This window comes from Notechis scutatus, chromosome 1, assembly GCF_049901735.1.
Source record: "Notechis scutatus isolate UNSWTSFEM ecotype Mainland chromosome 1, rNotScu1.2, whole genome shotgun sequence".
NCBI lineage: Eukaryota > Metazoa > Chordata > Lepidosauria > Squamata > Elapidae > Notechis > Notechis scutatus.
In genome coordinates, this window is record NC_142009.1 from 79,132,306 (window position 1) to 79,276,484 (window position 144,179).

The window sequence follows — 144,179 nt, forward strand, 5'->3', positions numbered from 1 at the left end:
GTATCACACTTGGGGAGAATTTATGGCTTATTGAAGACTTTTTAAAATATTCTGGAAATATTCCCTTCCCAAATAATGATGGACACCTGAAAATGCTTTTAATTACTAGGCCGCAGCATTTGTGTGTGTATAATTATGTGTGTATGTGTATTTGTGCATGCATATATGTATATGTATTTAGATACATATAGATACATATAATAGATATAGATACACACACACTTACAGATTTATATCAGATTGACAACTTCATAGTGGATCCACTTATTTTATGAATAAAGGGATAATTTTTTTCTAAATGAAGTCTCCACCTGGGAGACAAAAGTCAAGCTGTGTTTCCTTCTGCTTCTTGCATTATCACTACTAATAACAAAACTGCAGGCAGGACTTGAGCTGGCAATTTTGCTAATGATGCATGAAGCAGACAAGGAACCTGACTTGCTTTTCCTCTGTGGAATCAGGCTAGCAGCTGAAAATGGATTTGCATTCAAATAAAACAACCAGAGTCAAAATTGCCAAGAGGGCTGGCAGATGAGCAAAATATTGTGCTTATAGTCCCTTTCCTGAGAACTCTTGATATTCTCTATAATTTATGGCATAGATGACATTTATTATCCCAACTTTCTAAGCTTGATATCTTAAAACTCCAAACCCATTGAACTAATTTTTGTTACATTAATAGACTGAAAACTCCATTCTTTTACAGTCCAGCTTGAAAGAAATCTGTTTTACATGATACAGCTGACTATTTTAACATTTGGCAAGAGAAGGAAAAACATCAGATTAATCCTGCATAGTATCACATTTGCCAAGTACACGTATCTGATTTGAATGACTGCACATAAAACATAACATATACATTGTAATATATTAGATTGCCACCAAGAAAATCAGGTTCTGTTCTTGAACTCCATGGTAACAAGTGGCATTAAAAATGAGGCATGTGTGTTCAGTACTACGGAAAATAGGGGAAGGGGAGGAGAAGAGAAGCTGGTTATTGATGGTGCAACTTTCAGTTGAAGGCTTCTTTTTCCTTTAATACACAGACTTTTCCAACTAGAGTTACATTTTTTCTTTTTTTGGCTCTCTTTGTCCCTTTCCTATTCATAAGGCATGTGTTTCATCTGCTTTGTTCTTTTTCATCAACTTTTCATCACCAGCCCATCTGAAGTTCTACCATACCTATCCAAATCTACTCATGGTTTGCTTTCTAAAACATCTTATGTGTATCATCACAGTCCTCATATCTGGACAAAATCAAGGAAGTAAAGAACTACACAAACTTCACCAAGGTATCTTGTGTACCAATCCTTGGCATAAAGACAGAATTTTGGATATCGCAAAAGGAATTTTGCACCTTCATTCATAGTGAGTTCATAATTGCTTCTTAGATATCTTTCTGGCTCAGTTGACATTTAAAAGATAAGCTGCCAAGGGACATGCTTTCTGTCTCTTGATGGTTTATATCCAGTCTCCATTCTATTGCTTCCCCCCAGCACTTTTGCAGTGATTTGATCTACACAAACTCTCCCTTCTGCACAAACTCTCAAACAGAAGGGTGTCCTAATATTCATAATACTTGTTTGGTGGATATTTGCTTTTCTTGGTGTAATGGGATCTGAAATCATTGATGAATAATCTTAAAACATGCTAAGGGATATTACTTACCTTATTAATAAAATGATAGCCAGTGTGGTGTTCAACTAGAATAGGAGCATCAAACTTGCATCGTCATGACGGTGTCACAGGATGTATCGTGACTTTTTCCCCTTTGCTAAACTGGATGTGGGTGTGGCCAGTGCGTGACGTATCCGGCCCACTGGCTGCTAGTTTGACAACACTGAACTAGAATAGCAGAGTTGGAAGGGACCTTGAAGGTCTTCCAATCCAACCCCCTGCTTAAGCAGGAAACAATTCTGACATATGGTTGTCCAATCAATGGGGTGATTGGATCCTAGACCACTCTCAGGTGATTTTGGATCTCTCACCTCTCTCAGTTGAACATACTGAGCTGCAGTGGCACAGTGGTTAGAACGCAGAACTGCAGGCTACTTCTGCTGACTGCTGGCTTCCATCAGTTTGGCAGTTCAATTCTCACCGGCTCAAGGTTGATTCAGCCTTCCATCATTTTGAGGTCAGTAAAATGAGGACCCAGATTATTGGGGACAATATGCTGACTCTGTAAACTGCTTATATAGGGCTGTAAAGCAATGTGAAGCATTATATGTATATAAGTCTATCGCTGTTGCTACTTCATAAGATTATTCTTAAAGGGGAAAATAGAAGCAAGCACACATACCATCTTCAGCATATATAAAACTTTACATCCTTCTCTAAGTGGCTTTACAGAGTCAGCCTATTGCCCCCAATAGTCTGGGTCCTCATTTTACCCATTTCTGAAGGATGGAAGGCTGAGTCAACCTTGAGCTTGATAGGATTTGAACTGCCAAATTGCAGGCAGACAATAGTCAGCAAAAGTGGCCTGCAGTACAGCACTCTAACCACTGTGACACCAAGGCTCTTGGTGTCTATATGGACAACAATGTAAATAAATGGTATTTCTGCCACTTATGTGCTCCTCTTTCTTTCATTTGAACTTGTTGGATCCTGAGGATGTGTGCCTGCAGGTGTGCTTCAGGCAGATATAGCATCTCTTTTCATTCTTGAAGGAGGATGAAATCTGGACAGGAAGCCAACATATTCATTCTGCCTCAAGTGGCTGTAATCATGGAAGGAGTGCTTGGAAGGAGAGGAAAGTGAAACTAGGCAATTTGCCTTAATCCTGGCCAGATGGCACTGAATGCAGATTTTCCTTAAAGAAATAGTTCCTTTAAAAAAAAAGCATTGATATACAGTGCACCATAAACATTAAAGCAGATTATTAACCACTTTAATATTAGAACCAATTATCTAACTTAGATAATATCTCTGGGAACAATGAATATTTGTAGGTATCATAGGAAATTAATGCATCAACACAATTCCATTAATAAGCTCAACCAAAAATATGTAGTGAATGCTGCTTGTACTTCAATGTATTTGCTCCTCTGACTTTATTTATACATTTATTGGTATAATAGCATAAACTGTAATACATTTAGTGACAGCTGCTTCATTTAAATACCTGCATGGGTATTTATCTCCACCCTGAAACCCATGCATGAGCCTTGGCACCCTTTGAGTAAGATTTTATATATTAAATATATTAATATGATGTGATTCAACATCATGTTCTTCATTAGGGTCATGATTTACTAGAAATGTTATCTAGGTAGTTTCCATGATGTTTAAATAGCCTGCTTCCAATTGACTCCAATTGAGTCAATTCTATGTATTTAAATTACCTGTCAGTGATTTTTTTTAAAAAACAAACTCTGAATAACAGTCTCAAGAATCTGATTTTTGCTTGATAAATGTCTTTATGAAAATATCTTCACAAGATAGGCCTTTTCAAATTAGGCACATAAATTTACTCCTGTGGTCAGACGCTTTCTATCATTGCAATTGCCCACTTTTGAGCTTCTGGTAGTATTTGGCAGGGCTTTGCATACTTCAAAATGATTCAGATGTAATTACTTGGATTTGAATGAGTCAAGCCCTTCTTTGCTTTCATTAAATCAGAGCCTCTTTCTTCCATACATTTATGAAAAGCAAATATTATGGCTGTTTAAAAGAAGCGTTGACTTTAAAGAGTAAAGTTCTTAAAGCAACATCATGTTTTGTTTTTTTTCCAAGTGTGGGAGGAAGCTTGAGGGGAAAAAACTGGGTGTTTTAATGAACAGTGGAATGGCACAGAATTTGGTGGAGATTCAAGGCCCTCCTTTTGAAACATTTTTAAAGCATGCATAGCACTAATATTTAGGGATTGAAATTAGAAACCAAAGTAACATTGAATTCAATTTTCAGTGCTACCAATGCTGCCAAAAGGATTGTTTTGCTACAGAGAGATCCAGAATAAAGGAATGAAAATGGCAGAGTCCTAGCCTCAAATATAGAAGACCCTAGTTGTTTTCCTTAACTTAAATCTGTAAAGAGGGGAAAAAAACTTCACCAGACTGGGTGAAACTATCTATTTTCACTCTGTGTTCAGTAAACAGAAAATGAGACAGGACTTCATGTGACAATAAGTTATTTCAATCCACTAGTTTTTTTAAAAAGATAAAACCTGAGGGATTTAGTACTCAAGTGCTTGAATCACAGAGAAGTCTGTGATGGATAAAAAAATCTTAAAGAAAAGAGTTTGTTTACGGATTATCCAAATGACCAGAGTCTTTGATTATTGTGTGCAAAGCGGTGCATTATCTCACCTTGATGCCATCTTATTGATATGATCAATCAACTTACAATGATGAATGGATCTTCTACCCATTCACTGTTTATGTTTTGAAAAGCAAGAACATCAATATTTAGAAGCAGGACACTGCTTCACATAATCAAAGGAATAGGAAAATTCCAGTCAAAACGTAATGCAGCCTAAGCACCCCTTTGAAGATCTATTTCAGAGAATGGAAATGTTTGGATACTGCATCCATTCATTTTTCAGGAACATCAATCAGAGCAGGCAAAGTTGATGCTTTCTCAACTGATTTGTTAGTATATACAGAAAGTTACAGCTTTTTTTCCTCCTACATTTTCCATAATCCCTTGGGGAGACCAATAAATTTGTATTGGTACACGAAGAATTGTGCTGATAGAAAGGTAACATGTTAGTTTAAACCCAAGAGTGTAATCTCTATTTTCTATATCAGTATCTATTTATTCTGGAAAATGAATATTTTTCTATTGTCCTCCAATGATTATAAATCTATAACTCTCAATAAATTTCAATATGGTACCTAGGCTGGAAATTGATGTCCTATAACTGCTGAAGGATCAAAAGTTGTGCAACTGATTGTCTTGAATCATTCTTACACTACTTACCATGAAGCATGGAACACTAGTGCTTTCTCTTGCCAAAAATAACCACAATCAGCCCTCACATATCTACAACTTACCAAACATAGTGTTTTTCTTCTAATTGCTTTCACAATCTCTATAGCCATCATGCCATATTATCTCTCAGATTTGATAGAGTGTCTTTTATGTTCAGGTGGAACTGAGTTAAAATACTTTGATTTTAGGAGTTAAGCTTTAGTTAAGCCATTTTTAGGAGCTACTTGTGGAACATTTTTCTGGACAACTTTGTGTAACCTTGCCTTTGGTATTAGCACAGTCCTGTTCTTTTTTTTTCTTTCTCCCCCATCCCTGTAAGAAGCTTGTGTTTTTTTTTTACCACATACTTTAGATACTTTTAGCTTAAGTTGTTGTTTCCAAGAAGGCAGGAAACTGCTTACTTATGTTTCCTTTCTCTTACACGGTAGCCTATCTAGGAAGATTATGCAACAAAGTAGATTCAAGGGGGGAAAGTGATTTGGAGCATATGGGATGCCCACCAATCAGCTGAGAGCAGCTGCTTAAAGAAATGATACTTTTCACTGGCTTTCCATAGTTGTTATTCCCAAATCCTAATAAAATATGTGTTTTTAATTACAAAGATTCTGACATTCTTTATGCATGCCCAAATAACCATTTCACTTGCTACACATGAGAGGCTTCTACTTCTTGAGTGGAAAAATGTTCAGTGAAGTCTTCATTTCTTTTTCTGCAAAGCAAGGCAGGCTGCAACAGCTAATTTTATAAGAAAGATGGCAGTCAAAAACACAGCCTACTCATATTTAAAATCTGTGCAGGAGTTCTACATTCCACTCAAGAGAATTTTAGTAAATTTCATTACTGTGATTCCATAGCATCCTAAGAAATATTTCTTTTCCCATCTTTTTATCCTTCATTTGGATTTTTTCTTTCTTTCTTTCTTTCTTTCTTTCTTTCTTTCTTTCTTTCTTTCTTTCTTTCTTTCTTTCTTTCTTTCTTTCTTTCTTTCTTTTTTGGCTTTTCCATTTTCTCTACTTGATAGATCATGTGCTGGCAGCTCTAAAGTCTGCTATAAAATCTCTGGAATCCATGTCATCAATAATTTCATAAACATTTGTATCAGTTTCACTACATGGCCACATCTCCTCTTTCTACAGAAAATATATTAGTAAAAGTCTTTCTGTTGCGCTTGGATACTCCTGCTAGCCATTAGCCATTCCCATATGCAACTTAAGAGTCTCACTAGAACAATGTTCCTCAGGAAATAAGACCTATTGTGATCAGTGGGCTTTGCTTCCAAGTAGATGTGACTAGAATTGGGATAGAGAATTTGGAATCTAAAGGAATCCCATTTCAGGGATTTCAGTACTAAGATTGTAGGAAAAAGTGAGATTTTGGCAGCTAACTGTCAGAAATTTAATATCATTGATTGTCATTGTTTTTTGCTTTTTCCTTTTCATTTATTATTAAATATATTTGATCTTGTTCCCTTAGCTAGCTGCTCAGAATATCAAGTTTTTCAGCTTCCTTTCATACAGTTTTTTTTAACAGTAATTTCTCCTCCCTGACCTGTTTTCAAATTCATAATCGATTCTTGAACTTAAAATAATGGACACTGCAAACAACTTTCCAAATGAGAGTCAGGGTTGAATTGTAGTGTTGTTGCATTTTCCTTTGAATTTTCCCCCCCATTCCATACTTAATGTTTAATTTTTGGCACAAGGTTACTTATTGAACAGTGACCTGCATTTCTGTTCTATGTTCTACTCATGAGTCCGTCCATGAAGTGAAATACTGCTTAGTCCCAGTATATATATATATATATATATATATATATATATATATATATATATATATATATATATATATATATATATATATATATATGATTGCAACTTTAGTGCCTCATTAAGAAAGTTAATTGAACGTGTGTATGTGTATACATAGATGCACACACGCACACACATATACTCAATTATTCAAAATATAATCCTTTTCCCCAGCCACAAAATGTGATTTGCATGTACAAATCTTTACTGTAATACTTTACAGTATTAATCTATGATGCAACTTTTTCATAGTGTGCCAAATCCCTTTTCTTTCCTTTTTTTTAATTATATCCAGCTACAATTTTCCCTTCCTTACCCCAATGCCTGTTTTCCTTTTTCTACAGGAAGCCCACAAATCCCCATCTTTGCACAGTCTCTGCCACCTGACAGAAACACCAGGTGGCTCGCTTCTTTCTCTATTTGCTACCCAGTGTGCGGTGATGCTATTTCATTTACAGCCAAGATCAATATCAAGCATTCATTCTGAAGAGTGGGATTTGAGGGATTCCACAGGAAAGCAGAGGGATCTGTATGACACAAGCAATTGTTTCCATCTGAGTTTGATCTTACATAAGACCTGTTCTTTTGAAGCATGGGCTATCAGCATACATACCCATTTCAAGAGACTCTTGAAGTTTACTTGTATAGTGGAACAACTCTATTGTATCAGCTTTCAAGTGTTATTCTCTCTGAATAGCTTCGGGAATGGCGATGGCATCGGAAGCCCTTACACAGGAACTTTTCTGTTATCAGAATATGATAGTCACTTACCCATGGCTTATTTGTAGTGTGGATCTAGGGAAGGGATTCAAGTAGCATTTCCAAAGCCAATTCTGTACTATTGGCTGTCTTAAGCTCTAATATAGATGGGACTTTTAGGATCCTCCTGCGATCTTGCCCTTGATATTACTGAAGCATTATGGAATTTAGACTGGGAAGTAGCAACCCAACTACTCCAATATAACATGAATCTATACCAAGGCTATTATCTATCACAACTTTTTTTTTCAGACACCCACCAAGTTGTTTTTTTAATTCTGAATAGGGTCTTTCCAGATTTATAGTGTAAAGATATGAATTTATTGTGTAAGGAATGGAACACTGAAGTGAATAGAATCTATTTGAACTAATTTATCTTGTTATGAATAGATGCCATGGAACATTCTCAGGTATCACCTCAGAGTAGTAGCATCTAATTGACCCTTGCTGATCCATGATTGGATTGGCTGTGATTAGGATTTGGAGGGGAAAATTTCCCCTTCAAAACCCTGGAATGTGGAAATTACCTGTCTAGCTATAGGAATGTGTCCATATACCACAGGTAGGCTAGAGTTTTGTTCAGTGAAGGTGAATTTATTTTTTAGGTATAAATTCATTTATTTTTTCTATTATGTACCATGAAAGCCTGAAAGAGAAATCTAACTATACAGGTGCTAAGAATTGGTCCTGACTTGATGGCACGTAATCAAACAATCAGTGTACCATTTATTCATTTAGAGGGGAGAAATGTCCATAAAATGTCCATTTTCATCCATTGCTTACAGTGGCTGTCATTTTATTTTCCCATAATGCCTATATGTGTTGTTCTGGCACATTAAAAAAAAGTTGCTAATAGCCAAGTTCCCTCAGAATATTCTGGAAATAGGAAATGACTAAGGCATTCTCAAAAAATAAAATGGCTGATAGGAGGCAATTGCTTGAGTGCAGTTGCTGTCACTGAGTAAAATTAAGTTCCACAAGTCCAAATGAATGATGATGAAGAAAGGCTATTAAAAAGCTTTATCATACTTTCAGCTCCTCAGAAAGGATTTTGTGGCCATGGTTCCTTAGGCAATGAAATAAGGAGTATTGAGGCCAAATTCCCAGATTATGGATGATCACACTGAACAGTTTTATACATGTCTTTAAAAGATACAGCTAACATAACTGATTCATCCATAAACAGACTTTGATTTGGGAGGGGGAGAAAAATCCATAAATCCATTTACTTGAAAGAAGGGTTTGCCAGTTATAGTATCCAAAGCAGAGAAAACACTTTAACTGAATATTCAGTTACAACAGTTTGGTATTTGCAATGGGGAAAACAATGTTTACTAAAATATTCAGCAGTCAATAGGTAGCCATTATGTACCTTTTAATTCCAAAGAAAATTAATCCTATCTCTTGTTTCCACCATAGCTTGCATTTTAAATTCTTGGCAATAAGACAATGGATTTTCATATAATTTTGGCTGTTTGATGTTCCTTAATAAAAACTGTTACTACCTGCAGCTATTTCAGAATGTGACAGAGCATCCTGAAAATATCTCTGACTGCTTGTGAAAAAGACCCACTGAAACTTGACAAATAATTATCAGCCCAAAATAACGTTTCAAACAGAAATTGGTTCAAGGGCTGAGTAACATGCAAGAATCTATGCCAGCTGGTAATCAGCACAGAAAAAATGAATATATCATTTAGTTAAGATTTCAAGTGGGTGCTGAAAAGAATAGTCTGATTAATTCATTGTGTTTGTATATTATTATTCAGATATTATGTGAACAACTTGATCAATCTGTTTAAAATGCTGTTGATTTCAGTATCTGACACAGGAACAGATTCAAATTATACTCAGAATGGATGAGAAGAAATTTAATTTGGTTAAAAATACAGATAATTTTAAAAATGATGATCTATAGCCTTTGGAGAATGAATCATTTTTGTTTATTCTGAGTTATCCTTTCCAAAAGTACCATAGGGATTTTTGGAAGAAGATTTGACTATTTTTGGAAAGGCTGCACTTATGTACCACCTACACAATCTTGCCTGTATAATTTTGATAATAAGAGAAATGCCCTTCCTTGATAATGAAACTATGGTTCATTTGAAATGGTTCATTTGCCACCCTTGTAGCAGTTTAAAAATCAAGCAATGGAAATAACCCTTTTGGATCTTCCCATTCTGAATTGTGAATTTATTTGTTTGTTCTGAGAAGTAGACCCAGCAAATCTTAGGTCTGGATATGACCAAAGCTAATAAATCCATGGAACTCTTCTATGTTCTCTTCAACTGATGCTTTGAAGAAGCTGAGAATATTCAAATTAAATATTCAAAGCTATAGGATATATAGCAACTACCATTCCAGATTTTACTTGGTCTCTTCCTCTTTTACTCCCTTCTGCTAGATATAAGCCATGGAATATTTGATAATTCTTGCTTAATATATTTACCTTTATTAAATTGTGTTAATATAAACTATGTTTTCCTGTGGGTACTTTCTCTGGATTTTCCTGAATTTCTGAGAAATTTTATAGGAGAGTCTTAATCACTAAGGAAGAGATTAAAATGGCAGTTCCAACCTCCCAACCCTGATTGCATTACTACTTTTGCTACCTAAGCCTGCTGGGACCTACCTCCATAGGGAGGGACTTTCCAAAAAGCACTTTGCAAAGCATCTCTCAGATAGGATACAGAATAATAATAGAAGTGGAAGGGACATTGGAGGTCTTCTGTCCAACACCCTGCACAATTTCAGACAAGTGACTGTCCAGTCTCTTCTTAAAATCCTCTAGTGGTGAAATACCCACAACTTCTGAAGGCAAGCTGTTCCACTGGTTAATTGTTCTCACTGTTTCTCTTTAGCTTTAGGTTGCTTCTCACCTTGATTATTTTCCATCCATTGTTGCTTGCCTTGCCTTCTAGTGCTTTAGAGAATAGGTTGAACTCCTCTTCTTTGTGGCAGTTCCTCAAATATTGGAACATTGCTATCATGCCACTCCTAGTCCTTCTTTTCTCTCGACAAGCCATACACAATTCCTCCAATTGTTCATATGTTTTAGTCTCTAGACCCTTCGTTGCTGTTCTCTGCACTATTTCCAAAGTCTCCACATCTTTTTAATAATATGCTGACCAAAACTGGATGCAGTAGTCCAGATGTTGTTTTACTAAGTTTTTATATAGCAAGATTAATACGTGATCTTGACGCCATCCTCTGTTAAAGCAACCAAGGATTGTATAAGCTTTTTTGGCGGCTGCTGCACACTGTGGCTCATATTTAAATGATCATCTACTAGGACTCCAAGATCCCTCTCAAAGTTACTGCTTTTGTATCTGGAGCTCCTGTATGAGTTATGACCACTCCTCAATTTTCTGCAGCTCATACCAATCATCACTGCTATGTCCCTACAAGCAAGTTCTTTTTTAGGCTGCCCTCTGCTATTGTGTAAAGAAAATAAGAGAATCCAGAGCTTTCCTTGTCTTTTCATTTAATAGCTATTTCCTCTGTTTCATTCTCCAATTGCTTCAATGCAGTACATTTCAAATAATAAAAAGAAAGCACATTTCCAATCTTCCAACTGTTAGGCCACCTGGGAGACAGGCCTATCCTAGGGAGGCAAAAGAAGCATGAAGTCACAGTAATATTATAAGAAATATGGTACCAGTTCTCTGCAGAACTTTTGCACAACTTTTTTGCCTATCGAATATAGTCATTTTTTCCTGGATTGGTCACATGGATGGCATTATCAATCCATCTGACCTTGTACATATTTTTTATATAAATCAAGTTTTTGATGTTATATTTTGTCAGTGCGCATCAATGACTTGGTAAATAAAAGAAGTTAAGAGGGTTTTATCTAACTTAATCTATGAGGCATAAGATTGGATAAGTGCCACCTTATTGGAAAAACATTACTATTGAGAAAGTCTAGGGAAGTTTTCCCAAATGTTTGGCATTGATGAACACTCCATTCCTATTCTTGGAAAATCCTTTGTGTTTGTTACAAGGAGAAATGCAAGCAGGCCAAGGCTACTTTTCTCCCATGGACTGGCTGTTTTACTCCGGGTCTGGTAAGATGTGATCAAAAACATGAGGTGTGTAGGTCAAATAAATACAGATAATGGGCCTGAGACTGTAATGGGCAGTAGGAACAGGAGGAAAACTGCAACCAATACAGTAGTTAGTTTAAAGAAATGTGAGTGTGGGGCAGAAATATAATTTGAGAAAATGTCTCAGACTTGACCCTTCCTAGTTCTCACAAGTATAAAGGGAGAGAGAAGGAAAACCATAATTGCTTGAAACTATTGTTCCTTATAAGGTGATTGCAAGACAGTGGTTTCGGGTGGGTTTAGTGCTGTGGCAGATAACAAAATGGCCATTTTGTTCAAACTGTGGTCAGTAGGTAACCATTCCAAAAATGAAAATTTTTGCAGTGGCACAATTGGTTAATGTGGCCCAGGGCTTTGTGCTGGTACTGATTCCAGATCATTCAAGAACATTTCATTCTCCTACAGAACCATGTTGAATCTGTGTGTGCAGCTTTTATCATCTCAGCCTCTCAAAGGCTGGCTTTTTATGACCATGAGATATCTCTTTGTGTACACATACAGTTAGTTTTGCCATTGCTATGTATTCTCCTAGTTTTAGTTCTCAGTCAGACATTGTCAGAAATGGGTCGTGCTACCAATGTTGAGCAAAATTTATTCATGCTACTGTAATCATATATTTCATTAAATTATTATAATTTTGAAGATTTTTTTTCCAGAGAGTCTATGTAGTTAAAAGTATTTAATTTCAAGTTTAAATTTTCATATTTTTTTTGGCATTGTACTATGTGTGTCTGTCAAGTACTTTTGAGATTCTTTACATGTCCAGTACAGGTGACAAAATATTCCTTCTGCTTCATGGCATTTCCTATATCCATTTCTGTATGATTTAGTTATCTTAGCTATTATTGATAGGGTTGTATACCATCTGTACAGCATTTTATACCAATTCTCCTTTAGATTATAACTTGGTGTAAATCTTACAGATTTAATTCATAATTCTTCCCACTGTTCTGTTGCAACTTTTTTAAAAAGTTCTTTTCATAGTTTTTTGCTTGTTGTCTCTTATGTCGTATCTAAGTAAAAATTTGTATCTATGTTATAATAGAAGGTGTTGGTTTTGTATTATCATTTCACATTCTGTTTTTTCCCCCTTAATCTATCACCTTTCCTTCTTGAGATCTGATTTTATCCTTCCAAAAATTTGTAAACACATTGGCCATGATATATTCCAGACTACACTAAGTAGTTCTAGCTATATTTTTAATCTGCTGGTAAAGTCGGAGTGAACCATATCTGTATAGGAAATTAAAATTTTAACTGTAATTATATGCAACATGAAAAGCATTTGAAGGAGAAGCACATTGTTGGGCTAATTATTCTCTTTGTGGAATTCCATACATTTATCAAACTTGATTACATTTTCTAAAATAAGCTGTTTTATTTCAAATGGTACAAATTAGAATTTTAGAGAGACCTTTACAAGAATGGCAAGATACAATCAGCAAACTTATAAGGAGTAGGGAAAAATCTGGAATGAAACAAAACTTTTTTACAAGATTCCAAAGAGAGAAGTGGCCTTTCTCTTCCAAATTTTAAATTGTTACATTAAGCAAATTGCCTGCCATGGATGACAGAGTGAATTAAAATCTCAGGATAGCAGAATGGCTAGGCAGAAAGATTTGCCTGATTTCACAGCCCCATACGGAAAATGTGGGAGGGGTTTTCTCTCACCAGTCTTTGAGAGTGGTCTTGCAAACAGGTCAGGTACACATTGTCTCCAGCATTGCATATGCCATAAGACACTCTGTATTCGGCTGTTGTGCAGAAAATGGAACAGGAAAAGAAAGAGTTGCTTGCTGAAGTTGCAATTAAAGTATACTGCATATACTGTTGGCCTCAGTGGTTTCATTGACACTGTAGTGTGGAAAGAAATAGCAATAGTACTTAGACTTATATATTGCTACTGCTCCATAGTACTTTACAGCACTCTTTGAGCAGTTTACAGTGTCATCATATTGCCCCCAACAATCTGAGTCCTTATTTTATCAACCTTGGAAGGATGGAAGCCTGAGTCAACTTTGAGCCAGTCAGGATTGAACTCCAGATTGTGGGCAGAGATCAGGGGTGGTATTCAAATTTTTTTACTACCAGTTCTGTGGGTGTGGCTTGTTGGGTGTGGTGTGGCTTGTTGGGTGTGGCATGGCTTGGGGGCGTGGTTTGGTGGGCATGGCAGGGTAAGGATACTGTAAAATCCCCATTCCCTCCCCACCCCACTAACCTGCTTTCCAGCTCCGTTCTCCTGTGCAGGGAAACAAAAGAAGACCCAGCTGATCAGCTGGGACTCAGGAGGCAGAGAATAGATGGGCCAGTTAGAGGTGGTATTTGCCAGTTCTCTGAACTACTCAAAATTTCCGCTACCGGTTCTCCAGAACCTGTCAGAACTGGCTGAACAGCACCTCTGGCAGAGTTAGCCTGCAATACTGCATTATAATCACTAAGCCACCATGGCTCAGGAAGGCAAATTATGCCATCTACTTTCTTTGTTCTTTTGCTTGGAGGCAGACAATATCCTGGCTACTGCTTTAGAAATAATTTAGGAGGACTAGAATTTTAAGTTGCAATGAACTCCAAAATGAGATTACTAAACTGGAGGTTTACATGAAAAAAAAGATATCATTTACTGCAACAAAAGGTTTTGTTGGGGCAAACAAACATACAACACTCTACATTCTCATAAAGGCTGATAGATTTGAACAGGCAATCTTTTGAAAAAGGGGATCTTAGAATTATTAGGAATGTGGAGTCCTTAGTGCTCTCGGAACTTGGTTGTTTGCTTGCTAGAAAGGGGAAGGGCTCATTCTTTATGTATATACTTGCCCAGTTAGGGTTAGTAAGAGTTGTTTTTCCTTGAGCTCCTCAGACAGAAGCAAGGATTTAGAGTTCAACCCTGAGCTACATATATTATTTTCTATTGGTTATTGATTGATAATATATCAACCCAAAATTTGACTATGAGAAAGGAAAATGTCATACTAGGGACTACTAGAACAATGACTGAAAATAAAACACCTTATATTGTAATCTCAAAGGATTTAGTTCAGTCGTCAGCAAGAGATCTCTGAGAATCTCTGAGTAAATGAGTTTAATAATATTCCTTTGGTCATCTCCAGTACCAAGTGACATTTAAGGCATATTGCCTGACACTAAAAGTAACATAGCATGACCAATACACCAATTTCCATAGTCCTATTGTTTAAGGAGTGAATAAATACTTTACTTGCTCTCTTTCCTTAATCTCACAGCTTTATTAAATAACATTGATGGGGGGAAAATGGAAGTTTGAAGGACAGAAAGATTGCTTCATTGTATTCTATTTTTAGTTTCTCAAAACAAAGTCCCAGTTGTGGTGGCCATTGTGGTAAAACTGGATCCTCTTCCTTGTAGCTCTTCTTTTTATAGTTATTGTTTAGTTTTTGTAGTACAGCTTGGAAAATTTAATGAGAAAAAAATACTAATTTACTAAATAAGAAGGGAGAGAGGGACCAGAATCTCAGGACATGATTGTAAGCTATAATTTTGAAATCATGAATGTAAAAACATTTTGTAAAGGGTTAGAATGACATAACAAAGTCACCACATACATTTTAATGCAAAGCTATTTTCATAACCAATGCTATACACTCAGTTTTTTAAATTAATGACCCTGTCATCTCAAGATGCTAAACACTAAGTGATATTGCTTAAATGCCCTGATCTTGCAGCCTACCAGTTGATTCTATTAAACTGGCATTGCTGTTCTGCCTTCTAGATCATTTAGAACCAGTAACAAAATTAGCAATATTGTTTTAGTTAATTGCCCTCATCCAGGAAACATTGGCAGCTCCCCTGGGTCACTACAAGCTATTTCTTTTTATGTTGGTAAATGCTCTTTTCCTCCTAAGTGAAAATACACACAGCTTCATTATACAGCATAACAGTCTTCCTCCAATAAAGGCTACCTGTGGATTTAATTCCATAAACAACTGCTAGATTTAAAGGAGCATTATCCATGATCTTTATATTTGAAATTCTTTTCTTTCATGGGCGATCATAAGAGAGTTTAATTTTCTTTTCCTGCTGTTCTGTCCTTAGCTAGACAGCTTACTTTTTCCTTTCAGCACACTATATCTGTATTCTTCATTTTTTGTTACACTGTTTGCCTCAAGTATTGAAAATATAGTTGCTATTATTTTTCTCTTTGTGTTCTGGAAATGCTAGCTTCCTTTGATCTCTCTCTCTCTCTCTCTCTCTCTCTCTCTCTCTCTCTCTCTGTGTGTGTGTGTGTGTGTGTGTGTGTGTGTGTGTGTCACTTTCTTCTCTAGCTCTATCATCGTTCTGTATCTGTATAATCTCTATCTGTAACTCCACCTGCCTATCATAAATCCACAGCATATGATATTTCTCACAACAAATGAGATTGATCGACAGATAAGAAAGGGCCATCTTCATTTACATCTTTTTTAAAAAAGAACTCAACTGAATTGCCTGTTATGGCGCAGATGTTTATGGAGGCATGAATGACCCGAATTCTACTTCTACCCTGAAGTTCTACTTCTACCCAGTTTTGTAAAAACTGCCTTGTGTATGTTCCCATTTACTGTACTTGAGAAAATTCTGTGTTGCCTTTTCCAATAAGGCAGTCTGAAAGCCTTTAAATACCAAATATTTGACACTCCCACATTTTCCCTATGTTATTTTCATGAACCACAGATCAGAAATTCATTTGGGTTTGTGTTGAATAAATATGTGTGATCTGGAATTGACAGATAACACCTTCAACCAATCTGAAAGTTTGCTTAGCCCAAACTAGGCAAGAGTTGAATGACAATGCCAGCTCATCATCCATCATTCACCAGACTTCAGACTTTTTTTTAACCAACTTTACTGTCTTTCACATAACTTCTGATATTGTGTCCGTTAACAAATTGTTTCCTATGGAAGAGAAGAAGTCTCTAGAATCACCCACCCAACCCTCAACCCCATGTATTGTATATATTTGAAGAAAAAATGTTTTGGATCGCACAAAATGTTTTGGAATGCCCAGAAACAAATAGATGTTACTTTCAGGTCCCTACATGTTCTGAAACAATGCTTCTGAGTTTAAACTCAATTGTATAATCCTATTACAGTAGTGACTAACCTTTTTGGACTGCTGTGCCAAAAATTGTATGCGCGCTTGTGCACACGTACTCGCATGCCAGCACCCAGAAGGCAATGCGTGTGCAATCCCCCCTGCCACCCCCTTACCCCACTGTACCTCCCAGCTGATTTTCGGCCCGTCTGAGGCCTTTTTTGACCTCCCAGAGGCTTGAGGAAAGCTTCTGCATCCTTTGCAGGCCAAAAAAATAGGCCCCTTTTGTCACTTCCGATATTTCTGGAAATACAGGAAGTGATGAAACAGGCCTATTTTTTGGCCTGCAAAGGCTGCAGAAGCTTTCCTCAAGCCTCTGGGAGGTTAAAAAAGGCCTCAAACAGGCCGAACATCAGCTGGGAGGCACGTGCATGTGCAGTGAGATAAGTTTGCCTGCGGCTCGCGTGCCGGTACATATGGTTCTGCATGCCACTTGTGGCACACTTGCCATAGGTTCGTCATCATTGTCCTAATATGTATAGCCCTTAAATGCATTTGTGTGTATTTCACTTAATTTGCATAACATTTCTTCAGAGGGGATGCTTAGAGAGCAAGCAGATTCCAAGGGAGGATTGAACTCTGGCAAATACCTTGAGAAGTCTAAAAAGCCTTCTTTCCATAGGGACAGATCTGTATTACAAGTTACCGTGTCATCCCAATACGGGTAGTCCTCAAGTTACGACCACAACTGAGTTCAGAATTTATGTTGCTAAGTGAGAAATTTGTTGAGGGAGTTTTGCCCCATTTTACGACTTTTCTTGCCATGCTTGTGAAGTGAATCACTGCCATTGTTAAATTAGTAACATGGTTGTTAAGTGAATCTGGTTTCCCCATTGACTTTTCTTGTCAGAAGGTTGCAAAAGGGGATCACATGACCCTGCAACCGTCTTAAATATGAACCAGTTGCCAAGCATCTGAATGTAAATCATGTGATTGTGGGGATGCCGCAACGGTTGTAAGTGTGAAAAATTGTCATAAGTCACTATTTTCAGTGTTGTTGTAACTCTGAACACTCACTAAATGGACTGTTGTAAGTTGAGGACTACGGGTACATTTTAGTGCATTGCATGGCAGTGAATTAGTGAGAATTGCATATCCACAAAACTTCATTGAACTTGTTGTGTATTAAGAACCTGCCTGAAGTTCCCCTTCTGGTCCGCCATCCGAGCGGGAGCGCCGATCGCTCCCATTGGCTGATGCCGCTTGACAGCCGCTATAAAAGGGAGCTGTCAAACGGCATCAGCTATCGCCGCCAGCTGGCTGTCAGATTGCCTCTGAAGCCGCGGCGACCCTTTATTCACTGAATAAAGAATTTTTAGCCTAGCCCTGGCTTTGTCTCCTTCTGTAACCGCCGCTCTACAACACTGGCGACGAGGGCGGGACGCAGTAAAGACATCCAGGCGAAACAATTGAGCCGAAGTCACACAGAGAAAGAGCTGAAGCCGCTAGTGCCGAGTGAAGTCACCGCCGCCGGCGCTCCAAAAGAGCGCAAACTTCAAAGCTCCGCAGCTGAGGAGCCGAACGCCGCTGACAGGCGCTACTGAAACGCTTTTCTAAAAGCGACTGCTAACTTTTTTCCTCACCTAGCAGACCCACTGTTGTCGCTCAAATGGCATCTACGCCGACCTTCCCACATTTCCAGCCCGGAACAGAGACTTGGGAGTCCTACATTAATAGATTTGAATGTTTTTTAAATGCTATAGACTTGTCTAGGGCTACAGACCTGAGGAAAAGGTCATATTTTTAAGCTTCTGTGGGGCTACAGTTTTCGACACTGCCTCAGCATTAGTGTCACCACGACCCATTAAGTCTATCCCCTGGGAAGAGCTTAAAGAGATTTTAGCCAACCACTATTCCCCCAAACCCTCTCAGATAGCTAGAAGGCTAGCTTTTAGGAGAAGGGTTCAAGCTGAGGGAGAAACCGTGAGCCAATATGTGGCAGCCCTAAGATCTGCTGCCATACACTGCGGTTTCAGGGATTACCTGGAGGACATGCTATTGGACCAGATAGTGGGTGGTATTAGGATTTAAAACTCCAGAGAAGACTGTTAGCAAAGAAAGATCTAACTTTATCCATAGCCATTGAAGAAGCTCAAGCTGCTGAATTATCTGAAATATCTGCAGCTGAGATTCAGGGAGCTACCCCAAACAAGGACAGACCACAGTCCATTATGATGAGGTATCCCAGGAGGAAATAGAAGAACCATTAGAAGTAAATCGCTCACACACCCCAGAACTCCTTTAGCTCCACCAAGAAGAAACAACAACCAGTTCACCAAACAACAGACCCTTGTGCAGGCTGTGGAGGTAACCACCTTAGATCCAATTGCAGATTCAGGACTGCTATTTGCCTAAACTGCCAGAAAAAAAGGGCATATAGCCAGAGTTTGTCAAGCTGAGCAGGCCCCCTTTCAAAGATCTCGAGTCTCTGCCTCATCCCAAAGGCAAGTAAAAGCTGCTATACCTGCCATCATGCGGGCAGTTTCTCCACGAACCCTAACAAAATAAGCGTTTCTCTTCTCTTAGAAGATAAGCCCTGCCACATGGAGGTGGACACCGGGTCAACCCTCTCCATCATCGCTTGGTCCACGCTGAGGAAGATTCTACCTTCGTTCCCAAGGAGGAAGCTGACTGCCTGCCACCTGAACCTTCGGGACTACCAGGGAAAGACCATTCCGGTCCTGGGTAAGGGAAAATTCCTTATTCAATTCCAAAACTTTAGAGGTTACTTGCCACTGGTAGTTGTTGATGGTGCCCTACCTAGCTTGCTAGGACTGGATTGGTTCCCTGCCCTAGGTCTAAACATCACAGGGATTCACTCTGTCAAAAACTCTGATGTTGATGCCCTTTTAATGACTACGCTGATGTCTTCAGCAATGACCTGGCTGTTATACGGGCACCCCATATCCTTCAATGTGGGTCCACAAGCCACCCCTATCCATTTGAAACCTCGAAGGGTTCCCTTCGCCATTAGGCCCAAATTAGACGCTGAGCTAGACAAACTCATTAGTCAAGGAGTTTTGGAACAGGTAGATTTTGCCAAGTGGGAAACGCCCATTGTCACCCCTTTAAAAAAGGATGGTAGCGTGAGAATTTGCGCGGACTATAAGACGTCCATCAACCGTTTCCTTCAAGTTAGCACTTACCCAGTACCTGTTATTCAGCACCTGCTTCACACATTCGAGCCAGGCGTAGTTTTTGCAAAATTGGATATGTCCCAGGCATACCAACAATTCCCTGTAGACCAGCACACTGCTGATCTCCAAACCATAGTAACACACAGGGCGCCTTCAGATGTAAACGTTTACAGTTTGGGGTCAGCGTAGCCCCAGGCATTTTTCAATCACTCATGGAAAGAATCCTCCAGGGCCTACCCGGGTGGTTCCATACTTTGATGACATTTTAGTTTCAGCCCCTACCAAGGCACAACTGCTACTCAGAGTAAGGTCTGTTCTTGACAGATTTAGACTAAATGGGCTCAAATTAAAAAAAAGATAAATGCACCATAGCTACCAACCAAGTAGACTTCCTGGGTTATTGAATTGATGCCTCAGGGATTCACCCCATAGAAAGTAAAGTCAGGGCCATTCACGAGGCACCCACTCCTCTAACAAGACTGAATTACAGTCTTTTTAGGGCTCCTGAATTTCTATGCATCCTTCCTACCCCACAAAGCCTCTGTAGCTGAGCCCCTGCATAGGCTCCTGGACAAGGAGGTCTCCTGGCACTGGGGGCATAAAGAAGCCAACGCCTTCCAGGCAGTGAAGTCGCTGTTAACCTCAAACACAGTGTTAGTTCAATTTAACAAGGACTTGCCCCTAGTACTCGCCGCTGATGCCTCACCTTTTGGGATAGGAGCAGTTTTAAGCCACGGGCTTTCAAATGGATCTGAGGCACCCATTGCCTATTTTTCAAGAACATTCTCAGCTGCTGAGAGAAATTACAGCCAGATTGATAAGGAGGCTTTGGCAGCTGTAGCTGCTGTAAAAAGTTCCATGAGTTTCTCTATGGCCATTTTTTTGAACTGGTAACTGACCACAAACCTTTGTTAGGGCTTTTAGCTGGAGACAAACAAACCCCACAGGTGCTGTCCCCGAGAATGACCAGGTGGACACTTTTTTTGGCCGCTTATTCATACACCTTGATTCATCGTCCTGGAATCAACCTGAGCCACGCAGATGCCCTCAGCAGGTGCCCCTGCCTACTCCAGTCGAGGACCCAGCTCCCATCCACTCAATCTTCGAGTGCACGGGACTGGACCTCCCACTTTCAGCCGGGATGTTGCTGCGCACTCAAAAAAGACCCATTGATTTCCCAGGTCCTGGACTGGGTGGGGAGGTGGCCAGATATACATTTTGCCCCTGATTTAATTCCCTTTAAGATTCGCAAGCAGGAGTTGTCTGCAATACAGGGCTGTCTGTTATGGGGGACAAGGGTGGTCATTCCTGCCTCCTTGCAAGAGCCCGTTCTAAAAACACTGCACGAGGGTCATCCGGGCATGGTACGGATGAAGGCCTTGGCCCGCAGCTACGCTTTGGTGGCCTGGACTAGATGCCCAAATTGCCAGTTGGGTCAACGCATGCCAGGCCTGCCAGGCGACAAGAGCAGCTCCACCCATAGCTACACCCACCAGGTGGGAAGATGAGGGCACCGTGGGCCAGGCTACATATTGACCTAGCTGGCCCTATGATGGGGAAAACATTCTTGGTGGTAGTGGACTCGTTTTCAAAATGGACTGAAGTAGCCGTGCTGTCTTCCACCACAACTCAAGCCATCACTAGGGTTTTAACCAGACTGTTTGCTACTCATGGACTGCCAGACACCTTGGTGTCAGATAACGGCCTCAATTCAGCTCAAACGAATTTGCCATCTTTGCTGCCAACCTGGGCATCAGGCATGCCCTTACAGCCCCTTTTCACCCCGCCAGTAATGGGATGGCAGAGAGGGCTGTTAAGTCAGCCAAGGAAGTTTTGGCCAAACTGAGGCAGGCAGACTGGCACTCCAAGCTGTCCACTTACCTACTCACGCAACACGCCACACCATGCCCTACAACCAACAAGTCACCTGCTGAACTTTTAATGGGCAGGCGACTCCAACCACCCTGGACAGGTTGCACCCCACTACTCACCCAGCACACCCCTGGCATCTGACAGCCATGCCAGGGGCTTTGCCCCCTGCAAGACCTGGTCTATGCCAGGAACTATGCAGGGCACCCGTTATGGCTGCCAGGGCGGATAGTTTCTATTACAGGGCCTAGATCTTACAGAGTCCTCCTGGAAGATGGAAGAACCTGGAGAAGGCATATCGACCAGCTCAGGAGGCGCTGGACTTCGCCTGCCGCCGGAAGCCTGGACAACTCGCCGCCGAGCCACCCGGTCTACTCGCCGCCTGCCGCAGCCATCCCGCAGAACTACCCGGTCTACCAGAGGCCCGACTTCCCAGCCAGCCGACCGACGCAGGAAGACTCACCAGAGCCGCCTCCAGAGAGCAGGTCCGGATCGGCCGTCGACCCTCCGCAGACGCCTGGCACTGCCGGAGAAGACAGAGACTGTGTTGCAGCCCCAAGCCTCCAGAACCGCGGAGGACAAGCCGCGAACGAAGACCGCCATTGTGGCTACAGGACTACGCATGCGCGCGGCCAGGGAAAGGAGTGTTGTGTATTAAGAACCTGCCTGAAGTTCCCTTCTGGTCCGCCATCCGAGCGGGAGCGCCGATCGCTCCCATTGGCTGATGCCGTTTGACAGCCGCTATAAAAGGGAGCTGTCAAACGGCATCAGCTGTCGCCGCCAGCTGGCTGTCAGATTGCCTCTGAAGCCACGGCGACCCTTTATTCACTGAATAAAGAATTGTTAGCCTAGCCCTGGCTTTGTCTCCTTCTGTAACCGCCGCTCTACAACAGAACTCTTTTCTTGGAAGTTATTTGAATGATATGCAAGCTAGCAAATGAGTAGGATATAGTTTTTTTTTTCTCAAATAAGAAAATAAGCATCCATAAACCTCAGATGAATTTCATTTGCAACAGAAGCCATGACAAAAAGGAGAAGGAAGTGGAAGAGATGGAAGAGGTGTTCCCCCCCGCCACCAGAGATGGCAAATCTCAGACTTTAATGAATCTGCATTTCATCAGCACTGTTTTGCAGTCAATACTTTGTGATTGGCTATGGAATCTGCAGGAGACATGAAGAAAAATAATTGTGTGGTAAGGTTCTATAGTCGTGATGATGCAATCCATCTTTGTGTAGCTATAGTTGATTTTTTTTAATAAGAGATTATAAAAGCAGAATTTATCACTTAAAATTGCAGAAAACATACACTTTGGGATGAATGGCATATTGTAAAGGCACATGCTTGCAACTTATAAAACATTTGCCAATGCAGTAATGGTACTTGGAGGAGGAGTTTTCCCAAAATATTCTACATAAAAAAATAATTCTAGGCAATAATAACTTTGACTATTCTAAAACTATGACTTATGTTTGATCTTTGAGAAACAGCAGAGATAATTCTTTATATTAAAAAAATAGATTATTTTGATATCAGTTTTGTTGTCAATATCTTATATCTTTTTTTCGCAATTCCTGCTTGTGACTTATTCTATTTTGGGTCTCAACATTTATTAAAGAAAGCAACAGGCTTCCCTTAGACAAGAGGGAGGATGGCAGGCCTTTTTGTGATTTCTGCTGGTGAAACTGAAAAGAAGCTGCTATGCAAATGTTAATTAATTGCCAAAGAGGTTCATTCTTATTGTTAATTGCATTAACCTACAAAAGATTTGGGGATTAATGAGAAAAAGGGGCCATGAACGAATTGGTGGCTCTCGAGGGAAGCACAAATGTGCATTATCCTTGAGTTCTATAATCTGTTCAGAACTCTTAGCTTGTCATTAGCATGTGCATTTACCTGAATGTAATCATAATAGCTTCTTTTATTGTTAGTTTTATGATTTAGTCTTAATAGCTAATCACATTCTAGGTTCCTTTTTAAGAGGCCCAATGATACAAAAGTGAAAGAGAAAGACAGAGAAAGAAAGAGAAAGGAGATAATTCTGAAGGTTGATTTATTTCATTGTAGATGAGGTTATGCTAAAATATTATGAAGATCAAGCTCTCCTTTGTTTAAAATCCAACTTTCATCTTTGGCTTGAAGTCATGTTGGATCGTTCAGTTCTGAAAGGTTTCATTCTTTCCCCAAGATTAAGCTTTAGTGCAAAGTGAAGTGGCACTCAATTAAAAGGTCACTAAATCAACTGGAAAATCTTCTATGACAGTCATCACTGAATGAAACTCTAAGCTTTGAAGTCTGGTGGGGTAGTAAGGAATAGCTTGAAGTCAGAGGATGGAGTTTGGGGATTGTTCAAACAATGCTCTCTCAGGCTTTGGGAAATCATATAATAAATAGGCAACCCACCGTTCAGCAGCATTGTACAGATACCATTGAGGATCAAAAGCACTTCAACCTTTCGACACTGATTCATGTATGCCTTTTTGAAGCTGCCTTCCCCATATGTTTTTTTGTGCACCATGATGGCTATAAGCAGTACCGTTAAGGACCTAATGCACTCCCCTTGGGAAACTCTCCTGTTCAGCATAACAATGAAAGAGAATCCTGGAATGTAGAGAGATGGGTTTTAAAAGGTACATACAGTACCTGGGAGGCCATCTTAAAAGGGAAAACCTTTAGAGTTATTTCTTTCATCTAGACTCCCACTGGCTAAATGGGAGAGAATGACACACACACACACACAAAATACTGTTATTCATATCATGCAGACATACAAATCTTATTGCAGGGCCAGGACACACTGCAACTCGACTACACTAAAGAAAAGCAGAAGAGAGATGGCTGCTCGACATCCTTCTGCACAACAGCTTTCCAAAAAAGTCATATTCTGACACACATCACCCAAACCACACCACACCACACAGCCAACCGCCACATGAAAACTATCTCTACCATACACAAAAGAAGTGTCAAAAATGACAACCAGAATCTTCCAACCTCTAGGAGGATAGCTCACAAAGTCACAGCTACACTCTGCCAGGAACTATCCAGAACCAAAGATAAAATACAAAGGGATGAAAGAAACAATGTAATCTACAGAATCAATGGTAACCTTTGGAACCAACATAACATCAATTAAAAACCAGGATCCATGAACACTGGCTGGCAGTCAAACGCCATGATCACAAATCCTAAATTTCTACCCACACCAACACCAAACAGCACCAGTTCGATTAGAGCAACACAAAAATCATTGGCCACACTATCACCCACCACACTCTTGAGTTTATTGAAGCCTGGCACTTTACAAGCAGTTCCATCAACAGACACATTGACCTACAACCAGCCTACGAACCCCTCAGAATCCTCATCAACCGCACAGACAACCAGACAACACTGACTCTCAGCATTCACCTCCCAACAATCCTGCCTTGATCTAATCTTCTTATCACAAGACCCATCACAAGACTCACTGATGACTCACACCTGATCCATCACAAGACTGATCACAAGACCCTCACTTGACACATCCACACCTGAAGCCCCTATAAACAGAGGAACAATGACAATGACATCCGCTAAACTCTACTGAAGATGTTACCTAGCCTGGTAATGAAACATTTGGAAACCAATCCACAAGCTCGGAGAATGAACGTTCACCCCCCTAATGCTATTTTATGCCATGGCACTGTGGCAAGGGTTGGAGGGGGGAGGGAGAAGGATGCTGTGAAAAAGAAATGGATTTTGATTAATTGGCCTTAATATTGCAAAAATTCCTGCTAGGAAAAGGTACTTCTCTTCTTGACAATTCAAGGCAAGTTAATTAAGTCTGGTGAAAGGCTTAAAAGTGTAATGCCATCCTTTTGTTTGGTAAAGAAGTTATAGCACCTCCCCGAATTCCTATCCTGAAGCCATGAAACAGCCAATACTACTTGAAGATTAAATGTGGCTTCTTCAATTCCTTTGGCTGCTACTTGGCATTGATGAATGGGTGCAGAGGAGTTCTGTGAGAGGAGAAGCATCTGATCAAACAATTTGCACAAGCCTTTGAGACAAACATTAATTTCTCACAGATTTAAAAGATGCATGAAACAGGCATACCATATATGAAGGCTGGTCTTTGAGCGTAATGAAGAATTGATTGGATATTCTATGTGTCCTTATTATCTTTGGTGCATGCCAGCATTGCTGGAGCGAAAGGACAAAAGAAAAAAAAGTATAGCTTATGATTAACATAGATTATTATTTCTAAATAAGCAGTGCAAAGAAATTGAGGACAACAGCTAAACGCAAAGGTTAGGAATAGTATTTTAGAAAGTTACAGAAATCAAAGGGAAATACTATGCAAAAATGAGCACAATAGAATACAAAGAAGGCAAACGTTTCCTGAAGAAACAATATATAAAGAAGAGATGGCACAAATATATGGATTCCAACATTGGAAGTATATTATGAAAGTTTCATTGTGACCTAGAGTCAGTCATTCTGAAAGGTGAAGCTAAATAGAACTAGAAAATATTGTCAACAACAATGTGGCAAGAATTGATGAAATACTAACAGAGCCATTTAAAATCTTACAAAATGATACAGTTAAAGTGTTACTTGGATTTGTAGATACACGTGAAAATTACAGCAATGGCCAAGAGACTAGAAAAGATATATTTATATTCCAGTATCAAAAAAGAGGCAATGCTAAAAAAATGATCACACTAAAACATCCCACTGATGCCATATATTAGTAAAATAATGCTCAAAATATTAAAGCCAATCTACAATATTGTATATGGACAAAACTGCTTGATATACAAGCTAGGTTCAGAAGAACCACAGGGAGCTAAATTCAGATTTCTAACATCGAATGGTCATTCTAAAATTAAGGAAGTTCCAAAAAGACATTTATTGGTGCTTTTTGGTTATACCAGAGGCTCCCAAACTTCCTTGGTCATTGAACTTTTTCACAGTGCTTCTAGACCAAAAGAAATACCTAACTGTTCTGTTTATTAAGTAGTTAGGTCCAAATGTAAAGTATCCTCTGACTCAGTGAAGAGCTCAGAATCATAAGGCTTTACAAAGCTTTTTGACACATAATTTGAAGTTAAGATTAATTGGAGAAGATTCTGATGCTTGGAAAAATTAAAGCAGAGGGTTTTCTTTAAAGATAAACAAAAGACAACATGGTTAGATATTATCACTGATGACATAGGTTTTAGCTTTCAAGAACTTAAAAATACAATTAATGATTGACAGTTGTGGCAAAACAGTGTCTATCAGTTCATGAAGCATTGGAAGGAACTGACTGACCGAGCGACAGTAGCCTATTTATATCAATGATTGTATGCAAATTGCAAATGAAGAGAGCAATTGGGGAGGAAGGGGAGGAAGGGAGTGGGGAGGAAGGGACAAAAGAAAAGCCTTCACTGCTGATGAAGAGGGTCTCCAGGAGAGAGAGGGCCAATTTTAAGGCCCGTGTTAAGTTCCCACTTGCAATAGTTCTCAAAATTCCGTGGTAAGGGATGAAGAAGACAGAGGTAGATAAAAATAGGTTAACTCTTTGGTTTTGATATGAGAATTAAAAACAGAAACAGTTAAAATGCAACTGAAGCTGTATAACCATTCACTACGATTGCTAACTGCTGTATATTATTATATTATGGTTTGTCACACTCATCCAGATGTTCAGACTGAATTTGGCATTTTCCCCCAATGTATTGTGTCCTTCCCAAGGACCTGGGATAAGCAGATGTTGACATTTTGTGGTGTTAGAGGTATCATCGCAGAATATATGCTGTTCCAAGTAAAGTTGCCTTTTGCAATTGACTGATGGTGAAATTGTCAATGCCGACAGTGTTCAAATGGGACTCCAGTTGTTTTGGAATTGTACTCAAAGTGCCTATTACTATTAGAGTTATCTTTGCTTTCTTTTGCCACAATCTTTCTTCTTCTATTTGCTCATTTTGTCTTTTGTTATCTCCTTCTTTTCTATTTTCCAGTCTCAAGGAACTGCTGTATATTGTTGCCATCAATTTCCTACCTACCTACTTAGGATTACTCTCATGAATAGGATGTCTGAAAGCCAGTGATGGTATTCTACCGGTTCAGCCCAGTTCTGCTGAGCTGGTAGCGCTGATGAGCAGCTGTGACCGAACCAGTTTCTTCAATGCTCTGCTATTGGGCCTGCCCGCCTGGGCTCCCATACTAACCTTTATTCCCTGATTTTGACGTGCAGCTGCTTTGCATGGCACAGCAGATTGCCGCGCGGCAGCTGCTGAAGCGACAGGGAGAGAGCAGGATTTTAGGTGGTGAGTCAGAAAGCCTCTGCACCTGTGCAAATTTTGTGTGTTTGGCACACGGTGTATGCAAAGTGTGTGTGTGTGCACGCAAAGCGCAGCCACCAAGCCACGCCCACCGAACCGGTGGTAAAAATATTTGAAACGCACCACTGCTGAAAGCTGTTTCAAACCTAAGTGGCTTGCATACAGGATAAAGAATAATTATAAGATACTTTTGAAAAGGAAATGTTCTTCAGATGATCTATGGCTTATGTTAAACATTCCATGTATTGTTTAATTTGATTTGGACATATTATTCCTACTTTATCCTATATATACACACTATCTTTATATGGGAAATTTAAGTTAAAGAACCGTTTAGTATGTTCTTCTCATAGCTTGTAAATAAATGATATAATTACTCCATGCTTATAAATATATTTTATTACATTAGCAGTAACTCATCTCAAAATCCATCTTCCTGGTTCCTTAAATTATTTTAATGTTTGTGTTGGATTGGCTATGATTAAATCTCAGGTACTAATTTAAAAGTAAATGAGCTTTGATATTAGCTTCAGTATATTTTTCCAAGTGTACTGTGCATTGAAGAGACATAATAATCTTTCTTTATTATCTCTAGTTCCTTTGCTTTACTTTTGGGCAATATTTAATGCATTGCAAAGGAAGGAAAACTTGCTATGTGGTTTGAAATACTCCCTACTGTATTGACTTATGTGATACAATTTTTTCCATCTGGATACTTTGATACTTATGACACCTCTGGAATAAAAATAATAATTGCGTGTCACCCATATCATTTCTTTTTAATCTCTTGAAGATGAAATATATTTCCCTAAAATCCCTTTTGATAATGTATTCACAGGTTTAGCTATTCTGCAAAAGAGAAACAAACAGAAAATAATAAATTGGAGAGATGCAATCTTCAATAAGGCCTCTTGGGAAGTTAGCCAATAAAATTTAACTGAAGATGTGTGAGAACTTTGACATACCTACCATGAGAAATGGGAAAAGGAGGAATATGTGCTGTTTTTGAAAAACTAAGATATGCATTCAGCAAAATGTGTTTCAATTAATGAAACACATTGTATAAGGAATGATGCTTCCTGTGACTGTTAATGTGAAATGGAAGACACTTTGAAGTTGTTTGTGTACAGCTAAGAAATTAGTTATACAAGGATCTTTCCCCCCCAAACTGACACATATTTAATGTAATGGAATTTGCAGGGCTAAAACTCTTTTTTCCCTTGAACCTAACCATGGGAACCTTTTGTGTGTGTATGTCTATGTACCGTCTACTCATGATCTGGTCCTCAGGCCATATTGTTGTTTTGTTCAGTTACTTCTACTCTTTCTTCTCTGATAGAGACCATTTTTAAAAGTTGTCTGTCAGCAACTGCTAATCTGAGTCCATGTAAGCTCATGGATGTATGGTCAGTAATAATGCTTAACTACCTTGCCTTCCATTGGTATCTTTTCCAATTGTTTTTGTTGAGGTCGTGGGAAAAGAGACTCGGGATGCAGTTGACTTTTTCTACTCTTTATTTTCCTCTAGGATCTGAGTGCGGAGAAACCGCGGCATCCTTTTTTGTAGCCGGCTGCTTGCGGCTCATGGCCAATGACAGCTGTTCAAATCTCCCACCGCCACGGACCAACCCATCATAAGTAAGTATGCAAATATATAACACCCCTCCCCATGTGGTCCAGTCTAACCAATCCGTGCCCCGCCTATATAATGTAGTCACGTAGGTAAGCAGGGCTCTTATGGTTCCGACTGGACCTGTGCAACTCAGTCGTGAGTTCACCTCTGACCTGTTCAGACAGGGTTGCTGTTTCTCCCATCCTTTTCCGTGGAACCCCCTAGAAGGTAGAGTTGGCCATGCCGCTCCTGCCAGGCCTTTCCTGGCTGGTTGAGTCAGCTCGGCCGCTCCCGCCAGGAGTGGCTTCCTGATGGTTCTTTGAAGCCTCCTCCAGTCTCACCAAGTTGTTTTCTTCTATGTTCTCAAGTACGTGTTTGCGAATTCTGATCAGGGCTAATGTTAGTATTGGTTGTTGTGTAGTTATTAGGGTTTGTTTTGTCAATTCTTTTTATTTGTGAAGGGTCTCCCCCTCCTCTTCTGTTTGTGTTTGAGGGGTCTCCCCCTCTCTGGTTGGGTTGTTTTTGCTAGAGGTTTGTGGAGGGTCTCCCCCACCCATTCCACTTGTGTTTGAAGGGTCTCCCCCTTCTTCTTTGTGATTGATTGTGGTTCTCAGTGTTGTTCTTGATCTGATTTGGTCTATGTGTCTCCTCCAGTTCCTCTCATCCTCGGTGTCTACCCTGTATGACTGGGGCCCCATTATTTGGGTTATTTTTGCCGGTATCCACAATGGTTCCCCCATGAGGTTCTTTGCATATACTAGGTCCCCTGTTTTGAATGTGCGGCACTTACTGAGGGAGTCTGCTGGCTTTTCTAGGCTATATGTGGGATGTAGTCTGTCTAGGTTTGATCTTAGTTTCCTTCCCATTAATAATTCTGCTGGGCTTTTATTTGTGGTGGTGTTGGGTGTCATGTGTTGTATACTTAGTAGTTTGTCTATTTTTTCTTGTATATCTCCAGGTCCCAATTTGTGTAGTGTTTCCTTTGTGTAACGGACCATGTGTTCTGCCCGTCCATTCATAGCCAGATGTACTGGTGCTGTTAGTGCATGCCTTATCCCTTATTCTGCCAGGAACCCCTCGAATGTTATTGCCATGAATTGTGGTCCGTTGTTGGATACAACTAAATCTGGCAATCCATGTGTTGCAAAAAGTTTCCTTAGTTGTCTAATAACAGCTTCTGTTGTGGTTGAGTGCATGATGCTTACCTCTAGCCAATTTGAGTAAGCATCTACGACTATTAAGAATATGTGTCCTTTAGTTGGTCCTGCAAAATCAATATGTATTCTAGACCATGGTCCCCTAGGTGTTTCCCATTCGTGTATAGGTGCAGAGGAGGGTGTAGGTCTATATTCCTGGCATTGCAGCTCGTGGCCAATGACGGCTCTTCAAATCTCCTGCCACCATGGACCAGCCCATCATAAGTAAGTATGCAAATATATAACAGTTTTTGTTTTTTTCCAAGCATCAATTTGCTTTCAATATCTGCTTTTCCTTTTTGTATGTTGTTAGAATATTAATTGATTGATTGATTGCATTTGTCAAGTGCCCATTTCCCCTCAAAGTGGGACTCTGGTAGTGTACAATAAATGCCAGAATATAAAAACAGTATTTAAAATTAAAATAGTATTAAAATTTCAAAATTAATTTTTTAGAGGGAGACTAATTTTTAGATTCATTATTAGTGCTTCTATAAATCACATTGTATTTACTGGTACTGAATGACGAATATTCTCAATAATTTTCTCTATCACATCAATTTTTCTTTGTTCAGCCTTCTGAAGATCCAGCTTTCACAGCCAAATATTATAAATACGATCTTGACAATATGTACTTTTGCTATCAGGGCAGTATAACTGGACTTCAATATTTTGTCTTGATTTGTCCTAGTTGTTCTTCCAGGTAGCAGATGTGCCTTAATTTTAATCATTATCACTTTAAATATTTGAATAGCTGACTTTTTAAAAGTCCCCTGGTCTCTGATCTCACACATCAACGATCATTGGAATTGGAGACTTGGTGAGTAACAATCCGGCTCCCCTTTCTTCATCTGCTACATCTTCCAGCTGGTGTCAGTGCTTGTGGTGTTTTTAGTTGTGACTACCAAATCGGAGACCCATGAGCTTTGAAGGAGCAGGTTCTTTTCTTTGACTGCTCATACAAAAACTAGTAGCTAAACCTGCATTGTCCTGCCCAAGACAGAGGGTAAATAGAAAATTAGTTCTTTAAATTTACTCTTCTTCCATTTGTCCATGCAGTTCTGAAAGCACATGGTATAATGACTAAATAGCTTTCTATTGACAAGATTTACCTAGATGTCTACATAGGAAATGAAGACCTTCAATCAGAAGAGATATAAGGAACCTTGGAGGTCTTCTAATCCAATCAACACTCAAGCAGGAGACACTATATCATTTTAGACAAGGGGCTGTCCAGTCTCTTCTTTAAACTCTAGTGATGAAGCACCCACAACTTCTGAAGGCAAGCTGTTCTCACTATTGGGAAGTTTCTCCTCAATTCCAGGTTGCTTCTCTCCTTGATTAGTTCTCATGCATTGTTTCTTATCCTACCTTCTGGTGCTTTGGAAAATAAGTTGACTTTCTTTCTCTTCTTTGTGGCAGCTACTTAAATACTGGAATACTGCTATCATGTCACTGCTATTCTTTTCTCAAGACTAGCCATACCCAGTTCCTGAAACCATTCTTCATATGATTTAGTCTCCAGGCTTTTAATTATCTTAGTTGCTCTTTTCTGCACTTTTTCCAAAATCTCAACATGGGGTGACCAAAACTGGATGCATTATTCCAAGTGTAGCCTTTATAAAACTAAGGTTTTCATGTGATTTTTATTCTGTGCCTCTGTTTATACAACCACGGATTAAGCAACTGCATTCTCTTCGCTGATAATATAAAGCCATTCAACACCATAGACAATACTGCTACCCTTCAAAAAGACCTCGACTATGTATCAGAATGGTCAAACAAATGGCAACTTCAAATCTCAACAAATAAATGCTCTGTCTTACATATTTGCAGAAAAAATCAGAAAATAAAATACAGGCTGAATAGTCAAGACCTTGTTGATGATCCAAACTCTGTCAAGGATCTTGGAGTACTTATCTCTAATGATCTAAGTGCTAGAGCCCACTGTAACTACATAGCCAAGAAGGCATTAAGAGTTGTTAACCTAATACTACGTAGCTTTTTCTCTGGTAATATCACACTACTAACTAGAGCATACAAAACATTTGCTAGACCAATATTTGAATATAGCTCATCAGTCTGGAACCCTTATTACGTATCTGATATTAATACAGTTGAGAAAGTCCAGAAATATTTCACAAGAAGAGTTCTCCTCTACTCGTTGCAGAATACCTTATGCCACCAGACTTGAAATTCTAGACCTAGAAAACCTAGAACTACGCCGCCTTCGGTCCAATCTAAGTATAGTATATAAAATCATACATTGCAATGTCCTACCTGTCAGTGAATACTTCAGTTTCAACCATAACAATACAAGAGCACACAATAGATACAAACTCAAGGTTAACCACACCAAACTTGATTGCAGGAAATACGACTTCAGCAACAGAGTAGTCAATGTCTGGAATACTCTACCTGACTCTGTGATTTCTTCCCCAAACCCCAAAGACTTTAACCTTAGACTTTCTATTATTGACCTCACCCCTTTCCTAAGAGGTCTGTAGGGGGCATGCATAAGCACACTAACATGCCTACCGTCCCTGTCCTATTGTTTCTTTTATTTTTCTTATATGTATCCATGTATTCATAACTATGTTTTTACTTATACCTATTACCTTGTAAGCAATTGACAAACCAAATAAAATAAATAAATTAAAAAAATAAATTATATTAGTTTTTCTGGCTGCGGCAGCCCCTTGTCGTAATGGCATCCATAAGAGGAACAAAATTGCAAGATGATGGGTGCAATACTATCCTTTAAGCTTTTCCTATTTTGTACATGCATCAGTTACACATGCATGCACAAAAGGGATGGAGCTTGCATCATAAAGTTGCACCAGGCAAAAACTAGTATTAAAAAAAACCTCCTGGTGCCATACACAACTTGGCTCAAGCCTAACCCTAGTCCAATGCTTATGGGAAAAATAAACTTTTTAATGTCTTTCAGATGTCTAGAAAGATGAGGGCTCTACATATATAAAAGAATGTCCAGTGACAATAGAATGCAGCATGTATCAAGGCAACAAAGGAAAGAAGATGAAGCTTTGGGAGGAGGGTATGTGCCGATCTTCCATTCATCCTAATATTGTAATGTTTTACTTACAGTATACACACAACCATGCACAGTGCAGGATCAGAAAAAAATGATTCTGTGGTGTCTAATTAGAATGAATTTCACTGTGCTGGTGTTATGCCTGTAGCAGACACGAAAGATACCCAATATACTGGATACTGAATCATATGCTCTCCAGATGTACCAAATTCCAAAATAAGTATGAAAATAATAGCACCATACATCTGAAAGTCACCAAGTTGGAGAACGCTAAATTATTGTCATTATTAATCAACATTGTCAGAAACACTTTTAAAGAATCTTTTAGATTACTAAATCTGTTACCTGGTGGTTGGAACTGAAGTTGCCCAGTGATTAAACCCTTCTCCGGACATATCCTTTATTTTTGAGCTGTGGCTCTTCCCACATTCAAGCAATGAAACATTTCCTCTGTATATATTACAAAGCATAGTATACTGGCATGACATCACATAAATTCCACCCAAGTAAAACAAAAAAAAAACCTCCATGCGACCCCACTGAACAATCAGAATATTTATGACTCTTGTTCAAGCTTCCATTATACTGTGTATGTTAAATGAGAAGTGACTTTCTTGTAAAATGAGACTTTGCTAAATTGAGTGGCTTCCCTCTTCCAGCCAATAAGACCCTTCAATCTGTTACTAATTATATCACTACTTTAGTAGTCACAGTTTCTCTTGGCATGTTCTTACTAGAAGTTAGCAGTGTTGAGGATATGATTTTCTCACATTATGATTGAGTCTTACATTTTATTTTGTTAAATCATTTAAAATAATTGGAAATTATTGTAAATTGATGTTCTAATCTTGTATCCCTGCTTTCTTAGGTGTGGTGTTCAGGTCCAGCTTAATGATGCATACTCAATGTTTGATTTCTTTAACCTCTTGTTCTTCATAAATTTTGTGATTGCCACAGTTGAGTAGAACTTTCTAAAATGAGAGCATAATTTACAGAATAATGCTGGGGCACCTGAACAATCAACTGGGCTAAGAATTTATAAGTTCAAAAAAGTCAGGTACATCCCAAAGGCATGGAGCATGTAAATGTAACCTTTAAAGCAATCTGCTAAAGCAATGCTGTGGAGAAGGTGGGGGAATTTGCTTTTTTTAAACAAAGCTAGCTAGTGTTACTTATTGTATCTCATATTCCTTTCACTCAGAGAGAAATTGTAGAAACCTAGAAGCATTGTAACAATAAATACCTTCTCCTACATATTATCTGCTTATATACAGACATGAATTCCCAAGTAACTTTATGAGGATAAACAGTTGTCTTGAAGAACAATTGAAAATAAGTCAACTATATTCACCAAATGATGCAATCATAACTTTGGAAGGGACCTCAAAGGACATCTAGTCCAAGCTTTCTACTAAAGCATTTCATATAGATATTCAGCCTTTATTTAAGATTTATTGAAGAGGAACACATCACTTTATTAGCAACATTTTCCACTGCTTCATAGCTCTTATCACCTTTGAATGTCTGTTCTGGATCTAATTTCCCCTATAGATTCAACCCATGGTTCTGACCCTTTGCTCCAGAGCAATAGAGAACACTTTGTCCTCTGTATGACAATCCCATTAAATATCTGAAATCTGATATTATATCTTCTTCAGTCTTGTGAAATAAAGAAATTCAGTTCCTTTAGCCATTGCTGATAGAACTTAGTTTTCAATCTGTTTGTCATCTTGGTAAACTTCTATCTATCTATCTATCTATCTATCTATCTATCTATCTATCTATCTATCTATCTATCTATCTATCTATCTATCTATCTATCTGACTAGGCTCCAATTATCCCAAGCTCTAAGAAGTATACACATCTTATTTTGCAAATAAAGTTAAAGACATACACACACACAAAAAAAACATATTACATTTCTCTGACAAGGAATAATACAAACATCTCATTAAACTTTATCTTCAAGCTGGAACAAAATCCACCCCAAATCCTGTTGGAAAAGCCATGCCTCAGTAGTCTTTCTAAAACACAACAAATTGGTGGTCATATGGATCTTGGGGAGATGCTATTCTATTGAAGGGAGAGGCAATATCTAAAAAAAGCTATCCCCAGAGTCCCTACAGATGTTATTCCATAAAAGAAGAGCTCAGAGAGATCATGTTCTATCTAATCTTATTTGACAAGCAGAAGCAATGGGAGAAGGCAGATCTGAAGATAGCCACGTTCCAAGCGATGTAGTTGGCTCCGTTTGTTGATGTCCTTTTTAAACTGTGGTGCCTAAAACTGGACACTGTATTTCAATTAAGGACTGACCAAGCATTTTAGCAGTTGCAGCACATCCTTGGCTCATGTTCAATTTGGGATCTACTAGAAGAGTCAAATTCCTTCCACATGTACCACTGCCAAAGAAGATCTCCCATATAATTGTGTCTCTCATTTTTATTCTTCTGGGTGCAAGCCCTTTGTGCTTCTCTCTATTAAATTTCATCAATGTATAAAAAATATGCAACGTTTTATTTTATTTTATTCTATTTATTACATTTATATGCCAACCATCTCACTGTCTAAGCAGCTCTGGGCAACATGTGAATGTAATAAATATTACTGTCAGCTTTGGAAGCCATATTGAGATCAGATGCACCCACGCTGCCACATTTGAACCTGGGAAAGTGGGAGGGGGAAATTTCTTGGAGTATATCTAGTTAGACATAATAACATTCTTTTTCTGATTTAAGGTCAGGTTGTTTTTCACATAACTGAGAGGAAGTCTTAACTTGGGATGGATGGTGATTGGGCCATGTGATGTGATGATGGGTACAGGGGATGGATTTGTAGTTTTTACTTATTGTAAGGAAGCCCGGAACTTTCAGATTCAGGCTTCCCCAGTTATGCCAGTTACTATCCAAAATAAAAGGAACCTTTGAGAAGATGTGTGTCTTGGAATTATTGGGTGGAATGGAGGGTTGCTGGAATGCTGACGTTACATTAATTTAATAATAAGATGTGAGACTTCTTGTTGTTGTTAGTTGCAAAGTCGTGTCCGACCCATCATGACCCCATGGACAACGTTCCTCCAGGCCTACCTATCCTCTACCATCTTCTGGAGTCCATTTAAGCTCAAGTCTACTGCTTCAGTGACTCCATCCAGCCACCTCATTCTCTGTCATCCCCAGCTTCTATTGCCCTCAACCTTTCCCAGCATTAAGGTCTTCTCTAGTGAATCTTACAGGCCTGTCCCAAGTCCTCATGCTTTCTTTTCTTTTTTTTTTTTTTCTGGAGAAACATTGGTGGTGCAGTCTTCTGAAACTTCACCCATTCTCCAGGAGTTCTCAAAGGTAATATTGGTTCTACTATCTCTTCTGCTAATTTCTTCAATATCCAAGGTTGTAATTCTTCTGGTCTTGGGGACACAAATTTATTTAAAGTAGTTAATTAGGTTTTTACCCTTTCCTAAGCTACAGTTCCTTCCTTCCACAAATGGCACAATGAGGGCCAACTAGGGCTTTGTTTCCCCTGAGAGATGACAATAGTTAAGACATTCTGCCAATAGTTAAGACATTCTGCATTATCAATTTACCACTTTCTTCTTACAACAGATTGGCAGTTCCTTTGATTGCCTGCAAATGACTGCATGAACTTGTCCTCAGTTTAGACTGTGATTAATGAGTCCTTCAACTATTAGGTTTACCCAATTAAAAGAGAAAAAAATGTCCTGCATTTCTCTACTGGACCTTTACAAAATATACAAACAAATGTAAAGATCCCTCCTTTCATAGCAGCCAGTCAGTTAGCCAACCAGCACACTTGTCTGAAATACAGTGGTACCTTGGTACTCAACTGCTTTGAAACTCATCTAATTTGGTACCAACACATTTTTACTGAAAAATTTGTCCCACTACTCATTATTTGTTTGGTATTTACTTCATCATGTGTTTGGTACCAACACATTTTTACTGAAAATTTTGTCCCACTACTCATCATTTGTTTGGTATACAATACACAAGCTAGAATTTGTCAGAATCCACTGCCTTGTGATTCATTACATTATTCCTTTGAACTTTTTTGGTACTCATTGTTTTGGGTACTCATTGCATCTCCCAAAACCAATTAATGATGACCACTGAGATACCACTATAATTAACAAAGACAGTAGAGACCAGGGATGTGCCTTCCATGGTATATATTAGCCCTTTGTAAGGGAGGAATTTGTGTAGGATGGAATGAAGCACAGTAGGTTGCTTTGCCTTTGCCAGTGTAGAGGGGAAACACTATTTTTCACTCAAAAAGGCAATTGGAGGTCACCTTCTAAAATGGGTTGAGATAAGCTGGACATGCTCAAATCAGGTGGCAAGAATCCTTGAGCCTCCTTTAAAGTCTTTGATTCCCTCACATGGCCAATGGTGATGGATGATGGGGATTGTAGGGCAGGCATTCCTGGTGATATTGGAAACAGGCATGCTGCTATAAGGATGAAAAAGAAAGAGTTAGAATCCATTCCTATGGGGCAGTTTCAAATGTAGCAAACTTCCTTTTTTCTAGATTGCATCTCTTTCCTGTTCCCCCTTCACAAAAAGTTCTTCTTTCTCTTGACCCCTCAGAGTATTCAAATGTTTCTGTCAAACAAGTACGGAGCCTCCAATTATCATGTGACATACACCCTCCAGTGAAAAACTGAAGCCAAATGTTCCTTGACTTATTGGTGGTGTCGCCCCTTGTAAAGCAGTAATTTTTTTTTTCAAAGACAAGATGATAAGGAAGTGCATCAAAGACAGAAAGCTACCAAGTGAAAAGATCAGCAATTTTTGACCTCCATTCTAAGAAAGTCTGACTTTTGCATTTCTGTCTTTCTTCTGTCCCCCTCTTCCTCCCTTCCATAGGCTCACCTATCAAGAATGAACTTTTAATAACTTCTCAAATACAGAAATGGATGTTTTCATTGGAGATCTACTGAAATATTTTACTTCCTCATTTCCATTGGAAATTAGGGGTAGGAAAATAAAATAAATGTGTGTGAGAGTATGTGTGAGTGTGTGTATGACCCCAATATTGTCAACAGAATATATATACATACATACATACATACATACATACATACATCATACATACATATATATATATATATATATATATATATATATATATATATATATATATATATATATATAAAATTCAGCTTTGTTCGGTATTTTTCCACATCATTATAGTTGTGCTTTTAAAGTTGTAGCAATGTTTCGGCACAACTTTAAAAGCACAACTATAATGACGTGGGAAAATACCGAACAAAGCTGACTACATACATACAAATACCCGTGAAAACTTAAGAATAATATATATATATATATATATATATATATATATATATATATATATATATATATATATATATATATATACACACACACACACACACACACACACATATATATATACACATACACATACACACACACATACACATACATACATACATACATACATACATACCTCAGAAAACAAATACATATATATATATATATACATACATACATATATATGTTTTCTTAAGTTTTCACGGGTACTTACATGTATGATATTCAGCTTTGTTCGGGTATTTTCCCACGTCATTATAGTTGTGCTTTTAAAGTTGTAGCAACGTTTCGGCAGAATCTCATCTGCCATCATCAGGCTTCTGTATTGTGTTCGTTCACAGCCATTTCAGTTTTAAATTTGGGGCTAGCCTACTGCTGTGCCAGAATGGCTGTGCCATCCTCTTACCTGTTCCAAGCACTACACAGTCAATTCTAGCAAGAGGGAGAGAGATAGTCATTTCATTAGCACCACTCTATTTTTAAAGGTTCACCATGGTTATCAGCATACATTATCCAACAGTAAATCACAAATCCCACTTTACATTTAACATTTTAACAGACACACAACTTTACAACCCAGTGCAATTCCATTTAAAGTTCTTCTATCCAGGAACAACCGTAACATTAAGCAACATTGAATCATTGAAATGAATCCCCCCCTTTCAAAAAAGTTTGGACTGAGAAATAGTTTTCACCACATCTTGCTCCCCATTCATGTACTAGTATAGCTAGCCATACTGAAATGCAAGCTAGCTTCCATTTTAAGGTTGTCAGCATCCTTCCCCCCCCTTCTTATTGTAGACTGAACAAAGAACAGGGTCTGAAAATGTTACAATAGTTTTTTCTCATTCTTTCTGGTCCTTTCTGGTTCTTGCTCCTTTTCCTCTTTATCTAAATTTATTGTCATGCTTGCCTGGCTTTTCTCACCTGCCTTGGCTTACTATTGGTCACTGTCTTCATACCTCTTGTGGTGGGACAGTGGTTAGAATGCACCACCAACAACACTGTTGTTGTTGTTTTGCAGCCTTGGTATGCAAACATCACTTTACCACATTTCCTTATATATCCATATTCCTACATGAGAAATATTTGACCCCAAAGATTGCTTTTTTTTCCTTGTTGTGTCATTGAGAATCACTGGAAGCCCTGAGAATCCAGCAGTGATGGCAGCGGCAGAAACAACAGAAAGAACATTAGCCTTTGGAATCGACTCAAGACACTGCCTTGCATAGATGGAGATTAAAAGCATTGAAGTGTAACCAGTTTCCCAGTCCAAAATAACAAGCATCCAGGATCACATTAGCAACTGAGACAACATTATTTAACTGCTGCATTTACAATAATTTAACCAGAGCAACAAGAAGACAAAAGGTAACAGAGAGAGAGAGAGAGAGAGAAAAGAGAGAGAGAGAAGCTTTTATAAATTCATAGGAGTACCAGAATCCCATCCTTATTCTCCCAGCCCAGCATAGAAAAGTTCAAGAACTATATCCATATTCCAAGAAATGGAAAACATTCATTTCCCATATTTGTGGCTGTTGTGTGATACAATAAGAGAAGGCGATCTATTTCATTACCATCCAATTTATGTAGTGTGACAGGCTGACACAGTTGGGTTTGCCATCTGTGAAAGACAAATAACCAGATACTTTGTAATCTGCAAGTTAGAAGTGATAGGCAAACTTCTGCCAGCAAGGCTTCCCCCTATCTCAAGAATGCCCACCTCTGCAAGCATGAGGCGACCTTGTCCTTGTGTGCCCTTTTATGAGGAGCTCCGTTTTATTCAAATTACATTTATCATGCCTTTTTCCTCTACATCTTTCTTGTTTCTTTTTATATGTGTGCAGATTTCAAAGAGCCATTGACTATCATTTTAATTTTCTAAGAATACAGTGGTACCTCAGTACTCAACTCTTCTGAAAGGTACTTGGTACTTGACACATTTTGACATGAAAATTTTGTCCCGGTGCTCATCATTGGTTTAGTACTCAGCATGCATGCTAGAAGTACCTGTCATACTTCCCTGAATCAATTAACAATGAGTACTGAGGTACAACTGTACTTTCAAAGGTCAACTTGATCAATGTTCATGAAGACCATATACATATGTTTGTGTGTCCGTGAGAAAAAAAGGGATACATTATATTGAAAGAACTTCAGTTTAGGAGAGAAAAAAATCTCAAGAAAATATCAAAATAAAGTCATTCTAAGATAGTTTCATTAGCTCAATAGAGGGCTGTCTGTTGTTCTGCTGACAATAGGTTTTCTCAAGCCAATAAAAAATGCAAAATATTTTTTTTTGCCCCAAAAGAATTTTAAGGAAGTTCTGTTAGTTTGAAGCTACCTTGCAACATGTCTCTTCATTTACAATGGTACAATGATAATTATAAATGTACATTTGGATTTTATTCCATCAACACACTTGACTTTTGGGGTGTTTCTGGGATTAGCTTCTGACATATTTGCCCACAGCTTTAGACACTGATCTCTCTCCATGCAATTCAAATGATGCAACAAAGCTCAGGATGATGGCATTTCAGAATTCCATCCTCACACTCAATGAAGTAGCCAATATATTTTTACATGAATGAAGGTGAATATATGTGTCCCAGGATAATGTTTCATCTGGGTCAGTCACCAGGATCAGAGGTTTTGTCTTTTGAGCTTTCGGACTCATGCTGGAGCTTCAGAACAGCACACACTGTGCTAGAGAGAATTTTCTTGAAGATGGGCTCCAGCGTGAGTCCAAAAGCTTGGAAGACAAAACCTGAGGCCCCAGTGACCAACCCAGATTGGACTCTGCAGAATATTTTCTTTGCATAGTACTAACAAGTTATGAGGAAAAAAAACATACTTGGAAGATGCCCGCTGTTCAGGAAATACATTAAAAGCTCTAAAAATGAGAAATGTAGAAATGTATCAGGAGTAGAATCTAGGAATTTCATATTTTATGCACAGCATCCAGCATGTACATAGTCAATGAATGGAATTATGTCATCATATATCATGGATAGTACAAAATGAGAATAGTCTTTAAAATCCCTAAAGTGGTTCATATTACATCTCTACTCCGGTCTGCTTCCAGGTGCAATTCATCGTGTTAATTCAAGGTGTTAATTATGACTTTTAGAGTCCTTAATGGCATAGGTTCAGGCTATCTTTAAGACTTGTGGACTTCAAATCCCAGAATTCCTCCTCTAGTCATGTTAGGACATGACTTCTGGGAGTTGAAGTCCACAAATCTTAAACTTGCCAAGTTTGAAGAGCCTTGTGATAAACTGTCTCGTCCCACTAGGATAAGCCCATCCTACTTGTACCAGCAGAGAGGCCTATTGCAGATCCTATCTGGCTCTCCCTGTTGGCCCTGGGACACATCCTAGGGATTTTCATGCTGGAGGTGGCTGCTGGATTCTTGCTGTTTTCTTTTTCATTGTTTTATTGTTCTATTATTTTACTTCTGTTTTGTTGACATTTCTTTTCATTTCTTTGTTTTTATTATGGTAAGCTGCCTAGAGTAGCCCTATGGGGAGATAGGTGGCAAATAAATTTTAAAAATAAATAAATAAATAAATGATGATGATGCAATGCCCATAAAGTTCCCCTTGCTTTATACTGTTGTGGTAGGTCTCATCTGTCTTCTGCTTTCCTCTAAAATATAAAACCAAACAATCCTCTAATGGACTATATACTTGAAGTTGAGCTGAAAATCCTTAATACATGATATATTAGACCTGACTGGTTGTGAACAGGATATAAAGAAACAAGGCATAAGAAATAAATCTTATGGCCATGCACTGATACCAGAAACAGATTAGTATTTGAAAAACTCATAAACTTCACTGGATGACTTTAGCCATTCTGACATATTTTGATATTTCAGGATATCTAAAACAAGACTTTTAATGCACATTGAACAATGAAAAATGTGTGGAGAATTTCTGAGTCATGAATAGAGCACTCAGGAAATGATGGCAATGAAGAAGACTCTTCTTCAGATATTTTCATCTTATATGTTTATTAAACATGTGTGTGGCAAGATGAGGGAAGTGATACTCTGTTTGCTCATCAAAGTTTATAAAAAATCTAATCTGTCAGCCCAACAAATTAGACCAGACTGAGAAACCAATGCTATATAGATCAGGACTACTTTTATTGTAACAGCTATAGTAACAGAAGTTTGGAAGTCTGAAAGTGCTTTATCCTCCTTCACTTTATCTTAGTGTGAACTAGGAAGGGGCTTGTCTGAGGCATTTTCTTAAGTTACTTTTTTGGCCTGAGCTCAAACCCACTTCTCTGACTATTGCCTTGATAATGTTTTTCCACTTGTCCTTCAAGGACATTCCCTATGCTCTATACATAACTTGGTATTATTTTGAGCAAGGACTTGGTTCTTGCCAAATGTTAGACAATATCTCCAGTTTTCTGACCTCAAGGTCCCTTTGATATCTTCAATCATCAGAATACTGTTTAGACCCATATTCCTGTAGAACAAGAATATGTTTCGAGGTCTGCCTTTCCTCACAGAACTCTGAAGCAAAAGAAAATACTATGTTTAGGAATTTGGATGAAATAGTAAGATGAATAGCATGGACTAATGAGGAAAGAAATCCAAGCACAGGGAAGAAAACCCAAAATCAGTCAACAGGAAATGGAGGGAGGTACTTTCTGGGACCATTTCAGAAACCCTAGTAAGCAATCCATTTTGGGGCTTTTGTTGTGAGGCGTGAGAGTATTCCTAATTTTGATCTGCCTTCTAGGATTGGAGTATCCAGCTGAGATATTACCTCCTTGCTGTCCATGCCTGATTTTTTTTATGATATGCAAATGCTATATAGGAATATCATTATAAATCTACTACTGAAAGAGACTGCATTTAAGTGCTTCTTCCATGGCTACCCTGAATATTCTGCCAGTAGAGATTTAGAATATTGTCTCTTTGAACGCTTTCAAGTCCAGACTAAAAGCAATATTCTTTAATTCATTCTTTGACCCAGCAGTGGCTTTATCTGAAGTTATCACTTGTTAAGTTCTCTGCCATGTTTTAAAGATGAAGTTGGAGCGTTTGTGTATATACATGCCATGTACTGTATCTTGCTTGTACAGCTTTGACAATAGCAATTCATAAGCATCAAAACCATTTTATCTTTTGTGCCTACAAATTGTATATTAGCTGAGTACTATTCACAAGGGATTCAGGCTATTTTAAGATGGTCGTTCTTTCTTTCTTTCTTTCTTTCTTTCTTTCTTTCTTTCTTTCTTTCTTTCTTTCTTTCTTTCTTTCTTTCTTTCTTTCTTTCTTTCTTTCTTTCTCTTTTGTTGTTGTTGTTAAATTTAAAATGCTAGACTACACTTCTCAATCTTTCCCAAATATTCCCAATGAATTTATGTTGAGCTTATCATTTCATTTCCAGGGAGATTGGGATCATCAAATTTATAAAAATAATATAAGGTCATACCGACCTCCAAAATGAAGCTTTTAATGGATTTGCCTGGGGTGATTTTCTTATTGCTTTGTTTCATCCATGGGTCTCAGTGCTAAACTATCTATGTCAGATGTGTATTGGTTTTAATGTACCTGTCTTGAAATATAACACCACAACTATGGAGGGCTTCTGGTCATTTCATGATTGAAATGGAACACAGTTTTTGCCATCATTTAAATACTACAAAATATGAATTTAAATATGGTTTAAGTGCAAGAGAAGACACTGATGTGAAATGTGTTGGAAATTTACTGTGGGTTATTTCCAGTTCAGTTTGCATCCAGCACATTCCCAACCAGCTCCTCTATCCAGATCAGAGTAAGCATATATGTCACTCAGTTCGCTTAGCTAAAATATATCTTGATGCTTAATTATTAAACATCAGCAAACATTTAAATGTTTGTGAATTGATAAACATGGGATAAAGATATGTATAGATCAGGAAAGATAGACAAGAGCAACAGGTAAGAATGTGCATTATCTATATATCTACAGTAATCAAAAGATAGCAACATTGTGGATAATTAGTGAGGATAGTCCAAACCTGAATGGGCTTTGGCTATCTCAGCTTTTATTTTTTATGTACATAATAGTAGAGGAATAGAGATGGAAAATAGGACACTAGTGTTCCTTTCTCTATTCTGTACCATGAAGAAAACAGTTTGCCAGATATTGATGATATACTTCAAAAGAATGGTTTTTAATTCACACAAGATAGGGCAACTAGTCCCAGACTAGATACTTGGAACATGAAGCTCTGATTTTCCTATTACCTCAGAATAAGTATCTTCAGGCAAGCAATATTGCCCCTAATGACAAAAATAAGGTACAGGTAGTCCTCAACATACGACCACAATTGAGCCCAACATTTATGTTGCTAAGTGAGATAGTTATTAAATGAGTTTTGCCTCATTTTATGACCTTGCTTTCCACAGTTATTGTTGAGGTATTCCCCGTTAGGAGAATGAGTACACTCAGGGAAATGTAGTGAGAGTGGTGAGGAATAACACACAACCAGCATACAGATACACTGAATAGTAAAATGTAAGCTTTACTTCCTGTAAATGGGTAAACAAAGTCCAACAAACAGTCCAAATCATACACGGTTAAAGCAGGTAATATTCAATACAATCAGTCCAGGATAATTCAAAAACGAAGTCCAGTATCATAAACAAAGTTCAGTAAAAGGAGTTTGCTAACAGTTTGCAAGATTCACAGCAATCCAAGCAGAACGACAATCAGGCAAAAGGCAATAAGGAAATGCAAGAAGAGAAGAAACCAGGTTTCTGGCTCCATCTTATGGCTGTCGGAGGAACCTCAGCCAATCACAATTACAGCACTCTCTTAAAGATACAACAGTATTAAATAACTATCCTGGTTTATATATTGCCAACCCAACTGTTAGGTGACTATCATTCCTAACAGTTATTAATTGAATCACTTCATTTGTTAAGTTAGCAACGTGACTGTTAAATGAATCTGACTTCCCCCATTGACTTTGCTTGTCAGTAGGTCACAAAAAGTGATCACATGATCTGGGATAGTGCAACCGTCACAAATATGAGTCAGTTGCCAAGTGTCTGAATTTTGGTCACATGACCATGAGGATGGCTTGTGGGGAAGGCAAAGAGGAAGAAGGGGAGGGAGGAGTGCGAGGAGAAGGAGGGCCTGGGGGAGGAGGAGAATGAACTGGGACCATAAAAGGGACAAACTAATAGAATATGAGTAAGCTAAAGTACTCTGGGACTTTAGAATTCAAACAGACCAGTCCCTGCCACTTAATACCCTAGATTTAACAACCATCAATAAGAAAGACAAAAAAGGGTCTCGATAGATAGAAAGCAAAGAAACCAAAACACCTGGAGCACCACTTGAATTCCATCATCATTGACAAAATCCCCATCAGTCAATTGCAGAAGATAGCTTTGCCTGGAACGACTTACATCCTGTGAAGATACCTTTACCACCATCAAACAAGAACATCTCCCTACCCAAAATCCTTGGAGAGGACTCAATAGATGGATAAAAATGCCAAATACATCTGTGCAATGAACCATAACAATGTATTTTAAAATCTGTCACAACTGGATCAGAGTTTCGTCATTTTACAAGCTATAAATATCAGTGATATTAGTGACAGCAGATTTTAACAGTTAGGAAGGAAGGAAGGAAGGAAGGAAGGGAGGGAGGAAGGAAGGAAGGAAGGAAGGAAGGAAGGAAGGAAGGAAGGAAGGAAGGAAGGAAGGAAGTTTCATCTATTTGATTACTATGTACAAGCATTTCCCTCAATTTTTCTTTTACCTCCTCCTCCTCCTCCTTTTTGCTATTTTCTAAATGTTATCACCCATAGACTGATGCTGCAGCATCTGCTGGCCAGTTCCTTCAGGCAGTATAGAAAATTGGTGTGCAATTTCCCATTTAATTCCAACCATACCAGTTACTCAGGCATTTCCTTTGAAGGCCTCCCAGAATATTTAACAAAATTAGTTCCAAAAGGAGCACCAGTACTGATTCCCCAGCAATTTCCTTTACTGTATGTATTTCAGGAATATATATAATGCCCAGAACAATCATATCACAAGCCTTCTGAATTTCCTAAGAACATTGTATGATAAAAAATTTATGTTTTCTTCTCTTTGGTCTGTCCATGGCTAATTGAGCTCCCTGCATGTGCTTGAAATATCTTGGATAAATATTCCATGTTGTTTACTACAGTGAAGAAGGATTAATTTCTTTCATGAGTTCTTAAGCTGTTGGCTTTAGATGCAAACTCATATTAAGATTTGTATGAATTGGGGTAAAAATAAAGTCTCTGAAGAACTGAGGTCAACATTTATAAGGTGACCAACTTTTTTACAATGAAAAGGAGGACACAAATAAATTGAAGAAAAAAAAAACAAAGCCACTTGTGCACGGCACACTCTCCCAAAACAATTCTCCTGTGTGGAGCGCATGCGTCTCATAATCGAGTCTCACCGCACTGTATCGAGCCTTGATGAATCATCATGTCAAATACAAATACGTCACATCACACACAACGGATCGGATCTGCATCAATCAAATACGGAGATTTACAGATTAGTCTTCAAATATCAAAAAGGAGGACATGTAAGGAGGATACTTTTCAAGAGAGGACAGAACTTACAAAAGAAGGATTGTCCTCCCTAAAGGAGGACTGTTGGTCACATTAACATCTAGTGACTCGTGGACATCTCTGGGTAATTTGGAAATTACTTGGCTCTGTAGGCTGTTTAATTCAGTTTTCCAGATACAAGAAGGAGCATAATGGAGCTATTCTAATTTTTAAGTTTTACACTTAAAACATGAGGAACAAAAGAAAGCATTCTCCTTTTCCCTGGGAAAAAGGGAGGAAAAAAGGAGGGAAGGAGGGAGGGAGGGAGGGAGGGAGGAAGGAAGGAAAGAAAGAAAGAAAGAAAGAAAGAAAGAAAGAAAGAAAGAAAGAAAGAAAGAAAGAAAGAAAAAAAGAAAGAAAAAGATTTGCTTCCTATAGCAACTATGTGTGAAAGGGAAAATTTCAGCTAAACAGTTTAGTAAAATGAGTAGGTAGAATTTAACAGGAAGCAATGCAAGAGAGAGGGCTATTACATTTTAGTTGTCATGGATCACAGGATCAGTTTTAGAATCTATTGGCTGGTATTTATATTTTGCCACTTATAGAAGAAAAGACTCAATTTACTTCATATCAGAGCCAATTGTAGACCAATGGACAAAGGTAATATTTCCCCCCTTTATTTAGCAAATATTTTATTACATTGTCATCAAGCAGAGAGAGTAGCCAACCAGTCGATCCTGCAGAACAGCAGATGGCACCATAACGCTGGATATGCAGCTTTAAATGGCAGCGTAAGGCAGGCTTGAAAAAGATTAATACGTAAATGTTATAACACAGCTTTTTAAATTCTTGCTTATGGAGACAGCAATTATGGAATTATATCCTGCACCAAAATTTCTTAGATTAACTCTGAAAAAAAGCAACTAGTACCAAATGCAACATAAATTAGTCCATCAACTGCTATGCCAGCACTCAGCAAATGAAATAGATTTTTCTACTTGAATTAAAGCTTCCAGGCCATAATCAGGGACAGTTTTACATTGGAAATAATCCAAGCAGAAAATATCAAAAGAGAGATTGTCTCTGTAACGTTTCTGGAGTTTGGCTGTTTTGGTTTGCCACTTATAGGGAAATGGGAAGCCAACTCATAGCCGTAGAGAATCTTTACTCTGGACAAAGAAATCAAAGCACATTGTTTTTAGTTTGTGTTTGTTCTTTGGGAAATCTGATGAAGATGATAAAATTGTGAGAAGCACAAAAGTAACAGGAAAGCATTGTGATTGAATTACCTTATCTGGTTCTTGTGGAGTCTTTGGTGCTATCTAAGCCTGGCTGTTTGCTTACAGACATTTTATTTCCTGACTAGAAAACATCATCAGTGCCAGTGAATGTGGGTTTGCTCCCTGTTATATATAGCTCACCCTTGCCAGAATTGGTGGGAATATGGTTTTCTGTTTGGCTTGACTTTCTGCCTTGATAGGATATTATTTTATGTTGATTATTTGTCTGGAGTTAGTCCCTGCTTATCTAGGATGCTTGTTGTTCCATTAATGTTTTTAAATTATCTTTTTTGAAGGGTGTGTAAATGTGATTTATCTCTAGGTGTCTGAGATAAACAGCCATTTGAAGTCTGACTTGTCTAAATGGCAAGCTTCAGAAAACCACAACCCTACCAACACTGGCAGGGTAAGCTACTTGTAGGGGGCAAACCCCACATTCACTAGCACTGATGTTGTTACCTAGTTGGGTAATAAAATGTCTTCAAGCAAACAACTAAGCCCAGACAACATCAAGGACTTCACAATTCAACCCAGAACTACATACTTCTCTTCTATTGGTATCTGGCTCTTGCTGTCAGGAGCACTAATAACTAATGAATAGTTTTCATTAGCTTGGCTGTAACCTATATTTTATGAATAAGTCTTATGGATATAAAATGGAACTGTTTAATGAAACTCCAATGGAAAATAGATAATTAGTAGCTGTCTAATCATATGAAGCCCACTTCAAACGATGTGTTCAAAGCAAAATTGTGAAATGTAACTTCCTGGAACTTCCTGTATATAAGCCTAAATGTCTGTTCATTGCATAACTTTCTGTACTAAAGTGTGCACTGTATATTTATTTATTTCTGTGTAGCATCTTGAATTGTTCTAAGGTGCAGAGCTCCTCTGTTCAGAGATGAGTGAGTTTAAGTGTTTGATCTGTGATCTTGCAGAAGAAATAAGATCCTAATGCCTAGGCTGGCCACCTCAATTAGATTGTACTTTGTCTCATGAAAAAGAGTTACTCTTTTGCAAATCTTCATAGCTATAGTATACATCAGCATACATTTTCTGTCATTTTTAACAGAGGAGTATTTTGTGTGCATTTTCTATCAGCTGTTGGCTGCTCTACTTTTTAGTCCTTCATGCCCAATGGGCAACACTTTTCAGTAGAAATCTCTTGTTGGAAGGCTTCCATTGAGATTTAGTTCATTGACTCATTTTAAGTAAATGCCAGCATACTTTGTGTGATCAACTGCAGAGAAAGTAACTTTCCTAGAAGAAGCCATAGAGATTTTTATGTGCACAAACATGCATCAGATTATTGTAATTCCTACTGATATATAAGGATATATGGTTATTCTACTTTCCTGTGGTTTTCTTCCTTAAAAGAGGCCACAAAGAGAAATATGAAATCCTATATTTCACTTCCAAAGTCATTTTTTCTGTGCCTGGCTGTAGAGTAATCATCACCCACACTAGATGGCTTTCAAAATTATTGTAAATTGTAAAATTTCTATTTATCTACATATATCTAAAGCAGATGGCAATAGCAAAGCAAATAATATTTCCTTTAAGTTTATATATGCATATATAAACACATACATACATATACACACATGCAGGAATGGAGGGAGGGAGGGAGGGAGGGAGGGAAGGAAGGAAGGAAGGAAGGAAGGAAGGAAGGAAGGAAGGAAGGAAGGAAGGAAGGAAGGAAGGAAGGAAGGAAGGAAGATTGAAGTGCAGCCAGGAGTGGACAAAGAGTTTTCAGAGAGGCTAGTATTTTCTCTCCCAAACATACTTTTTTCTTTTCAAAATTCCCTTATCATGCTGCCCCCCCCATCTGTTTTTCCCTTTTTTCCAATGGGGATATGTATTGGGAACTAAGATTTCAAAGGAAAAGCAAGGAGACAGTTAGAAGAGGAAGAACATTTTACAGGGGAAAAAAATGATAGCGTTCACTATTTACTCACCCTGGTTCCTAACTGCAGTTTCTCCTGCAGGAAACTAAATGCAACTTTGTTGATGGATTAGATCAATTTAAAATACAGAGATTGAATTTCAGTAATATGAATATTACAAACTGCAATCATGTATGTTATTTTTTTATCATACCCTAGCAGGCACAGACTTCTATAAATATAATTTGTAAATCCATTCCATTCTGTTCAACTAGTGTTAATGGATAGCAACCCAAACATGTCCTTGACACAGACAGAAATGCAGTATAATAATTTCCTTTCATTGATCTTATATTTGCATAGTCTAAAGAGTTATTTTTTTTAAAAAAAATCAAAAGTGAAAACTCTTTGGGTTTGGATGAAATAAATGGTTTTCAGTAGCCTTTATGTTTTATAGAAATTACAAAGCTTATTTGGATTTGTCTCCATTTGTTAGAAACAACCTTTTCTTCAACATTTAACTGGGTTATTGAAGCTTCAGCTTTTTCCTCAGTGGTGTGTGAGGATCCATTAATTATCTTCCTGTCTCCAGTCCTGTCTCAAAAGAATAGGGTTACCCCCCCTTCTTTTTAAATAAAATTGCAGATTTGCAATTTTCCAGTTCAGTGACTTGCTTGTGTTTAAATATATTCAGAGTCCACTGAAATGGTCCATCTTCTCCACAGCTAAGCTTTATTGAGTAAGGTGTCTATGGGATTACAAAATATATGTGAATTACCTAGAAGCCAATAGATATTGTTTGGGCACAAAAGGCTGTATTAAGTCCTTAGGTAAAGATTAGAACCTCCATCACTATAGAGCTGACACCTGAAATTCGGCAACAAGATCCTCACTGTCCTCTGGTTCAAGGAAGAGTAAATACCACATTTTTTTAAAAAAAAGGTTATATTTGCCCTCTAACAAATTACTACATCTGGTCAAGGAGCCAAGAACAACACAAGTAATCACTTCAAAGTAATTTCTTTATTGTTGTTTACCCATAGACAGAAATCTTGCACTCTTCAAGATGGTTGTTTGAATGAAGAGGGTTTTTTTCTCTTTTGCTGACAATCTGCTGATCTTGCTGCCAATGTTACTTCTCTGGCAGTGCTGCTCCCTGGATTTGAATGGGAACACTTAGGAATGCCCCAAGATGACTTTTGAATAGTCTTGGACCATCTGGAAAGGGAGATTTTGAAGATTCCAGTTCCCTTTGGGAATGATCGGGAAGTTGCTGAGCAAATCTATCTTCCTCTTGGCAGATTGCTTTCTGAGCATCCTTGGTTTACATTTTGATTTTTCTGTTCCACTTTGCTTTTTACCTTTAAAAATTGACTGGCTGGTTGAATGCTGATATCCCCCCCCCTTTTTTTTTTCCTTTTGGTTTATGTTGTTTTGAATAACTTTCATTTTCCTCATAAGGAAACACAACATGTTTTTAGATGGTAAAGTGTTTTCATTTGATTTGCATTAATTCTCATCACAGAGTTTTTGCATTTGTTTGTATTTACAAAATATTTGTAGTTTGTTTCTTTTTAATTTTTCTTTTAATCTTGGATCAAAATATCCAGAAAATATATTTCCTCTTTCTTTCTACTTGAGCATTGTTTGATCCCTGATTAAGTTACACAGAGCAACAGTGTATCAGATTGCATACAAGCAAGGGTGACAGAAATATGATTGTTACTTTTTGGTAACAATCTTTAATTCAAGGGTCTTCAAACTTGGCAAGTTTAAGACTTGTAGACTTCAACTCCCAGAATTCCTCCTCCAGTCATGTTAGCTCAGGAATTGCTAGCTCAGCTAACATGACTGGAGGAGGAATTCTGGGAGTTGAAGTCCACAAATCTTAAAGCTGTCAAGTTTGAAGATCCCTGCTTCAATTGATAGTTTTTTTTAAAAAAAAAGTGTGATGAGATGATAATCGATAGGGGAAAATATTCAGAAGCTTATAGCTTTGGATAAGTTAGATTCCTGAAAGGAATCTGATTTGAAAGGTGAACAAAGAGCTGATTGCATACTTTGAAGTTCAAGCTTGCATTCTTTTATAACACTAGACTTCTGCATGAATGGAGAACTAACAAATTGTTTTTTATTAGGAGGACTGAGATATGTCGGAGAATGGACTTATTACACTTGACTGGCAACCATTTCTATTTGGACTCTGTTGGGAAGGAAGACTGACTATGGAGACTGAATTTATTATATGCAATTAGACAACAGTTGATAAGAGATGGCATTAAGAAACAAATGTGAATATTTAATCCAGGATAAATTAATCTTAACTCTTGGGACAATTTGGGATAGATAAGATGCCATATTAATTTTCCACAAGTTGATTATAATAATAGTTTGTTAACAGAGGGTTTTCAAACTTTAACTTTGTATTTTTTATTATTATTGTTTTTTCCCTATTAACTATTCTGTCATTAACATAGAATATAGTAGACAAGTCAATAATTTGCAAATAGATTTACCAGTTAAAATTTTTTGGGAGGTCCTGTTTTGCAAAGGGTGAGAACAAATGTTGTAGTAATATATTCATCAGTATTCAACTTAGTATTCAACTAAGCATATGTGCTTTCTTTTCAATGCACTTTTTAAAAATGTCTTGATTGTTTTGTGTTTTTGTGTGGGTATTTGAGTGTTGTATTTTAACTTTCTTTTGGGTAAATTAAAGTAGAAAAGTTTTTTAAAAATAGTGACAGACTAAAGCAGGGGTCCCCAAGCTTGGCAACTTTAAGACTTGTGGACTTCAACTCCCAGAATTCTCCAGCCTGGCTGGAGAATTCTGGGAGTTGAAGTCCACAAGTCTTAAAGTTGCCAAGTTTGGAGACCTCTGGATTAAATCAATTATTTGCATAATTATTAGATGTGCCCTGTGAACTGCTTGGTGGGTCTGCCTTTGTCCTCTTCCAGCATACCAAACATTCCAAACTGCCCTTTTGCCCTCTGTGTAAAAGTCCCGCCCTTCTTTGAGACTCTAGACTACATTCTACTCACAGATTATAATCATCTGAATTGGTGAATGCCAGAAGTAGCCACTCTAATGCTTTTTCCATCTGGTTCTGATTCAGAACTGCCCTTCATAGGGTAATGAGAATTAATTATATCACTCCCCTTGCCACTTCATATTAATACGATTTTCCAAAATAAAATTAAATCTTAATTATTCTATGACCATGCTGCCCTAAAACAGAAAGCAGGACATGAGCATGGTTTAAGATAGGAGCATAATCCGCCAATTTCTTTCTCTCAGGTCAATCTGCCTCACAGTTATGGGTGTAGAGAAAACAGGAAGAGGAAGGAATATTAGGTATGTTGAGTTATTTAACCTTGAGTTATTTATTTAAAAATAAATAAAGGTGGGATTAGAAAAAGCTTTAAACAAACCATTTGGGGTGATTTATTGCTTAATATTAGGGGGGGGGGAATTCCAAAGAGTAAGAACAATTCACCAGTGGAACCAACTGTTTAGACAATTAGATGTGTTCAAGCAAAATAGGAGAATTTTACACAGTTTAGACAGTAATCTGTTGTGAATATTTTAAATTGTACTTCTGCACAAAACAGGAAATAAACCCTTAATGGCTATTCCCAACTCTATGATTCTTTTTATGGTAAGCCTGTCCATTTAAAAATAGTTGCAGCAGTTCATAATTCCCTAATTTGTATCGATGAAAGGTCAACTTAAATAAGATTCTAAGCCTCTTCTAAATTATGTTCTTGGTATTGATCATATCTCTTTTCCTCAAAAAGGAACTGCAGGGACATGGGACATGCCATGGAGATGATACGGACCCCTTTTCCCTTTGCAATTTTCAGCTGAAAACTATCTCAATTGTTGCTATTTTTTGCCTTTCTATTTCAAGAAAATTGCATTTATACAATACAGAGCTAGCAAGGAAAGAATTTCAGGAAGAAAAAAATAAACCGTATCCTATTCTACAGAAAGTTCAGTGTAGTTGATCTGAACTGTTTTTGTAGAAAAAACAAATGTTCTAAATTCCGATGATCCATCCGGACCTCCACTAAAATTAAGCAAATGTTTAAGTCACATTAATTTCACTTTAAAAAATAAATCATTGGTTGCAATTGTTTCGACATTTCACTTCTGTTTTATTTTGTGCCTATCTAGTATAGTGACTTCAACTGAAACTTCTAGAAAAGTTGTAAATCGAAAATGTGTGTACATGAATTGGAAAGATATTTCATTTTGAGTTTGGGACAAACAGTTCAATCTAAGATATTCTTCCAACATTTCTAGCTGGTTGTGTTCTGATGGAAAGAAATCTTGAGTATCCTTTGTTCCAACAGAAGACAATTTGAAATATTTCAAGGGCTTCAGTCATAAAGTCAAGAGTGGAAATTTGGGGAAAAAAACCTTTTTAATCCCAGGCCACAAGAGTAGACAGTTTAGCATTCAGGTGACAACTATTGATATCAGCATTCATAAATATTAGCCAAAGTTATTATTTTAAAATATTTTGAGGGGAAAATTGAAAAAAAGAAAAAAAAACCAGTGGAAAACAATGAGAACAGCAATCTAGTTTCACTCAATGGAAAAATAAACTAGTATAAATTATATTTTTAATCACAAAAATCCTCTAGATATGGAAAGTTTCTTAGTCACTTAAATAAATTCTATACAACAAAGAGAACTTCCAGTTTGAGCTTCTTCGGTGACAGACCGAAATCTGAGATTGTGTGCGGTTTCGATCCATGCTCGCCGCTGGAGCACCCCAAGCCATCTGTATTCGGGGCTAAGCCATCCCGTAGAGGTGGTCAAGAGGGGGGAGACTGCCAGCAGGGTCAAGGAGAGCCACATCTCTCCTCCTCAGCTGGCCATTACTCCCTTTTCCGAAGGCAGTTGCAGCAGTGGTCAGAAATGGCCACCTCAAAGAAGAACTTGACCAGAAAAGAATGTGCAGGAGGAAGATAAGAAGAGAAAGTTTTGGCTGACCGGGTTAAACTGAAAAAGCAACAACGTAAGGTACCCTGGAATTTGAACTATAAAAAATAACATTGTTTCCAAAGAAGACTTTGAAGCAGTGAAGGAGAGAGGGAAGGGAAAGGATTTGGCTTTTTATTAATTTCCCTTCCTTATACTGACAGCTAAGAGATTTAAGAAATTGACAAAAATACACTTTGACTTTAATAGGCATTTAAGCTGAAAATAAAATGTCAAAGGGATAATAAAGACTTTTGGATACTCAAAAACCTTTAAAAGCAGGAAAGGAGAGAAAAGGAAAGAATAAAAGGGCAGAATCTGGAAAAATGGAGGAGACTGCCTGGAACTAAAAGGAACTTACAGTGAAACCTTAACAAGATTCCTAAAAGATATATTCTAACTGAAACTTTGTAACAAAATAATAGAACCCCCAGGAAGAGAAAGTGGAAAAAAGAAGCAAGAAGAAAAAGCTTTGGATTATTTGGATTACTTGATGATTTTTGGATTTTTGGCTATTGGATTGAAATCAATTGGGTGGTTGTTTAAAAGTTTTTAAAATGGCATTACTTTTAGAAGAACTGAAAATGGAACTTAAAAAACAGAAAGAAGATGCACAGGAAGGAAGAAGTTCTTTTGGCTTCGTATTTCAATTTTTAGAAAAGGAGATCTGGAACTATGAGAAACAACAAGAAACACTTGTAGAACAAGAAGGTTGGGACAAAGAAGAAGCCATCTTTAATGAGTAATTTTATGTAAAAGTAATTTTATGTGGGGGGGGGAAAGAGAGTGAAAAGTTTAAGATTTGAAAAAAACAACCAAAAAAGAATAGTTTGAAAAATAATTACAATATTAGGAAGCAACAGAAGAGAGGATCACAGAAGAGAGAATTAGAAGTAGAGAGACAAGGGGGCAAAAAGGGGAGGGAGAAGAAGAGGGGGAAGAAGGAAAGGAAAAGAAGTTATCAAAGACAGAAACAAGATATAGAGAAACAGGGAAAATGTATAAGGATTGAAAGTATAAGCCTATTTAGAGATAATGGGTGACAATTTAATTGAAAAAGGGATTCTGCAAAGGTACATAAGATAGTATTGTTATATTAGAAATAGAAATAATTTTAGAAAATATGAAACAATGTATGATTAAAATGATGGATAAAATACTTATTGTAATGCAGTGGAATGTTTGTTAATAAATAAATGAAATAAAGTGAATGAGAAAATGAAATTAGTAAAGGATGGGAACATTTTAATTATTATTAATGTTTTATAAAAATATAGTGAAGAGAAATATGGAAAAAAAAAAGAATTAATTATGGAAAGTTTATAAGTGTTCACAAGGAAGTATGATATTCAATTGAAAAGAAATGTTAAAGATGTTTAGATTCTAACTAAATTAATGATAGAATTGAATTGGAATGGAATGAGTGTTTTATTTACTATTGTTATATATATATATATATATATATATATATATATATATATATATATATATATATATATATATATATATATATATATATATATATATATATATATATGGTATTCAGCTTTGTTCGGGTATTTTCCACGTCATTATAGTTGTGCTTTTAAAGTTGTAGCAACGTTTGGGCAGAATCTCATCTGCAATCATCAGGCTTCTGTATTGTGTTCGTCTGTGAGTCAGACTTTTACAGTTGTTGTAACAACTATATAAGTCTGTATAACAACTGTAAAAGTCTGACTCACAGACGAACACAATACAGAAGCCTGATGATGGCAGATGAGATTCTGCCGAAACATTGCTACAACTTTAAAAGCACAACTATAATGACATGGGAAAATACCCGAACAAAGCTGAATACCATATATGTAAGTACCCGCGAAAACTTAAGAAAACAAAGAGGAAGTGTGTTTCAGCTTTTTTACTGCATTTTTGTGTTCATCCAGGCGGGTACTTATTCTTCTATTGGTCTGTCCAATGTATGTGGCCGGGCATGATGCACAGGGGACTTCGTATATGCCTTGGTTTTCCAGGTCAATTTTATCTTTGGGGTTTCTAAGGATGGCTGCTATTTTTCTGTCTGTTTTGAAGGCAGTCTTGATGTGATGCCTTTGTAGTATCTTACTGATTTTGTCTGTAGTAAAAAGCTGGAACACACTTCCTCACTAGTCCAAAACATGAAAGCCACAGGTCATAGCATCAACTTCAATGGCACCAAAACCCTAGCCACTATAGAAAACCCCAGCCACAGAATTATCAGAGAAACCATAGAGATTGAAAAAAGACCTGAAAGACCTGAAAGCATGAATAGAAGAGATGATTCCACCAGACTGTCAATTATTTGGAAGCCTGCACTCACAAACAAAAAAATATCCACACCACTAGCCAGGCAAACACCTGGGCACAAACAGATCCCCCCTGATACCTCCAGCTCAAACAAACCCCAACCAGGCACCCAGATGAAACCTAGCTTCCTAACAAATGATAGCCGCCCATTTACTCAGAGCCAAGATGCACTAAAAGCCTCCAATACAAGAACACAATGTTGCCAGCCAATCAAGACACAAAAAAGCCACAAAACAGACAGAAGATATTAGAAACACCAATCAAGCAGAACACAGCAAACTCCGAGACCAATAAACACAGACCAAGACTCCCAACCAACCAATCAGGATGAAGAAAAAACCATTCTGGTGCAGCAGTAGGCTAGCCCCAAATGTAAAACTGAAACAACTGTAAAAGTCTGACTCACAGACGAACACAATACAGAAGCCTGATGATGGCAGATGAGATTCTGCCGAAACGTTGCTACAACTTTAAAAGCACAACTTTAATGACGTGGGTAAATACCTGAACAAAGCCAAATACCATACATGTAAGTACCCACGAAAACTTAAGAAAACAAATATACACACACACACACACACACACACACACACACACACACACACACACATACATACATGAACATAGTGTGTATTTTAAGAATGTACCAAGCAGAATTCGATTGGAAGTTATGTACTACATTGAAGATTATAGTTTTAAAGGCATAAATTGAAGTTTAAATAAGGGTTGAATGGATAAAATTAAAAGATATAAAGGTGTCATACTCCAGTTAGTAACCACAGGGGGAAATTTGTTTAATGAGAAAAGATAATATGAAATTGAAACAGGATAGACAAAAGTATAAATATAATGATTGGAAAGACATTGAAACTTAGAAAAAGATATATAATGGAATTTAGATGTGAGATAATTAAAAATAAAGTTGAGAAAACCAAGGGAGGGGAAAAATTATGGAGAAAATGTTAAAATAGTAATAAGATATGGAACAGAACACAAGGATGAATATGAAATTGATTTTGTATCTGTATGAAGAAGTGATAACCCGGGATCATGCTATTCTCAAAAAAAGATGTTTTATTTGTATTATGTTTTTGTGAAAACCCAAATAAAATTTATATTAAAAATAAATAAATTCTATACAGCATAGCATTAACATTCCTTTTAATTATCACAAATCCTAGACTGAAAATAAATAAGCTAGGCATCAATATAAAAAATATTCTTCCATTCCCAAGACATATTTAAAAAATTACCTTGTTGGTATTTTGTTTTAGTAGGCACATACCACACTATCTGTTCAGTAAAGCTGAATAAGTTTTTTATGTGCTTGTTGTTCTTTATTTTGCTTTTGTTTTGTTTGGCAAACTTCCTGCCAGGTACCAGTAACAAATCCCATTCATCTTGAATCCCAAGATGATATAATACAGAATAAGGATCCAAACAGATCAACATAAGCTAAGCAGCTAAGCCAACAAGGTCAAAAAAACATGCACACCAAAGTTAACATAGGAAGTGAAGCAATCAAAATACACTGAACCAATAGGATTTGTGTGTACATACAGTCATCTTTTCAGTACTTTCTTGAAAAATAAGCTGTAGGCAATATATTTCAATCTACCCCCATGAACCTGAAGCTCCGCATAGCAAATAAGGGAAAATCCTCCTCCTCCTCCTTTGCCAAGTGTTTTCCTTTACTTATGCAGCCCAATCACCTTTTCCATTCAAAATTAACAGCAGCAGAAACACGTTTCTCACTGCTGTTGTCCTGGCTAAGCTACAGACTTTGGGGTGGGATTCAAATTTTTTAACAACCGGTTCTGTGGGCGTAGCTTAGTTGGTGGGCATGGCTTGGTGGTCATGTGACTGGGTGGACATGGCTTGGTGGTCAAGTTATTGGCTGGGTGTGGCCAACTCACATCACTCACATCGAGGCACGCATCTCCTCACCTGGCCTCCCATGACTGTGGGGATGCTGCAACAGTCGTAAGTGTGAAAAATGGTCATAAGTCACTTTTTTCAGTGCCACTGTAACTTTGAATGGTCACTCCACACAAGCAAAGTACCAGCAAAGGAAGGATAAAAAACCTCCAGAGACGGTCCTGAGACAGGAAGTCTAGTCCTACCAAGAATGTAATAAGGGTTAATGGAGAGGCAGTTTCTGTAAGCAACACGAGAATGTTTGCTTCCTGCTTTCCTTACAGGATTAGGCCAGTAATTTCTTCTAACAACCAGTTCTCCAAACTGCTTAGAATGTTTACAACCTGTTCTAGCGAATAGGTGAGAACTGGTAGAATCTCACCCCTAGTGGGATGGGAGAAACCAGTTACAAGATATAATACAACTCAAAAGCAACCATAAAATCTTAGAATATGTGAAACAGCATCAATAGATACAGTCATGTTTCATTCTATATATACTATATATAATCATTCTATACACCAATCTTAAAGAATGCATGTTCTGTTTTGTACATGGAATACTGAGAAAGGCTGTTCTAAAGCATCAATCAATCAATCAACTTGAAAAGCAACAGCTGTCCTCCTACATGATCTCTTCCACTGCTCTCTTCCACTTATCTCTTCTACTACTTAAAAGTGTATTTTTTTTCACATCAATCCCCAATTTGAACTGAACATTTTTATTTCTCTTTATGTTATTCTAAAGTATTTAGAATAATATAAAAAACTAACATTTTTATTTCTTTTTATGTTATTCTAAAGTATTCATTTCCAATTAGGTAGCATGTGATGGTACCCCAGCCAACAGTTTTCAAAGAACATCTATTAGCTATCTGAGTGATAGCCAGTCTATGTAAGATCTGCCAATCACCTTTGCTATCTCCCTATTTCGGTAAAGAGTTCGATTTTGCAGTAATCTTCATTTCAGAATAATAACAAAACTGTCATTAATTTGATGGATTTTAAATATTAATTGGAAGAAGTTGAAAACAAACTCCTATGTTCGTGAAATCATTTTTAACATTCCTGTGCAATAGCCCTTTTCTTGAATTCTTTACAAATATTGGGGAATTCAAGGCACAGAAAAGCAACATTTTACAAGACCTATGAAAGAAAGAGTTTATCTGAAGCAGATAGTACAAAATAAAATGTAAGTTTTGTTTCAAACTCAAAACCCACATAGTGTGTCTCAGATATCTTGCTGAAACATTCCAGATCAGCTGAAGTTCTATACAACTATACCTAGAATATTTTGGATTCCAAAATCCAAGATCGTATTATCAAATAGAACAAAGCAAGTGTATGTCATCCATTTTCCCTTTTCTATTTCACAACCTATACTGTAAAACAGTGCCTTCTCTCCCCTACCTTCCTTTAGTTACCACTGTTATCCATTGGTTACAAGTATGGCATATCAACCTACTCTCAATCTTTCAAGCGCCTTTGTTTTCCTCTCCCATCTTAAGGATGATAGGAAAGAGCTGGTATCCTTGAAGCTGAGGAGAGAAAGAGTAACAGGAATGCTAGGGAAAGACAGATGCTGGTAAGATTGTGGACAAATGGGCTACCCCATCTATTGTTTCTTTCTCACTCTATCCCCATTCATGAAGCACTCTGCCCAAAATGCATGTTTTGATCAACGTCTATGGAGCTTCTCAGTCATCCAGGTCATTGTTGTCCCAAAGGTGCTTTTTTCAAGAGACAATTGGACTTTCTAGTTTCTAGAAAGTCCAGTTGCCTCTTGAAAAAGAAAAAGCACCTTTGAGACATGTTTTTATTCCATGTCTGGACCAAATGTACACTTCATTTCTGACTGAAAATGACTAGGAATTGAATATTTTGCTTATTCCCAGCCTGAAATAATTCTTCCCTGTGTAAAAATTAATTTTCCTGCCTTCATGCAACTCACATCTATATCTAAACATAACACATATTTGAACATTAATAATTAAGAAACCCTTTTGCAGCAACATTTTAAGCCAAAATGCAGTGCCTAGACCTGTCATAACTGTGAGCCATGTTAAAATGAAAATGAAATAATTTGCATAGTAATTGTGAAAAAAGAAGCACTTTTTTTTAAAAAAAGTGCGAATCTGAACTTCTCGCTTTGATTTCTTTTAGCATATTTTTTTTCAAACCAAGTGAAAATAGTGCGAAACTGCAGAGTCTCTGTTGCTATCTGTCCATTTACCCACAAGATAATTCTCCAAAAGTAGAAGAAACCAAATTTGACTGAGGAGCAAAAGGAGAGGAAAGGAATCCAAAAGATACAAAACAATTGTTAGTATCTATGTAATTTAAATTTAAATTCAATTTAAAGCCCCCTCCCCCACCTGTTGAGCAGTTTTTACAATTAGGACATCCCTTTTAATGTCTAATGAATGGATTCTGCTTGCTTGCCATTTTCACCATTTTCATTCTAGCCCCATCCTTTAATTTGGGTTGGAGATGTTTTAACTTTATTTCTGCCCGTAGGCAGAATTGCAAACAGACATTTACTAATAACAATTAAACATTTAAGATATTTTCAGAGTACTTTACCACATAATCGTTATCATCAAAAGTACTATTAGTATTAATGGCAGTAATTTATAACTAGCTCTTTAGGCATTTTTCCATGGTGTGCAGTGAAGCTTTTATGCTGTCTTCACCCAAAAACTGAAGACTGAATCACAATAGCAGCAAAAAGGGATTTAATTCTGTGTCTTGTGCCAATCCACTAAAAACCCAGCAGGAACTGTCATATCAGTAATGTCTGTGGATGGCTGAATTTGACCATTTTGGTATTATTGTGTTTTAGTTTTCCCAGATCTAACTTCATTGGAATCAACTTCCAGATCAGTTGGTGCTACTGGGGAAGAATCTGCAGGGGAAAAAACCCAACATGCACGTTTCTCCTATTATGTTTATTAACAGCTATTTTTGCAAATATTTCTTCTTATTTTTGACAGTCTAATATGTCTTTGTATTTTGCTGATATATACATTTCTGTGGGTGTTTTTTCCCCCAACTACTCATGTACAAACTAGATATAAAGTAGAATCATTGAAAGTGAGTTGGACATACATATAACTTTTCTTAATAAATAAATAAATAAAATAAATAAAGCAAGATAGAAACTGAATAAATAGCCTATTTTGTGAACATTTTTCAAAATGCAAAACACATGGAAAAATCCTGAAATAATGTAGATTACTGTGCACAAAATCAATACTCGGAGATACAAATATAATAACTTGCTTGGGACAAATGTAATAAATGATATACCTTTGAAATATTAAGTGAATCTGTCCCTTATTGATTCAAGATATAATATAATGGTCATCCAAAGCACCCAAGCTAAGTTGCACATTTTCATGTCTTTAAACACACAAAAACTCACCCCAACTTTGGCAAGTAGCAATATTTTTCAGATGCTATAAAGGCAAACTTATAGGAATACAGAACAATAGAGTTGGAAGGAACCTTGGATGTCTTCTAGCAACCCCCTGCTCATGCAGGAAACTCAATATTATTTCAGACAAATGGTTGTCCAATCTCTTTTTAAATGCTTCCAGTAATAGAGCACCCATAACTTCTGAAGGCAAGCCATTCCATCAGTTAATTGTTCTCATTATTTGGAAATTTCTCCTTAGTTCTAAGTTGCTTTTCTCCTTGATTAGTTTCCATCCATTGTTTCTTGCCTTGCCTTCTGGTGCTTTGGAAAATAGGTTGATCCCCACTTCTTTGTGGCAGTCCCTTAAATATTGGAACACTGCTATTGTATCACCCCTAGTTCTTTTTTTCTATAGACTATCCATAGCCAATTCCTGCAACTGTTCTGCATATGCTTTAGTATCCAGATCCCTAATCATCTGTGTTGCTCTTCTCTGCACTTTTTCCAAAGTCTCAATATCTTTTTTTATATTGAGGTGACCAAAGCTGGATGCAGTATTCCACACGTGGTTTAGCAGAATTTTATAAAGCGGACTAATACTTCTCATGATCAGAAAGAGTTCTGATGTTTGTTATGTAATGCTTGACTTCATATGCACAATGAACAAAAGAAAACCTTCAGCATGTATTTAGCAGGTTGAAGGGAAAAAAAGATTGGAAGTGATCAAGATTAGCTACCCAGAGTCATTTCAATATGAGAGGGTGGCAATTAAATTTAATAAATAAATAACATAAAAATTACCTCAAAGAACAAAAAAAAGTAGCACTGGTGCAACATCAGGTTGGATAAGCAATTATTATAAAAAGTGTATAAACCTTGGCAGAGAGAGGAGTGGTTTTTCCATGTTGAATCCCTTTGAAATGGATGTTTTTCACATAACCCAAAATGTTGGTGTAGAAATAGTTGAAAATCTGCGTTTCTTACTTTGCCAACTGTCTACAAAAATGATATGCCACTTTCTTTTTTCTTCTTTGTGAAGTGGATCCCTGCATTATCTTAGAGATCCATTGAAGTTATGACTTTGTGATTCTGCTTTGTAGAAGATGGAAGGGAAATGCCTATAGCTCATGCATGACTGTATAATGAAATTATGCATCACTAAAGAAAAAACCAAGTGGACAGGCTGGGTAGAATTCATTTAATTTCTTTTTCCAGAAGGCTCCATATGAAGGGCATGCAAAGCAGTGGATGGAATTTATGATCTAGTTACAAAGGTCCTAGAATCCTCTGAAGATTAATTCATTTTAAGAATTATATTGCATAATTCTTACAGGATGACTATTATTCAAAGTGGATAGCTGTCAACTCAATGCAATTATTTTGTCTTTTTTTTAAAAAAAAATACAGTCATAAAAGTTATGTCCAGGTTTTCTCCTGTACATTTGACAAAGAATCTCCATCAAGAAAAAATGACAAATCACCGGTACTTCCAAATTTCCTTTGCCATAACATAACAAAATGAACAACGTTTCCAATTGTACAGTTATAAGCCATACAATTGCAGTAGAAGCATTTCATACTTTCAGATGGCTGAAGGCACTTGCAGACCACTTAATATCCATGAGCTGAATGGAAACTAATCAAGGAGAGAAGAAACCTGGAATTAAGGAGAAACATCGTAACGGTGAGGACAATTAACCAATGGAACAGCTTGCCTTCAGAAGTTGTGGGTGCTTCACCACTGAAGGTTTTTAAGAAGAGACTGGACAGCCACTTGCCAGAAATGGTATAGGGTCTTCTGCTTGAGCAGGGGGCTGGACTAGAAGACCTTCAAGGTCCCTTCCAACTCTATTCTAAATTGAAAATTGAATTGAATTCATTTTCAAGCTTTCATAGAAATTTTCTAGAGGGGCCAAGATTTTGTCCCTCCCTTAAATTATGATAAATATGTTGCCTATTTTTTAAAAAGCTCATAAATTAAGTTAATGCATTCTCACCCATCCACTCCAAATCTCCTTTTCTCCCTTTAGTTACTGTGAGAGTAATGGATTTAAATTACAGGAAACATGAATTGGGCTTAGGTTTCCCCTCCCCCACACACACACTGCTAAATGGCTCACTGCTCCTTCCCTCTCTATAGGCAGCCTTTTTTGATGGATGCAAGTTAAATTTTGTGCCTCTCAAGAGGAAACAGGCACTTTCATTCAGCTGGGCAGCTGCAAGACAGGACTGGCTATAAAATCATCACTCACACAAGTCAAGTTACAGAAGTCCTAAGTATATATATGTAAAGGACCTTGGAATACTCACCTCTAATGATCTAAGTGCTAGAGCCCACTGCAACTACATAGCCAAAAAGGCATTAAGAGTTGTTAACCTAATCCTACGTAGCTTTTTCTCTGGTAATATCACACTACTAACCAGAGCATACAAAACATTTGCTAGACCAATACTCGAATACAGTTCATCAGTCTGGAACCCTCATTACGTATCTGATATTAGCACAATTGAGAAAGTCCAGAAATATTTCACAAGAAGAGTTCTCCGCTCTTCTACTCGTTGTAGAATACCTTATGCCACCAGACTTGAAATTCTAGAACTAGAAAACCTTGAATTACGCCGTCTTCGGTCTGATTTAAGCATGGTATATAAAATCATACATTGCAATGTCCTACCTGTCAATGAATACTTCAGCTTCAACCATAACAACACAAGAGCACACAATAGATACAAACTCAAAGTAAACCGCACCAAACTTGATTGCAGGAAATACGACTTCAGCAATAGAGTGGTCAATGTCTGGAATACTCTACCCGACTCTGTAGTTTCTTCCCCAAACCCCAAAAACTTTAACCTTAGACTGTCTACTATTGACCTCACCCCTTTCCTAAGAGGTCTGTAGGGGGCGTGCATAAGCGCACCAACCTGCCTACCGTCCCTGTCCTATTGTTTCTCTTATTCTTTTATTTTTCTTATATGTACCCATTTCATGTATTCACAACTATGTATACACTTATACTTATTATCTTGTAAACAATTGGCAAATCAAATAAATAAATAAATATATTAGCAGAAGAGTAAATGGAGATAAATTGCTATTGTTTCTGCTTATGTTCTTTCTTGTCTATATTTATATCAAATGTCAGGCTAGTTAGATCATTGTCACCCAGTGACAGAACACGAGTGCTTGAGAGTGAATTGTTTTTGAGGGGTCCACTGTTTGCATAGACTGACATCAACACTTAATTGATAATATTTCCCTCCAGTTAATATTTTATTCTCTGTTCTCCCTCCTTCCACTCCATCTTGGAGGTGAGATACATCTTTACCTGCATCGGTGGTCTATTTAGAGGATGTTATCATCTTATGTTTGAGAGCTAGAATCTGAAAGATGAATTTGTGTAAATGTTTGACTTAGCCCTTTAGGACAGATCCTCTGAGTGCTATCAAATAAAGCACGGGATGGATTTGTTTTAATGAACTTGTATCACACTAAGCTTGGCCCGCTTTTAATAGAAAAACTTATTTCTGCTAAAATGTATTCATCAAACAGTTGATTGGTTCACCTTTGCTCAGAAAGCTCTGCAGAATAGACATTTGAAACAGGATGTTTTTGATTCCTAAAGAGAAATTAGATGTGAATTTGGATGTATAAAGTCCTTTTTGACTTGGTTCCTAAGCACTTAATATATTTCAGGTCGAATCAACCCAGTATTTCAACTGAGGAAGCCTGTTGAGATTTCTCTCCTGAAATGAGATAAGGGGTGTATGAGAAAAAATTATGTGGTTTCCATTTCTATGCTGCTGTGTCATGGAACATTATCTCTCCTGACTATTTCTTGGGGAGTTCTGAAGACCAAGAGAGAGATTTTTGTATCGGATGCTGGGTTTTATTGGGATATATATATATGTGTGTGTGTGTGTGTGTGTGTGTGTGTGTGTGATGTATATATGTATGTGTATGATTTTTATTTCTTGTCTTACTGGAAGTAAATAACCTGGGGAAAGTTTATTAAATCATAGAGGCAATGGACACCCTCTCTACTCCAAACATCAGCAACTCTTTACAAAGGTATTTTATTCAAATACCTGTACTCTAGAACTTACGTTATTGCAGTATAGACAATAGGTCTGCACTAAGACTCCTGAATATATGAGCAAAGATAGTAAGGTTACATACCCTTAGTCTGAAGGATAATATCTGACATTTCTTGTACACATCAACACTTGAATAATCCATCCTAATTTTTTGCTGCCTCCTGTACTGATCGCTGCAATCCTTTTCAAAGTAACTAATGAAGGTGGAAGCACAAAAGTCCTTTTAGACTTGAATTTCTTTTCCTCAGTATCCTTATGAATTAAACAAGGCACAAGATCAGAGTCACCATTTCTAAGATGAGCTACAAAATCCATCTTTAATATCAGCTGTGCCAGTATTCAAATGTAACAATACAAGAAAAAAGGAAGCTATAACAGACCAGTAAACTCACAGGAAAAGCAAGTTTTAGCCACTTGCCTGAAATTGGTTATAAATGGTGAAATGCTAATACCACAGATCTGGCCAGGTTAGCAGAGTATCTCAAAAAGTTGGTAGGGGTAAGTTTTGATTAGCCGTATTCAGTTCAGAAGTTTTACAGAAGCTAAGGAAAAACATGTCATAAATAATTTTCAAAAAGACTCCTTAGAGAAGATTGGGAAAATAGGTTAGAAAGTGCTGGGAGAACACCCAGATATACCCAGCTTATACTGAACAGATTCAACACTTTCTGTGCAGAAGCATAAGAAGCTCATTGCATAATTTTTTACAGTTGTTCAACTGCTGAGCAACATAACACATAGCTGCTAAATTAGGCCTCTGCCCTTGATGATGACCCTGTGCTTACTCTGTATAAACACTATTTCTTCTTCAACCCAAAGTCCATAGGGACAAGATTCTACAAATTATTTTTGCAGTCAAGGCAGGAAAATCTTACAAGTAGCTTGCCTGGTGGTAAAATTACAATGATAATAAATCAAGAAGCAAACAACTTTCTGACGTTATGGAGATAACAGATTTAAGTGCTTGAGAGAGAAAGGGAAAAAAAAAAATAGATGCCAAGACAACATGTAAATAAAATAATCTGGTAATAACTACTAGAAATTTATGAACCCTTAACTCCTTGTTCTTTTTCCTCCCTGAAGAATGTATATCATATTTCTTGTAATAAAAGTATTTCTAAACCTGTATGAGGGCTCTATAGTAGGAGATTCAAGCTTGGTCAGGCCATGGAAAAGATTAATCTAAAGGGGGAAGGGAGAAAGAGAGAGAGAGAGAGAGAAAGCCGGAGGGAGGGAGGGGGAGAGAGAGAGTACACTTCAGTGATAGAAAACCATTCAAGTGAACTTTTTTGGGTTGGCCCTTACTATGTCTAATGGCTGGAAAAACGAAGTGGAACTGTCAGAGCAGATGTTTGGAACCAACAAGGGGGAAGCTCAAGAGAATGCAATTTAAAAAAAGTGAGACTTTTTGTTTACAGCGGCTAGGGCTGAGCATCCTTGCTAAAGTTGGAACAGTTGCCCTGTGGTGTATATATATTATGTGATAGTTTATGTACTCTGTGGTTGAAAATATATGGCCCTGGAAAGGAACAATTAGGTTTGTTGAAGGAGAAACCGAGCAGGCTTCTAAACACCAAGATTCCTGCTCCTTGAGTTTAGTTGTTGCTGTTGTGTAAAATTATTCATATATGTATATCCATTGGTTGTAAATCTGCATAATTATTGTTTTAAAGCGTGTAGTAAAGTAGAGTTGTTTCTTCTTAAATTTGGTTCTATGCAAGTTACAAAGTTGTTTGTCTATAGCCAGAAACTGATCTTGGATTTTAGTGAACCCAAGGGGAGGAAAAAGCACTTTAGAACCTGTTGCTGGTTAATGATAGGCTTGGTTGAAAAGGTTTGAATAGGAATTGTATTTTTTTAAAAAAAAAACTGATAGCAGCCCTACAGCTGGAGGGACAATTCCTTAATTTCCAGGAAATAAAGAAAAAAAGACCATTATAAAAGCTACACAAATATCCTGTTTGGATTGGCCACTGGTAAAAATAAAAATCTACATATCTGAATGTTGCATTGAAAATTGCAGTTAAGAAAATATGCAACTAAGCCAATCTATTTGGGAATATGTATACAGAAATACCTGTACATGCATGTTCCAAAAATGCATTTTCTTATGATTAAAAAACAAACCTATTAGGAAAGATATGTAGATAAGTATGAACATTAGTCGTAAGACTGTAGATGTGCAGTTTCTTGAATGATTTTTCTTCTCCAACTTTGTTAAGAATAGGCAGAAACAAATATTCCTGTTAGAAAAATAAGAAAATACAAATGATACTGAACCATGCTTTTTTCCCTTTTAGTAGGCACAAATAATGGATCTGCAGTTTGAAATGGGATGATTCAGAACAGCAGTAATGTAGTATTTATGAGTGTAAACACAAATGTTTTTCAACGATTGCTCTGTTATTTCTTCCCCACCCAACTTTTTAAATCACTGATTTCAGTTTGGATAATTCCTAGCCAGACTGCCTCTAATACAATAGCTACTTTCATACTGTATGAGCTCTGAATGATTTTTGTCAGAGGTATCTGGATCGTACTTGTTATCAGAGCTTGCTTCCAACTATTAGCAGCAGCCTATTTTCCATAAAGAGGAGAAAATAACTCCTACTAGTGTGATGAAGGGTTCAGCCAGACAACTGCATTCAAGTGCAATCCACCAGTCCTCCAGTGAACATCAAAAGTATATCTGCATAACATTTTCTGCTCCAAACATTGATCTCCTTTCTACCTCAGTAATAAGGCTGGCAAGTTCTTAAATGTTTAAGAAAAGTAATTCTTGGATTAATTTGGCTTTGTTTCTCCTGCTACTGAATGTTATCCAATGGTAGAAGTGGTGGGGGGAGAAATCCTTAATAAGTGATGGGACAGAGGTGGACAAGTTTAAATAGGTGGTTTAGTTTGATGTGGTGAACAGAGGCTGGATTCTCAGGAGGGAGAGGCTGCATTGCAGGGAGCAAAGAAGTAACAAAGCATAGAATGTTTGGTAGGGAGGAAGAGGGTAAATATGGCTCCTCCCTAGCAATTCCCAGATTATATCTATAGTGATGCAAAGAATTGTTTTAGTTTGGCAAGATTTCTATCTACAGGTGAGGAACAATACAGGAATCTACTCAGAAATAACTCCACATGACTTTCTTGGTTCTTGGGGGAGGGGGGCTAACACGTGGCCATTTGTCAACTGACATGTGTCAGATGTTGCTGGGTAGAAGTGTTCCATGCCTGTGATCTGACAGTTGGGTTAATTATGCACACATGTATAACAGCACTAAACATGCCCAGAAATGGTCAGGTTGCAGGCACAGAAGGTAGTACAGGCAGAAGCCAGAAGGAGAAGATGAGCAATCTCTGCTTCTGTTACTGCTGCAAGAGAATGCCACTGTTGACAATGAGTGGCCAAAGCTAAAAACACCCAGAAGTAGCACATGGCATAGGCAAAACGCCACTGATCCCCCAGTGAAATAGAATAGAATGGAATGGAATAGAGTAGAGTAGAATAGAATAGAGCAGAGCATAACAGAGTAAAACAGAACAGAACAGAACAGAATAACAGGACTGAAAGGTGTAATTAAAAACAAAAAACCATATTCATGTAAAATCTGTAGTCAGCAGAAACCAGAACTACACACAGTAATGAGGCATCTTACAATATACAACAGGTAGAACCTAAATTTGTTAAAACATTTACATTGACTTTTTTGCAGCACAGAACTGTTTCAAAATGCAGGTCCATTTTCAAAATTATGTATTTTAAGGAGCCCATGAAGTCCTGTTTAGTCAGTACTGGTAAACAATCTGGACAATACCTATTGGAAATCACATGAGGAGATGCCTCTGTGGAAGCTAGGGGTCCAGTTTCACCAGCAGCCTAAGCCAAAGGAGCCCTGCAGGGCAGTGTCCAGGAACCAACACTGTTGGCTGTTGTAGGGTGTGTACCTACAACAGCCAACAGTAGCCAATAAGAACTAAATGATTCTTGAAGTGTATTTGATCTTATTCACAGTGGAAAAAAGTGTGAGGAGAAGAGGGAAAATATTGTATGACAATGAAACTGCTTTTGTATTGATTGTGTGGTTTCACCAAAATATGTTAGAGCAGATAGCACACACAGAAAGAAAAAGAAAATTCTCTTCAGGCATAGAGGGAGGTTGTTTTTGAAAATTATTTTTAGCTTGCTAGATGACTGCCAACCACATTTAAAACACCATTCAATTTCCTTTATTGTACCACCTTCCATTGAGATCCATTGGCCAAGGTAGTGGTCTAATTCTTCTCCAGATATAAAATGTTTCTTTGGTGAATTTATTTAACATAACCTGAATATTTTTCAGGTTTATTTTAATGACAAATGGTTCTCCTGTTTTGTGAAGCTTTTGTACGTGTCTTTGTAGTAATTCTGGGTCTTGTGCAACATTATCTACAAATCTTAAATGGTTTAAATAGGCGCCATTGATTTTTATTTCATCTTTTGCCCAGTCTAGTTTGCAAAATACTTCTTCAAGGCAGGCTGAAAAAAGGATAGGTGAAATCGTATCACGTTGTCATACACCTCATTCTATGTTGATTTCCACTTTAAGATCATTAAGGCAAATTGTCACCATTGTTTTTTCATATAATGATTGTAGTAAGTTTATGTAAGCAGTGTGTATGCCTTGGTTGAGCAATGCATTAATTATTGCATGCTGAAATACTGAGTCAAATGCTTTTTTATATTCAATGAAAGCTGTGTACAGAGACATGGTGTACTTGTTGTGCCTTTCACTAACTTGCTGAACACTGGATGTGATCCATTGTGTTGTAGCCACTTCTGAGTCCTGCTTGCTCCTTTGACTGTGCATCATTTAATATTCTTTTTGCAATTATTTTGCTTTAAAAAATTAAGTTTTTGATCAGTATGTGCTACCTGATCTAACATATGCTGGGGAAACATGAACACTAACCTCACAATCAATCTAAAACCTATGTGGCACAGAGAGCCATGGGAAGATATATACTTGGCATTACAAGACAAGATAAAAAGACAAGATATAGTTTTGAGACTATATTCACACCATTTGGGGGGCTATGTAAGGATGAGCCCAGAGAGATGGGGAGTGTTATTAAATTCCATGAAATTTCCCTTTTTAAGATGAAACAATGAAAAATTTGGAGGTAGGCATCATGACATAAATTTTGGCCTTGGTAACATCATCATCGTTACCACCATCTCAATATTCTCTGTTGAAGTTAAAAAGGGTTTGCTATTTTGTGATTTAGAGCAGAGTTCTCCAACCTTAGCAACTTTAAGACTTGTGGACTTCAACTCCCAGAAGTCCTCAGCCAACAAAGCTGGCTGAGGAATTCTAGGAATTGAAGTCCACAAGTCTTAAAGTTGCTAAGGTTGGAGACCCCTGGTGTCTTGGCATGCTGATGAACTGAACTATCAAATCAAATCATAATATGGTTTTCTTCTTACATGAAATAATTTAATTAATCCAAGTTTAGGGTTTAATATGTTGTATGAGACCAGGCTCTGAGTATATTTCTCAAGCCACAAGTTCAATACAATGAACAGTTTCAATGAAACTCAAGATGAAGTGAAGGCAGTAATAACGTTTGGAGCTGTATATAGTTGCAACATTAACTACCTAATGGAACAAAGCAGATGACTCCCATAATAGCTAAAGGCAGACTTGTTCTGAACTATCTGAAGTCTTGATTCAGAACAGCAGAGTAGCATAAATGCTGTGAGATTTTGGAATATCAACTATCAAATCTGTCTTCTGTCATCCATTTTCATTCTGCTCTCCCCCTCATATTACACATTGACAGGCTGGACCCAAGGCTATGAAATAACCTGTGGTTTTATGTACACCTTGACTGCAAATATATATTTCATTTTATATTATTATATTTATATGTCAGTCTAAGACTCAATCATGCTATAAAGAAAATAAACTACAGAGTAGAAGTAACTGCTCTGGTTTCTAGTTCGTTTATTCATTCTTTACACTAAACTCTGTTGCTCATAGTGTAATGATAGCTGCCTTGTAAAGGAATGAAAACTCTGATTCAGGAAAATACTCAATGAATTTGGTATTGGGCTACTGTATGAAAAAAGCAGTGTATATATGTGTGTGTATACAGTACATACACACACATGCATGTAAAACAATCCCATGTATATATATAACAATCCCAGCTGATCCTTTGCATGGGGGTAAGAAGAGTGTCATCTTGCCCCCCCATTATAAGGTTGAAAAAAAGGCAAGATGAAAGCTGAAACCATGAGAATGAAACTTGTCTATGTTTTACATATGTGTGTATGATGGGCTTGATTGTATGGTTGTGGCTGTCATCCTGACCTGTTTAACCCATCCTGTGAACAGTTTCTATGGACATCCCTGAAAGCCATAGTTGATTTGAAGGCATCTTTGTAGTGTATTTCCTTCCTGTAAGAACCAATTTGTGAATTCAGTATTATTCTGTATTGTGTAATATTATTTAGTGTATGGTATATCATATATGAACTAGCAATGTTAATATATATTCCTAGTCCCTGTATGATATACATATGCTAAATAATAATGTGAAAGATTGAGTTAACCTTATAAAGCAGGGGTGGATAGAAATGGCATCCAAGTCCTACTTGTAACTCCATAAACCTTTTTTTTTTTTTTTTAAAGATGACTCTGATTGCAGAAAATCCATGGCATAGTTTTACCAGGAATATATATACACACAATTGTGGCAACTGTCCTACAATATAATAGATTTAACTTTATTTCAATATAAAGAGAATACAGTTATGCCTACTTAAAAATAATAACAGGGAAAAAATTATTTCACCTTTATCTTTACAGAGGTAAAGCGCAACATCTCTCTTCTACTCATTAAAGTAGCTCTTCGTTTTTTTCAAGCTTTACATGAAGAAAGGTCCTTCTGCTGTAAAGAGTCAGCTGATTAATGTGCCTCCTAAAAGCAATTTGCGCCTGTTTTGCACAGAAGCCTGGAAAAAAAAAACCTGCTTGGGTGAATAGTATAGGTCTTCTGGGCTTGCATGAGGCTGAAAACATTCCTTTTGAAACATTTTTGAAGCATGAATAGATTTATATCCAGAACCCCTGGATGGGGGTTGGAGGTGCAGAAAATTTTGGTCTTGCATATACATGTGACATTGCCCCACTCACTTTGCATTGTTTGTTTAAATACTGAAATCCTTTTCCTTCTGCCAAAGGTTAAATGCAACCCGTGGTCAACAATAGTTTACTCTCCCTGCCCCTCTGCTAATGGCTTTGTATGGTGGCTGATTTTAAGTTCTAAACATAGCTGTAAAGAGACTGGACTTGTTTGTTGGCTCAAATAATCCACCAAGCAGGCTGTGCCTGCATCCAGAACTCCATTAGCCATAGATGAGACATTTGAAAGAGAATAATAACACACTTGATATACTCCCACCTTTGGTGACTCAGACTCTGTGACAGAGTCTGCAAAAAGATTTTCACTTGTGTGGGCCACACAGGCTGGTGCCAATACTTTGTCTAATAAAACTATTCTTTCCACAGCGTGAAGGATAATCTTTCAGGAAAAGATGACAAAAATCATCTCGTAGGCTTCCCCCACAGAGTAACTGTCAGACAGAATATCAGTATCTGGGGGATTTATAGAAAGGCTCACAAGATATACTGTTCAGTTCTTTATCTCATTCCTTCTCACCTTCACTCCTTAACATCATATAGTGTCATTTCATGCAACAGCTAGCTGGTAGATTTGGGATGGATGGAGAGAGCCAGGAAGATGGCCTTGAAGCAAATATTCAGAAACTGTTAGGTAAACAAAGAGGAGAGAAGCATTCCTTAAATTCTGATACTTGGGGTGATTCTTCCCTGACTTACTATAAAATAAGTGGGAGGAGAGAAGTATAATCAGAGTTATAAGTTCTTGTTATTATCATAGCCAATCTCAAAGTGTTACAGTTCTGCTATTTCTGTGGATTGTATTTCCTGATCTGATCTGACTCAAAGGGCTGAGTAGAAAGAGCCGGATGACTTTTAAATTTGGGACAGCTTGATTGAAACCATCCTTTTTAAGCATTTGATAGTAATGTAGATGGGATGCAAGTATATGTCAATCAAATGAGAGAATTAGGCATGTCAGAATACCTGTGGATTGTGGAAATACTGTTACTCTAGTGTATTCCAATGTATTCTTGAACTACAGGGAAAGTTACCTTTTTCTTTTATGACAGTAGACAAAGCTCAAAATAAAAAAGTGCAAGTAGCTCATTCACTCACAGTGTGATTTTAAGAGTAGCCAAATGTACATTAATACATATACATTTTCTAAACATTTTTGAATGAAGAACTGTACTGCAATGTTCTGATAATTTTCTATTATCTCATGCAGAGTACAACTTTTCTCTTTTGACAGTGGACCAAAGAAAATGTCTGATAATTCATTACTGCCAATAGAGCCATATGATAAAAAGTTGTATCTCTGACAGTTATATCCTATTTGGTTATGTTGAACTAAATATGGTTCTTAAAGGAAAAAAAGAGTTTATTTTGCTGTTATGTCCCTCCCCCTTTTTTTACCTTGTCAGTACAAAGTGGCGGGGGTAGAGAAAAGAGAGATAACATTAAGTTTTAAGTATTTGCTCAATACTGAACAGCAATAACCACCCACACATGGCTGGGATTTGCTGTAATGATTTCCAATTAAATATGAAGCAGCAGCAAAGCTGATGTTGGAACACATCACATCTTTCAACTCATGTCATTTCTCCATCTAGACATCACTTATTCAATCCTGCCTATACTTCATCATGCCTTTGAATTATATGGGCAAAGGTAATTAAGGATTAAAAAAAAACATTCCACTATGTGTGCCCCATAACTTGTTTAGGGATGTAATGACCCAGGTTGGGATACAAAATAAACACAGGCACAAAAGCAGGTGAAGCCCCTTTAATTCCTTCAACTTGGCTTTAAAGCTCCAAAGATCCTTGACTGGAGACAAAAAACTCCCCCACAAACAGTTGCAAAAAGGTGGACATGCCGTTCAAACTAAAAATACCTATAAATTATAACTAGAAAAAACAACACAAACCACACTGGAGCAATTAAGGAAACCAGGCAAGATAAGGGCTTGAAGATGTCCACAGATATCGGAATACACACTGGGAAGGATGCCAAACTCAGGTAAGAATGGACAAACTAGAAATATTTTCACGCTTTGTTTCCAGCATTGGCTCATGCGCAGTCCATTCTTTCAAATAGTTCTCACAGCATGAAGGGGATCAAGGCCCTTTCCTCCCCTGTAGACCATGCCATTCATATTTCAATACATATCAAATAATTGAAGAGATGTGCGCACTAATGTTTTGCACATATAATGAAGCCAAAGCAGAGACATTGTAACTGAGCAGTTTCCTCCACCCACAAGATGAGTCTGGTTCTTATCTAAGAACCAAAAAGAGGTAACAGAGAAAGGGAAATAACGCAATTTATATTGTTGTAGTGGACACAAAGCACTGTGCTATATGAAACACTTGAGTAAATAATCACAAACAATGCGTGGATGGATGGATTAATGGAGAGAGAGAGAGAGAGATGTACGACTGAGAGAGGTAAATGAGTTAAAAATATAGAAGGATAGGTATCATAGGAGATGATTGCCAACTGGATGTCTGTATGGGTTGTTCTGGTATTCTTGGGATTGTGATATTGTTTTTGATTGTTTGCTATTCAAGGGTAACATAGTGGGGAAGAAAGAGATTGAAAAAAAGTTTAAGCGTATACACTCTTGAAAATTCAAGCTAAATTGAAAATTATCTGAAAATCCAAGTGAGCATTGGATAGATGAGCAGATGTTGTACTGAGAGAATTGACATCAATGTTGTAGACTAGAAAGGCAACACTGCAACCTGGGAGAAATGGGTGGGTTAAGAGACTAAGCCCTAGGAGATGCAGATCCTGAGCTATCAAATGTATAGCCTGGCTCACTTTTATGCCTTTGGAAAGTTGCTAAAAACCTCTTTCTTTCAGGGGATTAGCTTTGTATCCATCAATGCCTATGCTAGTCAAAAGTCTTACTATATTAGGAAATGTTGTGTTACTTAATGTTTTTTATGTTTTAATACCAGGAAACCTCCTACAGTCCCTTTCCCCAGACAGAGGCAAAGATAAATTGCATACAATAAATACATGTTAACCATACTGTTGTTAAACTAGTTTGAAGAGATCACCTTTAAGCACTGTTATAATGTCCTGTAGCATTTTCAGTGGGTCAGCAAGAATTTTATTAACTCACCATAATAAAAAAACCTTGAGGTCATACATTTATTAACTCAAGTCAGTGTAGATTATGCAGCCTAGAGGTGTATCCTCTGGATAATATAAACTACCTGGAATTATAAGGATATTGATTAATCTGTTATCTTGAATAGACATTAATAGATTAGAGTTATGTCACTGCGTGTCATACAATTGTAGCCATTTGTCCCAGTGAAGCATTTGTAAACAGGAGAGAAATTCAGTTTTCTAAGGCTGATGGATTAGTTAAAGATGTTAATCAAACTTGCATTGTTAAGGAAAATGGGCATGAAATAAGATCACGCCAAGATGCAAATCTGAATTCCCTCATATTATTTATCAGGGAGGTTAGATGTGTAGATATAGCTATTTTACCTGTTCTATGAGTGGACAGTAAGGACATCTTTGGATAGCTAAAAACTGAATAGCAAAAATGGTGGTGGTGGTGGTGGTGGTGATATCCAATCACTCATGTCTCCCTCTTGATGATTCTATGGGCCAGGTCTCTCCACATGTTCCAATCTTGCATTACTTTCAGTTTTTCTATGCTCTGGCTGCTTTGATAATGTTTACCCACCATGTTCTTGAGAGGCCAACCTATTCCAACCCAATTGCTTTTTTCAATAAATTCCTCTCATGATGTGGCCAAAATAGGTGAGATACAGTTTCATGATTTTGCTTCCAGTGACAAATAATAGAATAAAATGGAGTGGAATGGAATGGAATGGAATGGAACAGAATGGAACGGAACAGAACAGAACAGAATAGTTGGAACCTTGGACAGGAAACTCTATACCATTTCAGACAAATGGTTGTCCAATTTTTTCTTTAAAACTTCCAGTGTTGGAGAATTCACACAGTGTTGGACAATTCACATATCTAGTGTTATGCGCTCCAGTTCTTACTTGTTAGTCAGCTTTACTGTCCAAGGAATATGCAGGAACCCTCTCCAAGCATCACAGTTCAGATGAGTCAATTTTCTTCCTGTCTTGCTTTAATAAGGTCCAACTGTCCATAGGTAGCTAAAGGGAACACAATAGAGTGGACTAACCTACATTTGGTTGCCAGGCTGATATCCTTACTTTTCCATATTTTCTCTTGTTCATCAGCCCCCAAAATAGACTCCTATATTCAGAGTCTGCCAAAAGACTTGAGACAGATTATTCAACAAAATTTATTGAAAGCCCAAATTTGCAGAAAACTAAAATGAAATATTTCCACTTGAGGATCCCTGGACAACAGGGAACTATCAGATGATTGGAAAAGGGCTGATGTGGTTCCAATCTTCGAAAAAGGGAGAAAAATGGATCCTGAAATGAAAACTACAGACCTATCAGTCTGACATCAATACCTGGGAAGATTCTGGGGAAGTTAAGCAATAAATCTGCGAACATCTAGAGCCAAGCAAAATCATAATATGAAACCAACATGGGTTCTTCAAAAACAGATCATGCTAGACAAATGATCCAAAGATTGACAAACAGAATTCTTGGGAGGGCACCTTATGAAGTGATAGAAAATAGAGCTCATACCAAAACTATTAAATTGGGAAGGGCAGCTTTTAATCATCAGAGCAGCTCTCTGAATTAGAATAGAGAATTTTTTTTGTTGTTTCTTTGTTTGTTTCCATTCCTAGTTAAGACAGGGGGATAATGGCTTCTAGGAGCTTTTGGGAATAAGATATTATACCTATGTTGCTAGGATTGCAAAAGAAAAAAACCCAACAACAATTTATTATTTTTCAAATTTATTTAGCCATTTATCTCTCATATATATATATATATATATATATATATATATATATATATATATATATATATATATATATATATATATATATATATATATATATATATATATATATACCTATACCTATACCTATACCTATCCTATACCTATACCTATACCTATACCTATACCTATACCTATACCTATACCTATACCTATATATATATACCTATACCTATACCTATACCTATACCTATATATATATATATATGTGTGTATGGCATTCAGCTTTGTCATTGTAGTTGTGCTTTTAAAGTTGTAGCAACGTTTCGGCAGAATCTCATCTGCCATCATCAGGCTTCTGTATAGTGTTCATGTGAGAGTCAGACTTTTACAGTGGTTTCAGATTTAAATTTGGGGCAGCCTATTGCTATGCCAGAATGGTTTTTTCTTCATCCTGATTGGTTGGGAGTCTTAGTCTGTGTTTATTGGTCTTAGAGTTTGCTGTGTTCTGCTTGATTGGTGTTTCTAATATCTTCTGTCTGTTTTTTGGCTATTTTTGTATCTTGATTGGCTGGCAACATTGTGTTACTTTATTGGAGGCCTTTAGTGCAGCTTGGCTCTGGGTAAATGGACGGCTATCATTAGTTAGGAAGCTAGGTTTCATCTGGGTGCCTGGTTGGGGTGTGTTTGAGCTGGAGGTATCAGGGGGGATCTGTTTGTGCCCAGGTGTTTGCCTGGCTTGTGGTGTGGAGATTTTTTTGTTTGTGAGTGCAGGCTTCCAAATGATTGACAGTCTGGTGGAATCATCTCTTCTATTCATGCTTTCTGATCTTTTTTCAATCTCTATGGCTTCTATGATGATTCTGTGGCTGGGGTTTTCTATAGTGGCTAGGGTTTTGGTGCCATTGAAGTTGATGCTATGACCTGTGGCTTCCATGTGTTGGACTAGTGAGGAAGTGTGTGCCAGCTTTTTGACTGCAGTTTTGTGTTCATCCAGGTGAGTACTTATTCTTCTATTGGTCTGTCCAATGTATGTGGCCAGGCATGATGCACAGGGGACTTCATATATGCCTTGGTTTTCCAAGTCAATTTTATCTTTGGGGTTTCTAAGGATGGCTGCTATTTTTCTGTCTGTTTTGAAGGCAGTCTTGATGTGATGTCTGTGTAGTATCTTACTAATTTTGTCTGTAGTACCTCTTATGTAGGGCAGGACAGCTGTTCCATAGGTCTGTTCATTTACCCGGAGCCAAGCTGCACTAAAGGCCTCCAATAAAGTAACACAATGTTGCCAGCCAATCAAGATACAAAAAGAGCCAAAAAACAGACAGAAGATATTAGAAACACCAATCAAGCAGAACACAGCAAACTCCAAGACCAATAAACACAGACCAAGACTCCCAACCAATCAGGATGAAGAAAAAACCATTCTGGCACAGCAATAGGCTGCCCCAAATTCAAATCTGAAACCACTGTAAAAGTCTGACTCTCAGATGAACACTATACAGAAGCCTGATGATGGCAGATGAGATTCTGCCGAAATGTTGCTACAACTTTAAAAGCACAACTACAATGACGTGGGAAAATACCCGAACAAAGCTGAATGCCATACATGTAAGTACCCGCGAAAACTTAAGAAATATATTCTGTTGACAATATTGGGGTCACATGGAATTAAGGGAGTGATGGATAAGGTTTAGGTACTGTTGGTGTTTTGAGCTGTTGTATTTGTTTTTTAACTGAGTAAAGCCCATTTCAGGGCTGCAAGTACAGTTTTGGTGTTTCCTACTTCAACAATGTAGATAACTGCTGTGACAATTTTGAGCAATTGCAGTATCAAAATTGCCCAAAATTGGTTTCTGCAGATTTGGGGGTTACATGTGGCATAAACCACCAATTTTCTTCCTTCCCTTTTAGAAGTTCAATGAGTTAGACTAATTTCTCCATCCTTATATTCAATGGGCCTTTTCTGACATGGACTGAAGACCAGGACTTTGAATATTTTTAAAAACAGAGATTTGCAGCATCTTTTTTTTGTGTCATATGATATCATATTTTTATTTGTGGTTTGTACTTAATTTTTCTCTACAAATCTTAATATATCTGTGAGGAAACTAGGATAATGAAGATTGTCAAAACAGATTGAATCAGGGGACTTCCGGTTTGTCGGCTTCAAGCGGCAGGATTTTGCAGGTTGCGCGATCCCTGCCGCGCTAGCCGTTTTGGGGCTCCGACCCAGCCGGGTACGGAGCTAGGCTGCCCTGCAGGGGCAGCTGAAGGTAGGGGGATCCGGAGAAGGGTTTGTGGGTGCTGCAGACTCCCTCCCTGGCCGGCAGAACTCCCTTTTCCCAGGACGGTGCAGCGGCGGTCTGTAATGGCCGCCACAAAGAAGCTGGCAGCCGGGTAAGAATGCGCAGGAGGAAGTGGAGAAAGTGATTGAGAGGAGAAAGTTTTTCTTGGCTCCTAGGACTCTAAGACATATCTAATAAAATTCCTGAAAAGTATGACTTTCTGAATAATACCTGCCAGAAGAGGAAAAAGCGGCTGTTTGAAGGTGCTGAAAGGATAGCTTTCCCTCTTTTCCTACGGAATAAATAACTGGATATTAAGAAACCTATTTCTTTTAGGTGAAAATTGGTTTTAAGCGATGAGTGGGAAGAGAGAGGATTAAAAAGAAAACATTTGTATGCTAAGACTTTGTTGGAGCAGATGCCTTAAGGATTTGAAGACTAGAATATATTGCAATAAGATTTTAAACAGATTTGGACTTTCTTTCTCTTGGATTGATATTACCCCAGAAGGAGAAAGTGAGAACTCTGCCTTGGTTTGGACTGACTGATAACTTTGGGACTGTTTTATTTTTTTTATTTTCTTTTGAATATTCTGGTTGTTGTAAGAAGAAAGAAGGGGAAAAGAAAAGAAAAGATTTATAATGGCTCTTTCTGTTGAGGAACTAAGAAAAGAATATGAACAAGCAAAAAAAATGGTAAAGATGGTGTGGAAGAAGCTTTCCTTTTCTTAGAAATGGCGCTTATTAATTATCAACAAACATTACAACAGATGAAGACAGCAGAGGAACAAGAAAGAAAGAAAGGAGCCATTTTTAATGAATCTCAGAACTTGATCCAGAAAGAAGGAAGAGAGAAAGAAAAGAAAAGAAGAGAAAAGAAGAAAATTAAAGGACTTAAGGACTTAAGATCTAAAAAACATTTAAGAAAGGGAAAAGTAAGGTGCAAAACCAATATGATGATAGTAAACAAAAGGGAAAAGGAATACGACAGAGAAGGGAAGCTGGCAAGGCAGAGGCTAGAAGAAGGGGGTAGAAAGGTTTGTTGGGAGAAGAAAGAAAGGGAAAAGGTGGAGAAAAGCTACAATGTTTTGAAATTAAATGAAAAAAGAAATTTTTTTGGATAATGGATAAAGTATAATTTTTTTTCAAAAAAAAAAAGATTTTGCAAGGTACATAAGATGAGATGGTAGTATTGTAATGATTTAAGAGTTGATAAGAGATTAAAATGTTAAAATGTTTAAAAATGATTGGCTTTAAAACCTAATAATAGGGAGGTTTAGAATATTGTTTTAATTAAAGAGTTTAATAAGACTATGGTATTGATGTTATTATAAAATTTTTATTATAGTATCTTTTTTTTAATATTTGGATTTATTGTCTAATTATGTACTTAATTATGTTGGATGTATTAGTTAGATAGAATGTACCAAGCAAAATCGGATTGGGTATTAGATATTATTTTAAAGATTAATTTGATTAACTTAGGGGAGATAGAAAGGCATCATACTCTGATTAATGATTTCAGGAGAAACTTATTTTTTTTTTTTTATAAGGAATGAGACAAAGGGATGATAAAAATGGACAAAAGATATAAATATAATGATTCAAATTAAGATGATTAATTAAGATAGAAGTAAGAAGTGTGAAATATGTGGGGAAGTTAATATAGAAGGCTTAGAATGGTAAATAAAATAAGTAATGATATGTAAGATGAGCATGAATATAATTGAAGTCCATGAAGAGAGAGACACCTGGGTCCAAGTTACTTTCCAAAAGATTTTTTTATGTTTTGTGTGTTGTGTGTATATGTCTTTTTGGGGGAGAATTAGTTAAAAATTGTAGAAATATAGATTGAGAATAATGGTAACTAAGTCAGAAAGAAACAGATGAAATAATAATAATGATATTGAATAAGAGTAAAGAGAAGTAAAGAGAAATTGAATAAGAGGTTTTGGTATGTTGTATGGAAATGGTTTAAAACAGAATTATAATTTATCTGACTTGTTAAATTGACAGTGAAAAAAGGTTTAAACATGTAATGAATAATGACAATTTGTGTGTTTTAAAAATTAATAAAACTTGTTTAAAAAAAAAAAAAAAAACAGATTGAATCAGGGGTGGTATGCTACCGGTTCTGCCTGGCTCTATACAGCCGGTAGCTCTGAAGAGCTACCGTAATAACCAAAACGTAATAACTGAACCAGTAGTAACACCAGTTGAATCCTATTCCTGCCTTGAATGACTATTATAACAAAATACAATTCAAAAGAAACATCTTTCCACGTAACAAAGGACATAGTATAGTTGTTTCCACCAGATATGACTTGTAAAAACCATTCTCAGACTATCAATATTTACAGACTTCTTCAGATATAAAAACATGCTAAATTCAAAACAGAGCCAATTGTTTGCCTTGAATTTTTTCATTAATACCAATGATTTACAGTTCACTCCTTTCCTTTACACTGTTGCAGTTTAAACATACATTTTTAAAGTTATATTCTTACCTTAGATTTAATTTTTAAGAAGGCATGACATTTAAAAGTAAATCTGATTTAAGCAATGCACATTAGTTCCTATTGATTTCTGAATAGCATTCTGATTTTTGGATTCCTTTGAGAGGTGAAAAATCCTTTTCAAAATATTTTTGTTGGGACTGCCTGTAACAAAAACCTTAGACTTTAGGAGTGTCAGATGCAATATGCAGACCTCCACATTGTAAAGGCTTGGGGAGAGATGGTTTCAGTATAATAAACATTATGCATTTGTTATTGTCATAAAGCATACTGGTAATATATCAGTAGAACATGACATTTAAAAAGCTGCAGTGACTAACAATTTGATTGGAAAATATCCACATTTACCAAGCTGCCTCAGTTGGAAAAACCAAATATTCTGGAAGCAAGATATTTGGAAATTATTATTCTAAACTTACTGATATCCAAAGAACTTAAGAACTTAAGTATTGATAACCAGAAGTCTTTTTCATTGACACTCTTTAATAGAGTTTTTAAAACGTATTTACAATCAAACATTTTAATAAGATCCCAGCTAATTATTTCTCTTCTACTAGTATTCCTAAGACTAAAAAGGAATTGCTAGCATGTATGGACACATGTGGTCTAACTTCCAATTTTAATGATATTTCTGAGGTTGTTATTCCTGGAAATGTTTGTGGGAGGTGGTGAGCAATTCCCCTCCAAGAAGGAATGATTCATTCTTTGTTTCACTATTTGCTAGCCATAAGTCTCTTGTATTTTGTATATTGCAGAAATGATCAACCAGATAAAGTTTTGCTACTAAAAAGGGAAAAAATATGCAACTCTTTATTAAAAGTTAAATTAGTGGATAGTTCAATGAAATTAGATATAATGGATCAAAAGGACTGGACACAGAGTCAAACAACACGGCCTGATTAATAACCATGATCATCCATAATCAGGGGTGGGATTCAACTGGTGTTACTACCAGTTTAGTGATTATGTTTTGCGCTTCGTGTGCATGCATACCAGATGTGCGCTGCATGTGCGTGTAATATACCTAAAGCTGTGCCGCCCGGAGAGCTGATAAGCGCTGCGCGCAGGTGCGCAGCATTTGAAAAACCACTTTTTTCCTGCTTTTTCAACCACAGTTGTGCTGTGCAAAGCAGCTGAGGTTGAGAAAGCAGGAAATAAAGGTCAGTTAAGAACCCAGGCGGGTGGATGGGCCAAACAGCAGCAGACACAGAACCAGTTCTGTGTCTGCTGCTCTTCAAAGCTACTGGATCTATAGAGCCGGGCAGAACAGGTAGCATCCCACCCCTGTCCATAATGTGTTTAGTTATAATACATACGTTTAATTATTCAGTACAATTTATGTGCCCAGCCATTATGATTTGTAAATTTATTTTTATTTATTTTATTTTGTCAAGTGATTATAAGATAACAGGTATAAGTATAAACATAGTTCTGAATACATGAAATGGATACATATAAGAAAAATAAAAAGAAACAATAGGACAGGGACGATAGGCACGTTGGTGCACTTATGCATGCCCCCTATGATATTGGGATATTGGGACCATTCTGGCTTTTTCAACAAATCATATTCGAGCAAGCCCTGGATTAGGGTAATCTGTGAAGTATGAACCTGATCATTGATTTACACTATTGGAGCATCAAGTGTTTTCTAGATTTGCTTAACCTTCATCAGCTCTATACCATTTTGCTTCTAACCTGGCACAATATTCAGTGGTTAAATCACTATATTAAAAGTGTAGAGGTTTAGTCTATCAAAGATTGTTGTAAAAAATGATATCTGAAAACTTCTTCCATAAAAAAAAGTCATAAATTGCTTGACAATTTATTAAAATGAATGTACTGATTTAAGTCAAAACTAGGAAAAAATATAACTAAAAGTGGATGAGAATTAGCCTTTTAATTGTCCTGCTAATGAATGTAGATTACAGGAATACAATGATTTCCCCCAAATTCCACAATATATTGAAAACCTGGATTCTAAATACTTTTTTTTATACTTTTATTAAAGTTATACAATTATTTACAACCCATATTTTGGGCCTTTAATAAAGATATCAGAGTGTATTTGTTCATACATTAAATCATAAAGATAGTAGAAGCAGTGTCACTTTGTATGTCAAAAAGAGCATAGTGTCAGGCAAATAAAGAACCTCAAAAGAAGAAAACTCTTCTCCCAAATATCTTGGGAAATAGCCATTCTAGTGCCTATAAGTAATGAATATTAAATGCAAGCTCTTGTCTCCCTGATCCAAATATTCATGGTGATCTTGAAAAGGAATATAAATTCAGGAGGCATCCATAAAGAAACTATTTTAGCAATGGGAGACTTCAGTTAACCTCAGATATGCTGAATTACAAAGATCGGAACTATGCAGGCAAAGTTTTCCCATGGCACTTTATTGAATTGAAAGTAGGATTTTGAAAAAGCAGACTAGAAAGAGTATTGACACTTTTGAACTTTGGTGTTGGAGAAAACTCCTGAGAATGCCATGAATAGCCAATAAAACAAACAAAATAGATCATTGAACAAATCGACCCAGAGTTCTCACTCAAGATACACATGAAATTTTGGATACATTATGTGGACACCTGATTTTCTTGATGAGTTTATAATGCTGGAAAAAAGGACCAAAAAATGAGGATAACCAACAATAACATGGATATTTTCAATATGGATATTTTACCACTACAGGGGTAAAGAATGCATTGTTGGAAGGCCTGAGGGAATGCATTGTTGGAAGGCCACGCTGGGGAGAGACTATCCTGGAGAAGATCTATCTATAAGGTTGTTTAAAGTCATCATTGATTTGATGGCAAATGATCAATCAATCAGAGGTCCTCAACTTATAGGTTTAGAACTCTATCAGAGCAAATGCAATCCTAGCTTATATCCAAGTTCTAACGTAAGATGTTAGTTTTATAAAAAATTAACTTTATAAAAATTACAAGTTTTATTAGAAATACCAGGTCAGATATTCTTCCACTGAAAAGTAATAATAATGATCAGGTATACTGTTGCTGAATTTAAAATGACACCAATGTCAACTTCTAATGGCAAAGTAGTAAAAAGAACTTTATTCAGAATGTAACCCTTTTGTGATCCAATGGACTTTTTTTTGTAAGATTGTCTATTGGCAAATACTTCTTTCAGTTCTTGTAAGCTCATGCTTAAGCCATCAGTCATAGTATCTTGGGGGATAATTAGTAAGGCTGAGCAACGTGTTCAAATGCTTAGCAAATTTTGCTATATGAATGAAGCAACCATCCTTGAAATATTAAGTGGCTGAATTCTTTAGAAGGTTTATACAGATTCTTAAAAGTTGTTCTCAGTTATCTATGCAGACTCGTATATGCACACAGACAATAGTTTCCCCTGGGAGCACCAGTCAAAATAGCTAGGTTTTTCACATTTTCAATAATTAGTTAGGAGTTGTAAAGAAGAATGAATTAAGGATGTTGAATTAATCATTTGCATCTATTTTCATTTCAAGAGATCTAGGGCAAATACTCTATCTTTTTTGTTGGTTTAGTTCTGTTTGATTTTTTATTAGTAGCCTAGTTTGGCAAAGGCAAGTGGGAATTTATTTAGCAGGTACCATATCTAACCACATATGAATTAAGATTTTTAAAAAGTATCAAAAGATGATGGAACAAAAATGGGTAGAAGTTGCTGATCTATAGCTTCCAAAAACTGGCAACATAGTTCATAATAAGGTGACTGAAACCTAGATATCACTCTAGCTTTTAAATATGCCTGTACAACTACAAAGCTGTCCCAACATAGCCTTGATCCAGTTCTTTGGGCAGAACCCAATCCAGAAATGGTTTCTTCAGTTGAAACCAAAGCTGGTGATCTCAAGGCAGAGAACTGAAGTTCATCTCTTGTCATGAATTCAGTCTATTTAACTTTTATCTGAACTCACTAAAAGAGATCATTGGGTACATGAGTTTAAAATGTTACTAACTTGTTGTTGACACTCAGTTTTACCTCACTTTTTCACCTAATAAAGAGGCGATTAATGTTCTGAAGGAGTGAAACAATGGATTGGATTAGTAAACTGAGATTCAAACTAGACAAGATGGAGACACTATGTAGTTTGTTCTAGAAAACTCTAAAGTGTTGGATACAAAGTTCTATAATTGAATGTTGAAGTGGTCTTGATAGTTATGATAAATTTGATCTATTTCAGCTAATTAATCAACATACCTGATATGGACACAGACATTCTTCAACAGTTGTAGCAGCTTTGCCTAGCTTCCAAGTTTGAACAATTGGAATGTATATTAAGTTTGGCTGCCTGTCAAAATGCCCTAGAAATTTCAATTAATCTAAAACAGGGAGCTAGAGCATTAATTTGGATGGAACCTGTTGAAGTAATTCCCCATTAGGAGAACGAGCGCATACAGGGAGACGTATTTGAGAGTAGTGTTTGAATAATACACACATAGCACACAGATACACTGTACAGTAAATGTAGGCTTTTACTTTCCATAAAGGTTTAAGCAAAGTTCAAAATAAGCAGTCCAAAGTCATTCACAAGTAAGACAGTCAATTTTCAATCCAGGGATAATCCAGTAACAAAGTCCAGTGTCATAAACAGTTCAGTATCAGACTTACATCAAATCCAGGAATAGCAGTCAATTAGGAAAAATGGAGGAACGGCAATACTCTCCAACAGAAGGAAAAAGAGACTCACTGAGACACACTCTCTTCTGAGACTAAGACAACCCAGGTTTCTGGCTCCATTTTATGGCCGTTTGAGAAACCACACCCAATTACACTTTTAGGATTCTCTTAAAGAGACAGTATTAAAATGTCTATCCTGGTTTATATATTTATAACCCAAATAGCTGTTCGGTGACTTATATTCCTAACAGAACCATGGTTCCACTAATGGAACCATATTATGCCAATACTTTGTCATTTTCACTGGATATAGTCTACTTTGGAGCCCAAATCAAATCATTGGAAGTAATTTATCACACGCAAAATGGCTTTGGGGCACCATCTTTACAGAGTTTGACTTTCCGGGATCTGTAAAACTTTTCAGTTCCAGAAGTCTTTAAAGAACTGGTTTGATGTTTCAAACTTTAATGTTATTGCTATTAATTAATTATGATTTTATATTCTCTCTGCTGTGCTTGTCCTTTAAGTTTACTGTATATTTTGTGTGTGTGTGTGTGTGTGTGTGTGTGTGTGTGTTTGTATGTGTTACATAGTTTTTCTTGCATGTATTTTAAATGTCATTCTTACTCTTTTCATGAGAAATTTATACATAGTTCAGGAAGCTATAGTACAGACAGAATATGAGAATCCAGACTGGGTCCAAATTGGCAAAGGGGTGTAAAAAGGCTCTATGCTCCCCCTTATTTATTCAACTTATTTGCTGAACATCTATTAAAGAAAGCTGGATTGGAAGAAAATGAGAGTGGTTTTAAAATTGGAGGAGGAAACATCAACAATCTGCGCTATGCTGATTACACTTCAAAAATGCAAGTATCAGCAAACTTTAGTAATAAAAGAGCACAATGAAAAGTTGGATGAAAATTAAATATAAAAAAGATCAAACTAATGGCTTTAAGTTAAAACAACCAACCTAAGAACTGGCAAAGAAGATATTAAAGAGGTAAATAGTTTCTGCCTCCTAAAAAAAAAACAGTAAAAGAAAAAGCAGTCAAGAAATCGGCTGGATATGATCAGGCTCAAATTATTCTACTGTGGATAAACTAGAAATCTGAATGTAGCATGATGCTTGTAAAGAAATATTTATTTTACAATTAAATCCTCTTCTGCGGCAAAGGGAAGGAATACTTCTCTTCTTGTAGGAGGTCTGTGCCTTCCCCCTCCCCCCATAACCCATCATATGGTATATTTGCAGAGGTGGTTTTCAGTAGATTCTGACCAGTTCTGGAAAACTAGCAGCAGAAATGTTGAGTTGTTCGGAGAACTGGCAAATACCACCTCTGACTGGCCCTGCCCCCATCTATTCTCTTGCCTCCTGAGTCACAGCTGATTGGCTGGGTCTTCTTTGGTTGCCCTGCACAGGAGAATGGAGCTGGAAAGCAGGTTAGTGGGGTGGGGAGGGAATGGGATTTTGCAGTAACCTTCCCCCAGGAGTGGGGAGGGGATGGAGATTTTACAGTATCCTTCCCCTGCCATGCCCACCAAGCCATGTCCATCAAGCCATGCCCACAGAACTGGTAAGAAATTTTTTTGAATCCCACCACTGTGTATTTGCAATATTTAGTAAAGAATATCTATGGAGATTCTCAGTCATCCAGGTCATGGTTGCCCAAGAGGTGCTTTTTCAAGAGACAACTGGACTTTCTGTTTTTTCTTTGAAGATGTTTCGCTTCTCATCCAAGAAGCTTCTTCAGCTCTGAAGTAAAGAATATTTATGCCAATAGTGAAGAAGTGCCATGAAGAATGGGGAAATTATTCCTTTCTGGCAACAAACAAATTAAAACCTTTGGCAGAACTTATTGGAGAAAAAAATTGCTTTTTACTATGGGTATAATATGGATAGTTGGTCTCAAATGTGCCTGCATATTTTTTTTTTGAAGGACAAACATGTAGCAATCTGATATTTTGTGCACTATATTATTAAGGCTCTCTTCATGCTGTTAAAGCAACGTGAGTCGACAAGCTGAAAGCTAAAAATTTGGCTGGAAAAGAGAAAAATGTTCCATTTACAAAATGGCTGCTAGCAATATGCTAAGTGAAAGGAACATGATGTACTTCAAAACTTACCCAGACATATTTCACATATTTATACAGGGTGACAAACACTCTTCCTACACGCTGACCTATTCAATTGGTGTACTGACTGAAATGGATATGTTCCCTGCCTGAAAAGCGACATGTGTGTGACTTTTGTTCAAGGCTTCCCACGCATTTTGAAAGGCACTTTATTTTTTAGCGATGCCTCGTGGCTCCTCACAGACATCTAGATCTGTTTCTACATCACTTGTGATTAGCTATAGCTAGTAGTAGCCATATGGTTTCCATTATGTCCCTATAGCCACGTTCTTTCTTTAAATCTAGCAGTGTGCATGGGTGGCTTTTAACTAGGCAACTTAGTTTGTAAACATTTATCAGTTGTCAGGATATAATTTTTTCTGAGCTACCATCAGGGAGGCTGAAAGCTTATGTATATCTTTTCAGGGTACACAGAAAGTTGTAAGAAATGAATTAATAGAAAAGACTAGTGCATTCTTGCAACTGGATTTGCCATTTAGATATCAGGGTTGGATATATAAATAGTGATATCGACCTACTGGTGCCTTCAGAAGGATGAATCATTTAGTTTTAAGTAGATTGCTTAAATTAATGTGCCATCCATATGCCACCCATAGTCATATTTTTGTGAGATGTGTTGGGTTTTTATCAGTGGTGGGATTCAAATTTTTTTACTACCAGTTCTGTGGGCGTGACTAGGGGGTGTGGCTAGGGAGTGTGGCCACGTTACTAGGACTAGGTTTTTTTTTGCTTTTTTGCAGCAAACCCCCCCCCCCAATTTTTGGGCCTTCTGGGCCTAAGGCAAGCCTCCTTGGGGGGGGCATTTTTGCTCCCAGAAGGCTTCCATGGGGCTCAGGAAGGCAGAAAACTGAGCCTGGGGGGAGTGCGCAACACCTCCCCACGCTTTATTTTGAGGCCTACTGGGCCTCAGGGAATCCTCCTAGGCAAAGCAGTAAATAGGCAAGGGGAATCCCAGCACAGCTGATGGTAGGAACAGCTGATTGTTGGGAGGGAGAAAAAAAAGAAATACTTTAAGGACTGACTGGACAGGCTAGCATCAGGCGGGCAGGGTGAGTGAGCATTGGGCGGGCAGGGCACACGAGCCAGCGATGACTGGGCAACCAGGTCAGGGGCATGGCCAGCCAGAAGTTACTACCAGTTCAGCAGTCCACACCAAATCATTGCTACTGGTTCGCCCGAACCAGTGCGAACCAGCTGAATACCACCACTGGTGTGTGTGTGTGTGTGTGTGTGTGTGTGTGTGTGTGTGTAATGGATGCATAATTAAAAGTAGCTTATAACCACTGGCTCATAAATTTACCTGGAGCAAGAGCCTAGTGAATTGAAGTGAAGTGTTCATTTATTCTCTGCTGTAGTGTCAGCTCTCTGGAATATCCTAGGAACCCCCAGGGTGAGGTTAGCCCCCATCTATTGATCCTTCCAGAAGTGCCTGAAGACTTGGCCTTAGACTAGATTCAAGGCCTGGGAGCCAGATCCAGTCCATGGAGTGCTTAGATCTGGTCTGTGGGGCCATCCTGGAAACAGTGAAGGACCAGCACGCAGTGCCTCTACCAGTAAAAATGGAGCTCAGGAGGGCTGCATACAGCCCTCCTCAGCTCTGTTTTGACTGGCAGAGTGTTGCAGAAGCCCATCATAGCCAAAAACGGAGTTCAGGAGCACATTTTTGCTGGCTTAGTGCTCGGGCCACAACAGCACCCCTAACATGAGTGATGTTGATCTGGCCACACACAACTTGGACATCCCCAGCCCAGCCCCTGAGGTCAAGCACAACCCTGATGCAACCCTCAATGAAATCAAGTTTGACACCCCTGCCTTAGAGTCATCAGTCACAGGAGCTCATCCCTGCCACCTAAATCAATACAGTATCTGTCCACCAGTTAGTTGGGTTGGCAATATATAAACCAACAATGTATGTTTGTAGCTTTAAGACAAAGTTACTCTATTGATTTGTACTATGTTCCAATTGGTTGATTGTATTGTGAATTGCCATAAGAGGGAGCTAGAGATCATGGTTTGCTCTCTCTGACATTCTGTATCTCTGACATTCCATTACTTTGATATTTTTGTTTACTGTAAATGACAAAGGCAACCGGTAAGAAGACTTTGTAATTGGATATTCTTTGGATTGTTAAACGTATATGACCTGGACTGTTTATTGGACTGTGCTATTTCTTAAAGTAAACTTTAACTCAATTTAGCGTATCTGTGTGTGGCTGGATAATTATTCATAACTATTCTCATAAATGTTTCCACGTGCATATCCTTGTTACTCAAGGGTTATTCTGTACATATCATAACACAGTACATAGGCATCTTAGCATTCTAGAAGATGATTGGGAAGGTTTGAAAAGAGAGGTGTTGCCATTATTGAGTTTGATAACTGCTATTTGGAAGATATGTAAAAACTTAGGGTTTTTGAGCAGTCTGAAAGTGCTGTTCATCAGAGGAGAAGACTTACAGTGGAAGCCACGAGTTCCCAAAGTGTAAAAGGGCAATCTGAAGGCTTCCAGAAAAAGGGTTTGCAACTGTTTGGGCTGAAAGTTCCAGAACAATGAGTAGAAACAAGGACAGCAGAATAGAAAGCAACTGATAAGATTCTGTCTCTATAAAATCAACGAAGCCAAAAAGTGTGTGTGTGTGTGAGAGTGTGTGTGTGTACATGCATGTACGCACATGCAGAAAGCAAACAGCTGCCAGATCAGTTTATTTACGACTTAAAAGAATTTTCCCTTAAGGCAGGAGGGAAAACTTGAATCAAAACAAGCACTTGCTAATAAAGGAAAACAAAAATAAGAAAACTAATAGTTAAGAATGGAGGGGGAGCGTAGTTTTTATGCAAAATAAAATTCTTTTTTTCTTCTTAATAAAAAGTACCAACAGAGCAATTTTGAAAAATAGAAGGTTTACAAATTAAATTTGCTTTAAATAACTAATACACATAAGTTTCTAAATGTTCTGTTAATAAATGTGGCTGCTCAGCAAATTGATTAGTATGCATTGCTTTGCCGTATTTGAAACCATAAGGAATGCATTTAATAGCAATATCTGCCTATGTAACAGTATGCAAAGCTTCCCTCATATCATAAAATCTTGCACTGATCAGTCCTATGCAATTGATCATAGTTTCTGAAAAAAGCAACAAGGGAGAGAATCTGGCTGGAAGAAGGCTGAAAACATTGCAATAGGCATATAAGAGTCCTGATCAGCAGTGAGATAAATGAATGTCTATTATCTCTGAGGACAGAAACTCCATTAGCATCTGTGTGGACTCCCTGCCCCGTCTCCCCAAGAGATGGTATTCTTTGGGACTCTAGAATGGGGACAAGGCTTTTTGTGAACTGCCAGGAATCTGTCAATTTCAATAATAAACAAATGATGTATGTAACATATAAATTATACTATGTGTTCAGACCAAGGCTTACGCACACACTTATTTTAAAACAAGTCTTGTTTTATTGTAACGCTGGGAATTATTTCCATTCCCAGCCATTAATGAATCTCAAACAGTCCCTCGAGATAAGTACCCACCTTTCTTTTCTGTGAAGTGCTGCCAATAACACAAGTGTCAAATGAACTAGAGCAAAAACCAACTGAAGTATAAAGAGCTTCAAGAATGAATCTGAACCAAACGAACGACTTTGCTTCCTGTAAAGTTTTCATCATCTTTGCCTCTCCTTTATACCTGATGGGAGGGGCAATTACCTCCCAGCCTTACTCCCAAATTGCCCCTTTTGTTTCAGCTGCTCTTGCCTTGTAGCAGCTCTGCGCACAGGCACACTGGGAACAGACTCCCCTGGGTCCTCTGCCTCGCTGCTGCACCCCACTCCCAGGTGATCCTGGCCCCATCTCTGCATTGGATGCAAGACCCTCATCCGAGTCCTCTCCAGACTCCCTGATTGGTCCTCGTTCTTCTCCACTGTCCGATTCTGCTGCCAGCTGCACCGGCTGCCGACGAACCACAACACTATGTTACTTTGCTGAGATAAACTTTTCAGCCATTTCATCCTAATCAGAACAGAGGAAATAGACTCCGCCATGGGAAATGTGCTTAATATTTTCTAAGTACCGAGTTGGCATTAGAAAGAAATTAAATGAATATTTAGGAAGCCATTTATTAGAAGAAAAATGGCACAATTTAGAGAGGATATTTCTCTAATAATATTGCCGCAGTTCTCTGCAGAGAAGCTAGATTCCTACTTTTAAAACGTAGCATTTTTAATTTGCAGGAGCTGATTTTGCAATTCTTCGTTTAGATTATGTTATGCACTGTAGATAGTTATTTTATACTGAACCACCCTATTATTTCCTGCTAATGCTCACTGATTTTTTTTTTATCACAAATGTAGAGATATTTCATAAATGATGCTTCTCTCTAAAGACGTTGGAGCTTGTGGGGTCATGCTGTTATTTCATTTTCATTGTGAGGGAAAGTATATGTCTAGCTTAGTAATAATCTCCTAGGCAAATGAATTAGCCATGGTCTCTTTTTTAAAAAAATGTGCTATGAGGTTCTTGCAATTGATCATAGTTTCTGGAAAAAAAAAACAAGGGAGAGAATCTGGCAGTGAAGGCATTGAAGTGCATTATGAAGCTAAGTTGACCACAATGTCATTTTGGATGAGGTAATTTTGACATTTTACAGATTTAATCTGTTTATCAGGACATGATAAATCCTCTTAGCAGAGCGATCGGTAATGCAGTTTTGGGGAAAAACCCAAAAAACCCTCATATGAGTAATTCAGCTTTTCAAGTCCCATTATGCTTATGCTGAATTTGGTGAGTTGATGGTAGACTTAATGGGTAAGAGTACGAATAGTATGTGTCTGATGCTAATTTCAGTATCTCTGTGTTTTACATTTGTAATACGATATTTTTTTCTTACTGTAGTTGTATGGAGGTTTCAACATAAGTAGAAGATAACATATGTAGTTCAGAGCTGAACTGTGGAGTTCTTGGTGCCCCTGAACCTGGTTAGGTATTTGCAGACATTTTGTTACCAGGTGAGGTAATTGTGGGGTTTGCTCTCAGATCCAGTTGCCCTAGAAGAAGAAGAAAAAAACCCAGCAATCATCTACATGTATAAAGTAAGGACTATAACAGCACTATGTAGTACAAATTGGCAGAAGACTATCAGAATGCAACTATGAACATTCAGTAGCAGTCAGAAGAAGAAAAAGAAAAAAGAAAACTCCTTAATTCCACAACAGGGAACAGACTCAACCATAGTTTCAATTGGGAAACTGTCAGTATTCTAAACTAAACTGAATGTGAAGGATTTCCTAGAAGCTTGATATTCAGATGAGTTAGCCATCAATAGGCACATAAGGGATAAACAACATTTATACACCATTCAAAGGAGACAATACAAATGCTAAAAAGGAAACAAAGGTCAGAACCAGGGGTGGGATTCTACCAGTTCTGACCGGTTCTATAGAACCTCTTGTTAACTTTCTAAGCAGTTCAGAGAACCAGTAGTTAGAAGCAATCTCCTTTTCTTTTTTTCCATCCGTATTACATTCTTGCCAGTATGCCTAGTCTTCCTGTCTCCGGAGCTTCTGGGGATTGACTTTCTTAAAGGGGAAGGGTTGTTTTAAGATTTTTACACTGCTGTTGGGAGGAAATACTTCCCTGGACAACCAGCATGTTGAAGAAATAATTGAATAATGAAGCAGAGCTGTCAGAAAGAAGCTTTTAATACAGGGAACCAAGATGAGTGACATTCAGCAAGGCTTCTTGGTTAGCTAGAAAAAATGACATTCAAACGTGAGTTTATATACCCTTTCTAAGTTTTGGTCTAAAACTGGTTTTTGGTGAAGGTTAATTCTGTGCTTGGTTACATTTAATCCTGTGTTTATTGATGGGATAATTTTCCTATTCAGCTTCAACAAGCAACAGCTACTGTTGTGATTTAATTATCTGTATTGTGTTTGAATTTTTCCTGCCTCGTGATTTCTTTTTCTATCTGGGGAGGGGGTCTTCCTTCATTGTTTTAGTGATATCTGGCACTGTCCTTTTGGGGTGTACTTCCAAGAGGCAGGATGAAAGCTTGGCACTGATTTTTTTTACTGCCTTTCTGGGGGGCATGTGATCTTTCATTAAATCTGGGTGATTTCCTTAGGATATTTTGTGAGGTGAGTGAGACCAGCTGGTATCTTTAACTGGTACAAATTGTTCTAAGGATTGCTTTTCCTGGGTGTGCTTTTTCTGGAGAGCTTAAATGACCTCTCAGCTAAAGGGTTTCATTTTATGAGCAAGAGTTGGCTGCTGATAGTTATCACTGCATTTTAACTATTTTAATTCCTCAAGGTGCTCTAGCACCCTGCCTGATTTGTAACTCCGGCTTGCAGGTATTTTTAATCTAATGATTGGTATTTAGGGCAGCTTTTTGCAAGCAAAGAAGCTTTTTGTATTTTTGTACAGGTAATCCTTGACTTACAACAAGGATTCATTTAGTGACCATTCAAAGTTACAATGGCACTGAAAAAAGTGACTTATGACCATTTTTCACACTTATGACCATTGCAGCATCCCCACAGTCATGAGAGGCCAGGAGAGGAGAAGTGCCCCTTGACATGAGTGATTTCAAGTTGGCCACACCCACCCAGTCATATGACACCCCCCAAGCCACACCCACCAACTAAACCACGCCCACAGAACCGGTTGTTAAAAAAATTGAATCCCACCCCTGGTCAGAACACCTCCTTGCCAGCAATCAACACCCAAATAAACAGCAATTAACACCAGGATTAAAACCAGACAGTCAAGCAGAAAACAACAGCCTGATCAAGGAGCAGTCAAGAAGAAAACCACACCCCTAAACAGAGACCAACCCCACTCCATTCTAGCCCTGAAGATATTGCCTAGTCTGATACACAATATCAGCAAGAAAATAGCCAAGTTCAAAGATCACCAAGGATACACAATTCAGCCATGAGTTGTACATATGTTCTCTTCTATTGGTATCTATTATTATTATTATTATTATTATTATTATTATTATTATTATTATTATCATTATCATTATCATTATCATCATTATCATTATCATTATCATTATACATAGAAATGACAGTATACACAGCAAACGAGATAACTATGCTGGGTTTCGTACCACTAGTCAAACACTTCCCAAGTGTTTAGGACTGCATGATGTATCGGCGGATTATGTGAGCAGATCCCAGTAAGGTGGCCTGCAGCTGTCCAATGGTGATCTTGCCAGTGCCAATTGTTTTTAAGTGCTTGCCTAGGTCTTTAGGCACAGCACCCAGTGTGCCAAGTACCACTGGAACCACCTGCACTGGTTTATGCCAGAGTTTCTGCAGTTTGATTCTCAAGTCCTGATATCTGGTGATTTTTCCAAGTTGTTTCTTGTCGATTCTGCTGTCACCAGGTATGGCAATGTCGACAATCCACACTTTTTTCTTCTCTACAATCGTGATGATGATGATGATGATGATTTTTGTTGTTGTTGTCAAGGAAAGATGTTTAAAAGCTGCTCTGAGCCCTTGAAGGTAATGCCTTCTGCAGGTATAAAACAGTCAGATCCACTGGAATAATGTACCCCACCATTTTTTGATGCAGGGCTGCTATATATTTGCTTTCTAATGCACAAGATAGAGTTTGATGGCTCTATTCTTCTCATGTCCCACTGTAACAACATTACAACTTTGCTGAGGATGAAACACTCTTTTAACTTGTGTAACAATGGATAGAAAGGAAAATGTCTATCCTAAGCATAAAACAAGTCCTTCAGAAGTAGGCTTTTCTTTTCTTCTCCTTACTTGGTACAGAATGTTTGTCTGCTTGTTGTTTTAGGGGAAGATCCTCAGTTACATGATACACTGAATGCTGTTACTTCTTAAGCAAAAACATTTTTCCTCCTTTTCATGTCTCTAAACCTCTAAAATTTCCAATTCTTTTCGCTAAACTGGAAAACAAATCTATGGTAGAAGTTCTACCAGTACTCTTCAACATTTCATAAAGGAATTAGAGGAGGGAATAGAAGGGAACTCATCAAATTTGCAGTTGACACCAAACTGGCAGGAATAGACAACACATCCCAGAAGATAAGTTCAAAATCCAGATGAATCCTGACAGACTTGAACACTGGGCCCTATCTAACAAAATGAAATTCAATGTAGAGAAAATTAAGGTTTTACCCTTAGGCAAGAAAAACTAAATGTACAGGTACAGATTGGATGAAACCTGGCTCAAAAGCAATAACTGTGACAGGGATTTTTGGGTCCTAATGGACAATCACTTACATATATGAGCCAGTAGTGTGCAGCAGCTGCCAAAAAAACCAGTGTGATCCTAGGGCTGGAGGCTAAAATATATGAAGAACATTAGCAGGAATTGGATATGTCTAGTATAGTGAAAAGAAGACTATGGGTAAAATGATAGCGGTGTTTCAGTATTTGAGGAACTGCCACAAAGAAGAGGGGGTCAACCTATTTTCCAAAGCACCAGAAGGCAAGACAAGAAAAAATGGATGGAAACTAATCCATAAGCAACATAAAACTAAGGAGAAATTTCCTAACTGAGAATAATTAACCATAGACCACTTGCCTTTAGAAGTTGAGGGTGCTCCATCACTGGAGGCTTTTAAGAAGAGACTGGACAGCCATTTGTCTTGAATAGTATAAGGTTTCCTTCTTCAGTAGGGAGTTGGACTAGAAGATCTCCAAGGTATCTTGCAACTCAGTTATTCTGTTCTGTTCTGCTGGCTGAGGCCTAATGAATATATTCCTCATAAAATATTTTACAGTATTCTACCCTCTTTCTCCTTTAACTATGTGAACATTTCATGAGTGTAATTAAATAAAAGTCCTTTCTTAATTCATGGTTGTATCAAAGGTGTGCATATTTATATTTTTGTTACATATGAAAATGCTATAGTCATAAGCTAGTACTCTTTCACTTTTTGCCTGCTGATGGCTAACATTACCAAATGCTTTGACAGGCTTTGAGATGGGAATAAAATGTTCAGAATTTTATAACATAGCCTTACATAAATAAATGCAAAATTTGTTATGGAAATAATCTAGCCATTTAGTTCTGAGTCACCAAAAGCCAGTTGTTACAGTGTCCTCTTAATGGAACATCATATTTATAGAAATCTCTGTGCTTATAAAAGATTACTCAATAATCCAGATAATCACTACAATTATACACCACCGGAGTGTTTTCCTATCTTGTTTCTCCATACTGTCGTCAGTACTATCCATTCAGGAGGTAACACAACAATTCTGGTTTTATTATAGGCAAGAACAATTACTGGCAAACTATTTGATTTCTTTTTCCTTGAGTAAGACATTAATATATCTTAATTTATGTTATTTTAATTTAATTTATTCAATTTGTACATTGTCCGACTTCAAACTGAGTCTTAGCTAAGGCTGATCTGCAGGACAAGCCTTCAAGCATAAGTGCACAACCTTGATCCTTTCCCAAGTGTAAGAATGCACAATGTTATCCTGTAGCCACCAAAAAGGCACTCCCCTCCAATCTCCTCCTGCTACCTATCGAAAGTAATGTTTTCTGACTTATGTCAGCTCAGGTTTGCCAGAAAGAGCCGCAGTGGTGCAGTGGTTAGAATGCAGTACTGCAGGCTACTTCTGCTGACTGCAGACTGTCTACAATTTGGCAGTTCGAATCTCACCAGGCTCAAGGTTGACTCAGCCTTCCATCCTTCCAAGGTTGATAAAATGAGGATCCAGATTTTTAGGAACAGTATGCTGACTCTGTAAACCACTTAGAGAGGGGTGTAAAGCACTGTGACGTGGTATATAATCCTAAGTGTTATTGCTATTGCTATACTTTACCCTATGCTGTTGCAGAAATGCTTTTTCAGTCAAATGGTCCTTGCCCTCCACCACCATTTTTTGGAACAGTGATGCCATTTTAAAAAAAATCAAGTGAAATTGAAAATTTCTGATGCTTTTCCCTTCTAGTACAAGTGATAGGAAATGTGGTAAAAATATGACTGTTTGTTTACTGGCTTAGAAAGAAAAAGGTAGGGGAATCCACCAATCAGGGGCTGTGATAAATATGGCCTAAACAAAACAATACACTACCGCCATGGGCAAACGGGAGAAAGAAATTTCTCACCAGACAGTTCAGGGGAAAAATAAAAAAAACAGATTACTGAAGCTAATTTTGCATTTGTTGGTTTTTTTACATGTACATTCTCAAGAACTAATTAATTAGAGGCAATAAGTAAGTAGTGAGAGAATGAACAATGTATATAGACCGAAGGAAATTATTTGTAATCTAATTATTTAGTAATTAACCAAACACCTAAATAATTAATTTCACTGATTTCCATAATTTATAAGGTGTCAAATATTCCATTAGTTCTGAGTAAGGATTGTTAGTGTTGTTTCTCAGCCTGAAACTGAGCTGAATGCAAAAATTTATTTAAATTTTCTAAGTCCCTTTTAGAAAACAAAAATCTTTGAAGTTTACAGTATTAACAACTATGTGTGAAATATAGTTAAGGATTTAAAATGATACAGGCTTATGTTTTATGTAACATGGATTATAACTATTGCTAACTTGCAATAATTTATAATGTTTTTATGGCAGTTCATTAGATGATCTGGCTGGCCACTCTTTCTCAACCCTTAAAGTGGTACAAAAAGTAGGATGGAGCACTCTGTATGCTACCTTAGAATAGCAATAAGCATTTTGGCTTATATACTGCCCCATATATGTAGCACTTTCTGGACAGTTTACATGCAAGCATTATTTTCCCCACAACAGTCTGGATCCTCATTTTACTGACCTCAGAAAGATGGAAGATTAAGTCCACCTTGAGCTGGTCAGGATTAAACTCCCAGCTGTGGAGAGAGTTTGTCTGAAATCTGCATTTTAACCCTCATGCCATCAGAGCTCCTGAACTAAAATCTGAAAAGTTTTTTAAATTAAACTGTCTTACTAAATTGTACTTAAGAATGATGCCTTTTCCTGCTGTCCAATACCTTGTGTTTTTTTTTAAAAAAATGCAAAATTAAAGTCTCACTTTAGTAGAAAAATATTTTAAATGTATAACGAGTAAGGAAACATGTCAGTAAAGGGAAATCTGAGATATAATTTAATTATTCAATAAAAAGAATACCTATCTGGCTCTAAAAGTTTCCAAAATCTTAAACTTATATATTTTATTTTTCCTTGACTTTAAATATACTCTGCAGGGACAATTTCTGAAATATTTGAATATCTACACATATATATTATATTTTTTGAAAATATGGTTATATATTTTCTGTTCAGTAACATGTCCTGAATTTTTATATGACAGTGTGGATTTAAAAACTGTGTTTTTCCTTTCTTATTGCAGAAAGGATTAGATTTACTATCAGCCAGAAGATGGTGTAATACTTAAGAGTGTGATCTAGCCAAAGCGCAAATTTTATTGATTTCTGGGGGGAAATCGCCACACATCTAAATCTTCTGTCTCTCATTGATATTTGTGGGATTTCAAAATGTCTGATACTAGAAAATGGTACCATTTTCTATCTCAATTGGTAGGAAGCAGCTCTAATTTTTTTTAAAAAAGGAAACTTAGAGGAATCTGTACTTTCTTTGCTACTGTTTAAATTTTGCAGTCCCTTATTCTGCACCTCTTGTACAGAGAGCTGATATTTTGCACAAGCTTCGAGATAAACAATACCTACCTATAGGGATGTTTCTTTCCTTGCTTTCTTTCTGTGCAATCTTTGGCTAAATATCTGTTTTGCTCTCTAAAGTAACTCATCTCTTCTCATCAGAAAAAAAATAAGCTCAAAAATCTTTACCTCAGCAAAGAACATACAGCATTGATCTGCAACTAATACAAACGGTCTCCTATTTTCTAACCTGATGCATAAACCACTGTGCCAGATTGGCTCTCCTCTTGGGCTTTTAGTGGTTACAATCCAACAGGGGCTTATGTCCAAACAGTTAAAATTAAATAGAGCTCTTACTGTAAATTGCTCTATAATAATGTAGTTTTGCTTTTCCTAGGGCAATGTAAACCTTAAGGAATCAATAGATCTTTGCATCATTTGAAACGAATGTACTTTATTATTCTGAATTTCCAAATATTCTGTGAGGGTTCTTGAAAGTTACTCATTTATTTATCTATACAAAGAAATCTTTGTTTACCATATGTTTACCATATTATTATTTTAAAATGTAGTAAATAAGACAAGAGTAGTCAGTTTGGTGTAGTGATTAAAGGCACCAGGTTAGAAAGCAGGAGAGTGTGAGTTCTAGTCCCACCTGGTATACAAAACCAGCTGGGTAACCTTGGGCCAGTCATTCTTTCTCAACCCTAGGAAGGAGACAATGACAAATAACTTTCCCCCAAAAAAACCTCATCAAGAAAACTGACAATGGATAAATGGCTGCAAAAGTTGATGGAGTTAGCAGAGATGGCTAAATTGACTGTTTTGGTTAAAGAAAAAAACACAATTACTTTTGTTTCTTCTTGGAAGAACCACTTCTGGATTTTGTGCTTGAAGTGGGGAAAAATGAAATTTTGATTTTGGGTTTTACCAATTAGATAGATCTATTGTTATAGAAATGGTTAGTTTATACTACTATGTAAAAAGATAAAGATAAAGCAGGAACGGTTAAATTGTCTACTTTATTTAAAGAGGAAAATGTGTTCTTATTTGGATATCACTTCTGGAATTTGTGCTTGTGAAGAAAAAAATGAAACTTTGACTTTGGTTTTGTTGATTCGAAAGATTTGATGTTATAGGAATGGCTAGTTATATATTAATGTGTAAAGCAAAAAAGTTGAGGTTGGAATGTGTTTATCTTGTACTGTGCCAGGAAGAGTTGGAAGTCAATGCGCCTCTTTCTTTCTTTTTCTCTTCCCCCTTGTATCTCACCCTCCCTTTCGCCGTTCCCTTTCCCTTCCTTAATTTCCTATTTTCTTTTCTTCTTTGTATTTTATATGATAAAAATAAAAATGATAAATGTTAAAAAAAAGTTTTGATGCTGTTATCTTATTTTACTACATCAAAGGGAGTTGGAAGTCAATGCCTTTTCTTTCTTTTTCCCCTTTTCCCTACACTTTTCCCTTCCTTTCTCCCTCCCTTATTTTCCTTCTTTTGTATTTTTGTATTTTATATTATAAACTAATAAAAAAAGAAAGAAAACTGGATGGATTTGTCCAGCCTCTTTCTAGAAGTCAATACTGACTCAAAGGCACAATAAATAAATAGTCACAAAGATTTTTCTAGTAATAATGTGAAACTTTATGTAGATATGCATAAAATTGCAATATTCAGTCACAATCTTCTCCATATATTCTACTCAGTTAGAAGGGACTCGTCTGTGAATAAATGTGTTTGTATATCATCACAATTTTCCTCAATACTCTAACGTTGTTGTTGTTTTAAATACTTAATTCACTTACTTGAGCCCGATTCAGATAGAAGATGACATTTTTTGCTTCTAATTTAATGCAGTGTAGAAACTCAGCCATTATGTTTTAGCCTTAAAGCAATCATTTATGGCTTGTCTGATGTTATTTAAAAATGGCTTAGCATCCTATCTGAATGCATCCAGGGTCAGGAAAAACAAACCACAGCATCCCACTTAGTATTATAAGTAGCAGAGTAATTCAGTCCTTAAAGTGCAAATGAATCATTGCAGCACCAACTTGAAGCAAAGGAGGAGATTTATTTAGACAAGCCATAATGATTTTATGGGAGGTCTTCTCCCTTGAAGTGTTGCAGCTGGCCTTAAAAGGTCCAATATTCTTTTTCTATAAGGCTTAAGTTCTCTGGTCAGTGAAGGTTGGAGACATGCTAGACACGTTAGAAAGTATTTCTTAAGGCCTCTGTGTTTATTAGGAGATTCTGAGAGACACTCCATTGAGTCAGAGGAGTCCCAAAGTTTGCTTATTCCACAGGGAATACTATGGAAATCCTCAGTCCTAACTGGTGTTAATAGTTCTTCAGGATTGCTCCGGTGGAGCAACAATTGGATAATAGAAGTCATCAAATTTTCCTTTTGGTTTGTCTGATTTTTATCTTTCCAATCTGATTTTGATCTTCAGCCTGAGTGTTTGTCTCTTGTCCAGGGGGTGGGATTCAATATTTTTAACAACTGGTTCTGTGGGCATGGCTTAATTGGTGGGCATGGCTTGGTGGTCATGTGACTGGGTGGACGTGGCTTGGTGGTCATGTTATTGGCTGGGCATAGCCAACTCAATATCACTGACATCAAGGCACCATCTCCTTGCCTGGCCTCTCATGACTGTGGGGATGTGAAAAACAGTCATAAGTCACTTTTTTTCAGTGCCATTGTAACTTTGAATGATCACTCCACACAAACAAAGTACTAGCAAAGGAGGGGAAAAAAACTCCAGAGATGTTCCAGAGACAGGAAGTCTAGTCCTGCCAAGAATGTAATAAGGGTTAACGGAGAGGCAGTTTCTGTAAACAATACCAGAATGTTTCCTTCCTGCCTTCCTTACAGGATTAGACCAGTAATTTCTTCTAACAGCCGGTTCCCTGAACTGCTTAGAATGTTAACAACTGGTTCTTGCAAATAGGTGCAAACTGGTAGAATCGCACCCCTGCTCTTGTCCCAAATACTCTCTTGATATACTGTAGTGGGTTTAGTCAGGGAGATATATCCTGTAATGAAACAATATTTACAGCAGTAGGGTAATTTGCATATTTAAATGTTACTTTTGATTTCCAAAATGTCAGATTTGGCTTTATAAACCCAACTATATTGATGCTTTCAGGCCTGGTTAAGGATATGGCGAAATCAGATTTTGTAAGGGGGAAAGATGACTTAATGCAAATGGTAGACACAGTCATGGGAAAGATGATCAAAATTACTGCAAAATTGTTTGTGAAATTCCATGAAACTTCATCAAGACAATGTGGGTTACCCTGTCTGTTACACATAGATGATTTGTATTTAATTTAATTATGATTTTATAGTGTATAGTGAAATGCTGGGAAAATGGCATTATGCCAAATCAGGAGCTTCTTATCTAAAAACCATCATCTCCCTGAAGTCAGCAAAATGAAGGAATGTCTGTCGGATATACCTACCTGATAAGAGAACACAGGAGTGAACATTCTATATATTATAACACATCTGACATTGTGAAGTCTGTGTGAAGTTAATTAGTTACAGAAATCCCATCCGTGTACCAATTGTTCCTCACTGATGCATTTGCTTAAGACAGCTTACCTGATGTTCATGACTTAGCTTCTTATTTGCATTTCTCTTGTATCTGAACCGAAGGGTTCCTTAGGTATGAATAACTGAAGAAACCAGAAAAGTAAGGGGGAAGACAGGTAATACTGGAATGGATTATGTACATAGCTACATGTGCACATATGTGCATGCATAAACTACATATTTAGCCACTTCAGTTGAGAGGCAGTATTACACAACAGATTTTGAAAATTGAAGATCACAACATGTACAGTTTGGGCGATTTTTTTTTTTTCATTTATTGCACTGGTATTAAGGTTGGCCAGATTTTTTTTTTTCTTACTCACCAGAATTTCTAGAAAATATTTTACTGTATTGACTAGGAAGTTGAACACGATGGACTTGATGGGCCTTTCCAATTCTGTAAGTCTTCTCCTGCAGAAGCTCCATCAGAATATTCCATTCCCCACATCATTCCCCACATAAACAAAATCTGAACTTGCAGCTGAATCTTATCTTAGTGACGGGATAATAATTATCATTGTGCAGATACGGACACAGGACAGAACCCACTGCCACTGCCCTCTTTGTAATTATAGTCTGACAATTGAAATGTACTGTTTTCAAATATAATCATTAATAAAACTATTTAAAAAGCCATTATCTGCTCAATGTGGGAATCCAGATTCAAATATAACGGACAAATGGCTTCCTCTTGAAAACATCCAGTAACATGGAGCTCATCACCTGTTTGGATAATTTCTTCAAATATTGCTGTTATTACTAGGAAACAGATTTTTATAAAAAAAAAATCAATCAGAATTTTCTTTCTTGTAACTGAAATCTACTTTTCCTTGTTATTCAATTATTATTATTCCTGGACCCTCTAAAATGAGGCAAATGACCAGCTGTCTGCAAGGAATATAAATCCTTCCATTCTTCTGTCAGAGTTGAAGAAGCTTCTTGGATGAAAAGCAAAACATCTTCAAAGAAAAAACTAGAAAGTCGAGTTGCCTCCTAAAAAAGCACCTTTGGGACAATCATGATCTGGATGCCTGGGAATATCTACAGACATTTGTCTCTGTTAAATTTCATTTTTCTTTTCTATAACTTATTAATATTTCTTTGAATTTTCATTTAATTGCCTAGAGTATCAGTTATCTCAACCAGTTGTGTTAGGCATTTACTTATTCATCAAGAATTTGATGAAAATGCTTTGAAGTAGAGGATCCAGATCTGAACTTTGGGAAATACCATTCAATACCTCATTCCAGATTGATGAGGAGTTCTGAGCACAATTGTCAAGCCAATTCTATAATTAATTGTTGTGCCATCCAGTCTGATATCTTACCAGCTTGGCATCTATTACACATGGGTAGGAAATGTAAATAATGATGTTTATTGTGGGTATTTAAGGGGAGATATTTGAACAAAATATTGAAAGATTTTAAAAGTAAAGGTTTGCATTCAAAAATAGTCTTTTCCCAGTAAGTCTGACTATTTTTTTCTATCTTGAATTTGCTTAGTGCTAAGATTTGGCCCTTTGATATATGAAGAGATGAAAAAGGGTACATCTGAGGAAGTGTACTGATGTTTATAACTGCATAGAGAAAAAATAGCTCCCCATCTTTGGTGGTTAATTATAGTTTTGGTTTGTCTTAATTTCTAGAAAGAAAGTGGCAAAGCGATGTAAACTTGAGGCACCTATGCTCTGCATGATCAATATAAATTCCTAATTTTGTGCTGGTGGTATGTTTTAATTCAATACACAAAAGTTAGGGCTGTGTAGTTTCAAATGAGGATTTCAATTCCATGAAGCTTTTATCAAATCGTCCCACCAATCAGACCCTAAATCAAAGCCAGGATCTTATTTTGAAATAGCAAACGGAAATATTGGCTGGCTTTGAACAACTTCATAGCCTTCTCAAGCATTTCACAAATTTGATCACTTCTTGGCTGCCTATAGGATTTGTATAGACACTGTTGCAGCTTCATTTTGAAATATGAAGACTATTAAGGAAGAAGAGGTGAGTGGTATGATAAGTTCTCTGACATTGACAATAGTAACTAGCCAATCGTTTCAATGCCTCATTAAACTGCCTATCAGGGCTCTTCAGTACTAGTAAAGTTAATATTGTTTTGGTCTTCATCTTCTTATCTTCATGAATGTGACCAGCCACAAACCTTAACTTTGATCTGTCTAGAATTGCTAAACTTGTTTGCTGGACCTGCTAGCACAATTGGGACTTGAACTCAGTTTTCAGCATGTAATAAGGCTTAAGTTTGATCCAACTGCTAAATTCTGCATAATTGTGGCAGAAATGTTGGCTTTAATGCCCACCTAAATGTTTACTGTCTTTAAGGACAAGGTGAAAGCTAATTCTATGCCTGCCTCTTTATCACCTGTCTATCTCTCTCTGCCCTTGCTGCTTTTATTAACTATCACATATTAACAGCCAAAACCCTGAAAAAATAGCCCTGCTACTGATTAAGCAAGGAGGTCCTCTCCAGGAGAAGCCATGCTTATCAACTAGCTATGCCAGCTTTCCCAGCATGTCAGAAAATTGAGTGATTAGAGCAAACTACATTACAAGTCAATGATCAGTCTATCATGCCAAACTTTAATCCAAGAAAAATAACAGCTTACCTTTTAAACAGTTTTTTTTTTTAAGTTTTAAGTTGGGGTAGAGCCCAACATAAGATCATTTCTGAACAATTGAGAGAATCTGTGATCTCGTTTTGCACATATTGTATATTTAAATGTCCTTCTTGCATTACCCTGAGAAGAGAGTTACACTTATTTAATAATTATGAAATAACTACCTTGGCTGTTTCTCTTCATTTTTAGGATCTGCTAGAAATGGAACATTTTATCACATTAGAGTAAGACTGGGACCCAGCTATAAAGTTTATTTCCTTGTAGAGCAATCATTTATGGTTTCAGTAATTTAAAAAAAAATCAGGAGTGTATAGAAACAGCTAAATCTTACAGAAATATGGCCTATTTTCAATTTCAGTTGGAGGGCTGCACATTCCATTTTTTCCCTCATAAAACATGTTGTAGGAGTAAAGCACTTCATGAAGTAATCCTGAGCTCACGGTGTTCAATGGAATAGAATCTTAATATTTTAAATTGATATTTCTTTATTTCTTTACTTAGAAAATATATATGCTATCCAAGACCTTAATGGTGCTAGATGGCTTAGAAAGCTATAAAAATAATAATACAATAACATAATCATAACAGATAAACTTTAAAACATAACATTAAAATGTTGAAAGGAAATTTAATCCACACTAAGGAATCCACTGTGAAAAATTCAGGATTTGCTGTCAAGGTTGGTTTATTTATAAAACAGATTGAACACTCTCTTTGCTGTCATCTAGTGGTTGTCATGACTTTTGAAACCCAGGTTCAATAGCTCTAATTATCTAATTAGTAGAATCAACTGAAGGTGAAAATCTGAGAGTGCAGAGCAGACTGTATAGGAGCATAACGTTCTGCAAGTAATTTAGATCTAAGACATGTTAAGCTTTGAAAATTTTCAGGTTTACAGTCAATATCAGCCATACTGTTTGGAGTGGGGAAAAGTGAGGGAAAATATTTTTTTTCCCCACAGGATTTCCTCTTTCTGAAATCTAAGGAGTTTCAGAGATTGAAAAAGTATTTCAACAACAGAATAGACACAAAAGTAATGTGTTTGAATAGACACAAAAGTAATGTGTTTGGAAGCAGTTATTAGAGGATGGTATTTTTTGTTGGTTTTTTTTTTTTTTTACATTCTTGTAGAGTTTGTGGGAGTGGAGAAAACATTTCAATGAAATTTCATTTCATTCTTATTTATGCTCAGGCATACACAAATTAATGTTTCCTGATCCCTTGTCACTTCCATGCAGATAGAATTCTGCTATTTATACATATAATATATTAAACCATCCCTAATTCCTCTATAGATTTCACCTTGATGGCTTAAAAGGTTCTATATATAACTGAAGCTTTGATTTTAATGCAACAAAAGATTTATGCTGCATAAATGAGCAAAGCAACTATTAGGTTAACTGAAATAATTCACTAAATGGGGATAAGTTGTTAAAGAAAAGACTTCTTTATAGTGCTAAATTCCAAAGATTTAAAAAAAAACATTAAAAGTATGCTAAATTATTGTATGTGAATGAGTGGGGGAAGAGAATTGAAATAATGGGGAATAAAAGTTACTGGAATCTAAATCTCAGAGGAAAGTACATTTTGAATGGCACATTGAAGATGAACTAATAACATATTTCTCTTTGCTGCTTTGGGGGAGTAAACTGAAGAAATGACAATAACAATTAGCACTGAGTGTATCAAAGAGTAAGTCCATAAAATTTGGAGTGATAAAGTAGATGACACATAGGCAAACCATCCCAAAGATGCTTTTTCCAAAAGGCAACTTTCTTAGGGTTTTTTTTCCCTTTGAAAATGTAAGAAGCTTCATCAGTTCTTCTCAATTCAGAACTGAAGAAGCTTTTTGGATGAAAAATGAAATGTTTTCAAAGAAGAAAAAAAATCAAGTAAGTCCAGTTGCCTTTTAGAAAAAGCACCTTTGGACAACCATGACCTGGAAGATTGAGAATCTCTATAGACATTTAGGTAATGGCTCCTATGCTGTTTATGGTAGCAAAGAAGGTTCATATTTCAACCAGAAGTGCATTTGTGGTTATGGGACGTGTGACTTCAGTGGCACTGACTCTTCAATATCTCTTAGCCAGAAGTAGCAATTGCCCTACTGCTGAACTCTTGCTGTAAAGCTATGCGAGTCTATTTTATGCAGAAGAAATGAAAGGGGAGGCAGATATTAATTTTGCAATCAATTGCTTGCAAGACATAATTCTGAGAGGAGGGGAATCGTTTTTCTTTCAAGGCAGCTCCCAAATCACACACACAGGGAAAGGAAATGCTTCTGCTGAAATGGGATCAGTCCTTTGCAGGTCAATTGCCCCAAGAAAGAGAGATCTAAATTGCATAAGCCAGTCAGAAAATATTCTGGAGTGAGTAAGTCAATTCAGTACAATGAAGGAAAATTAGAAAATGGAATAAAATTGAATCAAGAGCAAGGTGTATGATACCAGACAAGGCCGTGACAGTGTTATCTTCTCAACCGTGAAATGATATATGTTTTGATTCTGAAGTGCCCTCAAATCTTACCAAAGTGCAGGAAAGATGTGTAGAACGAGATGCAGTATACAAGTCAATAATCTCCTTAGCAAGCAGAGTAAAATTCCTGGAAGCAAGGAAAGGTTCTGTATGGTTCTCTTGTGAATTAGATAGAAAAATTTGACAGATAAGCATGCCCTGTATGTCCTGGATTTGGAGACAAGTCTGCAGTCTAAAACCCACCAAAAGTAAGGCAATCTTTGTTTTGTGCCTGAAAATAGGAAAGAAACTGTTTGAACTGGACTATGAAGATGATGCAATCAGGGTAGCAATGAAATAAAGTCACAGACATTGTTTGAAAGTGGCATGGAATGGTGGAGCATACAAATTTTAAAAAGTATTCATAAATTAGACTGATTGACCTATAGATGAAAATTAGAGTAGAATATAAATGAACACAAAAGCCCATATTATATGAAATCAAATGTTTTCTGGTCTAAATGTCATGAAAGAAAAAAAAGGGGGTCAATTTTAGATAAGCAACATTTATTGGGGGAAAAAAAGCCCTGCTAAAGATTTTCACCAACAAAAGTGATTCAAGAATAAGCCATGTTTTTTCCTACCTACTTTGCAGATTGTTGTCTATTTTAAAAGGTTCTCCCCAATACGTACTTATCAGTCCTGCTTCTTAAAGCATGCAGTTATCATTTTAATCGAGGAATGATTTTTACTCTCTGCAATAGTATTCTGTCTTAAGGACTAAATTACAGTAAGTTTATGCACAGTCCCTTGCTGTTTCCATTATCATTTAATGATGCTTGCTGACATGCTTTTACTGCATGTGCATGTTATGCTTCAGTGGATAATAAAGTAAGCTTACTGATTCTTCTTCTTTTTTTAAAACAAATTTTATTAATTTTTAAAAACAATACACAAACAAACAAAACGTAGAATATAATAACATAAGACATCTTTTCTGAAAAACAAATAAAACATCTTATTTAAAGGATAGTTCCAAATTATCACATTTCCATACAAGCACAATTTAATATGTATATTTATCTTATCTGTTCAACTTCATATCTTTTCCCAACTTCTCTTTATTTCTCCCTTTCCTTCTATTCAATTATATTTCTTTTGCCTTGGATTGTATATATTCATTGTATCTATCTGTCTTATTTACAATTTTGTTATTCTCTTCCAACATTCTTCTAGCGTTTTATTAATTTGAACATAAACAAACAAAACACAAAACATAAATACATAAAACTTCTTTTTGGAAAGCGGCTTACCCCGGGTTACATCTTTTTGTACAGACATAAATCAGATTCATGCTCACTTAATATACTATTTCATATCTTATTTAACATTCTATATTTTCTATATATTTTCTCTCTTCTATTCACTCTCTTAATTCCATTTTATCTATTTCATCTCAGTTTAGATCATTATACTTGCATCTTTTGTCCGTTCTCTTTCAATTATCTATTTATCTTTTCTTTCTAATACAATATTTCTCCTGTAATCACTGGTTGAAGTATGACAACTTTTTATCTTTCCCCTAAATTTAACACTTAAAATAATACATACTTTCCATACTGATTCTGCTTAGTACATTCTAAGTAGTACATTTTAAAATAATAAAACAAAAAAAGAGAATTAAGTTTATAATATAGTAAAAACAATATTCCATAGGAAGTTAAACTCTATTGTTAAATCTTAAACATTTTTATACATTCTCTTTAATGCATTATTAACTCATATAATATTTCAGTTTTCTAACTCGATTTCAAATACTAATATCTACAATACAGTCTTATGTACTTTTGCAGAATCATTTTTTAAAATTATATTTTACCCTTTGTCTCTGAAAAAAACCTGTTTTTTAACATCTTGTTTTAAACCTTTATGACTTCTCTTTCCTTTTTCCCTTCCTTTCTTATCAATTCTGGCCCAGTATTCTAGTCTGTCAAGATCCATGTGGATCTTGAGCCTATCTTCTTGGGTGTTAGCTATTCCTGCCAGGTTAGTATCATCTGCAAATTTGGTAAGTTCCCCTTTTATTCCCTCATCTAAGTCATTAATGAAGATATTGAAGAGTACTGGGCCTAAGACGGAACCTTGTGGCACCCCACTGCTTACTTCCCTCCATGTAGACTTAGACCCATTAAAGACTACTCATTGAGTACGGTTTGCCAGCCAGTTGCGAATCCATCTAGTGGTGGTGCTATCTATTCCACTTTTTTCTAGCTTACTAAGAAGTAGGTTGTGGTCTACTTTATCGAATGCCTTGCTGAAATCTAAATATATTATGTTCACAATATTTTGCCTGTCCACTAATTTAGTCACTGTGTTGAAGAATGAAATAAGATTGGTTTGGCATGATCTGTTTTTAACAAACCCGTGCTGACTGCTAGTTATTACTTTACTTGTTTCTAGATGTTGGCAGATCTGTTTTTTTATTATCTTTTCCAATATCTTCCCGGGTATTAATATTAGGCTGATTGGTCTATAGTTTCCTGGGTCTGTTTTTTTTTTTCCTTTTTTGAACATGGGAACCACATCAGCTCTTTTCCAGTCCTCTGGTAGTTCCCTGGTGCTCCAGGATTTTTGAAAGATATGGTGCAGTGGTTCTGAGATGACCTCTGCCAGCTCCTTTAAAACTCTGGGATGTAATCCATCAGGCCCCGGTGATTTGACTCAAAAATGAAGTTATAGCAATAGCACTTAGATTTATATATAGCTCTATAGAATCAGCATATTGCCCCCAACAATCTGGGTCCTCATTTTACACACCTCAGAAGGATGGAAGGCTGAGTCAACCTTGAGCCTGGTGGGATTTGAACTGCCAAATTGTAGGCAGCTGGCTGCAGCACAAGTAGCTTGCAGTACTGCACTCTAACCACTGCGCCACAGACACTCCCGTATGTGGTCTTAAAAAGTCTACATCTATTCTCTTTCCAATAAATTCTGCACAACCTTCAGACTCAATCTGAATTAAGGTTGAACTGATATGAAAGTATTTGTTTTTTGTGAGAAGGTACTGTAATTTACTCATTTTTAGGGATGGAAATTTAAAGAATTCTTAATGGCTTACCTAGATTTTTTGGAATGGAGCGGGTAAGATATTAGATGTTTTAATGTGCTTAGATCTGACCCATAGGGCTGCCCTGAAAATGCAAAGGACTGGACTGCGGTACATCTGCCAGTGAAAATGGAGCTTGCAAGGGCCGCAGGTGGCCCTCTTGAGATCTGTTTTCACTGGCAGAGGGTTGCAGGAGCTCAGGATTCTGTTTTCACTGGCAGAGCACTTGGACCACCACAGGCACCCCCAACATGAGTGACATGATTTGCCATCGGTGCTGTTTTACAAAAAGCATAAATGATGGGTTTCATAGAGACCTGGTGGGAAAACTCCCATACAGTACCTAGAACATTGCAATTGAAAAGCAATAGAAGGAAAAAGGAGTTGCACTGTGTATTTTAAATTAACCTTGTCTGTTCACCCTAGGTTAATGCATTTAAAATATTATAGACATCTTCTGAATGTTAATAACTTGTTATAAATTGTTAATAACAAAGAAATGGTGTTTACTATCACTCACTTGACTCGGAATAAGATATGGAAAGTGCCTTCCAAAAGTAAGCTGCATAACTTTCAAAAAAGCATGAAAGAGTAATGATGGAAGAAATTATCCAATATCTCTTGGGAGACAAACTCTCCCAAGCAATAGTCTTCCAGGAAATTAATGATTTTACTGAAAACTTTCTGAGGATGGAGAAAGTCACAAGAGACTCGGTTATTTGTGACTTTATTCTAACTCCCAAATCAAGGCTTAGTTGATGACATAGAATAGAATAGAATAGAATAGAATAGAATAGAATAGAATAGAATAGAATAGAATAGAATAGAATAGAATAGAATAGAATAGAATTCTTTATTGGCCAAGTGTGGTTGGACACACAAGGAATTTGTCTTGGTGCAAATGCTCTCAGCGTACATACAAGAAAAGATACATTCATCAAGAATCATAAGGTACAATACTTAATGATAGTCGAATCATACTAGGAAACAGTCAAAATAAATCGTAAGGATACAAGCGACAAAGTTACAGTCATACAATCACAAGTGGGGGGATGGGTGATAAGGAGTGATGAGAAGATTAACAGTAATGGTAATGCAGACTTTATAATAGTTGAACAGTGTTGAGGGAATTATTTGTTTAGCAGAGTGATGGCTTTTGGGGAAAAAACTGTTCTTGTGTCTAGTTCTGGTGTGCAGTGCTCTGTAGCATCATTTTGAGGGAAGGAGTTGAAACAGTAACTAGCAGGAACATTGATATACACAGTTTGGGAAAGATCAAATGGGGAAGATCAAAACAAAGAATCTTTAAAACCACATATGTATATATCCTGTCTTTTGATAGAAGTATTCAGTTTCTGTTTGCTTTCATCTAATTTCTTTTCACATGTTAATTTAGCTGAGTTAATTTAATGATTTGCCATGGGTGCTGTTTTATAAGGATACAGAGATTGATCCAAAGATAGTGGTTTAGGATTATTTACCAACATGCAAGAACCATGTACCATTACCGATTCCTAATTAGCAAATTGCTGACTTGTGAAATATAATAACCTGACATAAAAAACTACAATAATTGACACTTCTATATTTATGATATCAGGAATGATAACTCTTCTGATATAAATAGGAGCTATGTCTCATTAAGACAATTATAATAAACAAGAAATAAAGAAGGGCTCTTCTCTAGACATTTTTCTTGAGCAGGAGGACAGACTGGTTTGATAAGTTCGCAGTTTGAAAGCAGTCCTTGGGATTTATTAGAAGGGAACAACTACCGTATATGCCGGTGTATAAGACAACCCAGTGTATAAGACGACCCCCCAACATTTCCACTCAAAATACAGTTTGTTATATACTCGCCCCTCTTCCGCACGCCTTCCACTTTTGCACTTTTTTTTTTTTTTGAGGCACTTTTGTCTCACCGTGGAAACGAATCCCGTGAAGCTGAAAGGAGCAGCCAGTCTTCTCCCAGCTCCCAAGGAACGAGGTTCGCACCGCCCGGGCTCCGCTGAGGTATCCGGCTGGGGCTGTCAGGAGTTGTTACCGCTGGCGTGGCTCCGCGGCTCCAGTCCCGCGTTGCCTCGGGAAGGGAAAGGCAAAAAGGAAGAGCCGCGGCGGCGCTTTGCAATGGCAGCAGCGGCTCCTGGTTTTGCCTTTCCCTTCCCGAGGCAACGCGGGACTGGAGCCGCGCGGAGCCGCGCCAGCGGTAACAACTCCTGACAGCCCCAGCCGGAAACCTCAACGGAGCTCGGGCGGTGCGAGCCTCGTTTCCTTGGGAGCTGGGAGAAGGCTGGCTGCTCCTTCGGCTTCACGGATTCGCTTCCACGGTGCAAAGTGCCTCAGCCATGGCAGCCGCAGTGCTTCCCAATTAATATTTGCCGGCGTATAAGACGACCCGGCATATAAGACGACCCCCCCAATTGGAGGCATCTTTTTCAGGGCAAAAAAGTCATCTTATACGCCGGCAAATACGGTAACTTCAGCAAAACTCACTGTGCCATATCAATATCTTCTGAAAGAGCAAATGTGAACAAATGTAACTGAGAATGTAGAGCAGAGAGTGAGATTTTAATCAGGCAAAGATGCAATTGCTCAGCTTAGCCAATAGACCATCAAACATTTTGGCACAGACTTACTGGCAGTCGTAACATCCAGGAAAAGAAAAGAAATTAGAAAAAAAAACAAGCAGCAAACTTAACCTTGTAATTATAATCGTGAAATATTCTGCAATATTAGATTTGCCATTCATCCAATGCTCTTTAGATACAAGCACCAAGTAATATTTTACAAAAATTGTCAGACCAGTAGATTAGAGTAATAGAGACTATATGGGAAAAATGATGGAGCTTTAGGAGTTTACTATTGTAAATTCTGTCCTTCCTTTTTATTATTCTCCTGGATTACTGCTATGTACCCTACATGGAACTGTCTTTAAAGATGACTTGGAAACTGCAGTTGGTGCAGAATGAGATAGCCCATAGGTTAACATTCCACCTATGCTTTGGGCAATGCTTCTTGTGCAATTCAAATGCTGTAGTCCTATAAGGCAGTTGGATACCTCCATCTAGAAACATCTCAGCCAAAGCAATCATCCCAGAAAAAGCAGTTGTTGGTACACCACTCCCTAAAAATGAGATGGGCTGAACTTAGGGTTGTGTCTTGCCAGCAGCAGTCTTTCCAGCACCCATCTTTTGGAACAGCCTCCCAATTGGTTTGTCCTCTTCTTGAGATATTGCTATTTTGGTGAATGTATTATTGATAGGACCTTCTTGAAATGGAACATGTGCTATTGGTTGAGTTACATTTTTATTTGTATTATTCATTATTAACTTGCCATGATTTTTCCGTGTTTTAATCAAATACATTAACTGACTGGAATTGTGACAAAATTAGAATCATATGGAATGAATGAATGAATGAATGAATGAATGAATGAATGACTATGAACTTTGAGAACAGCAGATAACTAGTTAAGACTAAGAAGACTAGAAGGGAACAAATGATGTTCCTATACTTTTTTTTTTAACAAGGAATAAATAAGACCTAAGAAATTCCAAGCCTGTCATCTCAAATGCTACATTGGATGAGATTTTCAAGGAGATTCTTAAGCAACAGATTTCTGAGAGATTGGATAGGAATGCAATAATTACAAGACACAGCATCGGCTTGTTACAAACAAATAACATCAGAATAAACCTATCCAGGGGTGGGATTCAAATTTTTTAACAACTGGTTCTGTGGGCATGGCTTAGGTAGTGGGAGTGGCTTGATGGTCATGTGACTGGGTGGACATGGCTTGGTGGTCATGTAATTGACTGGATGTGACCAACTCAATATCACTCACATCGAGGCATGCATCTCCTCACCTGGCCTCTCAAGACTGTGGGGATGCTGCAACAGTCATAAGTGTGAAAAATGGTCATAAGTCATTTTTTTCACTGTAACTTTAAATGGTCACTCCACACAAGCAAAGTACCAGCAAAGGAAGGGAAAAAAACTCCAGAGATGTTCCTGAAACAGGAAGTCTAGTCCTGCCAAAAATGTAATAAGGGTTAACGGAGAGACAGTTTCTGTAAGCAATAACAGAATGTTTCCTTCCTGCCTTCCTTACAGGATTAGACCAGTAATTTCTTCTAACAACCAGTTCTCCAAACTGCTTAGAATGTTAACAACCAGTTCTAGCAAATAGGTGCAAACTGGTAGAATCCCACCCCTGAACCTATCCCCTTTTTGACAGAATTACTACTTTAACAGATTATGAGAATGCCATGGACCTTGTGATGTCAACCTCAGTAAAATATTCAGCAAATTATCTCATGCTATTTTCATTAAGGTAGATTAATAAAATGATAAAATATAGATGATGCAACTATGAGATTCATAACTGACCAACTAATAGAGAGAAATATATGCCTTCTTGTCAGGAAAGGGGTAAAGAAGCCAAGATGATGCCAATGATTGTATGATCAGACTCCTAACTCTTTTTTACCCTTCCCTCCATGGATGTCCCTGCTTTCTGCCAGTCAAGAGACATTCTGGGGGGAAATTGAGCTACTGATAACAGTTATACAAGTGCTTCCTATTCTCTGCTTGGAAAAAGGAGCCTTTTGGCTCCATAGCTCAGCGTCTGCATTCTATGTTTATTCAAAACCATTATCTGCAGTTTGTCTTACCTTCTTCCCTCTTCTCACAAATCATACAAGCTCAATTCCCTAGTTCTTTCCATGCTCTGCCATTCAGGAAAACCCTTGAATACAGCTTGACATAAGCCATCATGATCCTGGCCACCTGAAAAGGTTTTTGAATCCAGCTTTATTGCTTTATTACCATGGAACTGCTAAAGCCTGGGTCATTTACTTACTTCCAGTCATTTGTTCCTCATTACCCTTTCATAAACATATTTTTTAAAATTATTAAATAATGCATACATGGAAATAGAGACCCAGCAAGTTATAGTAGTTAAGGAACTGGATTAGGAGTTGAGGAAACCCAATTTTTAGTCCTTCTTTAGAAGCACAAAAATCGGCTGGGTGACTTTGGGGCAGTCTTTCACTCTCAGCTGTAATCAGCACCTGGCTCAATGACAAGTTGGCTGAAAAAAACAAAACCTCTTAGTGCATCATTTGTATGGCTTAGGCAAGTGCTGTGCAAAGCAGGCAGATTTTGTAACCAAGCAGGATAAATGCTCAGAACAACAACACATAAATGGAAACAAATGTATGGCTTGTGGGAGGGTCACCAGCAAGTTATTTCCGTTTATTTTTGTGGAACAGGAATGAAAGCTTTTGAGTGTGGTGCATTGGAGGGTGGGACCTGTGGCAAACTCAAGGGATCCTTAGCTATAGCAGCACTTGGAGGCTTCTAGACTATCAGTGACGGATATTCTTTTAGTGGTATAGCAGTTGAGGTGTTGGACTGTCACCAGAAAGACTCACATTTTAGATCTTAAGACTTGTGGATTTTAACTCCTAGAATTCCCCAGCCAACCTGGCTGGGCAATTCTAGGCACCGATGTCCACAAATCTTAAAGTTGACAAGGTTGGATACCCTTGGTCTCTAGACCATCTTGTGAGTTCACTGTGGGACTTTGATCCAGTCACTCTTTCAGTTCAACCTATCACACAGAATTGTTATTCTGGAAAAAAAAAATAGAAAGAGTGTTATGCATGTCACTTTGTCGAATAAACAGCCAATGTCAGAATGCCCATCATTATACAGCTATAGCTATCATAACATAATGTAAAAATAACTCAGACATATCCCACAATATGTATGGTTAAAATCTCCCAAAAGCTTCTGTGTTAATAAGTACTCTTTATATTCTTTCTGAGGAAGGTAATTATTTTTCAGGTAAATATTATTTGTCTTTGAATGTATGATCATCAAGTGAAGCAGGAACATTATTCAGATCTGGGGATTCTCTGAATGATAATGTCCAGGAAATTAACATTAGATGGCCAGGTAGGACATGGATTCCAGTAGCTATTTATACAGAGATCTTCCTGGAAGGGGTGTGCAATCACAAGATATTCTGTTCCTACTTACTGTGTTCCTTTATAAATGAGCGAGATCTCACTTGGGCAATTTAAAAAACTTTAAAAAATACATTTTCCCACATAAATAGTATACCATAAAACTAACAATTATCATAATACAAAAGAACTGAAGGAGGTAGAACAGAGTTCTTTAACCTCTTTGGCTTCGCAGACCAGCATAGGAAGGAGAGGGGATGGTTCCACAGGAGCAGCAGGCAAAAGGGCACACAACTCTTTTTGCTTCAGCGGCAGGCATGTATGCCCACTGCTCACACAAATGGAGCATGTGCACATGCATTTGCCTGCTATTTGCACAAGTGGGGATGTGCACGCATATTCACCCATCACTTTTGTGGCCCAGTTCTGAACAGCTCAAGGCTCGGAGCTGGGCTGCAAACCAGGGGTTGGGGACCCCTGAGGTAGAAGACAAGAGTTACTGTGGGATAAAACATTTATCCCCAATAGTGATGAATGATGAGGGGGAAATTGTTAGGAGGGCTAGGATATTGTACTGGTCTATGCTATTCCCTCTCTGTGCTTATTTAATATAAAGTCCTCCCAGTTGCAATGTATGGCTGTGAAAGTTGGACCATAAGAAAGGTTGAGCCTCAAAGAATTGAGGCCTTTGAACTATGGTGCTGGAGAAGACTCCTGTACATCCCTTGGACTGCAAGGCAATCAAATCGGTCAGTCCTAGAGGAGATCAACCCTGGCTGCTCTTTAGAAGGCCAGATCCTGAAGATGACACTTAAATACTCTGGCCACCTAATGAGAAGGAAGGACTCACTGGAGAAGAGTCTAATGAGAAGGAAGGACTCACTGGAAGGATTCACTGGAAAGATTGAAGGCAAAAGAAGAAAGGGACGGCAGAGAATTGAAGTGGCTGGATGGAGTCACTGAAGCAGTCGGCGTGAGGTTAAATGGACTCCGGCAAGTGGTAGAGGACAGGAAGGCCTGGAGGTACGTTATCCATGGGGTTGTGATGGGTCGGACATGACTTTGCAACCAACAACCTCTTTCTTAAGAATATTCCTCTCTCCAAAAGGCACTAAGGCGAGCCATTTTTCCTTTGTCAACACAAGATGAATTGCAGTATTCAGTAACATTCAAGAGCTCACTGTATGTCACAGCACTGACTCCAAGTTTTAAAACTGCAGCACAGAGGGGGAAAAGATGGGGTTAAAGGTAGGCAGAGTTTGCTCTGTCACTTCCTATTTTATACTAACTCAGTGGAAGGTCAATGTGCTCCAAGATATAAAGTGGCTTGTGGGAGGGAAAGTTTTGAAAAGTGGCATAAAAATAAGAATCAAAATTGTTCTAATACCAGAGGATATACTTCCAGAGCAAAGACCAAAGCAGGTTGACTTGCTATAATTTCTGGCATATATTTTTTCACCCCCTGTAGTTTTGTGCTGCCATTTTAAAGAAAGTAGATTTAATTACATAATAACAGCTTCTCTGTCATTAGAATAAAGAGAGGTACATCGATTTGAGAAAAAGCACACAGCGGATGCTTGAAAGTTATTCTCTGTACCTTTTAAAGCAAAATGGTTCCAAGAAAAAAAAACCACACCAAAATATTCAAATGCATTATATAGAAGATTAGACTTCAAAGCAATAGGTTTATTATTACATAAGGTCAGTAGTTTACAAAGCCATTAAAAATACTTTTTCTCTTAAAAATCAGCCAGATATTGATTTTATTATTGCTGTACTTGAATTTATTATTACATAAGGTCAGTAGTTTACAAAGTCATTAAAAAAAACTTTTTCTCTTAAAAATCAGCCAGATATTGACTTTATTATTGCTGTACTTGAATTTGATCAAGTGACTATTCCAAATATACTTTGCTGTTTGCATTCCCCAATGTTTTTTTCAGTTACTCAAAAGTAGGTTGGACCCCATCATTTTGAATTAGGACATCTGTCATTATTTAAACTGAATTTCTATGATATGTAGAAGGCCTGAAGATTGCAAGCCACAATCTCTAATACAGCTTCATAAAGCATGTGCTGTAAAAGAAGCTTCTAGCTTAATACCTAGTGCCAATTTAAATAAGGGGCAGCTTGATATATGACATATGATGATATATGATATAATGATAACTTTTCTGTTTATTACATTGCTGATCCACACTAAAGAGAACTGGATGCAATCAATTGGCTTGGTTTAACTCAGTGATGCAGGATGCAAGGAATTTTTCATGGCAGAGAATTGCCTCTGGACACTTTGGTGATCCACGGGTACTTAAAACCCACAGATTTTTAGTTGGTTATCTCTGGCCAATTAAATCTCCACAAGGAACTGACTGGCCCCTTTAAAGCTTAATCTTCTGTCCATATTTTAGATAATCACAGTATGACTCTAAGCAAACTTTTTAAAGGCCTTCACTAATTCCTTTCCATCATAGTATGTAGTACTACCTTAGATTTCTCAGCCTTGGCAACTTTAAGATCTGTGGACTTCAAATCTGTAGCCATAATGCTGGGAGTTGAAGTCCACACATCTTAAAGTAGCCAAAATTGAGAAATAGTTACTTAGATTTTGGTTGATTTCTCCTGGTGTTTTTCTGTTGGATCCTCTGTTGTAGTCCTCCCTTCACACACACACACACACACACACACACACACACACACACACACACACACACGTGTGTGTGTGTGTGTGTGTGTGTATATATTCTTAAGTTTTCGCGGGTACTTACATGTATGGCATTCGGCTTTGTTCGGGTATTTTCCCACATCATAGTAGTTGTGCTTTTAAAGTTGTAGCAACGTTTCGACAGAATCTCATCTGCCATCATCAGGCTTCTGTATTGTGTTCGTCTGTGAGTCAGACTTTCACAGCCGTTTCAGTTTTAAATTTGGTGCTAGCCTACTGCTTTGCCAGAATGGTTTTTTCTTCATCCTGATTGGTTGGGAGTCTTGGTCTGTGTTTATTGGTCTTGGAGTTTGCTGTGTTCTGCTTGATTGGTGTTTCTAATATCTTCTGTCTGTTTTGTAGCTTTTTTTGTCTTGATTGGCTGGCAACATTGTGTTTCCTGTATTGGAGGCTTTTAGTGCAGCTTGGCTCCGAGTAAATGGACGGCTATCATTTATTAGGAAGCTAGGTTTCATCTGGGTGCCTGGTTGGGGTGTGTTTGAGCTGAAGGTGTCAAGGGGGGGTCTGTTTTTGCCCAGGTGTTTGCCTGGCTTGTGGTGTGGAGATTTTTTTGTTTGTGAGTGCAGGCTTCCAGATAATTGACAGTCTGATGGAGTCATCTCTTCTATTCATGCTTTCAGGTCTTTTTTCAATCTCTATGGCTTCTCTGATAATTCTGTGGCTGGGGTTTTCTATAGTGGCTGGGGGTTTGGTGCCATTGAAGTCGATGCTATGACCTGTTGCTTTCATGTGTTGGACTAGTGAGGAAGTGTGTTCCAGCTTTTTTACTGCATTTTTGTGTTCATCCAGGTGGGTACTTATTCTTCTATTGGTCTGTCCAATGTATGTGGCAGGGCATGATGCACAGGGGACTTCATATATGCCTTGGTTTTCCAGGTCAATTTTATCTTTGGGGTTTCTTAGGATGGCTGCTATTTTTCTGTCTGTTTTGAAGGCAGTCTTGATGTGATGCCTGTGTAGTATCTTACTGATTTTGTCTGTAGTACCTCTTATGTAGGGCAGGACAGCTGTTCCATAGGTCTGTTCATCTTCTGGGTCTCCATTATGTCTCAATGTGTTTTTGTGGATCAGGCCATTGATTTTGCTTTTGTGGAAGCCGTTAGCTGTCAGTACTTTAGTCGGGGTGCATAGTTCAGTCTTTATGTGTGTCTTGTCTGCCAGGCGTTTGGTTCTGGCAATTAGTGTTTTGGCCACAGAGTTTATCTGTGCTGGGTGGTGGTGGGATTGGGCATTGAAGTATTGGTTGGTGTGTGTTTTCTTCTGGTATATGGTGTGTCCTAGTGTGCCATCTGGTTTTTTTGTAGATTAGTGCATCTAGGAATGGTAGTTGTTTGTTTACTTCCATTTCCATGGTGAATTTGATTTTGGGGTGTGTGCTGTTTAGGTGTGTTGGAAATTGTTTAGGTTTTCTTTTCCATGGGTCCAAATAACAAATGTGTCATCGATATATCTTAACCATAGTCTGGGTTTGTGGGTGGCATTCGTTGAACACTATACAGAAGCCTGATGATGGCAGATGAGATTCTGCCGAAACATTACTACAACTTTAAAAGCACAACTATATTGACGTGGGAAAATACCCGAACAAAGCTGAATACCATACATGTAAGTACCTGCAAAAACTTAAGAAAAGAAATATATATATATATATATATATATATATATATATATATATATATATATATATATATATATATATATATATGTTTTCTTAAGTTTTCGGGTACTTTCAGATACTGAAGGCTATATATATATATATATATATATATAAATAAATATAAATATAAATATAAATATAAATAATAAATAAATACAGATGAAGCAAAAGCTTTTCTTATAGATATAAGAAAAGGGACCAGACAAGGCTGTCCACTGTTGCCTTTGTTGTTTGTGTTAACACTGGAAGTGCTGAATAGGAACATCAGAGAAGAAAAAGAAATAAAAGGAATAAAAATTAAAAAAGAAAAGTATAAACTACAAGCTTTTGCAGATGACCTGGTATTTATATTAGAGGATCCATTGGAGTGTGCACCTAAACTGATAGAAAAGATAGAAGAGTATGGGAAAGTGTCAGGTTTGAAAATAAATAAAGATAGAACAAAGATTTTAGCAAAGAACATGTTAGTAAGACGAAAGAAAGAACTGGAGGAAGTTTTGGGGATCTAGATCACAAACAAGGTTAAGTATTTAGGGATACATATAACACCAAGATGTAGCACACTTAAGGAGGACAATTATTTCAAATTTAAACAACAGATTGCGACAGATTTGATAAAATGGGAAAATTTACAATTATCACTGATTGGGAAAATATTTAAAATTAAGATGAATGTATTGCCTAGAATCTTATACTTATTCCAGACAATTCCAATCAGATTAGGGGAAGAATTTTTTGAAGATTTAAACAAAATAGTGCTAAAATACAGTACATTTGGCACGGGAAGAAAGTGAGAATAAAACTTAAATTGCTACAAGATGCAAGAATAAGAGGAGAATTTGCTTTGCCCAATTGGGAATTATACTACCAAGCAACGAGTCTGATGTGGGTAAAGGAGTGGATAACACTAAGGAATACTAGACTTTTGAATTTAGAAGGACATGACCTGCTGTTAGGGTGGCATGCCTTTCTCTGGTATAAGGGAACTAAAACGCAGGGGTATCTTAGAAGACATTATATTCGAGAAGCATTGTTTCTAAACTGGGAGAAGATAAGAAAGCAATATTATTTAAAAATTCCGCTATGGTTATCTACTATTGAAGCTTTTTCTTATCCAATAATATATAAAAAGGAACAAACAGTTAGATATGGTGAGATATTGAATGAAAAGGGTCAACTTAAATCTATGCAAGCGTTGGAAGAACAAGGTGTAAAAATGAATTGGTTTTCATATTTGCAAATACAATCTAGATTTGATAAAGATGTTAAAAAAAGGTATCTATGATAAGTTGACTGATTTAGATAAAATTTTGACAGGTAATGATGAAAAAGTAATCAAACCACTTTATGGACATTTGCTAGAGTTTAAATTAGAGGAAGAACAAGTAAAAGAAACAATGATTGCGTGGGGGAAAAATTTCGGATATGGGATTGACTTAGATAAATGGCAAAAATTGTGGTCTCAAAATTATAAAATGACAATGTCAACTGCATATAAAGAAAATTTGTATAATTTACAGGTGGCACTTCCCGATGAGAATTGCGAGGATGTTCAAGAATAAATCGGATAAATGTTGGAAATGTCATCAGATACCTGGTTCATATTACCACATGTGGTGGACATGCTTGGATGCAAAAAGATATTGGACTATAATCTACACATGGTTGGAAAAAATGATAAAACAACACATAGACTTTAAACCTGAGATATTCCTATTGGGAATTATACCAGAAATATATTGTAAAGAATTGATTGTAAATGTTTTAACAGCGGCTAGAATTGTATTTGCTAAGAATTGGAAAAATGAAAAAATACCTATGCAGAGGAAATTATTAAGAAAATCATGGACTGTGCCGAAATGAGTAAATTGACATTTGAAATTAGAGAACAAGAGGATAAACAATTTTATATGATATGGGATTTATTTTATCAATGGTTAGATAAAAAGACATGGTAAAGAAATAGATTAGTAAGCCTTACAATAAAAGTTAATAGATTGATAAAGAATACAATATAAAATATATAACCATTGGATGAATGTATAAGATTAAATCATAATGAAAATTAGAATATCTCGTATAAAATGATGGAAAAATAGTTAAATGAATGTTTAATAATTGATATTATATAAGCACCAGCTAGACCAATAAGGTGAGAATTTATATACCTTGTGAGTAATGGTAAAAAAAGGATAGCACAAAAGATTGTAACCAACTGACACACTGTATGTATATAATTGAAAGAGGATTTTATGTTTTTATGTTTTGTTCGTATGTTTGTTGTAAAAAATAAAAACTTTGGGGAAAAAAAAACCAACCAACCTGTTCCTGCTGTCCTTTTCCTCAACTACTCCTGATTCTTTTGGCAGTGTGGTCCCTGGCAAGTGCCTCTGTGCGAGAGACCCTAGGAACCTGGTCAAATCAGACATTTATCTTCATTAAGATAAGGATATTGCAGGCACCAGTGTGACAGTTTGTGTTTTAAATTGTAAGATTTGCAGGGGTGGCTGCTCATTTGCATGCAAGAACTGTGTGTCTCCCGGAGAAGGTGTTGTAAATCACGGATGAGCAACTTGACAGTGCCACTCTCTGTGCCTGGTTGAGAATTATTAATTAAAGCAGGCTAAGGACAGTTTGTTTGCATATCAGTTGAGCTAAACTGTGCTGGTATCCCTGTAAATAATAAAAACAGTGTGATTGGGCATAGTCATTAATTAAGTGCCTTCATTGTGAATAAACAGCGAAATCCTTCGGTTTGTAAGGAACCTATGACACTGTGATAAATATGCCATCGCAGATATGGCTGTAACATTGTTTGACATCTTCATCCATTAATAGCAGCACTCTCTGAGGATGACAGTGGGTTCAAGTCCCACGACAGATGATACATCTGTCCAATTTTTGTTCCTTAAAGCAAACATGCTAGGAGGTCTCCGATAATGCAAGTTGAGAAGACGATAGCAGAGACAAAACAAAAAAATATTAAAAAGTCTTAACTGTGGTATTCAATCATCCACACGGGTGGCGTTTTGTTGATAGAAAAAGTCAGAGGAAAAGTCTTGCTTTCATAGTTCTGAGAATGTAAAGCTAGTTATTGTTAATTTTATTAAAAATATCCCCCCTCAAAAAAAGTTTGAAAAACCTAATTTTATATTCTCCAAATATAAATTGTTATTGTATTTCTATATGTGGTTCTAAAAGCCACTTCAAACCTATTCAATAAATTGGGGATTTGAATTTAGAAATCAGTTCTATAAAACTGTATGCTCTTTTTCCCCACCCCTGAATATATACAAACTATTGGTAAATGCAGGACAAGAAAAAAAATATTGAATGTAGCTGGATAATATATTTTTTTCTATGCTGTATCAGGTCATCCTTTTAGAAATAGACTGAGTGAAACAACGTTACAACTTGTATTTATACTGGTAGTACAGATCACCTACAAATATTAAACAGTGTGGTTTGATGCTACTATGCAGGCAAAAGTAATTATTGACAGATGAACATCGAGCCAACACACAGCAGTATTTAACACCGTGCATGAAAAAGCAGGAAGACATAGTGAATATAAAAAGAAAAGACAATCTGTACTCTTCATGGGTGGTACTGCAAGAGGCCGATGGTAGTTTGATAATTCCAGTTTTGGCAATTGCCTATGAACTAGCCAAACTCCCAGCCCATGGGCCAGATATGTCACATGCTGGCCACGACCTTCCATGCCCGGTTTAGCAAAGGGGGGAAAAAGTCCTTATACATCATGTGACGATGCTGTGATGACACAAGTTTGACACCCCTGAACTAGCCAGTAACGCACATTTCAGATCAGCTTCCTGACCATATTGAACAATGTTGGGCAGACAGCAGCTGTGTAACTTTGTGGAGCTAATCCAGACACACCCTTTTCCCCATTCCTATGTTGACAGGCCAGGATTTATTCCTCTGTAAGTATTAGCAATGGAGAAACATCTATCTCAAAATCAGCAATATTAATTCTTTCTTGCTGCTGCTAGCCACGAGAATGAGAAAAATATACAGGAAAAGGTGAGATTGCTCAAATCAGCTGCTTCTTTCAGAGGCAACTATGGTAATAGGTTTCTAAGTTGCATAAAACATTCAGTTGTGAGCATATATTTGCCACTAGCTATGAGTCAATGATTTTTTTTTTAAAAAAATAAAAAGTAATTTTATGCATAATTCTAGTGACATTTACTATTTCTTAGAGAAAAATAGATCCCTGCTGCAAACATTTGTCTGAATTTTCAGAGATTCAGCAGGTGAATATTACTTTTCTTCTTTCCTTAAATTTAGTAACAACTTCTGTCTGTTTTAAAGGGGAAAAAAAATTGCCCTCTAGCAAAGTGGAGAAGCCACGATGTCTGCCTTTTACTATGCTGAAAACTAGACCTGAAAGAAGATGCTGACTCAGAATGTCTGGTGTTTACCTGTCATGCAGCTGACAAGTTTGGCATCCCATGAAAACAGATGGACTTTGCAACATTGGTTGATTAGCTGGAGATGTATTATGGGGGCTTCTCAGACGACCACCAATGCTTTAAGACAGAGGTCCTCCAACTTAAACTCTGTGGTACGCTGACCCCCTAAAATGATAAACTGAATCTGTGTGACCCTTCACTCCCATAAAATTCTAATGATTTAATTGTGATTAGAGTTTGGCAAGAAATAGATTTTTTAAAAAAATAATTGATTGTGTGCCATCAAGTTGGGGGTCAACTCTGAGCAAACCATATGGATAAATTTTGTCTCAGAGATCAGTGATCTGTCTCTAATCTTATCCATCAAGTCTTCCCAATGATGTTTCCATTTCTGTCCATCCAGCTTGCTGCAGGTTATCCTATTCTCCTTCTTTCCATCTTTCCTAGGATTAGAGAGTTAGGTCTTTGAATAATGTTTTCAAGGTAGTATACTTTGAGCCTGATCAATTATACTATAATTTTATCATCATATTAAAATATGCAGCTAATATTTTATATTTTTTCAATGCATTTTTATTTTATTCAGAAAGTTAAAATGCAAACTTAAACGAAGAAATTTTACCAAAAAACAGGTAAAAGTATAAACTTTATCTCCTACATACCCAAACATTCAATTCACAATTGAAGAGGAGGCCAATAACACGCCGGCCTTCCTGGATGTACTAGTCAGCCGTAACCCAGATGGGAGCCTTGGTGTACATCGAAAAATCCTCAGTATGGACTGTATTTTGCACAATGAGAGTAATCACTCCACTGCACACAAAGTCAGTTTTATTCGGGTACTGTTCAATAGAATTGATACACTGACAGCCAAAGCCAAAGAGCGGGCATACCTCTATCAAGTCTGTAAGCTCAATGGTTATTCTATGGACTTTATCTGAAGATGTATTACAACCAGAGCCCGACAACCTATTGAAGGTGCTAGTGGAACAGCTGCATGGAGGGGGTTCCTGTATATACGGGGGTTATCTGAAACTTCTGCATGCATTCTCTTGACGCATGGGGTCAAGGTGGCACAGAAACCAGATCAAACGTTGAGTATGAGAGTATGCGCCCAAAAGAAACATTACCCAAAGAACAGGCATCTTCGGTGGTTTACCATATCAACTGCAATAACTGTACAACCAACTATGTAGGAGAAATGGCCAAGCGGTTACAGACCAGAGTAAACGAACATGAATTGGCTGTCTGGCACAAAAAGCAATTTCCCAGATCTGGACACATGTGAAGAAACACAATCACACATTTAATTTTCAAGAGGCCAAAGTTGTTGCCCGTGATGCAGCCAAAGAAGGATGCTTACTGAAAGAAGCCTGGTTTTCCAACAATTCCATCAATAAACATATTGAACTGCTACTGGCCTACCATTGAGGCACCAGGAAAGATCCTGCAAGAAGAGCAGAGACTGTTTCCCATCACAAGCAAAGCAACAAATAAAATATACTCAGTCACTTGTGCCAGGTCACCTCAAGAAGGGACTATTGCAATCTGTACATGAATCCCAAATTCATCAAAAATGAATCCAGAACACTATGCATTAAATATATGCATTAAAATATGGCAACCAGATCTAGATCATGTAACAAGTGTCTCCTGTTTTTAGGACAAATCTTTAGGATAAAATGATAAACACTGCAGTGTATTAAAGAAATCTTCCATGAAATGAAATATGCTTTCTTTCTCCTAATGAAAAATAAGGCACAAAACTTTAAGCTTACAAAAAATGAGAGGCATTCAGTACAATAAGAGCTGCTGTCCACTTAGAAGAGATGCTTTTTACAAGTTCATAACAGATAATTAAATATTAAAAATCAGATATACAGATATATGTCAGTCATACTAAAACATATAGCCATCTGGGAAGGAGAGGAGAGGAGACTTTATTTAGCCAAGTGCCAAATCCTCTGAAGAAAAAAAACACACTTCCAGCTAAAATTTTGTTTGGTTTCAGCATAAGATGATAGCCAAACCTATACAGGATTGTCCTAGCTCCAACTTCCTCCTTAATTTTCTCATGAATAGCTAACACTGGGTTGAAAAAGTGCAGGACTGGGGAATGATACACATCAGCGATGGTATTCTACCAGTTCAGCCTAATTCTGCTGGGCCGGTAGCAGTGATGAGTAGTGAAGACCGAACCAGTTCCCTCCACTGCTTTGCTGTTTGGCCCACCCGCCTGCCCGGGCTCCCATACTCACCTTTATTCTCTGAATTTGAAGTGCAGCTGCTTTGCCCGACACAGCAGAGTGTTCCGCGGCAGCTGCTGAAGTGACCGGGAGAGTGCAGGCTTGCAGGAGGTGAGTTAGAACGCCTTTGTGCCTACACGAATGCCTCTGCACCTGCGCAAAGTGCACATTTGGCACGCATGCATGCAAAGTGTGTGTACGCGCACAAAGCACGCCCACCAAGCCACGTCCACCAAACCGGTGGTGAAAAATATTTGAATCCCACCACTGATATACATAGTCATTAGTTAATTATGGTAATTAGAACCAGGAATTTCATTGCTAAATGATGTGCCCATGAAGTACAATGAAATATACTGCTTTACAATAGCGGTTCCAGACGTTTCAGTTGTGACTGTTAGATGAATCCGACAAATTTGTTAGGTGTGGTGTGATATGATCTCCTGCCTGACTTCAGCCTTGGTTTCACTTATCAGAAGCTAATGAAAATCACAAACAACCATCATTTGACCACAGGATACTATGACCATCAGGCTTTTTATTTTAAATTTATTTGCCACCCAACTTGTGATTTAAGTTGATGCTGAGTAATTACAAGCTGGTTGCTGAACACCAAAATTGTAAATGTCTGTGGCACGGAGTGTCAAACACATAGTATCATGTTGCCATCACATGACGTTTTTTTCCCTTCATGGAGCTGAGGTGAGCATGGCCTGCACATGACACATCCGGCCCATGGGCTACCAATTTGACACCCTTGGTATAGAGATTCTCAGTCATCCTGGCCATGATGTCCCAAAGGTGCTTTTTCAAGAGGCAACTGGACTTCCTCTGTTTTGATTTTGGATCAGAAATGAAATGTCTTCAAGGAAAAACAAAGTCCAGTTGCCTCTTGGAAAAAGCACTTTTGGGACACCCACATTTTAATTGCATGTTAGCAGGAACACTGTGTTGGTTGCAATTTCAAGGACCATCTATGTCTCCTTCATGACTGTCATAACTATTATCATAACTGTTCACAATTGTCATCACTCTGAATGACAATTACTGAATGAATGCTTATTAACTGAGGACTATGTATAGTTACAGATTTGCAGCCATCGAGGGAAAATCTGTGCTGCTACTCTTGCTGCTAATAGGTTTCACATTCTTAAAGTTGTCCCATTCTCCAAAAGATCTGTAGTTCATCAATCAACACAATGGAATCCTTTTTATCACTTCCTTCAATTCCCAAGCTTCAAGAGTCAGATTCCTGGACTGGAAGAATAGAAATTCAGAGTAACAAAGGAACAATCTCCTTTGGATCAGCTCCTTGAACTCACTAAGAATCTGATACTTATGGAATCCAATTCATTAATTCAAACGTATACTTTTAGTCAAAAGTAAGTCTCCCTAAATTGAAGGGTTTAATTTCATTAAATTTTCAAATATGGAATTCTTGCCCAAATTCATCTATCTATCTATCTATCTATCTATCTATCTATCTATCTATCTATCTATCTATCTATCTATCTATCTATCTATCTATCTATCAGAATAGAGCTAGAAGGGACCGGTCTTTTAGTCTAACCCCCTACACAAGCAGGAGATCCTATACCATTTCAGATAATTAAATTCTCACATATGGTAGCAATTCTGTTGCAACATAAACTATGGTTGTTATTTTATTTTCTAGCTTTTCTAGGAAAACACAGTAGCTGTTTGCTATTCTACATGTCCAGCAATAATATTACATTGCTTGGAGTCTTGATTTTTTATTTTCACTTATAACACAGGAAGCATCTCTATTTCTATTCCCAAAATTTGTGGCCTCAGACCAATTAAACATCCTCATGACATCTGTCTTTTTTAAATGGTTATACATTTCTCAACTACCAAATAAATGCTAAGTATTGGGATCAATCTTCCTCTGAATATATGCATATGCTTTAGGACATAGATTTCCATCAGTGATTTGAATAGATGCTATGGGAAAATCAGCCTAAAATTATTACTCCACTTTAATTCAACATTCTGCTGTTAATCAATTATTTATCGCTGTTATGCTAATACCAACTGATCTAACTAAATCAACATTCAAATAGCAAAAATGGCCTATCAAAAAAAATTAGCTTATAACTCCTGAACTCAGATCAATGCTTCATAGTTATAATTAATAAAAAGGGGCAAGTGCATTAAGAACTATATCATAAAAGCATATTCTAAGTGAAATGAAATATTGTTGACTGTTGTTACTTCCACTTATTTGAGTAGGCAAATAAGGCAAATATTTAGGATTATTTCCTCTTGGTCAATGATAGTTTCATAGATCTATTCCATTAAACCAGCTTTTGTGGGTTTTGGAGTTATATTCAATCTTGGATCAGATTTGTCTTCCCATTCCAATATTTCAGAGTTAATTTGGAGAATTTTAAAAGTCATTATTAGTTCCTGGGTTATTTTTGTGTTATTTTTGGAGTCAACTCCAAATTACCTGAATATTTCTTGAACTGAAATGATCAAAACTGGATAGAGTACATGAGGCAGTAGCTGATCAGAGTAAGTAAAAATCTGATTGAAATTGTAATCATGATTTTAATATACTTTGAAAATAATTATTCAATAAATACAACAGAACATTGTGCAACTACATTTTGTTTCTTCCTTATGTTGATCTAATGTTGAATTGTACAAAGTCGAAGCTCTTTTTCAAGGATCTACTGCCAGACCCTTTTATAAAGGCATTTGATTTCTTTCTTTCCAAATAAAGGACTTCACTTTTGTCTCTGTTCAATATTATCAGACTCAATACCTCCCACTAGCCTCATTAGCAACCTTGGAGCCTTTCCCCATTGCTGAGTTGAACCATGATCCACCTATTCCTGAAATGTGGAAAACTATTCCTGCATGCCAAACTTTGTCCTGCATCTCTGATTTTCTGATCTTGTCTATGATGTGGGAATGCAGAAGATACAAACGAACCCTTCAGGGTATACTGTGAAACCAGACCTGTCAAAGTGAAGCATCTCAGAATCCGATTCCTGGAATTCTGAGAACAAAAGAGCAAAGGGGATGAGATAGATGATTCTCATCCTCCTTATTTGCAGAAATCTGATCTGAGATGTCAATTACTAGAAATGCATACATGGAAACAGAGGGAGAGACCCATCTGGGATTTCCAGTACTGGGAAAACAGAAAAGAAGAAGAAGAAGAAGAAGAAGAAGAAGAAGAAGAAGAAGAAGAAGAAGAAGAAGAAGAAGAAGAAGAAGAAGAAGAAGAAGAAGAAGAAGAAGAAGAAGAAGAAGAAGAAGAAGAAGAAGAAGAAGAAGAAGAAGAAGAAGAAGAAGAAGAAGAAGAAGAAGAAGAAGAAGAAGAAGAAAGCATGATGCAGCTTTGGAATGGAAGCAATCTGTTTCCTCCCTCCCCAGCACACATAGACACACAGACACACAAACACATACCACTTTTATTAATAATTATTCCAAAATGAAGTTAAAAAGCAAAGGATTTGGAATAGAGGAAATAGGCTTGAAAAACTTCTCACTTCCAAAGTTTCCTTTTTTAAAGCTGGATCTTTATTTAAATAAACAGTGGATCTCAATCTAATTAACCAGTGGAACAGTTTGGCTTCAGAAGTTATGGGTGCTCCATCACTGGAGGCTTTGAAGAAGACTCTGGACAGCCACTTTTCTAGAAGGGTAGAGGGTTTCCTGCTTGAGCAGGGGATTGGACTAGAAGACTTCCAAGATCCTTTCCAACTCTGTTATTCTATTGTTATTCTGTTATTTTAACAATGCAACCCATTTGCAGTTAATTTTTTTCTACCCTGAATCAGTTCAGTGTAACCCACCACACAGGTGAAATCAGATCAGACTGGTGTAATTTATTTTTGACAAAAATAAATCACACCAGCCTGGTTGTAGCCATTGCATTAGTTAAGTCTTTATGGATGAGCCACTTCATATATATTCTAGAAACGTTCAAGAGATTGGTGTCAAAGTGGTTTTTATTTCCTCAGATTTCATATTTTCTTTTTGTGTGGAAGTTAGAGACAATATTTGCCTTACTAAAGTCAACTGGGATTTTGCTTATTTTTCCAGAATTTCTCAACTATAACAGAGATAGTCTATCAGCAAATTCTTGCACCATCCTAGGATGCTATTTATCCAGAGAACATTCCCAAATTTTCTCTGACCCATCAAGTTAGAGTTCCATTTCTATGTCAGATTTGTCCAGTGGAGCATCCTGCATTCTTTAATGTGTGTGACACAGATTCACCAAATATAGGTCCAGGTGAAACTTAAAGCATTATATTTTTATACAGGATCCATTCTCCCTAACCTCCTCCATTAAAAGATTTTCTTAGTTCAATTATACTACCTTGGACAAAGTACAATTAGGAAAGATTGATAGATACTGATATATTATAATGTTAGCTTTTCTTCTCTAGGACAGACAGGGATTCCCTACTCAAAACAGGACTTTGGCATATAATTTATTCACAATGTACTCATGTGATTGTTCTTTTCATGTTGTACAGAACATGGATTCCATCAAAAGACATTACTTGAACCTAAATCACTGCTTGCAAATAATACAACACATACCTGTGACACGCTAGCATCTATACATCTGTTTAGTGCTGTGTTGTTATCCATCTATGAAAACTATGCTTATAGCCAGAGACCTAGGAAGTGGTACCAAAAACACCATGAAAATCACAGGAATTGAGAAAACATTCACTTAAAGTCACAGTGAGGAGGTGGTACAATCTGGCTGATAGAATTCTGACAAAAATATTTATGCCCTCCTGGCTATATAATCAAATGCAGTTGCATAGTACAATTTAAAAACATAATGAATTAAATAAAGCTTTATTTGTATATAAATAGGATAGGCTTTGCTTTAGAAAGCATCGGCACCATTTTTGCCATGAAGACAGGAATAACTTTTAAAAAATTACAGTGAGGTTCCAAGAGCAACAGAGATGCTATTAGGAACTCTCAGTCAAATGTCTCTTTAAAGATTAAGCAAAATGTAATAGTTGGGCTGGATGGAGGGAAGAACAGCTAAGAAGGATCCAGGCTAAGTTTATTAATCTTGCAACTGGACCTTATTGTATATGCATCTTTTCAGTTATTTAATTGCTGTTTGATTTGCTTTATATTATTTTGTTTTAACTTTTGTAAGAGGGCTTAATTATTTTATTAAAAAAGCAACAATAGTATTCAGTGAATTTAAAAGTGTGAGTCACAAATAAATAATTCACCAGGATTGGGACTAATGAAAATGGAGACATAAAACTAGCTATAGATAAAGCATCTGCCTAAACATTCCTGGATATGTGAGTTAATACAGTTGCAGGTGCATTTAGTTGGTGGGGTGTAGACAGCAGTTTGTTGGTTTGCAAAATAATTTCTAGATTACAGATTCTATCTTATAGATTTCAGAGTCTAGCTTCTGTAAGGAAGCATGGATAAAATAGAGTTTTAATTGCACTTGTGGCATACCTACAGTAGTCAAAATGAGCCCAAAATGAAGAGTATTGTCTTCATGATATGCTGAGGGAAGTTTGGCCATGACTAAAATTGGTAAAGTAGTGTACTCCACCTATATCTTCCAAAACAGTATTAAGAGAAAGCCTACATTAGTAAAAGCCTGATTGATGATAGACATCAATATCTATGCAACTTTCATGGTGCACGAACACAATGCAATGTATGAGCACGGCAGAAGCAAGGTTGGTTTGCACGGGTAAAACAGTTTGGAGAAGTCTAGTGACAATATTGGTGTAAACTAGTATGTTTCCTTTTCTCATGTCATTAAATTATTTGGCTTTCTATTTTAATTTTTATTCCATTGTTTTAATTTATTACTCCTCTATACTTTTCTCCAGAAAGGAATAACTTGGTGGGCATGTAACTATGATAAAAATGCCATATTCTTTACATGCAGGCCAACTGTGGGAGCTGGACCATGAATGTGAAGCTAAACACCCTAAGTAACCCAGGTTGCTGTTACTTGAGATAGTAAATATATTTATGCATGAAATTCTAGCTAAAGGAAAAAGGAAAAGTAGGTCCCAGGAATCCACTCTTCCTATAAATAAGAGTAACATTTCTGCTAAGAACTAACAATAAAAATAGAATTCAAAGCTTTAATTGGCATATCAATCAACTACAGTAAGGCCTTTGTTGATTAAATGATGGGGACCAGCTCTAATTGGCAAGGGCAGATTTTAATCAGTAGAATTGAAAGTCAAGAATATACTAAACTTGTAGAGACCAATTATAATTGATTAGAGCCCCTTTAATCAGTGCAACTGTGAGTTGGAAGCACATTTGTTAATTTTCAAGGGCATTTTAGGTTCTTATGCTTTCCTGTAAAAAGACATGAAAGAGAAAATATGAAATTTATTTATATTAGTGGGCAGTGAGTTTCTTTTCTAATAATGGAGAGCAACTATAAGATGTTGCCCTTCCTTCAGCATCTTTTTGGGTTTATTTATTAGATTCATATCCCACCTTTCTTTCAAGCATTCCAACTTCCTGGTTTTTTCCCCCCTATAAAAACAACCCTTTGATCTAGGTTGGATCAAAAGGGAGTGATAGATGGCAGAAGATGGCCTTGATCCTGATTTTCCTAGCATTATTTCCACACTTTAACCACTTTACCATTCTGGCTGATTAAAAAGGGTTTGTATAGAGATATGGATGACGTGCTATGTCTTGGTACAGAGGAGTTAAGCTTTTTCCAGGGGTGGGATACGACAGGGTTAACTACCGGTTCGGGATTTACGAGCTTCCCTGCACGCTGGGAGCCGCCTGTAAATCGTCATCAGCACCTGCCATGCAGAGAAGCAGCCTTTGAAACAGCCCTCTTTTCCTGCTTTTTTAACTTTTTTATGCCTCGTTCAGCAGCTGAAGTTGAAAAATCAGGAAATAAAGATCAGGTAAGAGCCCAGGTAGGTGGGTGGGCAAAAACATCAGCAGTCATAAAGCCGGTTCTATGTCTGCTGCTCTTCAGAGCTACCGGTTCTACAGAGGTGGACAAAACCGGTAGAAACCCACCCCTGCCTTTTTCCCTTGACCATATAGGTAGGTACTGAGGCAATGCTCCATCAGAAATAGTAGGACTTTCAGCACAAAACTGTAAATCACCGAACAGGTAGTTACACTGGTTGATTCCCATCCCTGAGGCTATGGCAACGTACACCATATAATATGTGTGAAGGCAAGGGTCCCCTCTCCTGATTGTGCTAGTGACCTTTGGTTGTGACATCTTCCTCAGTTGCCATACATTTTCATTTTTATATTTGTGATGGAAATTTGTTTTTAAGTCATTTTCAGATTGTTTGCCACTCTGAGCCATTTGCTGAGCTATATGAATGAATGAATGAACGAATGAATGAATGAATCTGAGGAACAAGAACAATTTGTCCTCTTTATGTTGGAAAGGAGGAGGATAATTAGAGACATGATAGAAGCATGTAAAATCATACTTGGCAGGGAAAACATGGAGAATTTTCTTCCCTTGGTCATAATGTTTGAACTCAATCATCTAATAAAGCAGGACCAGAAGAAGGAAATGCCTTTTCACAGACTGTAGTTAATCTATGAAATTCCTTGCTAGGAGTTAGGATAACCATCCAGTTTGAGTGGTTTTGAAAGGGAACTAGACAGGTTCATGAACAGACTGTCATGTCAACTAATATATACAGTATGGCTGCTTAGAACTACCTGAATTATAAGCAGCATACCATAAATACTGATTGTTGAAGTGACTGTAAAAAGGGGATATTATTCTCTAGGCCAAGCTTAGAAGTTTTCCTAGTACAGTATATCCAAAAGGCCACAGAGAATGGTGGAAAATATTTTGTGATAGTTCTGTGTTTACCATCAGGTTTCTTGATAAGCTCCGTCTCTGTCTCTCTTGCTCTCTCACATACACACACAGAGAGAAAGAGAGAGAGAGAGACAGACAGACAGACAGACACAGACACAGACAAAAACAGAGACACATAGACTCATTGCAAAACTAAACCTGAAGGCAAACTGTTTCAGTGAATAAAATGCAATCATAAAGCAAGCCTTATCTAGGTTATATAGTACCTTACTTGGAGTTTAGCAAAGAACAGACTATTACAATAAATAAAAGTGTCAGTGAAGTTAAAAAAAAGTCATGGATTGACCTGAAGGTCACTTAGCATCAGTGGTTTATATCTGAACGGGACATAATGTTTTGCATTGATACGGGGGAACCACATTCCATAACCGTGTCAGATTCCATAATGTAATTTTGTATGTCTGGGTGTACCTATATATAAATTATCCTATAAGCATTTAAGCAGACAACAAAATACACCAGCATTTGTTGTAAATGGCAGACTATATGAACCTCAAGGCTGGATATAACACATGCTCTCTATGAATCATTATATTTTATAGGTTATTAGACTTTGAAATGCTTTCAGGTAACTCTGATCAGAAATGCTGTTGTCATCAATCCAGAGAGAGAGGGAGGGAAAGAGGGAGGGAGGGGAGAGCACTTTGTAATATTGTCAGGACTATCAAGACCAAGGAAAAGAGCTGGAGGTTGCATTAGAAGACCTTTAAAAACTGTGCAAATCCTGCCAATTAAGCAGTTGCCCTTTACACTTTATTAAATGCTACAAAATGCTTAAGATCAGAGGAAAGAAAAATGCAGTGATACAATTTATTTCAACTTAATGGCAAGTGACATCTTTATATCCTCCACAGAATGAAATTTAGAGTTGCACTTTTTACAGATGAATGACTCGTGTCATATACCCATGTTCTGCTGCCTATAATCTCTGGTTCTTTGCTCACTCAGTCATTAATATGGATTAAAATCTGTTGTATCCAAAAATATGAATGAAATAAAGACTTTTTCTTTTCTCTCCGCCCCCGATTCTTTTTCCCCTATGTAAAATGTATTAAAACATTCAGCAAGAACATATAACTGTGACTAGTTAACTACTGTATAATGTTGAATTTAAGGATTGTGAATATTAGAGAGAACCTCAAATCTTCTGACTCTCTAGTGACATGTCTTTTGTTTTCTTATGTTTGCATTTCAATATGCAAAGACCCAGAATCAGAAATACAAATCTGTTTTTCCTGAATTATCTGTTCCAGTTATGACAGGATGGTAAATATATATAAAAAAATCCAACTTAAGAGGCCTTGATTATTGTCTAGATGAGGGGTCTCCAACCCCCATCCATGGACCAGTCCCTGGTGCCCAAAAGGTTGGGGGCCACTGGCCTAGATAACTCTAGAGGTTGACCCTGGATTTTTTTTCCACCTGAGAGTTTCTCCAGGAAGAGGGTCATTTTTATATTATTTTGTATTATGTTTCTAATTATGAGCCACCATATTGCCAGATAGCAAACCTCCCAAACATAAGTCACTTCAGAAAAATTGTGAAGTTTCTCACAAAGAATAAACTGAAGCAGGTGACATTACCTAGCCATCTTGACTGATTTCAAAAATTGAAGAGGGTTGAATCTGGATAATATTTGGGAGGTGACAATTTGGAATGTCAGGGTTGTTGCTACACGGAGATGTTAAAAAGACCAGCTTATGCATCATTGCTTCAATTAGCTGGTTTTAAAGTTCTATCTTCTCCTGCAGACCTTGTATGGAAAAGAAGATGTAGATGAAACTTCTTCAGTGACTGAGGAGAATTTTCTCCTATAACCTTGGCCAAGGCTATCCCTTGAGCTCCTAACAATTCTCCAATCTAGGATTGCATGGAAGACTTCTCAAATAGCAATAGCACTTAAACTTATATACTGCTTTACAGTGCTTTACAACCCTCTTTAAGCAGCTTACAGAGTCAGAATATTACCCCCAATAATTTTGGGTCCTCATTTTACTCGCCTTGGAAGAATGGAAGGCTGAGTCAACCTTGAGCCTGGTGAGATTTGAACTACCAAATTGCAGGTAGTCGACAGTCAGCAGAAGTAGCCTGCAGTACTGCACTCTAACCACTGCACCACCGTGGCTCATATCTCTTGGCATTTCTCTTTTTTTTTCTGCCATTGGGGGACAGTTAAGAGAACACAAAATGAGATTTTCCATGCTGCTGACCACTCTCAGTTGGAAGAAAAGTCTTGAGGAGAATTATCTGAGAAAAGGAAGGCAATGAAAGAAATTTTGCAGACTGGAAGTATTTTGGCTAGCACTACAAGCGCCTTCTCCTACAGCACGAGCTCAAAGCAATTTGAGGCCATCCATATTATTATCCTGGTATAAATTACGTAGTCTCTTCTCTTAAATGAAGCAAAGCTGCATCGCTTCATATAGGCTTAATAAATAATGTTTTTAATTTGAGTTGTATGAGTCTAAGTGACTAGATCTCTTCTGCTGTCTCAGAAATACAGCATTATAATCTATATAATTCTATATAATTCTCTAGATGTCTACTCAGATGTCTATTCTTTTAAACTCAGTTGGACCTAGATAACTATACATAGAATTTTAGCCCAAATAACTTATCCTTGACAGGATCATTTATAAATGGGTACATTTTCTTTAAAAGCTAATTTGAATCCATCTGTTGTCTCACCCATGATATAAACAAAGCACCTTTTTGTTAAAATGTTAGACAGTGAATCAAGATAATGCACATGCCAAATGACTCTTTAGCTTTAATGGATTCCTGTCTACATTTACAGTGGCTTGTTAAGAGAGAGCTGAGATCATCACCAGACTTTTAGGGAACCTTAAGAAGCAAGTTTCTAGATGGAATAAACTTTTGTTATTCCAAATTACTTTGTGCTGCTGAGGTTTATTCCTGCCCACCTAGCATGGAATAAATGCAAGTAGATGAAAAGGTACCACTTTGGTGGGAAGGCAAAAGCATTCAATGTGCCTCAGCATACAGTCATGCTGGCCACATGACCACAGAAAGAACAACAGTGGCTCCCTCAGCTTAAAAATGGAGATGAGCACTGTCTCCTAGAGTCAGACATGATTAGACAAGGAAACCTTTACCTTTTTACTAAAGTTTATTTATTTTTCTTCAGATTTTTTCCCCTCGTGCTTAACCTCTGTGTTCTTAAATATGTTCCTTTTGATGCGGTATTATATTCTGGCATCAGTTGAGACACATTCATCAAAATGTAATTCTTTCATGATATTTTGTCTTTAATAAATCAGACAAGTATTGGACGTTCTGTAGCAGCAAATGAGGGACAGTATAAGTATTTGAGAAAAAAAGTGAAGGACATGAAAGATATAAGAAAAAAAGAAAAGAGAAACAATAGCAGGGCGTAGGCGGGCGCGTTAGGAGGTGGGTCGCGCTAGGAGTTGGGGTTGGGAGAGCACAGGTGGTGGACAGACAGCCCATGGGTATTTCCTCCTGCAAGTTTGTGTTGGTTGCGGCTGGTTGTGGTTAGCTTTACAGGTGGCATTGCGACCAGAGCCAAGGTTTCTTTCAGGTAAGGTATTTAAAAGAAGAGAAGGGGGAATTAACGAATAGTGATGACTGTAAGAGTAATGATATATAATAAGCAGAAAAGTAGCTTTTTGAGGGTATTAGTGGTGGTTGGGCACTTGTAGGAGCTGGTTGCATTTTTTGATTAATAAGGGCGTGCGCTCAGTGTCACAGGTAGTAAAGGGAAACTGCCGGGGAAAACAATATTGATAATATCTTAGAGTACCTAAATATTCTGCCACTTCATTCAAATTGGGTAGTTTATGGATGGTTTAATGAGAACAAGATGCTCCTCCATTACTGGAAGACACCTAAGCATTGGTCAATCTAAACTACTATATGTCTGATGGTCTGTAGAGATTCTCAGTTATCCAGGTCATGGTTATCCCAAAGGTGCTTTTTCAGGAGGCAACTGGATTTTCTTTTTTGTCTTTTGAAGACATTTCACTTCTCATCCAATCCATTTCTTACTATCCTGTCAGAGCTGGAGAAGCTTCTTGGATGAGAAGCAAAACGACTTCAAAAGAAAAAAACACAAGAAAATCTAGTTGCGTCCTGAAAAAGCACCTTTAGGACATAGGAAAGCCTGATACATGAATACAATTCTCATAAGCACCATTAGAGATACAGTTCTCATAAGCACCATTGGGAGCATAGTCCATCTGGAGGGTATAGATAAAGCTTTTTAGATGAAGCTGATATGGCAATTCAGATCCTTGCTTTTTAGATAAAGCTGCTATGGTAATTCAGATCCTTGTTTTTCCATTTTATTTTTTTAATGCTTTGGAATATGCATCTTCACAACCTAATCCCTATAAATAATCGATCTCTACAAACATGAATCAATGAAATGGAACAGGAAATATAAAATAGTTACTCAATGGAGTTTTCTCATTGTGTCAGAAATATACTGGCATTTATTTATCATATATTTATTTAGCAAGTTCTGGCATAGCATTTTATGTGTCTACAATGCCTTATAGTCTCATAGGTATAAGATG